This window comes from Coffea arabica, chromosome 8e (assembly GCF_036785885.1).
Source record: "Coffea arabica cultivar ET-39 chromosome 8e, Coffea Arabica ET-39 HiFi, whole genome shotgun sequence".
Lineage (NCBI taxonomy): Eukaryota > Viridiplantae > Streptophyta > Magnoliopsida > Gentianales > Rubiaceae > Coffea > Coffea arabica.
The window spans coordinates 948,318-1,078,102 of NC_092324.1; the positions used below are offsets into that span (position 1 = coordinate 948,318).

Genomic DNA, 129,785 nt, shown 5'->3' on the forward strand with positions numbered 1-129,785 from the left:
TTCTCAAGAAAAAGATCTCTGGTGCATGAAGTCAAGGATCAATCACATCATCTGGAATGATATGAACACCAAATTCCTTCAGGCTTCAACTATTCAAAGGAGGAAGAGGAACCGGATCCATTCTCTTAGAAACCAGGCTGGGGATTGGATTAATGATCATAACCAGCTCCGGGATCATATCTATGTGTTCTACCAGAACTTTTTCTCAACAGTTATGATTTGTTCCTTTATGGAGCCTAATGAGTTTCCTGCCATGAGGAGAATTCTGGACCCTGACACCAAATTGCTCTTAGGTAAAGTGCCCTCACCCATGGAAATAGACCAAGCAATTGTTGACCTGAAACCTTTCAAGGCCCCTGGCCCAGATGGTCTCCCTCCTGCCTTTTTCCAATCTTTTTGGAGTGAGACTAAGACGTCCGTTTACAAATTGGTCCAAGAAATCTTTGTCTTATCTGATATGCCTGAAGGTGCTAATGATACTTTTCTCTGTCTTATTCCAAAAAGTAGCCACCCAGAGACCATCCGTCAATTTAGGCCCATTAGTCTTTGCAATACCCCCTACAAGGTGTTGACCAAGATTCTAGTCAATAGAATTAGACCTCTCATGGATTCCATAATCTTTCCTACCCAAACCAGTTTTATTCCTAGTAGAAGAGGTTCTAATAATATCTTCAGTGTTCAAGAAGCTATTCATAGTCTCAGGAATAAGAAAGGTAAAAAAGGCTTTTGTGCTTTGAAAATTGACCTGGAAAAGGCATATGATAAGCTGGAATGGAGCTTTATCAGGGAAGCATTAAATTATTTTGATTTCCTTCCTCTCTTGTCTCATGTTATTATGAAGTGCATTTCCTCTTCTAGAATGGCTATCCTTATTAATGGTTCTCCTTCGGAGTGGATTATTCCTTCAAGGGGCATTAGGCAAGGAGACCCTATCTCCCCTTATATTTTTCTGCTATGTATGGAGTATTTGTCTCTCTGTATTGAAAAGGCTGTTCAACAAGGGAGTTGGGAAACTTTAAAAGTTTGTAGGGGGGGCCTAGCAATTTCTCATTGCATGTTTGCAGATGATATAATCTTGTTCTCTAGCTGTAGCAATGCTTCCATTTCTGAGGTAAAATCCATATTGGAAAATTTCTGTCTGAAATCTGGGCTCACCATAAGTCTTGAAAAATCCAGTCTCCTTCTCCAAAAATACTGATCCTTCTAGGCAGGACCGGATCTCTTCTTTTTTAGGCATCAGTACCACGAAGGATCTAGGAAAATACTTGGGGGTCCCTCTATCACATACCAGATCCTCCCCAAGGGATTTTGCCTTCCTAGTCGATAAAATCAGGCTGAGGCTTGCTGGATGGAAGGCAAAACTCCTTTCGTTTGCTAGAAGGAAAGCTGTCATCCAGCAAGTCTCCTCAGCAATTTCTTCCTTCTATGCACATTGTGCCCCCTTGCCTAAGTCTACCTGTGAGACCATTGATAGGATGCAAAGAAATTTCCTTTGGGGATCTACTACGAAAAAGAGAAAGCTTCATCTAGTTAAGTGGGATGTTGTATCTACCCCCCGTTCCTTAGGTGGATTGGGAATTCGTAAGACTATTGATGTGAATAAGGCTGCCATGGCTGGTGTCTGTTGGAGACTAAGGCATAAAAAAGATCAACCTTGGGCTCAAATTCTGAACCATAAGTATGTCAACCAAGATGGTTCTAATCAACAAAGAAAACTCATCTTGAATAATAGGCAGGTGTCTATTAATAAAAGGTGCCTAAAAATGGGGGTGGATTTCTATAATAGTGGAACAAATTGGACTATTGGGAATGGCAAGACTGTGAGAATCTGGGCTGATGATTGGACAGGGCTAGGGCCCCTTCGACACCTCATTGCTGGCCCACTTATTGAAGGGGAAGAAAATATGGTGGTTTCCCAAATGTTTGGAGAAAGAGAGTCTTGGAACCTTAACATTATCTCCATAATACTCCCTGATTTTGTTGTCAAAGTTATTAAGGCTATTCCTAGACAAATTATCTCTCCTGTAGAAGATTGCCTTAAGTGGCACCTTACACCAAATGGACAGTTTAGCCTTAAATCAGCAGTAGATTTTATCTGCTCAAATAACACCCTTGTTGAAAGAACTGAGAGGGATTGGATATGGAAGATCATGGCCAGTAATCGAGTAAGGCATTTTCTATGGATTGCATGCCAAGACAAGCTCCCAACCAAGAGCAATCTACTCAAAAAATTCATTATCCAAGAAGATTGTTGTCCTCTATGCAATAATAATAGAGAGACACCTATCATGTCCTGATTTTCTGTCATAGAGCCAAAGTTTTATGGAGAAAGATAGCTGTGCCTTGGAATTTTTGGCCTTTTGCAGGGCAAAATCTCTGCTCTTGGTTAAAGAAGATATGCAACATGGCAGATTTATCACCCCACTATGGCATACCATGGGGAACCATCGCAGCATTTGGCTGCTGGATGTTATGGAAGAATAGGAACATGGCTCTGTTTGAACCTCAATCCTGCCCACCAAATCTTCCTTCAACAACAATTGCAAAAGCAGCAGAATTCCTAAGCATCGGACCCATAAGTAGTAAAACCATCAGACATAAGGATCTTGTCATGATTGCTTGGGAACCACCCCCTCCATATACTTTCAAACTCAACACTGATGGTGCTTCAATTGGAAACCCAGGACCAGCAGGGGCTGGAGGAATCATACGCAATCACCTTGGGGAATGGATTAGTGGGTTTAGTAGAAATCTGGGGTGGACTTCAAATACAAGTGCGGAATTATGGGGGTTAAGAGATGGGCTTCTGCTGGCTAAATCTCTTAATATTCAACACCTTCATATTGAGATGGATGCTTCTGTGATTGTCCATTTGATCTCTACAGGAACTAATGATACTTACACCTACTCTTCTATGATTGATGATTGCAGGAATATCATGAGGAGCTTCATCACAACTACTATAAAGCATGTTTTCAGGGAAGCAAATTGCTGTGCAGATCTTTTGGCAAAATGGGGTGCAGAAACAGAGGAAGAAGGCCTCAAGGTGTTCAATGACCAGCCTGCAGCCATCGCAAAACTAGTAGAGAATGATTGTAGGGCATTTTGTTTGCCCCGTTTTGTAAATTCAAGATCTTAAACTCGATCTTTTGCTCTGGATCTTGTACTGACTGTTTCAATTTTAGTAACTTCTTTCTTAAAAAAAAAAAAAAAAAAACTATTTATGATATAGATGGAATAGACAATTTACCGTAACTAATAGATAAATATACTAAATAAATAAATATTATTAGGTTCAGAGGACTATTATTAAAACAATAGGGGTGAAATTTTGACCTTGTAGCTTAACGGGAACTGTCCCTTGACAGCCCAAGACCCGGCCCGGACAAACCTGTCAGCCGCCGAGATTCGACGAAGAGTGTCAATTAACAGCCCAACCGCATAGTCCGCCGCGTCATCAGCAAAAGCATCACCGGCATTGGTGACCCTTATCCCCCGGCGGCGACACTCGGCGAGGTCTATATGGTTAAGGCCGGTGGTCGAGCCCACAACACACTCCAGGGATGGATACTTATCCAAAGTTTCGGAGTTAACCGGTGAATTTGCCACACAAAGCAGGATCCGAACTGTCCCGGCTAGACTTGAAAACGATGAGTCGGAGCTAGTATTCGGATTCAGGAACTGAAACCGGTCTTCAAGCAGGGGAAATGTTATGTCTTTTGCCGAATTGTTGAGATATAGGACAATGGAGGCCATATGTTTAATCTATGTTTATGTTCTGCGTTTTCTGGTGTTTAGGAAATATGGAAACTATTTTTTTTTTGGTGTTTTTCGTTATCTTCTGTTGTCGAATGGAAGCTAATTAATGTTGTTTTGTTTTTTTTTTGGTCTTTTTCCTTATCTTCTGTGGTCCAAGGGATGCTCAATGCTGTTGATGTCGACTTTGCAGTGAATACTGTGGAGAGTGGACACAGACAACTCAGGATTGCAATTTCTGGTCCAGACTAGATTGGAGTTGTCGGTCATAATGTAATTATATTGACCCATTCAAACCCACTCATTAAAAACTTGTCAAATTCGCGCATTAATTTTGAATGGATCTAAATGGATATCTAATTAAATCTATTTAATTGGTGGATTTAATTAGTGGATAAAAGGTTGATTCGACTTACTCATTTATATTTATTTAAAAATAATTATATATTTATCAATCTAATAATAATAAAATATCGCTATTTCTTATTAAATAACAAGCGAAAAAATAAAAAAAAAGATAGAATTTTAAGTGATTCATTTATACTCATACTTAGAGGTGCTATCGAGCCGAGTCGAGCTCGAGTAGCACCATACTCGAACTTGAACTCGATCAAAATTTGTGCTACTCGAGCTTTGATCGAGTAAAAAATTTGAACTCGAACTCGACTCGATGAAATAAAACTAAACTCGTGCTCGGCTCGTTTGAGCTCGAGTAAGCTCGAGTAAATATCAAACCCGAGCTACTCGAGCTCGAGCTCGAGCTCGAATTTTGAAATAAATCTATAATTTTTTTTAAAATATATAATATAATATATAATATAAATAAAATATGAAAACTCGATTAAACTCGGCGAGCACTCGAGTACTTATTTTTTGAATTTGAATTCGAACTCGACTCGTTAAATTTAATGAATAGCTCGAGCTTGATTTTACCAAGCTCGAGTCAAGCTTTTGATCAAGCTGCTCGCAAGTCCTTGACTTGCTAGCACCCCTACTCATACTTATTTATTAAATGTGTATAATTGAGTCAACCCATTATTTAATTATGATCCGTTCAAACCCGTTCAAATCACTTATTTTGATACCTCTAGTTTAGAAAGCCTATTTTCGCTATAGCCCCTTATACAACTCAGTTGAATTTCGCCTCTCCTGTAGAATAGAATAGTATATGTATTGTCGATTGGTACCAAAAAAAGAAGAAGTAAGAAGTCATGATCAAACTGGAAGCTTTTAATTCTTTCCTTAGGACTTATAGGCGGGACAAAAGGAATGCAGCAAATGTATGTACTTGTGAATTTAGAAATATTTGAGATAGCCACATTTTCTAACTTCCTACATATTTTTTGGGGAAATAAGTTTATTAAATGCTACTTATGATCTTGTGAAGGACTTTTTTTTTTTTTTTCTGGTTTTTGCTTTCCTAAAGAAGTATTTCACTGCATGGCCAAGGGGCACTAGGTGATTAATTCAGGAATGTAGTGTTGTACGTGAGATGATGCTTTGGCTGTTGAAAGCCATGATTGCTATGTTTAGAGGAATTGAGAGACAAAAGATCTCCAAAAAATAGTCAACAAAGTTAGGCTGCAAATGGAATTAATTCAGATTCGAGGAACGCTTTTAAACTCCTAAATATGTGTAAAAACTTGCATATTATATGTCCAAGTGTTACTTTGATGTCATTGAATCGGTTTGAATTTTAGTTCATGCCGCTACAAATATTTAGTGTAATTACCCTCAGAAATGCAAAATAGAAATCTCCACACGATCACTAGTCACAGAGTATTATTAAGCTCTTTTCTGTCCCGAAAGAATCCTCAAATGGGTTTCAATATAATCGGAGCTCCATGCTGTGGCTGAAGAGTAAATCCGGCACAGGGAGCATGAGCGTACGAAGGTGAGAGCTTGAATGAAAAGTGCTGCAAAATCATAGCCAGAGCCAATTTTGCTTCTATGATTGCAAGGTTTTGGGCTATGCAAATCCTAGGTCCCCAGCCAAAGGGATAAAATGCCAATTGATCCCCTGATGCCTTGGAAACTCCTTCAGCAAACCTCTCTGGGTTGAATTCTTCTGCATCATCTCCCCAGTACTCAGGATCATGATGCAACAGCGTCGTTGGTACATAAACTTCAACCCCTGCAGGGATGCAAATGTCCCCTACCTTAGTTCTTTGGACGGTATATCTTGCCAGGTAAGTTGCCGGTGGATATAATCTTAGGACTTCAAACAACACCATTGTGACCTACAAGAACAATTTAATTCGACCGCATTATTCATAGAGGTAAATTAAGCAATTCTCCCACCATAGTAGTCACTGGTTAATAGATAGCAGCAAACAATACGAGACGATGGGGAAGATGAAAAGAATTGGACTGACTCAACAACATATTCACACTTACAATTTTGAGCCGGTTCAAGATTTCCATATCAGGGGCTGTCTTTCCACAAATTTGTAGGACCTCTTGTCTGGCTTTCTCTTGCCAGGCCGGATGCATAGACAGGAGGATAAGAGTCCAGGTAAGCCAGATAGCAGTGGTCTCTTGGCCGGCAAAGTAGAACATCTTACACTCCTCTATTACATCTTCAATTGTCAGTTCATTTCCCTTTTCTTCTTTGCATTGCAAAAGCAATCCAAGTAGATCAGCATTACCCGCTTTGCCATCCTGCATTGCCTATTGATTAAAATGGGTGACTTGGGAGTAGAGTGTCAAAATGGGTGACTTGGGTGGGTTTGAATTGATTAAAATGGGAGATAGGTATGAGTGAATCAATCCATTTACACCTATTTAATTAGATGGGTATAAATGGGTAAGTCAAAAAATGAATTGAGTAAAACAATTATCCATTTATAACCCATTTATTTTATCTTTTTGTAAACTCATTTAAATTCATTTTTGCAAACTAAGTTATCAATTTATACTACATTTTGCACCCATCATTAGTTTTAAATATTTACTTATAATGCTCAATAAGCCTAATTACCAAATTTTTTTCTATATGTACTCTATGTTGCATAATTATATACTATTTAATAATTGAACAATAAGAATTATAAAAATTTGAACTAAATACTATAAAATTTAACATAAAAACTTAATCCAAAAATTTTGAATTTCTGGTATTTTTTTCGTATGTAAATTTAAAATTTCATTTTAGAAGGTAAGAAAAGAGGCTACAACTTGTCGTAAATTGATAATGTTGAAAAATGAGCAAGTTAACAAACTAAGAAAAAATAAAATAATAAGATAAAACCAACAAATAATAATAATAATAATAATAATAAAATAAAAGTAGTTAATATCATGACAAAATGAAGAATCTGAAAAAAAAGAGTAGGGGAAGAGAGGAGGTTTAGAGGAAAACAATTTTAAATGGGTTAATTGGATTTGATGAGTTATCCAACAATACCCATTTAATTGGGTTTATTCACTTTATTGGATAACCTATTTATACTCATATGCAAAAACTTAAGATACCCATATCCATCTATTCATGGGCAAGTATGGGTAAATTTAATTAAATGGATTTATTTGCCACCTATACTTGAGAGGGACTTTGGTGTAAATTGAGCCCGTTGGGGGATCTGAACCCCCGACTTGCATTTTAATTCAAGATTTTTTGAAATTTAACCGGATGCATAGCATACTCATTTGGTCCGGAGGCAATTCAGTCCCCTTTGGATGCACCGTCCCATTTGCGTATGAGATTTTTTTTTTTTGATAGTTTATTTTGTTTTCCTCTCTCCTAAGACCATTGCACATACAAGGCAACAGTAAATTGTTAATCTTGAAGGAAGAGTAAATCCGTTGCTTGTATCAAAAAGCAGAAACTACCTGTAGCTTCTCGTGATGGAATGCAGGGGTAATTAATCTTCTATGCTTGGCCCATTTCTCCCCTTCCAAGGCTGCGAGTCCCAGCGCCAAAAGCTTCACAAGAGAGTTCTGTGGAGGTTTTTGGAAGTGACCACTCTTGTTATTCAGTATCAGCCTCACCAGCTCTGCCTTCCCCAGTATCAATCTTGGCCTTGTTCCAATCCAACTCAGACACACCTTTCCTATTTTCACAATTTAAACCCATGCCACCTTCAATGTTTACTCGTCAATGACGTTACAAAAGTCAAGGCAGCCATGATTTCTAATTTTGGTCGGCAGAAATATTTTTTGAGCTATTTGTCATAACATGCCGAATTCTACGACTATTTTTCACTTCACATGTAGTAATTTTTACTCATCCTCCATATAGTCAGTAAATACTTTGTTCTTGACAAGTATCATGCATGTATCAGATAAAACTAAAAACTTAACAGGATAAATCCCTTATTTTCATACGTTCTCTTAACATTTATGCGTCACTTGATCACCCATAATACGTTTAGAATACATTCTCGATTTGTTCTCTTTTAATTATAATTATATTGTATAAATCCTTATATATTGAAATGGGAAGACCCATGAAAGTATCTCCAAGAGGCTAGAGAAGAAGCTGAGTACTGGATGATTGAAAAAATCAGAAAAGAGTGCAGAATTTGATGAATGAAAGGAGCTAACCATATGTCTGCACAATTTGATGAATGAAAGGGTCGACACGAGGTATAATTTCGTGGTTTAAACTGACGGGGATGGACCATGCTTCTATCATCAGCTTCTCGATAGCTAGCTTATCTCCACAAAGAAAATTGTAAGAGGTTCCTCCAATTCCTTGTTGCTTCAATTCTCGCTCAATCAATTTGGGTCTCCACCAAAGAGAATAGACAAGTTTCAAGATACAGAGAGAAGCTAAAAGAGCAGAAAAGGAAGCTACGAGGACCATCAAAGTGGGCGCTTCCATGGTGCTAACTACTTTGTGGATGCTGAAGCTTTGGGCGTTCTTGAGGGAATTTATAGAGGTTAATTCTAATTTGTATCCTTCAATTATGCCTCAATTCCTATTTGGTCCCTAAATTATATATTGGGATACTTTAGTTCTTAAACTATTTAAACGAGGGATGGCCTTGCAGACGGGATCCTTTATCTATTATACCTATCCACTTTTTCTATTCAATGCAAAACTACGTAGTTCCACTTTTTAATACTGCTGATCTGGCACATAATATTGAATGCATATTTAGGGGATGTTTAGTAAATGGGTTTCAAATTCAATAATATCCCAATTGTGCCCATAGTCTTCTACTTTGGAATTTCACGTCGCATGATTCAGATGAAATTAGGTAAGAATTTGAGGACGAAATCCTTGAGTTTGTCAGAGTTGCAGTTACGTGCAGTCATGGAGTTAGGGGTAGGGCGAGGGGGATTTTTCTCCCCTTGCAGGATGGGAAGAATACCCCGGCCCCATGCCTCGCCCCGTCCCATGTATTAATAGAAAGTTTTGAAAAATAAATATCGATATAATTACATTTATACATATACACATTATAATTACATATCAATAATGTATGCATACATCATAATTTGTATGATAACATGAGTATTTGATTATTTTTAATTTACTTGAAACTTTTTACATATTGTAAGTTATTTACCAAAAAATAAAAATAAAAATAAAAATGATGGTTGTGAGTTTGGATTTGCTATATACATTATAGTTATAGTCAATAATATATGCATATCTATTATAATTTGGGAGCTAAAAAAATCATAATTTTTAGATAATATGATGATTTGGTTATTTTTAGTTTACTTCAATTTTTTTAACATATTGTAAGTTGTTTAAACAAATATGATGATTATAAGTTTAGATTTGCTATTAAAAGTACATAAATGAATTAATAAAGATCAAAAATGCTTTTTAACCTTGATTTCACAATGAATATTTAGCTAAGAAACTAAAAAAGTGATTTGTAATATTATTATTTAGGTTATATATATAATGAAATATAATTAAATAACCATAGGGGCACTCGCAGAGGTATGGCATGGGGCAGGAGACAAGGGATCTAGGGATTGCGCCCCATCCTCACCCTCTTGCCATCCCTAATTAAATCAGTACCATTTAAGTAAAATCGTTAACAAAAACTCCAAAACTAATGGGATACAAGTCATTTGAGTAGTATGATTATGTGTTGCAAGGGCATAGAAGGAAAATCAAACTAATAAAAATCTAAGAAAAGAAAGAATTTTGGGGATCCAAAATGGGAATTAGGGTGTAGTTTAGGTATTAAAGTGTATACATTTAGAATTTAGGGATTAAAGTGAGAATTAGGACATAGTTTCAGAGCTACAATACCCCAATTTAAAATTTAGGAACCAAAGAGTAAGAATTGGGGTAGAGTTGACGGCTACAAAATGGAATTAACTAAAATTCATAAGAGGTTGGTATATAAAAGGAAATTTTTCAAAATCCTCGTCTAAGGTTTTCAAAAAATTTTTCTCAACTCCCTTGAGAATTCTAGAATTATATCTACCCCCTTATTTCTAATACCAAATTGTAAAACAATTTCAGCTCAATTCCAAGAAAAGACTCTTTGAAATGCTAACTGGTATTCCGTTACCAAATTATCAAGTTAGCATGCAGTCTCCTAATTAGAAGAACAATCAAACATACTATAATAGATCAAATCCTAAGACATATTCTGCACACAATTTTCTCTCATTTTTCTCTTTGGGTTTTTATTCTTCTTTCTTTGGGTCGTTGGGAAAAATGCCAAGGGTGCTCGGGACTGCATGCTTAGATTGTTGTACTAATCGTTCATATGTTCGAGGAACCCAACCATGAGTTCAAGAACTTGAAGTTTACAATCTTGGAGTACAGTTGAATTTTAAACCTTTATTTCCTCAATGCACTACATTATATGATTATGATTAAGCAACATTTAAATTCGTTATTCTGATTGGCAATGAAGAAGGTTTCTATACAATCGTTCATCGTTGAACCTTGAAACACCCTACCGGCCCACGCTTATTCGTTTGTTCGCTGGTTACATCATCGCCATTTTTCTACATCATATGTAGTACAGTCTCTGAGGCATAAAATTAATATCCCACTGGTAAACAAGTAATGTTGTACTACACTTTATTGTTTTGATAAACGTTTGTATATTGGTGTGAGTGATTTCTTCAACCTACCATCCACTTCAGTACATGCATTTGACCATTACCCACCCTGCATTATTGGATCATTATTAAACTTCAAATAAGTTAAACGGCCAGTTGCCATCAAATTTAACTGCTTGTTCAGTAATTCAAATATATTGTCGACAAATGAATTTAGCGGACAGATACCATGGGAATATGGAACCTCGAAGAAGCTGGAGGGTTTGTATCTTGCCCGGAACAGTTTAATAGCTGGCTTCCATTTGGAGGGAAATTCACTTTCCTCCGCATCACATGTTCCTGGAAACTCATAGCTGGCTTCCATTTGATTCAGAACTGTCATTTTTGTCATGAGGAGAGGGAGGAGGAGGAGGAGGGATGCTGAGTTGCTCTGAACTGGAAAACTTTGTCAGACACTACTGCTTTATGCCTTGTTAAATAATTCGACATCATTGCTTTTGCACGATGCTTCGACATCATTGCCCTCGTGGTCTTTCCTCTCTAACTACTAAAACACAGAGGTATGTTTATACCAAAAATTTGGTCAGACACCGTATTGGAGTGGTTTGTTCCTAAAGTTTCCATCCGTTTTTATTACAAATACTAATATTGTGTTTGGATTGTATTTTTTATGATTTTTCATGAAAAAGTTGTGTTTGGATTGCATTTTCCGTCATTCTTCGTGGAAAAATTACTGTAGCGATTTGATATATGTGAGGGAAAAAGGTGATAGGGAAATGTGATCACAGAAAACGACAATATTTTCTGACGGAAACAAGCAATCCAAGCAGCGATTTGATATATGTGAGGGAAAAAGATAATAGAAAAATGTGATTACGGAAAACGACATAGTTTTTTTATGGAAAACAGTAATCCAAACAAGGCGGGGCAAACCAAAAAAAGGAAAAAAAGAAAAGGCAGTTAGTTCCATGGAAGAAGGAGGAGGTTATAGATGTCGGCAGGGGGAGCGGAAGACCCTGTTGTAGTTTTATTTCTTCGTCAATGAAATCAATAATGTCCAGTCCAACCGCGTTTTAACTTTATTCCTTTATCCGACCAAAGGACCCACAGTTGAAAGAAGGTCTGGAAGTGTGAACACCCAACCAACCAATTGCAGTCTTCTTAATAGCTTCCATGATTTTGTATTGTAGCAGGTAAGGCAGCTTCGTCTTTCAGACCAATTTATTGAAATGAATTCCTAACAAAATTTTAGGAATGGGTTCAAAAAAGTATAGGAAAAACACTTTAGTTAAAATGAATTGGAAACTAAATGTTTGTTTGGACAGCAGATTATTTGGTTAAATATATTTGTTTACATTCATCATTACAATTTCCAATACACATTTCTATCTTTCTAATTACCTTTTTATCTCACATACATCACATCACAAAAAATGCTACAGTAAAAATATTTCAAATAATTTACAATCCAAATTTAGTTAAAAAATAAGTTTCCATATGAAAATATGTGATTCTTAAGAAAAAGAAAACGGCTCATGGCTATCTACATGAAAATGATAGGTGCGAAGTGTAGCAAGTTGAAATAAATCAAAAAATGACAAAAAATTGAAATTAAACGAAGGTAAGAAACTCATTTCTTTTCAATAACAATACAAAAGGATGCCAAACATCTAGGATGTTGGAAATTTTATTTTTTATTATTTTTTTCAACATTAAGAATAGCACTGTTCTATACTAACAGGACCGAATTGAATTACATAAGCAGCATCATCTAAACTATATAGATGCCTTGACACATCATCTAGATTTTTTTAATTATAGGTTGTGGGATTTGAATTCCTAACCTATAATCCGAGATTCTTGTGTGTGGTTTCTAGATCTTTAATTTACTTTGCATGATCTTTTGACTTGTGAAGTTATGAGTAGGATTATTTGCTTAGTAAGTTTGTTTGGATAGAGGATTATTTGCTAAAATTTATTTGCTTACATCATTATTATAATTTTCAACACACCTTTTTATTTTCTCAATTACCTTTTTATCTCACATACATCACATTATAAAGAGTGCTACAGTAAAAATATCTCAAATAATTTACAATCCAAACAGAGCACTGAGTGTGTTTGGATAGGAGATTATTTGCCCAAATATTTTCAATACACCTTTTTATCTCACATATATCACATCACAAAAAGTGTTACAGTAAAAATATCTCAAATAATTTAGAATCCATAATTTTCTTAATTAAGAATGATTTTTTTTTTTTCAAAAAAATGAAGAAAACGAAAATAATATAGCTGCATACTAGAGTAAAAGAGAAAAAGAGGGCTTACATGCTCGTGTAGTATTATTTTTCATCTCTATTAATAGGCTTGGACAAATATTGATTAACAAAGTAAAACATCTCTACTCCAATATTTGAATTAGTCTGTGTCTAGATAATATATTTGAACATAAAAAAATATGTTTACATAGTTTTTGTGTATGTTTTAATGAGGATACACAGATACAAATGTCATTATGTAATTAGGATTAAAGTTTACAAAAATTAGTCCTCTGAAATCATTTACAATAATTGAAAAAATAAAGTTAGTTTCCAAACTAATATACTTTTAGGTCGTATAAAATTTTATTAGGCATTAGAGGTGGCAAAATGGGCGGGATGGGCGGGATTTGCTTGGGTTTGAGATGGAACCGAGTCATATGGGTTTGGGCCCAACCTTACCCATATGTGTTTTGGGACTAACTTGGGCGGGATCATTTTGGGATGGGTTTAGATTGATCCCGCCCAATACCCAAATCCATTTTCTACATATTTTTTTTCCTTTAATTCATTTTTTATTTTTATATAATTTTAATATTTTTGATTTATTAAATTTCTTTTAGTTTTATTAAATAAACATGCAAGTGCTTTATACTCAAGATTCCCACCAAAAATTGGATTAACAAATAAAGGAAAAGATAGATATACAGCCATATTCCAACATATATCAAGATGGCCAAGGTCCTTAGGATGTTGAATATTTATCCTTATCATTGTCCAAGGATGACAGGTCTAAACTAACTGAAATGCTGGAAATTCTTGTGGATAATGACTAGGAAGACTACTAGATTATATTCGCTGGTATGACTATAAAAATTGTTAAAGATAATTTTTGAATCTAAAATTCCGTTTGGATTGACTTTTTTTTCAAAAAATAAGTTTTTCAAATACAATGTTACAGTAATATACAATAACTCAAGAAACATCCCATCCATATTAATATATCAAATATTTCAAAAAAATTTTATAGTAAAAATTTTTCATATACACTGCTACAATAAAATATTTCAAAAACACCTACCAAAAACAGCTAATCCAAACGGAGCCCTTGCCATTTGAGCCCAATGGGTACCCAAGTATTTCCCATCCTTTCCCATTCATTAATGGGTATAGTTGGGATGTATCCCAACTTAAACCCAATACCAAATTATAATACCCATCCCGCCCAAAGTTCCTTTGGGCATGGGTAGCCCATTGGGACTTGGGACAAATTGCCAGCTCTATTAGGCATGTTAGTTTTTAGACTTACAAGACATTTTATTTTTTAATTTCCAATCAAAAGATATATTAGATTATCAAATAATAGTTGATACACAAGTAATGAGACTAAAAAATTCAAGTGATACTCAATGGATTCCCTTTATTAATTGATTGTTTTGAGATACCACACTTTAGAGCAATATGTTTGGCACGAATATCACCAAAATAAATAATTGCATAGTGGAAGGAAGGAAAATTCCAGCAGAAATTAGTCAGCAGAAGGGGCAAAACATTTTGCAGTAGTTTTATTTCTTTGTTAAAAGAAATCAATAATGTCCAGTCCAACCGCGTTTTAACTTTATTCCTTCCCCTCGTAAAGAACCCACTGTTGAAAGAAGGTCCCGAAGACATGTGCAAACACACAGTCTTCTTAATGGCTTCCATGATTTTATATTGTGGCAGGTAAGGTAAGGCAGCTTCGTTTTTCACAATCATGTTTCTTGCTTTAGTTTCTTCTAATTGGCTAATTCTTTCTTTTTCTTTTTGATAAATACTGCACCATATAGCATCGAAGTTCATCAGCTTATGAATCTATAGCCTCCTCTTCCTTCTTCCTTTCAAGATACTGCAAGTGGGCTGTCCTATAAACCAGAAGCCGCCTTCCCCAACGTTCTTAAGTTAGAAAGAAAGACTGAAAATGGCAGAAACAGTTCTCTCTTTTGTCCTGGATCAACTGTCAACTTTTCTGCGCGAGGAGGGACGACTACTGGGAGGGGTTCGGCAAGAGGTTCAATTCATCAGGGATGAGTTGGAGCAAATGAGAGCTTTCCTGCAAGAGGCAGAAGCAAAAGAAGAAGATGCTCAACCCACGCTCCAACAATGGATCAAGCAAGTGCGAGATGCTGCTTATGACACTGAGGACATTCTTGATGAATTTTTAGCTCGCTTTGCTCGGCATCGCGCAACAGGATTCTGCGGCTCTGTTCGGAGAATTTTCAGCTCCATCAAGAATTTGAGAGCTCGTCATCGAGTTGCTAGCGAAATACAAAGCATCAAGTCCAGAATCAAAAGTATTTCTGAAGCTCATCAAAGATACCAATCCGAATATGGTATCTCTGCCCCAGCGTCCAACTCACTTTCGGCTGTGAACAACACAACCTGGCGCTATAGCAGAGATGACGCACTGCTTGTGGAAGAAGCTAAATTAGTTGGCATTGACCAGCCCAAGAACCGTCTTATTTCTGAGCTCCTCGAAGGGGATGATCACCAACTGAAAGTTGTTTCAGTGGTTGGTATGGGAGGACTCGGCAAAACTACCCTAGTGAAAAGAGTCCACGAGGATCCTGAAGTCAGAAGGCATTTCCCAGTTCGTGCTTGGGTGACTGTCTCTCAAACATGTGACTTTCAGTACCTCCTGAAAGACTTGATTCGGCAGTTACACGAGGAAGGGAAGAAACCAGTCCCACAATCGATCGAGTCTTTGAATACCACTGGGCTGAAAAAAATTGTCAAAGATTTTCTTCAACAAGCTGGAAGGTATGCAATTGTTTTTGATGATGTATGGGACGTGGAATTTTGGAATACCATCAAATTTGCACTGCCCGAGAGTAGTTACGGCAACCGTGTCATGCTAACAACTCGGAAAGCTGATGTAGCCTCTGCCTCTTGTACAGAATCTCTAGGTTATATCCACAGAATGGAGTCACTGTCCTTTGAAGATTCGTGGACCCTGTTTTGTAACAAGATCTTTAAGGGAAATAGTTGCCCTGGCCATTTGATGGATGTTGCCAAAGGTGTATTGGATAAATGTGAGGGCTTGCCCCTTGCGATTCTTGCAATCAGTGGGCTTTTGGCTTTGAAAGATGTAAACAGAACAGAGGAATGGGAGATAGTTCGAGGCAGTCTTGGGGGTGAATTAGAAGGCACTGGTAAGTTGGACAGAGTTAAAAGGATACTCTCTCTTAGTTATGGTGATTTGCCTTGGCATCTAAAGACATGCCTGTTGTACACAAGTATCTATCCAGAGGATTATGAAATAGAATGCGAAGGACTAATTAATTTGTGGATTGCTGAAAGGTATGTCGAACGGAGAGAAGGAAGGAGTATTGAAGATGTAGCTTGGGGTTATCTCACTGAACTCGTCAATAGAAGCCTAATTCAAGTGACTGGTGTGTTTTACGAAGGAGCACCCGACACTTGTCGAATCCATGACCTATTGAGAGAAATTATTCTTCTCAAGTCCAGGGGACAAAACATGGTCACAGTTACTACCGGACAACCAACGATGTGGCCGTCCGAGAAGGTACGCCGTCTAGTAGTTCATAGTAGTAGCAGTAACAACACCCAGCACCACCAACAAAGACCAAATTATTGCTTTGACCACCTTCGGTCATTCGTTACGATTGAATCCACGAACCAGCTACTATTCAAAACGCTGTTATCGGAAGTTTCAAGGAGTAGTAAGCTGTTAAAGGTTTTGGATTTGGGTGGTCAAGAGACCCAGGAGGAAATACCAAATGAGATTTTCAAGATGTTTCATCTCAAGCATCTGGATCTAGGTGGCACAGGAGTGGAGAGAGTCCCGAAAGCCATTGGAAAGCTTCAACATTTGGAGTATCTGGATTTGGGTCACACCAGAGTTAGGGAATTGCCCTTGGAAATCCTAAAGCTGCAAAAGCTTCGAGTTCTCAGAGTATATCAACCAGTTGATGCTTCAGATGATGATTATGGATTTCATGGATTTAAAGCTCCCTCAAATATGGGAGGGCTCCTTGCCCTAGAAGAATTAAACTGCATAGATGCAAGTAGTGGATCCACAATAGTTAAGGAGATAGGAAAGCTGACCCAATTAAGAAAGCTATATATTACAAAGTTAAGAAGAGAAGATGGAAAGGAGCTCTGCTCCTCCCTTGCCAACCTCACCAGTCTTCGGGAATTAAGTGTTGATTCAATTGGAAAAGGTGATGATCATGATATAATCGATCTAAATCATCATCATCCTTCTCTTTCTTCTTTGTTTCTTCAATCTCTTCGTATGCTGTTTTTGTGTGGCCGCTTAGAAAAGATGCCACAATGGGTAGCTCGTCTTCACGGCTTGATAAGAATAGATTTGGACTGGAGCAGGTTAAGGAGTGAGGAGGATCCGCTTGAATCCCTCCAACATTTGCCCAATTTGGGTGAAATTAATTTCTGTGGATCTTACCAGGGAGAAGAGTTGTGTTTCAAGGTTGGAGGGTTTCTAATGCTGAAGAGGTTGCACCTAAAGAGGATGGAAGGGTTGAGATGGATGAGAGTGGAGGAGGGTGCATTGCCTCGTCTGCATCTACTATTTCTGCAACAACTTCCATTACTAGAGGAGTTACCTTTGGGTATTCAGCACTTGAGCAATCTTCAGCGCCTGACTTTGTATGAGACGAGTTCTCAATTGAGAGAGAAGCTGTTAGAGAATCAGAAGGAAGAAAGTGAAGATTACACAAAAATCGCACACATTCCTGAAATTCTCATTGGTTACTATACAGATGATAGGAAATGGAGAGACCGCTGGCTGTGGGCCGAGAAGAAGAAAACATATAATCTTTCCTAGCAAGCAGCAACAGCAGCAATAGACGACATTGCATCTTTTTCCTTTTTTTTTCTGTATTTTACCTTATTTATTGTATACTACGTCGTGTATATTGTGTGATGTTGTTAACGACTTGATGTACTGTATATTACTCTTTTATTTTTATTTATTTTTTGTTTCTTGATCTTTTCTATAATTGATTTGGTAAGTTAGAAGTGTATTGATAATATCTAACAATAATAAGTTTAAAATTGTAGTCAGAGACAAATATGTAAACCCAATTTGGTTTGTCAATACTGTCAATGTTAAAGTGAGGGTTAGTCTCACGTACTCCTGTAGCTTCTCCAACTGGATAATAAATAGCAAAGGGACTGCTGTAATTGACCCGCAGAAATGCAAAATCCAGTCAAATCTCCACAAGATCAATAGTCACAGTAGTAATAACCTCTTTCTGCCCTGAAAGAATACTCAAACCGGTTTCTATATAATTGGAGCTCCATGTTGCGGGTGAAGAGCAAGCCTGGTGTAGGGAGCATGAGTGTATGAAGGTGAGAGCTTGAATGAGAAGTGCTGCAAAATCATAGCCAGAGCCAATTTTGCTTCTATCATTGCGAAGTCTAGGCCTAAGCAAATCCTTGGTCCCCAGCCAAAGGGATAAAATGCCAATTGCTCCCCTGATGCCTTGGAAACTCCTTCAGCAAACCTCTCTGGATTGAATTCTTCTGCATCATCTCCCCAATACTCGGGATGATGATGCAACAGCATTATTGGTAGGTAAACTTCAACCCCTGCAGGGATGGAAATGGCCCCTACCTTAGTTCTTTGGACGGTATATCTCACCGTGCAAGTTACCGGTGGATATACTCTTAGGACTTCAAACAACACCATTGTAACCTACAAGAACAATTTCGACCACATTATGCATAGTGGTAAATTAAGCAATTCTTACACAGTAGTAGTCCCCGGTTAATAGATAGCAACATTAAGAGACGATGGGGAAAGTTTCATGCTACCTTTTACTAATGAAATAGAACACATCAAAAGATTTCTATGTATCTTGGCGATCAAGCTCGCAAAGATGAAAAGAATTGGAGTCAACAACATATTCACACTTACAATATTGAGCCGGTGCAAGATATCCATCTCAGGGGGGGACTTTCCACAAATTCGTAGAACCTCTTGTCTGGCTTTCTCTTGCCAGGCCGGATGCATAGACAGGAGTATGAGGGTCCATGTAAGCCAGAGAGCAGTGTTCTCTTGGCCGGCAAGGTAGAACTGCTTACACTCCTCTATTACATCCTCAATTGTCATGTCATTTCCCTTTTCTTCTTTGCATTGCAACAGCAATCCAAGCAGATCAGCATTACCTGCTTCGCCATCTTGCATTGCCTTTTGCTTCTTGCAAATTAGATCTCTTAACATTGCTTTGATCTCTATATCCACCTGATATCTCCTTCTATTCTTCTTAGTTGGTAGAAACCTGTATAACCAACCGTTCAAGCAAATTTAGAGATAAAACAAATGAATTGCTCAAACATATGTGAGGAGTGACTATTTTTTGCTAACATTATAAAGATTCGTCCATAGATTGCATTGATTTTTTTACCTTATAAAACAGAACACAAAAAATTGAATCCGAGCTATGATTTGTTTCTTTCTAATTTACAAATGGAAATCTACCTGAGTCCTGGGAGGTACAAAGCTCGATATGCTTCACTTGCCAGCACAGCTTGCTCTTTTTGATGTTCAAAGATCTTCTTTCCTTCTTTATAGCTACTTCCGAAGGCTGCTCTAGAAATCACATCTGCAGAAAGACCATGCAATTCAGAATTGATATCAATTTCGCTTCGTCCATCGGCTGCAAGCAGCATCTTCCATCGATCAATGAGATTGCAACAACTTACTAAAACCTGTGGTACCATTCCCTGTTTCCAAAATTACATAGGCATGAAGTTCAATTATTAGTTAAGGCATGCAACTTCATCGAGATAATGCTCTTGTGCTTTTCCTTCGCATTACTTGCAGAATTATGATAAAGTTGTCCCCGAATGACAATAAAGTTAATAGTTGGCCACCAGGGAGAGTTTTAAAACTCTCCTTGGATATACATCAAGAGATCAAATCCCTTAACCTGTATTATTGTCCAGGATTTTGTGAAAATTTTCGTTTGGTCTTGTGGTGATTTAGTTACATTCGAGTTCCCTTTTGACCCTCTTGGATCCACTTTTTCCCCTTATTGTAGAGTGGGAGTAGGTTTGGAATAAAATTTATCATGTTCGGAAAAAAAAAATGGCAATAAAGTTCATGCAGGTTTTTAACATTTGATGAAATTTTTGAGGAACATGTATCGTTTGATGAATAGCTATTTTGACATCAGATTCAGAAATGTTCTTTTTAAGGTTAAGTAGATCTACCTCTTCTAAGGTTTAACCAAATTACTAGATAAGCCTTGTAGTTTGACCAAATTACAATTGCCCCCTTATGAGTAACAATATTCAAACCTAATTGACGGTAGTAGAGAAATGACAAAATTGCGCTCTGCAAAATCCTATATATTATCTCCTTTGAGGTTTGTCCGAATTACGAAGAAAGACCATAAAATTTTAATGCCCAATCATTTTTTATTGAAAAAAGCCTCTTAATGTGATCCAAGAAAAAATAAAACTCAAACTAAAAGAAAACAATCAATTACTAACTCTTATGAAATGAAAACTTAAAAAAAAAATCTTACTTCTCCTCTTTTTCTTCTATGGTTTATTTCAGCCACCACTAGACTTTCTCAACCCATTATTCTATATATCAATTATCAAATTTATTTAAAAGTAAAATCTAGAATGCAATAATAATTTTTAGCTAGAAAAATGTGGTTTTTATATAAAATATAATTCAAAATTTTATCCTTAATATTTGATGAGTATCTTTGTTGGATTTTTACTTCTAACTAGGTATATAGAGGTGGATTTAAATTAATATTTATTTCCTTCTATGGAAAACAGAACTTGAGTATTTGCCAATTTACATGAAAAAGGGTTTTTTAATAGAAAAGTAGTAATAATAGTGTTTTAAGAAAATGTATCAATGACCAAAATGCTATGACTTACACTTATTGTAACCTAATGGTTGGAAAAAACTTGTAACTAATGAAAATTTTTAGAATTTTGCAATTTACTAAGACAGAACGCTAATTTAATAAAATTTTGGCTATTTAAAGCATTCGACTAATTTGTATAAACTGTAGCATTCATTTTGTCATTTGGACAAGTCTCAGAGGGTAAATATCATTTGAGAAAAACCTCAAGGGAGGTAATTGTAATCAACTCAATTTACAAAAGGGCGATTCGGTACTTTCAGACATATATTTTTATTGATGTAAGCATCATTTTTAACGACAATTAATAGGGGGAATTTGTGGGATTTGACTGTAATTTGGTCAAATCACAGAATTTATTTGGTAATTTGGTTAAATTTTAAGAGGGTTAGATGTAATTTACCCTTCTTTCTATTGCAATGTATTTAATGGAGAAAGCCTGATAAAGTTTCATATTCTTTTTGTAAGAAAAATTTTGAAACTCTTTGTCAAAACCAAAGGGCTAATTGCTATTTGCACCTAAAGCTATTATTCCTTTACTTTGAACCCTAAGTTATCAACAATAGCAATTAACTAACTTATACACGCAATTTATTGTACATTTATTAAATCAATCGAAAATCAGGAAACTTTGATAGCATATTTTGAACAATAAAACTTTAATACCTCTAATGATCTTTTTTTGACAAATATTTTACAAAAAATTATTAGGTTATAGTTGTGTTGAATAGTCCGCAATATGTTGATAATATAATGCACCAAAGTGCTAAAATTAAAAGTTTTGGGACAAAGTGCAAATTGGACATAATTCATCAATGCCTAAAATCCTAAAGGTTATTTTCCTCCCTTTCCTTTGGTTCAAATTATTTATAAGCCAGTTCAAGCCCTGCAAACCAACCCAACCTGACGGAGTTGGCCACTTGGAAGGACTTGGATGTAGGTTGGGGGGTTCTAAACCCCCAACTTGCATTTCAATTCAGAATTTCTTGAAATTTCACTAGGACGTATAGTACACGTGTCTGGTTTTGTAATGGTTTAGTTTCTTTTAGTCCACCATTGATTCCTTTGGATTCACCCGCACCCTTTAGTTTAGAGTCGGAGTAGGAGAATATTAGAAATTATATTGTCAACGGAAAAAAAAAAGAGTTCAAGCTTCTTTTTTTTTTGGTGGTATATAGTTCAAGCCTATTTCCTTTTCCTCTTTCCATTGCACATACAACGGAACAGTAAATTGTTAATCTTGCAGGAAGGCTAAATCCCTTATTTATAACAAAAAGCAGAAACTACCTTCCAAGGTTGTCGTGATGGAATGCAGGGATAATTAATCTTCTACGCTTGGCCCATTCCTCCCCTTCCAAGGTTGAGAGTCCCAGCGTCAAAAGATTAAAAAGAGGGTTCGGTGGAGGTTTTTGGAAGTGACCATTCTTGTTGTTTAGTATCAGCCTCACCAGCTCTGCCTTCCCCAGTATCAATCTTGGCCTTGTTCCATTCCAACTCAGACATACTTTACCTATTTTTGCAATTTAAAACCATACCTCCTTCAATATATCACAAGTCAACGGAGCCATGATCTCCTTGCAGAAATATTTTTTGAGCTAATTTTTATGACATGCCAAATTCTATTACTAGTTTTCATATCCCATGTAATTTAAAATCATCTCCATAGAGTCAGTTAGGCGCAGGTATGACTAAAAATCTCACAAAACGGTAAATGCATTGTTCTTGATAAGTATCATGCATGTATCAAATAAAACTAAAAACATAACAGGATAAATCCCTTATTTTCATGCGTTCTGTTAACATTTATGCGTCACTTGATCACCTGTAATACATATACAATACATTCCTGATTTGTTCTCTTTTAATTACAATTATATAAATCCTTATACGTTGAAATGGGAAGATCCATGAAGGTTTCTCCAAGAGGCTAGAGAAGAAATGATCAGTACTGGATGATTGAAAAAATCAGAAAAGAATGCAGGGACAGACAAAGTTGATCTAACCACATGTCCGCACAATTTGATGAAGCAAAGGGTCGACACGAGGTATAATTTCGTGGTTCAAACTCATGGGAATGGACCATGCTTCTATCATCAGCTTCTTGGTAGCTAGCTTGTCCCCATAAGGAAAATTGTAAGATCTTCCTCCAACCCCTTGTTGCTTCAATTCTTTCTCAATCAATTTGGGTGTCCACCAAAGAGAATAGACAAGTTTCAGGATACACAAAGAAGCCAAAAGAGCAGAAAAGAAAGCTAAGAGGACCATCAAAGTGGGCGCTTCCATGGTGCTAACTACTTTGTGGATGCAGAAGCTTTGGATGTTCTCGAGGAAATTTATAGGGGTTACTTCTATTTTGTACTCTGCAATTATATCTTAATTTCTATTTTGATTCCTAGTTTATACATTGGGACACTTTAGATCTTAAACTATTAAAACCGTAGCAAGTAAGTTGAATCGTTACAAAAACCCCAAAGCTAACGGAATAAGTCATTTGAGTAGTGCGATTACAGGTTGTAAAATCAGATTAATAATAACCAGAAAGAATTCTAAAATTTAGGGAAAGAAAGGATTTTGGGATACAAAGTGGGAACTAGGGTATAGTTTAGTTATTAAACTGTCTGTATTTAGAGTTTATGGACTAAAATGGGAATCAGTATATAGTTTCAAAACCAAAATACCCCAATTTAGAGTTTAGGAACTAAAGTAAAAAATGGAGTATAGCTGAAGGCTGCAAAATGAAATTAACTAAAATTTATAGAGGTTGGTATAAAAAGGGAAAATTTTCAAAGACCTCTTCTAAGGTTTTCAAAAAATTTTCTTAACTCCCATGAGAATTCTAGAATTGCATCTAGCCCCTTATTTCTAATACCAATGTAACAATTTTAACTCAAGTCCATAAAAAGTCTATTTGAAATGCTAAAAGGTGTTTCATCACAAAATTATCAAGTTAGTATACAGTTTCCTAAGAAGAACAATTAAACATACTAGACCAAATCCTTAGACATTCTGCACACTATTTTCTTTCATTTTTCTCTTTGGGTTTTTATTCTTCTTTCTTTGGGTCTTGGGAAAAAAAAGCCAAGGGTGTTGAGGACAGCACATCTAGAAGCGTTCATATGTTCAAGGAACCAATCATGACTTCAAGAATTTGGATTTACAGTCTTGAAGTACATTTAAATTTTAAACCATTATTTCCTCAATATACTACATTATATGATACAACAACATTTAAATTTGTTATTTTGATTCGCAATCAAGAAAGTTTCTGTACAACCAATCAATCACTCATCGTTGAACTTTAAATCACAAGAGATGGCAACGGAGATGAATACCCACGAATATAGAAATGGGATAGGGGTCGAGGGGGTGGAGTAGGGCTGTCAACGGTCCGGGTCTGGACCCGGACCCGGCCCGGACCCGCCAATATTTGACGGGTACGGGTAGGCATATAGTTCCGGGACCCGGACCCGGACCCGGACCCGTTTAACCTAATAGATTTGCGGGTAGGATACGGAATATGCCGTTCCGACCTGTATAGGACCCGAACCCGTTTTTTAATTAATTAATAATTAAAAATATATACCCAATTTTGTTCAACCCTAAATCCCTAATAGTCTAATACCCACGTAACCCACCGCCGCCGCACTCTCTTTTCCTTTGCTCCTTACCCAGCCCCAGCGACCATTTTTCTCCTCTGCCTCCCAACTCCTGAGTCGAGGCCTCCACCACCACCACTCACCAGATCTGCAATTTTTCAGGAAATTGACTGAAGTTTGAGTCTGACCGAAAAGGACTAAACGTCTAAACCAAACGAGTCATCTAATTTCTAAACCTAATCGTCTAATCTTCAATCTACTCTTCACAGTTCACTCCACACTCCAGTCTTCGGCTCTTCGCCTCCTCGCCGTCTTCAGTCTTCCTGGAGTTCCTGCTCGGCTGCCGCCGCTGCTTTTGCCGACTGCTCGGCTTCTCAGTCAACTACTCCAGTCTTTGGCGTCTTCGGTCTTCCTGCTTGGCTGCTCTTGCGGACTTGCCGATTTGCCGTCGGTGCTCAGCACGAAGTTCTATCTTAACAAGTAAACTTGATCCCTTCGGCCCTCTGTTTATATGTATCATCAATTTCTTTTTCGGCCCTCTGTATATATGTCTCATCAATTTCTTTTTTTTTTAAATTTTGTTTAGTATATTTCTGATGTTGCTGTACTTATTTTTTTCGGCCCTCTGTACTTATATTTCTGATGTTGCTGTACTTATTTTTTTAAATAAGTTGCCAGATTATGTTGACGGGAAAATGTTGGAATTTATGGAGGAAAATAGCGGTGGAATTTTTATTAGTTGGGTAGTTTTGTTCTCTGTTTCAGTTTACTAGAATAATCTCGAGACTAGCTATTCAGTTTTGTTCTTTGTTCTCTGTTTCAGTTTCTTTGTTCTGATCTTGCTGTACTTATTCACTAAGTACATAGGTTATGTCATTGGATCATTGGATGATTGCACGCATGATTAATTGCATTGCTAGAAGATCTGGAATTTTATTCCTCAGAATTGGTCTGAGCTTACATTTCAAAGAATGAAGGGATAGAAACACTTTTCGGATCATTTGTCATCTTCTCGGATTGTCAATTAACAAATATAAGAGAAAGGAATTTGTTTCCCCTCTATTAAAACTGCAATTTGGTGTTATCATCAATGGCTTGCTAATGATAAGACTTCGCGTTGAGCTTTGCTGCAATTTATGTGTTATAGTCCTATAAAAACATAATAACAAGGCCAGTTAATATCTTAATGAGCTTTACTCTTCTGATATGGCTGGAATGTTAATAAACTCAAGAATCTGGTGCATCATAAATTCATGGACAGTACATCTTATACTCGTGCTAAAAATTTGCATTCTGCTGTTTAGATTTTTTGCATTCACTGGATTTTGAATGCAACATTCTAAGGAATTTGTCTTGTACCATGTTTATCTAATAAATTATGTTATTCACTAATTGCAGGATGTCATCTTTGCCGAGTAATCCAACAGGACCAAGTAGCACAGCTGATGAGAATGAGGTTGCCATTTTGGATTCGGAAGAGGAGGAGGTGAAGGAAGATGATTCGTGTAAGAAACCTAGGGAAAAGAAATTAACATCTAAGGTATGGTTTGATATGGATAGAGTTAAGACTGCTACTGGTATTGTTGCCGTATGTAAGCATTGTAAAAAAAAAATGGCCGGGGATAGCTCATGCGGGACAAGCCATTTGAAAAAACACATAGATAATTGCATTGCTAGAAGACATAGGAGTGGGGGGCAGCAAGTACTTCAGTTGGCTAAAAATGCTTTGGAGGATAAAGTTAAAGTTCAAACTTTCAAGTTTGATCAAGAGAGAAGTAGAATGGATTTGGCTAGAGCTATAATAAAACACAACTATCCTTTTAACATAGTTGAGCATGAGTACTTTGAGATTTTTCTGAATAATTTGGAGCCAAATTTTAAGCTGATTTCTCGAAATACAGCCAGGGCAGATGTGATTAGTGTTTATAAAGAAGAAAAGGCAAAATTGTATAAGTATTTGGATGATTTTGATGGTAAGATAAGTCTAACTACTGATCTTTGGACATCAGATCACCAAAATTTTGCATATGCCTGTTTGACAGCTCATTATGTCAATGAACATTGGGAATTGAAAAAGAAAATTATTGCTTTTAAATCTGTTCCATATCCTCATGATGGTGAAACATTATTTAGATTTATTTCTGATATCATCTTGGAATGGAACATTGATAAGAAGCTGATCTCTGTTGTTGTTGATAATGCATCTTCAAATGATTCAATGGTTAAATGTTTGAAATCATGGCTGTTGGATAAGTCATTGCTCAATTTAGGAGGTGATCTTTTTCATGTTCGATGTAGTGCACATAATCTTAATTTGATTGTGCAAGATGGGTTAGCTATTGTTGGAAAATTGCTTCATAAGATTCGAGAGACCTTAAAGTACTTGAAAAGGTCTACTTCTTCTTATCAAAAGTTTGAGAATGCAATTAATCAATGCAAGCTGAAAAATAAAAAAAAAAGTGGGTATGGATGTTCAAAATAGATGGAATTCTACATTCTTGATGCTTGAGACTGCTTTGCCTTTGAAGGAAGCTTTTTGTCGTTTAGAACAAATGGACAGAAATTACAAGTTCAATCCTTCAGAAAATGATTGGAAAGTGGCTAGTGTTGTTCATGGTTGTTTGAAAAAATTTTATGAAGCCACATGTCATTTTAGTGGTTCTAATTTTCCCACAGCAAATGTTTTCTTTCCTGATATATGTAATATTCGTATTAAGATGAGGCAGTGGGAAGTTAGTGAGCATGATTTTATTCGAGAAATGGCTATTCCAATGAAAGCAAAATTTGAGAAATATTGGGAAGAATGTTCTTTGGTGCTAGCTATTGCTGTGGTGCTTGATCCTAGATTTAAGTTGGCTTTAGTAGAGTATTATTACAATGAACTTTATGGAGAAGGTGGTGAAAGATATGTGGATAGAGTTCGTAATGCTATTGCTGACTTGTTTGTTGAATATGGAGGTGACCTTGCTCCTTTTTTGAGTTATGTTGGAGATAATATAGGAGAAGGGACTTCTAGTTGTGGTAACAAAAATATAGACGTAGAAGATGATGATGATGAGTTGTCTGATTTTGACAAATGGTATCAGCAATCATGTTCTTCTACTATTCTTGCTAGCCAAAAATCTGAATTGCAGTCATACTTGGACGAGCCTGTATTTCCAAGAAAAGATGATTTTGACATACTAGGCTGGTGGAAGGCAAACAGTCCAAAATTGTCTATTCTTAGCAAGATGGCTCGTGATATTCTTGCAATTCCAGCTACTACTGTGGCATCGGAATCAGCATTTAGCGTTGGCGGAAGGGTAATTGATGAGACCCGTGCTGCTTTGCTTCCTGATGTGGTCGAAGCTTTGATAACAAGGTTACCTTTGAAAAAGAAAAGAAGTAAGTCCTTCATGTTTATGTTTCTTTTGTTGTTTTTTCTTTTTAAATCCATATTACAAGTTTGTTTGGTTGAGTTACTCTAGAAAGACTAATCTACTTTCTTTCTTTTTGTTTTCTTAGAAGTATTTGGAGAAGATTTGGGTGATTCTTCTAAAGTTCCCAAGTTAGGGTGATGTATTTGAGTAAGGCCAATTTGATTTCTTTCTTACCTAATTTTTTTTTTGTATTAGTTAGTAATTTGTTTACAAATATGTTGTATCCTTGTTTTTGTTGCAGAAAATTGTGAAACATGAGAGCCATGAAGACTATTGTAATCTACAGGACTTCATTAGTTGGTTGATGTATTTGGAATTTATGTTTGATTGGACTTTTTAGAAATTGTAATTTGTTGGATGTCATATTGGCTTTGTTGCTAATATTGGCTTTGTTGAAATTGTAATTTGTTGGATGTTGGACTTTTTAAATCCTTGTGTTTGTTGGATTAGATTATATGAAATAGTTTGCTACATGCTGTTTTCTTCTTGTTCTACGGTAGAACAAGGTTTGCATTCTCAATAGTTTGCAAAAGTTTGCATTCTGTTGAAAAACTACGGTAAAACTACCGTAGAACAGGTTTGCATTCTCAATAGTTTGCATTTTCCAGGAGTTACTTGAACAGATTTTTAACGGGTCTGATTGGCGGGTAGACCCGGCCCGGATTCGGGACCCGTCGGGTACGGGTCCGGTGACAGATTAGAAGACCCGTCGGGTATTCGGGCCGACTCCGGAACTAATCTAGTATAACGGGTCCGGGTCCGGATATATGCATTCCGGCCCGGACCCGGCCCGTTGACAGGCCTAGGGTGGAGGTAGGAGGATTTTTCTCCACCGCCTCAAATGGGGTGGGGGATGGGGAAACATACCTCCATTTCCATCTCCTGTCCCCTGCAGCACCTAAATTTCAACATAGTATAACATTTATGTATATTTTTATATGTATAACATGAAATAAGCGCTATTTCATTGTTTTTATATAACATGTTTGTATGAATTAAGTAATATGTTATGTTGTTATGATAAAATGATGTAATATTTTGATAAAAATCTAAAAAAATGATTAATAAAATTATTATTAGATCTATATAAATAGAAAAAGTTAAATCGAATAAAAATTAATAATGACAGTGGGACGGAAAGGGATGCACCCCCGAGAGTATGGGTGGGGACAGGAGTTGGTGAGCAGGCAAGGGGAAGGGCGGACGGGGGAAGGCTTTTTCGGCTCCAAAACCGCCTGTTGCCGTGAACCACCCTACCGGCCCACCCTTATTCGCTTGTTCGCTGGTTACATCGATCCTCGCCACTTTTCTACATCAGATGTAGTACAATCTCTGAGGCCTAAATTAATATCCCACTAGCAAACAAGTAATATTGTACTACACTTCATTGTTTTGATAAATGTTTGTACATTGAGAATTATTCATCTGCGAATTTTATTTACGAGTAGGTGTGCTTTGGCATAAATAACGCATTCATTTGAATATCTAATCACAACGAGGTTGGATAAAAAATTGGTGTGACTGATTTCTTCAACCTACCATTACTCACCCTGCATTATTGGATCATTATTTAACTCATCAAGCTAATGTTGAACAGAACCTGCAATCACGATGCTGTACAGTACATATCCTATTAAAAGTTTAAAAAAGTAATTTCTGCACTATGGATAGAAAAATTTGTACTGATCCATTCATAGCTCGTGAATTAACGGTGGTCAAGGATAAAACAAAGCATTTATTCTCTTGATAAGTAGTTTCAAAACGAAATTTAGAAGTAATGTTTGGGACTTAGAGGTGGGACGAAAGGAATGCAGCCAATGGATGTACCTGTGAACTTAGAAATATTTGAGATAGCGACATTTTCTGACTTATTGCATTTTTTTTTTTTTGGAGATAAGTTAAGTTTATTAAATGCTACGCAATTTTTTCTGGAGTTTGCTTTCCAAAAAGAAATATTTCACTGCATGGCCAAAGGGGCAATAGGTGATTAATTCAGCATTGTAGTGTTGTACCTGTGATGATGCTTTGGCTGTTGAGAGACCTGATTGCTATGTTTAGAGGAATTGAGAGACAAAACATCTCCAAAAAAAAAAGTCAATAAAGTTATGGCTGCAAATGGAATTAATTCAGATGCGTGGAACACTTTTAAACTCCTAAGAGCAACTCCAATAACGCTTTTAAACTCCTAAGAACACCTTTAATACGTCCCATGACACGGCCGTGTAACGAGCATCATAGGTATCATTAGAATGATGTGTATAAATGCTACTGAAAAAGAGGAGATAGTAGACCCTTTTTTACGACGATAAATTTGGTTAAACATGGACAACGACTAAAATTTCGTGGTGCAAGTTAACGTTCATTTTTTTTTTCAACGGTAATTTTTTGGTTCTCTCTATATAAACACGCAAGACACAGTTCTTTTTTTTTTTTCTTTCATATCTCACTATCCTACTCTATTATTCTCTCACTCTCTCACTCATTTTGCTCAACCTCTTTGCACAATTTTCTAAAATTTCAATATATTGTTATTATGGATGAGACTTTTAGTAGTTTTAGAAATATATTAAATGCTCCAAATATAGAAAATTCATCCTCCTCACAAAATCAAAACCACCAAAATTTTCCAAATTCCTACATAATTATTTTTCAAAAAATAACAATATATTATTTTTTGAGAGATAGAAAAAGACATATTCTTCAAACTCATAAATTAATAATATTATTTTTTAGAAAATAAAAAATCCAAAAGGTAAAAAATTTAATGAAAGTTAATAGTTTATTTTTTAAAAATAACGAAATTATTTTTAAAAAATTACTTTATTTATTTCTGAGATATGAGTTGTGTATTATTAAAATAAATATTTGATTTGACTATGGACCCATACTATTATATCGTGTGGAGTATAATCCATTGTAAGTAAAAGTATAATAAAAAAGGAAATAGTGAAATACTGATGTGGCATATGGATTAGAGTGTAATCCACTCTTTAGAGTAGAGTGTAATCCACTGTGAATCTCCTAAGTATGTGTAAAAACGTGCACCTTATATGTCCAGGTGGTACTTTGATATTATTGAATCGGCACGAATTTTTTGTTCACGCCGGTACAAATATTTAATAATATAATTGCCATGGCAAAGGGACTGCTCTAATTGGCCCGCTGAAATGCAAAATCCAGCCAAATCTCCACATGATTATTTACCAATTTGTAGTCACCGTAGCAATAAGCCCTTTCTGTCCTGAAAGAATCCTCAAATGGGTTTCAATATAATCGGAGCTCCATGCTGTGCCTGAAGAGTAAATCCGGCACAGGGAGCATGAGTGTATGAAGGTGAGAGCTTGAATGAAAAGTGCTGCAAAATCATAGCCAGAGCCACTTTTGCTTCTATGATTGCGAAGTCTTGGCCGATGCAAATCCTTGGTCCCCAGCCAAAGGGATAAAATGCCAATTGATCCCCTGATGCCTTGGAAACTCCTTCAGCAAACCTCTCTGGATTGAATTCTTCTGCATCATCTCCCCAATACTCGGGATCATGATGCAACAGCATTATTGGTAGGTAAACTTCAACCCCTGCAGGGATGGAAATGTCCCCTACCTTGGTTCTTTGGACCGTATATCTCACCGTGCAAGTTGCCGGTGGATATAATCTTAGAACTTCAAACAACACCATTGTGACCTACAAGAACAATTCATAGAGGTAAATTAAGCAATTCTCCCACAGTAGTAGTGACTGGTTAAATAGATAGCAACACCAAGAGATGATGGGGAAAGTTTCATGCTACCAGGTAATAGCGCACAGCAAAAGATTTCTTTGTATCTTGGACTGACTCAACAACATATTCATACTTACAATTTTGAGCCTGTTCAAAATTTCTCTGTCAGGGGCTGTCTTTCCACAAATTTGGAGAACTTCATGCCTGGCCTTCTCTTGCCAGTCCGGATGCATGGACAATAGGATGAGGGTCCATGTAAGCCAATTAGCAGTGGTCTCTTGGCCGGCAAAGTAGAACTGCTTACACTCCTCTATTACATCTTCAATTGTCAGTTCATTTCCCTTTTCTTCTTTGCATTGCAACAGCAATCCAAGTAGATCAGCATTACCCGCTTCGCCATCCTGCATTGCCTTTTGCTTCTTGCAAATTAGAACTCTTAACATTGCTTCGATCTCTGTGTCCACCTGATATCTCCTTCTGTTCTTCTTAGTTGGTAGAAACCTGTATAAGCAACCGTTCAAGCAAACTTTAGAGGTAAAACAAATGACGATTCATCTATCGATTGCATTGATTTTTTTTTTACCTTGTAAAACAGAACACAAGAAGTTGAATTCGAGCTATGATTTGTTTCTTTCTAGTTTACAAATGGAAATCTACCTTAGTCCTGGGACGTACAAGGCTCCATTTGCTTCAGTTGCCAGCGCAGCTTGCTCTTTTTGAAGTTCGAAGATCTTCTTTCCTTCGTTATAGCTACTTCCGAAGGCTGCTCTAGAAATCACGTCTGCAGAAAGGCGATGCAATTCGGAATTGATATCAATTTCGCTTCGTCCCTCAGATGCAAGCAGCATCTTCCATCGATCAATGAGATTGCAACAACTTGCTAAAACCTTTGGTACCATTCCCTGTTTCCATAATTACATAGGGATGAGGTTCACTTCCCTTAATACTCAAGGCATGCAACTTCCATTAATACTCAAGCCATGCAACATTCATAACTCGTGCTCTTCCTTAGCATAATTTGCAGAATTATGATAAAGTTGGTGGCCGAATGACAATAAAGTTATTGCATATTTTTAACATTTCATGAAATTATTGAGGAACATGTATCTTTGATGGGTAACCATTTTGACATCAGATTCACAAATGTTCTTTTTAAGGTTAATTAGACCTACTCCCGGGGTTTAAGCAAATTACTGGGAGAACCTCGTAGTTTGTCCAAATTACAATTGCCCCTTTATGTGTAACAATATTCAAACATAACTAACGGTAGCAGAGAAATGACAAAATTACGCTCTGCAGAAAACTGCATTATCTCCTTTGAGATTTGTCCAAATTACAAAAAGGACTTTATAATTTGCCAAAATGCAATTTAAGATTTTAATAGCCAACCACTTTTCTTAAAAAAAAAAAAAAAAAAGCCCCCTTAATGGGATCCAAGAAAATAAAACACAAATAAAAGAAAACAATCGATTACTAACTCTTAAGAAATGAAAACCAAAAAACCTCTTACTTTCTCCTCTCTTTTTTTCTATGGCTTTTTTCGTTCACCACTAAACTTTCCCAACCCATTATTCCATATATCGATTATCAAATTTATTTCAAAGTAAACTCCAGATTGCGATAATAATTTTGAGCTAGACTATGTGGTCTTTTATTCATAATATAATTTAAAATTTTATCCTTAATATTTATTTGCTTTTTTAGAAAATGAATTTGAGCATTTGCAAATTTACATGAAAAAGGGTTCTTTTATAGAAAAATAATAATAATGGTGTTTAAAGAAAATGTATCAATAACCAAAACACTATTATTAATGATGTCATATGTCTACGGATTTTGTTACACTTACAGTTTTGGCTTGCAATTTACTAATGGTGAATGAAAATTTTTACTAATAATAATTAATGAAAATTTTTAGGATTCAATCAAAAAATCCATTGCAATTTACTAATGGTGAATGTTAATTTAATAAAATTTTGGCTATTTAAAGCATTAGACTAATTTGCATAAGCTATAGCATTCATTTTGCCATTTGGACAAATCTCAGGAGGTACGTGTAATTTGGAAAAACCTCAAGGGAGGTAATTGTTATCAACTCAATCTAGAAGGGGTATTTTGGTACCTTTGGACATATTTTACTGATGTAAGCATCCTTTCTAACGACAATTAATGGGCGATATTTGTGAGATTTGACTTTAATTTGGCCAGATCACAGGATTTGTATGGTGCTTTGGTCAACTCTTAAGAGAGATAGATGTAATGAACCCTTCCTTTTTGTTTCACTTTCTTTTCTTAAAAAAAATTTTGAAATCTTTGTCAAAACCTTAAACTATTATTCCTTTACCTTGCACCCTAAGTTATCAACTATGGCAATTAACTAACTTATACAATCAATTTATAGAACATTGATTAAATTAGTTAAAAATCAAGATTTTGATGGCATTTTTTGATCAAAAAGACTTTAGAACCTCTAAATGAATAAGAATATTTCGTTAGTACCTCTAAATAACATTTTCCCTTTCTTTTTGGTTCAAATATTCTAGAAGCTAGTTCAAGCCTTGCTAACCAACCCAACCAATTGTAGGTTAGGGACTTTGAAGCCCCAACTTGCATTTCAATCTAGGATTTCCTAAAAGTTTGGTGCAAAGTTGCAAATTGGTGATAATTCATCAATGCCTGAAATTCTAAGGGTTTTTTTTTTTTTTTTCTCTCTCTCTCTCTCTTTTTTGTTCAAATATTCTAGAAGCAAGTATGAGCCTTGTTAACCGACCCAACCCAATTGAGTTGGCCACTGGAAGGGATATAAGTCCCTCCTTGTGTGTAGGTCGAGGGCTCTAAACCCCAAGTTGCATTTCAATCCAAGATTTTCTAAAATTTTGCAAGAATACATAATGCACTCGATTTAGTCGGAAGCGGTTCAGTCTTCTCTGGTCCACTATTGATCCTTTCACTCCTTCCTCCTTTTAATGTAGAGTAAGAGTAGGAGTATATTAGAAATTATTGTGTAAAAAAAAAAATGTTCATGCCTATATGTTTTTCTTACTCCTCCGACCATTGCACATGCAGCGGAACAGTAAATTGTTAATCTTGTAGGAATAACAGATCCCTTGTATCAGAAAGCAGAAACTACCTGCAGCTTCTCGTGATGGAATGCGGGGGTAATTATTCTTCTATGCTTGGCCCATTTCTCCCCTTCCAAGGTTGAGAGTCCCAGGGTCAAAAGATTTGCAAGAGGGCTCTGTGGAGTTTTTGGGAAGTGACCATTCTTGTTATTCAGTATCAGCCTCACCAACTCTGCCTTCCCCAGTATCAATCTTGGCATTGTTCCATTCCAACTCAGACATACTTTTCCTATTTTTGCAATTTAAACCCATGCCACCATCAATATATATATGCTCCTCAATGATATTACAACACAAGCCAACGGAGCCATGATTTCTGCTTTTTCTGGGCAGAAATGTTTTTTGAGCTATTTGTCATAACATGCCAAATTCTACTACTATTTTTCATATCACATGTAGTAATTTTTACTCATCTTCCATATAGTCAGTTAGGCGCACATACGACTAAAAGTCTAATAAAACAGTAAATACTTTGTTCTTGACAAGTAGCATGCATGCATCAGATAAAACTAAAAACATAACAGGATAAATCCCTTGTTTACATATGTTCCAATAACATTTATGCGCCACTTGATCACCTATAATACGTGTAGAATACATTCTAGATTTGTTCTCTATAAGTCCTTATATGTTGAAATGGGAAGATCCATGAAGGTTTCTCCAAGAGGCTAGAGATGAAATGATCAGTACTGGATGATTGAAAAAATCAGAAAAGAATGCAGAGACGGACAAAGTTGATCTAACCATATGTCTGCACCATTTGATGAAGGAAAGGGTTGGCACGAGGTATAATTTCGTGGTTCAAACTCATGGGGATGGACCATGCTTCTAGCATCAGCTTCTTGGTAGCTAGCTTGTCTCCATAAGGAAAATTGTAATTGGTTCCTCCAATCCCTTGTTGCTCCAATTCCCTCTCAATCAATTTGGGTCTCCACCAAAGGGAATAGACAAGTTTCAGGATACGCAAAGAAGCTAAAAGTGCAGAAAAGGAAGATAAGAGGACCATCAAAGTGGGGGCTTCCATGCTGCTAACTACTTTGTGGATGCTGAAGCTTTTGGGTGTTCTTGAGGAATTTTCGTGATGCTAAATACTATGAAGAACGTTTCTATACAATGGCTCATCGTTGACCTTTGAACCACCCCACCGGCCCACCCTGATTCCTTCGCTGGTTGCATCATTATGTATAGGATCTCAGGGGCTTAAATTAATATCCCACAAGTAAACTAGTAATATTGTACTGCATTTTTGTTGTTTTGATGAATCTTATTAAGAATTATTCATTTAGTACATGCATTTGGCCATTACCCACCCTTGCATTGTTGGATCATTATTAAACTCATCAGACTAATGTTGAATTGAACTAATGTTTCGGATCTGTCTTCAGCTTAAATTTTTCCAGTTTTCTATCAAAAAAAAAAGAGAGCTAATGTTGACTTGAACCTGCCATCAAGATGCTGTACAGTACATATCCTATTAAAATTTAACTAAGTGTGCTTATGCTTAAGTAATTTCTGTACTATAGATACCCTATTCAATAGAAATATTTGTTTAATTTCGTCAAAAAACATTAAAAAGTAACTTCTACACCCCTTACCCCGTCATTCAATTTTTCATTTCTAATGTGAGGAGCATAAAATGAAAGAACAATAGGGTACAGACCGGTATTCAGTTTATAATTTGATCACAGCCGCTGAGCTGCTCCGAATACCTGCAACAGATAGTCAACTTAACCTTATTTTTTTCAAACTAGTAGTCATTTCTTCCTTTCTGGTTTGATGCTAGTGTAATCTGGTTAAAAAGAATAGCACTCTAGACTCAATTTGGTTTAGCAATTTTTAGTAATAGACAAATAGCACATTACGCTCCCAGGTTGAGAAAAGATCCCTCATGCCAGGGCGTGGAACTCAGTACCAATATAGAGTAAAACACCATTTACTCAATTCTAATTGCAAGCTTCATAAATGACACAACTCTTTCTCTTTTCGTCTGATTTTGAGTCAGTTCGCGTCCATTTGAATTCTTTATCAGCCATATACATGCATCGAACAGTTCTTCCCCACTTGATTGCAAGATAAGAGATGACAAGAAAATTATACGGCATAAGAGAACATTTGCAAGTACGTGGCAACCAAACTGGCAATGATAATAAGAAGGTTCAATTATTTGACAAATCCGTACTCACAATTTTCAGCCGGTTTAAGATTTCAACATCAGGTTCTGCTTTTGCAAGAATCTGCGCAATCTCTTGTCTGGCCTTCTCGTGCCTGCCTGTATGCCAGTTAGCTGTGTTTTCTTGGCCAACATAGTAGAACAGCTTGCACTCCTCTATTGCATCTTCTATTGCCACCACTACCCTGTTGTTCTTTGCATTGCAACAGCAGACCTAGTAGATCACCATTTCTTGATTCTCCCTTTTTTTCTTACAAGTTACATCTCTTAACATTGCTTTGATCTGGGCATCCAATTCGTATCTCCTTCTATTCTTCTTGGAAGAAATCTATACGAAGAATCTGTTTATCCATTCAGTCAAATTTGGAGCTGGTTGAAATTAATTTGCCAAGTAAAATAGTTTTTCTGAATAGCAACTCTGTATTTTTTCTAAAAATGTATCCATCTGCTTAGCTTCAATCTTTTAAAAATTCCCCACTCAATAAAAGAAAATTTAGTTTGCAAATTGAATGTTCATCTCTTGTTTGTGAATCGAATTCCACCTGAAACCTGGGAGGTAAAATGCCTGAAATGCTTCATTAATCAGTACAGCTTGTTCTTTCTGAACCCCGAAGTTCGATTATCTTCTTTCCTTCTCTATAGCTCCTTCCAAATGCTGTCCTAGCAATCACATCTGCAAAATGACTTTGTACTTCTGGATTAATATCAATTTCACTCGATCCATCTGAAGGAACTGACTTCTTCCACCCATCAACTTGCAAAAAATTTCCGGTACCATTCCCAGTTTTCTTCAAAGTCATTAGCACAATTGCTTTGAAGTTCATTAGATCAATCAATTTATAAATGTAACTTTAGCTTTCAGGATGATTCTGTAGTTATATTCTTCTTTCTATTTTGGGTCGTGCTCGACTTCTTGTGCCTTTGATTTAAAGACATTCTGAGTCCGACGCAGAAATGCATCTTTTCATTAAAAGGTAACATATTTTTTCAAGAGATCATCCAAAGCCTTGGCTATATCCAGAAGGGAAAGATCCCATTTAAATTGATTTGAAGCACAAGAAATTTATGCTTACCTAGTTTCTTCTAGAAATTAGGTATGCAAGACAAGAATAGATAAGCCAAATATTTACTGCATGTAAGATAACTTGAACTTGCATGTCTAGCTATTGGTAAGTATCAAACCAAAACGAGATCTTCGCTGTGATATCACATAGATAGAAAGAAATTTAAAGATTTTTTACTTGACAATTGAAACATTTTTGCTCTTGATCATACCAAATTCATTTCAACAAAACACAATTTGGATCAAGGGATTGTCCATATTTGTTGGCAAAAATGTACTAGAATTATAGAGCAGACATTGCCCGAATTTTCTCATTATGGAATGCAGGATTGATTACTCTTCTACGTGTGGTCCATTTCTCTCCTTCCAAGGTTGAGACTCCCAGCGTCAAAATATCCACAAAAGGGTTCTGTGGTGGCTTTTGCAAGTGACCATTCTTGTCACTGAGTATCAGCCTGATCAATTCTGCCCTCCCTATTATCAATCCAACACATGCATATTTTCCCTATTTGAGCAAAACGCCAAAGCCACCATCAGTAGTACCATCACTATGTACTTGTATAGTATAGCTCACAAGCCACAATTCTCATGATTTCCAATATTCCAGCTTTCCAAAATTATTTACGATAACTACAATCCTAGGCCTTTTTGGTGTAAAGGGCAAACGACACTTTAATCAACAGCTACTAATGCCAATTTTCAATAAGACTGCTTACTTTTTTTGTCCAGCGACCACATTGGCCCGATAAATCCAGAGTCAAGCTCGAACCCGACTACCAACTGTTTTGTAAGTATTCAGTAAGGTGAATCTAAGTTCTTACGTGCGTGCAGGAAAGGAAGTATCCATCAAGAATGAGAGGCTTGGGAATTGAACATGTTGATGACAAAAGAAAGATGGTACAAAAAAAAAGATTGAAGAATTTGGACCATTTGATGAAGGAAGGGGTTGACCCGTGGAACTATCAACTTCTTCATATATAACCATCTTGTCTTCATAGAGAAGCTTGTAAGAGGTTCCTCTAATCCCTTCCTGCTTTAATTGTTTCTCCAGGCTTTTGGGTTTCCACCAGAGATTGCACAAAAGTTTTACTATTATGAAAAAGATGGACAACAAAAGAGCCCAGCAGAAAGCTAAAGCCTTCGGTATAGATCCTTCCATGCTGCTTGGTTTCCTTTTATGGAAAGACTATAAGCTTGGTTGCCGGGTGTGCAGCTGCAATTGTCATGGAAGATGGGCTACGAGCTGCAATTAATGCAGAGTTACTTTGGGTTGTTTTCAAAAGTAGCAACCTAACCAAGAAACTTATTGGGGATGGAATTGACAGGCCTCATCAGTTAACTTTAATTTGGTGGCCGATTGGGCATATTCCAGTTTGTTTTTTGGGCGACTTGTCTAAAATATTTGACTTAAACCCCAAACTTGTTTTTGATGTTCCTGCCTCTGTGATGGTTTATGGCAAAATTTTAAATCAACCAAGCATCTACTTCAAATCTATTAAACACTTGCACAGTTAGTTAGATCTATTAAAGTTAACTATTCTAGAAACGATACAAGTATATTGTGCAAGGATACAAAAGACTTTTCCATTGAAGGTCAAAGTAAAACAGAAATTACTGTCCAATTTCAAATTTTTTTTTTTTTTTTGCATTCTTAGCAATATCAGTAAATACCAGGTCTACAGAAGATCCGTGTGCCACACAGTTCATGGAATTGGTGACATTCTTGTAGAAAAAAGAGAAATTTCTTCATTCCTATCTGGACATAAAATCTTTATATCTGATGGAATATAATTGGAGCTCCATGCTGTGGCTGGAGAGTTAATATGGTATGGGGGGCATGAGTATACGAAGGTGATAGCTTGAATGAAAAGTTCTGCAAAATCATGGCCAGAGCCAATTTTGCTTCTATGATTGCAAAGCTTTGGCCTAAGCAAATTCTTGGTCCCCAGCCAAAGGGATAAAATGCCAATTGATCCTTTGAAGCCTTTGAAACTCCTTCAGCAAACCTCTCTGGTTTAAACTCTTCTGCATCATCTCCCCAGTACTCAGAATCATGATGCAACAGCATAATTGGTAGATAAACTTCAACCCCTGCCGGGATGGAAATATCCCCTACCTTAGTTCTTTGGACGGTATATCGAAACAGGCCAGTCACTGGTGGATATAATCTTAGGACTTCAAACAACACCATCGTGACCTACAAAAACAATTTCCCCCTCATTAGTCATGGATTCATAAACACAATAAGCAAATCTTACGTGATAGTATTATGTATGGGTATTGCAAAAAAAATCGGTTAACAACAAATTCATACTTACAATTTTGAGCCTGTTCAAAATTTCCACATCAGGGGCTGTCTTTCCACAAATATGGAGAACTTCTTGCCTGGCCTTCTCTTGCCAGTCCGGATGCATGGACAACACGATGAGGGTCCATGTAAGCCAGTTAGCAGTGGTCTCTTGGCCAGCAAGGTAGAACAGCTTGCACTCCTCTATTACATCTTCAATTGTCATCTCATTTCCCTTTTCTTCTTTGCATTGCAACAGCAACCCAAGTAGATCACCATTACCTGATTCTCCATTTTGCATTGCCTTTTGCTTCTTGCAAATTATATCTCTTAACACTGCTTTTATCTCTGCATCCACCTCATATCTCCGTTTATTCTTCTTAGTTGGTAGAAACCTGTATAATGCTAAAAATGTTTAGTCCGGTTGCTAAATTAAAAATTCTTACCTATAACGTTGAAGACGAACTAATAATTTTTACTTGTCACTTTTGAGCTTGCAAATGGAAATCTACCTGAGTCCTGGGAGGTACAAAGCTTGAAATGCTTCAAGTACCAGCACTGCTTGCTCTTTTTGAAGTTCAAATATCTTCTTCCCTTCTATATAGCTGCTTCCAAAGGCTGCTCTAGAAATCACATCTGCAGAAAGGCTCTGCAGTTCAGGACTGATATCAATTTCGCTCCGTCCATCGGATGCGAGCAACATCGTCCATCGATCAATCAGATTGCAGCAACTTGCTAAAAACTCTGGCACCATTCCCTGCTTTCTTCAAGTCATAAGTACATAGGGATGAAGCTCACTTATATTAACAGTTTAGGCATGCAACTTAATCAAGAAAATGCACTTTTGCTCTTCCTTATCATAACTTGTTGACCTCAGAAATGTTCTTTTTATTGCAATGCATTTAATTAAAGAATGCTGAGTTATGTTTCACATTCTTTTCTCGAAAGATCTTTGAATGTCTTTGATAAATCCTGGAAGGGTTCTTCCCCCCCCCCCCCCCCCCCCCCTTCTTTTTGGTCAAATGTACTAAAAAGGAATTGTCTGCCCTGCTCTTCCGACCATTGGTCTATAAGACACCAACTAAATAGCCAAAAGCCTACCAGAATAAGATATGAAGCATTCCACGAAGCATTACTTACACTGCAGTGGGACAGAAAAAATCAGAAAAATTCTACAGTAATCTAGTAGAAAGCAGGGATTACCTGCAGCTTCTCATGGTGGAATGCAGGAGTAATTAACCTTCTACGCTTGGCCCATTTCTCTCCTTCCAAGGTTGAGACTCCCAGCGTTAAAAGGTCCACAAGAGGGTTCTGTGGAGGCTTTTGGAAGTGACCATCCTTGTCATTCAGTATCAGCCTTATCAGCTCTGCCTTCCCCATTATCAGTCTCGGCCTTGTTCCAGTCCAACTCAGGCACACTTTTCCTATTTTAGCAAACCAAGCCACCATTAATCACAATTCAATGGAGCCATAGTTTTTATTTTTCTTGGCAGATGTAATTGTCGAGCTTGTAATAACATGCTGAAGTTCTACTATTTTTCATTTGGCATGGTACATTTCAACTTATTGTCCACACAAGATTTCGCATGCAAATAACTAAAAAGTTTCACCCTCATAACTGTCTATGTAAATTAATTGTTATTTATTCCTTTTAAACACAGAATAATATCCTTAGTTTTATATAACCAGATTTGTGTCACACTATCTATAAGGTCGTGTATCATATAATAGCTTCTAGATTTGTTCCCTCTTATAGTAAATTCTTGGATGTTGAAATGGGAAGATCCATGAAAAGTTACTCCTAAAGGGCTAGAGAAACTTTCAGTACTTAATGATTGTGGAAAAAAAGACAGAAGAAGAATCCAAGAATGGAAAAAAGTTGATCAGACCGTATGCTTGCACAATTTGATGAAGGGAAGGGTCGACACGTGGGACAATCTCGTGGTTTAAAGACATGGGGATGGCCCATGCTTCTATCCTCAGCTTCTTGCTAACTGGCTCGTCTCCATAAAGAAAATTGCAAGAGGTTCCTCCGATTCCCTGCTGCTTCAACTGTTTCTCTATGATTTTGGGCTTCCACCATAGAGAAAAGACAAGTTTTAGGGCACAAAAGGAAGCTAAAAGAGCCGAAAAGGAAGCCAATATGGCCATAAAATTGAATGCTTCCATGGAGCTGATTTCTTTCCCGATGGCTGCAGCCTTGGATGCTACTGAGCTTTGCTCACTGCTTCATTCAATTTATAGAGTTCTGTTGCAAAGATTAACCACATAGCTAGGACTGAACTGAAAAGATTAAAAAAGGATTGGAGAAGATGTTAAAGTGGTGGCTGTGATTTGTTGTGAATTGGACTGATGGGACATGTAAGCCAATTGCATTGCATGAAATTTTGTCACCTTTCCTTCCAATGAGACAATTTTTTTTTTTTTTTTTTTTAGCTTTACGGCACATCTAACCTAGCCTAACCTACTCCTACTCCTAAGGGGAGGGGAAACCTACTCTATGGGGTGGCTCAACTGAGCCGGGAGAACCTGATGGGGACTGAACCACCATCTGACCAGACGGGTGCACCACACATCCGTATAGATTTAGAACAAACCTCATATTGAGGGACATTGATGGGAGGCAAGGTTTGAATCCTTGACCTCCCACCCCACAAGTAATGTGGTGGCCAACTCCACTAAAGGAACTCCACAATTATTTAGTTGACATTTTTTTGTTCATTTTTACCACTTTTCATTTGTGTTTCACATTTTTTTAGTTTGCTTCTCTCAATTATTACACAGAATCATAGGTTAAATTAAGAAAAAAAAATGTTTCTTCCCGACTCAAGATTTTAATTAAGATCAATGGCCCGAATTGAGTAGAACTTCTCCGGCCAATTTCGTAGTGCAGCAACTAGAAATTTTTTGCAGGACATTATTCATTGGTTGGGATCATAGACTTGAAATTAATTAGTTAATTAATTACGTGGACGAGTGGAGGCATATATGATCATACATGCCGTAGCCTTCTTTGGATCATGCTTGGGCTTCTGCAGAGTCAAAAAGAATTGGTGGGTAGCTAGTCAAACAGCCAAAAGTTCTCCTGGTCAGCATGCCTTGATGCCCAAGAACGCCTACTGATGTGATCGTCAAGAAAAGATGGAAGCGCTAGTGCTGCAACATAATGCTTGGTCATCAATTAAACTTTGTAGACCAAGCCCCAGGTATATTGCGCAGCGATTGAGGGGTCGACCTTGAGTTGTTGGCTTTCTTACTGATCGGGGTTCGATTCGTGCTCGCTGCGCTGCACATCCTGACTCGTTCGGAAAAGCTGTATGGGGCTATCGACTTCCCTCCGATTTGGTGTGCCGGCTCGAGTTCAAAGGATTCGGATCGGGGCTTGTTCCGGTTACCAAAAAAAAATAAAAAACTTAGTAGACCAAGGACCATTGGAAATTCATTACACCTTTTTATAGCTTCAAGTGATGTGAATAGGGGCTGGTTGGTGTGAGTTAGTAATCAATGAGAAAATCATTGGTTGGAATGAATGTTTAAAAACCTTTTTCCAGTCATCACATAAGCATTTAAGCATACACTGCACTTGTTTGGCAGACAAGTTCTTGTCAAGTTTGTCTGTTACAAGTTTTTTTAAAACTTTAACTACAGTAATGTTAACCTATACACTTTAAAATATTAAAAAAAATACTTCAAAAATTTTTTAAAAAACTTCTACAGTAAATTACAGTAAAATTTTATATAAATATCCAAAAAACTCGCTTGCCAAACAGGATCATGCTACAGTAAGGTTTCAATGTTTGCACCTGTTTTGCCATGTTATCCAACCATTTTGTTGCTTTCCTTGACAAATGGGAAGAACATTATTATTGAGAAGGGGAAAATAGGGTGGTTTATAATGCATCTCTTGTTAGAGACTAGAATTGACTTTACATACATACAGAAAACTCCTTGAATTGAGGGGAAGTTCAATTGGACTTGTACGGAGACTGAATTGTGCTTCCTTGCAATGCACTAGATATGGTTTGAACCCTGATCTAATGTACGAGAAAAACTCTAAGAGACTCCTCCTAATCATTATTGGACTATATTTTATAAATCTCAAAATGGATTGTCCATGAAATTTCTGTTTTTCCCCCATGTAGAGTTAATGAGGTCCAACAGGAACTTAAGTAGGCTAAAATGTGCAGGATCAACTCAATCCTTCCATGCTTTAAGTACATCTCTTCCTTTACACATCGAAGACTATTGTTATAATACTAGTAGCAGTCTGTTAGGACATTTAACAGTAAGCTCGGGGTGCAATGTTAATTTGATAAGCATTGACATAACATATAAAACATCTGCTTCTTAAGAGGCTGATTTCTTTTCTTTTTTTTTTCGGAGACGACAACTATTGTATAACCTATCTATCCTAAACTACAGGAAAGGGGGAGTCTAAAGAGATTCGGTGTTAGGAATTAGTAGGTACATAAACCTTATTAGATCAATAGAGTGTTTTGACATAATTCTTGAACTTTTTTTGCTGCAAGTGAGATTTAAATCCCCATCTGTAGTTGAAGCAGAGTCTTAAGACACACCTTGACAGCCAGTGAGCTAAATTCAGTGGTTTTAAGAGGCTGATTCTGGTGTAGCAATAGAACATTTTGTGCTAAAAAATTTCCAAGAGGCCGGAGACAATTGGTGAGCGAAGCTCCAAATTATAGACATTGGATACTTGGGATACAAACCACTGGGCCAATGGCTCAGTAGCCACCAGGGAGGGGCTTAAGTCCCTCCTTGGGCTGTTGGTGAGGGTTCAAATCTCATCTGCAGCGAAAAAAATCTAAGGGTTGTGTCAGAGCACTCCCTTGGTCTAGTTGGGTCTGTATACCCACTAGCCCCCTACCACAGCCTCCTTAGGCTTCCCCTCCCCTCTAGATTAAGATAGAGTAGATTATACAAATGTATCGTTGCTGAAAAAAAAAAAAACTTGGGATACAGAGGTGTATGGTCCATTCTGGTTGTGCACACCTTACAGAAATTAATGCAAGGAGACATCAAAGGACAATTGCACAGTAGCATATTCACGTGCACATCAATTCTATGCCTTCCAAATCATCAGAATGTCAATGCAATTTCACACACTCTTGTCTATCTTTCTCTTTCACTCTACGCTGCTTAACGTTTCTTTCTTTTCTGAGCCTTTCCAGTCGCTCCACACGTGTCCTTTGTAGCCTTCTGCTGCTCTGAGGCTGAGCCCTCAGTCTTCTTCACGATGCAGCTGCAGCAGATAGATTCAGATTCAGACCCTATATCCTTTAATTAATACCACCATTCATTTGCTTCCACTGCAATCTGTGTTTTTTGGGTTCTTTTTTCGTGCTTGTCGTTTCCTCTCCTTTATAGGTTGGAATACAAATATACAATACGAATTCATTTGTCCATAGCCTGCAGCAATCGGGTTGGTTCTTTCGTTTTTGCTTTTCCTACGTGCAGCTGGCTTGTTCGTTCACCTCTAGCCTAAGTGTAGAAGTCAGCTTCATATGCTAAGAACTAGCATGATTCTGGCCATGCATTGCATGGCCTACCCACTGATATGATCAAACAACTTAATCACAGCTGGGCAATCAGGACCATATATGTATATATATGATATGACCAACTGAAAAATGAAGAGGTAAATAATGAATATGCAAATCACAACCATAGATTACATAAACTCAAACATTCATGTCTTAGCAAAACACACACTTCAGTTCAACCCACAGTTACATATTAGGGGGTTTAAATAGGCTTTATTGCCTATTGAGTTACAACATTGATGGTTAAACCATTCATAGATATATTAGGATCCATTACTTTCTAAGTCAAAAGAATAATGGATCATAATATAATTCAAAAGGCATTGTCTAAGCAATCAAGATAGTCATCAAGGCAATGAACAAAAGATATAACAAAAGTGCAGAAATCAGGCATATCAGTCTTCCTTTGCTTTAGGTTTCTTGGCTGGACTGTCTTTGATATTTGCAGGTGGACCATACGATTTTGCAGGTTCTTTGGCAAACTCTTCAGGAGCCTTTGTTGGTTGTTTAGGATCTGTGTCTGCTGGTAAATCTTCTGGAAATTCAAGGCTTCTTTTTGCTCCACTGGTTGCAGATGTCTGGCTGTCTTTGTAAGAACTGGCTCCAGCAATTTCTTCAAGTAGCAACTTTGTGCTTGGTGTGAACAATTGATCCTTTGATGATGTTTCTGCATGCCTTGCTGATGAACTGCCAAGTGCAGAAGAAACTTGAGTGTTTTCTGGAAGTTCCAGAGGAAGGGGACGGTCTGATAGTTCAGCTGCAGTATAAGCCTTGATGACAGTATTCTTTCTCTGCAGTTGACCTTGGAAGGGAGTCTCATAGGATTTCAGAAAACAGACCACTGTGTACTTTTTCAAGGCATCATTAAGTTCAGTATCTATTTGAAAGCCCTGCACCAGAAAATTTTTTTAGTTAGATTCAGCGAATTCCTTTCTATGTATATCTGTATTTATGCCTGAATATAAGACAGAAAATTCATACTTACATCTTCTTGTGCTTGTTTAAGCTGCAATGGAGTGAACTCAATCAATTTTTCAGCATCTTCTCCAGATATAATGCAATGTATTGAGCTCGAAGCATCAGTTATAATAATTGGAATGCGAGCCCTTTAATTGAGTGGAGGAATTAAGATTAATATATGGTAACAAATGCGAATAATATTTAATTTAGAAGCATAAGTTAATGATCTAACCTGAGTTCAACTTCACTTTGCTGTTTGCATGAAGGACAGTGGATGATCCAGTCAATGTCAGCATTCACAATTTTGTGACAATTGGCACAAGCTGTAGTCCAATATTTGCTGAATCCATATGCAAGTTTGACAGTTCCTTGCACCCAAGCTGCCTTTTGCTGAGGCAGGCAACCATGAATGGTATTTGAATGTGAATTAGACAAAAAATAGTTATATTTAAGCAAAATTGTAGAATAACAATATGCTACTTACAACTGGAAATGATGCCTGAAAATTGCTGATTGCTTTGATATCTTCTTCATTTGGAGGAGGAAGTAAACAGTTTGCATCATTGTATGTTTTAGCATCAAGCAAATTCCTGATTTCTTCCTTGTTCAAGCTGAACCTGAATGATTATGTTTAGAGCACAAATACAAAATTTATCAGTAAAATAAGTTGATAATTTATGGAAAAAACTAAAAAGAAAATTATACTTACCATTGCCTCAAAGATAGGTCATCTGGAAGTGGAGGACTAATCAGAATTCCAGATGAATACCTTGTAGTGAATGACAAAGCTGTAAAAATGATGAAATGGTTTAGTAATTATAACATCAAGTACTTAAAAGACACACAATAAAGAAATCATAATGCATAATGAAAAATTTACTATTGAATGTGGTAACTTTAACACGGAGAGCTATGATTAGAGGGGCAGTGCTAATCATGTCTGCTATTTTGCTCCCTTCATCATGTTCAAATTCATTCCAGAGAGTCATAAGCATCAGTTTCTTCCTGTCAGGTATAACAAATAAATTATAACTACTGCCATTAATCTAAAATGAGTTAATAAAATGGTAGTATTCAGGTTTGATTACTCTTCATTCACTATTATAATGTCTCTAGAAATAGAATCCAGATCTGGCTGTTTTATTGGGAATGCGTGAATGACAAAGCCTCTAATATCTGAAACAAAAGTGTTGATATGAATGTAAGAAATCAATAAAATGTCAAATGACTGTCAAGTAAATTAAAAAATAATGTAACAAAAATTACTACAAAGGTTATCTGAATCAGCATATTTGTGCAGATCAGAGAAGTTTGTCAGCTCAAATATGCAAGGCAACATAGGTGGCACAGGTTCAGCATAATTTTCAATCAAAGTCTTGTAGTTCAAAATCCAGGAGCATTCATAAGTCCCAACTCTGTATGTTGGGTCAGCAGGAACCACAATTGCATTAGAAACATAATATCTTTGATAAGGCTGCAGAAATTTGCTGAAGGTCTTGATGTGTTGTTCATAAGTCACAACAGAAACTTTTGTTCCCTGATTAGGATTAGGAAAAGTTAGTTATATATATATTATGAGTTATAGCTATAACTATAATGTTGATGGCTAACATTATATTTATGACACAGAAATTAAAATTATAGGAATGAATACTTTAATAGTTAGGCAAGTATTCACTTGTAATGAAACTATAGTTCTGATATCAGTAGATGAAACTATGGTTTGTATAGATGAAAAGGTTAACTGCCATAAGTATATCAATTGTTCCAGTTCATTAGTCCTGTGCAAATTTAGAGAATTAACATATTATACTCCCACATGCTGTCTGGTACAGCGTGTCTTGATGACCAGCAGAAATATGCAATTTTTTCTCCCCTTAAGCTTTTACAATTCCATTATCTGTTTAGTGTGTGTGTTTTTTGTGAGATGTAATAAGCAATAATGTAACAGGGTAAACTGGAATTGCATATGTATATGTTTGTGATATGCTCATAACAAAGGTTTGTAATGCAAGAATAACTTCGGTATAAGGTAAAATTTTTTGGTATAAGTTTGAAAATTTAGTTCTCATTCACTCTTTTTTTTTTTGATGTCACAGATTGAGAACATTCTTCTTTTTCTTCTAGACCAACAAAGCCTACTTGCTAGCTGGATAGAAAAACTTAATGAACAGCAAGATTCCCTTCAGGAGCAGGTTGATATAAGTAAGATATCAGAGCTCTAAATTCACTGATTACTATGTCAAAAGTGGTGCTAATCATCCTTATTCTCAGCTTCAGCAAGTTTTCAACCATGTGGTAATGAAGAGGCAAATCATAAAATGTTCGTATACAGAATCTAAAATGTTCTCATCTATGAATTTAATTAATGACCATAGAGATAGGAAAGAATTGCTAACCTCAGTATCTGTGAGCAGAAACCGCATAATTCGCCTAGGTGGAACTTCACGAGTTAATTGACTGTGGCCTCTGTGAACAACTTGTGCTAGAACAGTTCACTTTTCTGCTCCTTTCTGAATGTTTAGTACCGAAGATATATGTCTAGGCATGATCGGCTGTATTTGTAGAGAAATTAGATAGTGAATTAAACAAAATAATAAAGTTGAAAAAAAAGCCATGAATATTAAAACCTGATAATGTAATCTGGGAAGCTTCAAGAACTTCTTTATATACTATATTTTTAGTATGATCAGTGCATGATTCATCAAAATAAGCTGGCCTAATAAGTACTTTTACAGCCGAAGCTGTTTTGGCTCTTCAAAGTGCAACATATAATTGGCCATGTGAAAACACAGGTTCTTTCAAATAAATACCAACAAAATCTAAAGTTTGGCCTTGTGCTTTATTTATTGTCATTGCAAAGCACAAACGAATTGGAAATTGTGTTCTCTTATATGGAACTGGATATTGTTCATCACTTGGTGGCTGCAAGGAAATTCTATGTATAAAAACTTCTTTGCCACAAAAATCACCCACTGCAATTTTAGCACAAATAACATTCTTGCTCAAACTCTTTATTATGAGTCTAGTTCCATTGCATAATCCTTCAGCAGGATCAAGATTTCTTAAAAGAATTATTGGGGCATTGGATTTTAAGAGTAACCTATGTGGAGGTAAATTGCTTGGCGTAAGAGTATTCAAAAGATCAATATATTCAGATTGATGATTTTCATTCAGTGTTTCATCATAGCTTAGGTACTCAGTCAAATCTCCTGGAAATTTTTTGATCAATTGATCATTTATTTCATCTACAAAGTTATTCTTTGTAGTTAGAATTGCTCTATTTTGTGAGCAATACAGTTTGTTTGAAGGATCTTTAAATTCAGGATACACAATATTGATTAGCTTTTCAATTGCATCAGTCTCATTATTATAGTTAACTATAATTGAAGATGGAAGTTTTACTATGTCATTCTCATTTGTTTCTTGTGTCCCATCTCCAATTCTTAAAAGAAACTGCGTGAATAAAGGATCTAATTTTGCTCTCATGTTCTCTATTAATTGCAATTTCTCTAATTTGTGCCATAATGGAGAATTTATCAAACATGCATTTATCATTTCAGCTTTTGTTCCTTTTCTAACAACTGGCAACGTTTGTCTAAAATCTCCACCAAGTACAACTACCTTTCCCCCAAATATTTCTTCTGAATTCATTAAATCTCTTAAGAGATCATCTAAAGCTTCAATTGCTGCTTTTTTAGCCATTGGTGCTTCATCCCAGATTATGAGTTTTGCTTCTTTGATCATTGCAGCTAAAGAAGTTTGTTTACTGACCCGACATGTTGCACCATCAAAGATATCTATTGGAATTTTAAATCTGGAATGTGCAGTCCTTCCACCTGGTAAAATGGAAGCTGCAATTCCTGATGTAGCTGTAGCAAGAGCAAGATAGCCTTTAGATCTAACATCAGCTAACAAAGCTCTATAGAGAAATGTTTTTCCAGTACCACCTGGACCGTCAATGAAAAAAACATCAGGTCTATCTGAGTAAATTCTCTCAGATATGACTACGAATGCTTTTTTCTGTTTTTCATTGAGTAGCTGAATTGAATTTAAGTCAATTTCTGAAATGACAATGTTTCTTTCTGCTCTTAATTCTCGAGTTTCATTGTCTATATTTTCATAAGAGAATCCAATGGGAATCAAATTATATGAATGTATACTTTTTCCCATCGATTGCAAAAATCCATCAATTTGTTGCAAGACATTTCTTTTCACTTGTGTAGATGTCATTGCTGAACATTTGGCAAAATCTTCTGACATAGAAGATTCAAAATTTTGCCACAATGCCTTTGGGTCATTAGGGCAAGAATAAACCAAAAGTGTTGCAAAGAGTCTCCTCATTTCATAGGGCATATGAAAAAGTGAGGCTTCTTGTAAACAAATTTCTTGGCTGTTATCATTTTGTAACAAGCCTCGAATTAATGCTGCTTCTTAGAACGTTTCTACTTGAACTCCATTAAAGGTTCTTAGGTCATCAAATGAAATTGGACATCGAACCTGTGATAAGAGTAATCTCAAGTAGTATCGTTCTCCTTCGGAAGGATGAGCAGTCATTATTCGACCTATTGATTCACCTCTTTCTCTCAATTTCCAGTATTTTTGCTTAGGTAACCAGACAAAATGATCAGGAAACTCTACATAAGTACAATTTAGATCCTGAGCTGCTTTATCTGTCCTATTCATGTAAAAAAATTCAGTGAGCATTGTTTTTTTCAAATGATAGTTATCGACAACATTTTGAAGATTAGCTATTTTTTTGAAACTCATTGGCTGATAATTCTCCAAATATAATTGTAAATGAATAATAGGTGGCTTTATTTCACTCATACAGAATCTAAAAATTCTCCATGCTGCCTCAGGTGGAGAAACCCACCTAGCTGATACATATTGTTTAATTTCATCAATTTCTGAATCAGATTTATTATTCACTACAGAGAAGCTAGTTCTATCATGACATTTATAGATATACTTGTAAATGTATTTGACTGCTTTAATTGTAGAGCATATTTCAACATTAAGATGGCAATCAAATTTAGCCAAAAGATATGGATTGTATGGTACAACCCATCTGTTATCTAAAAGAGCTGATTTAATCTTAATTTGAACTCCATCATCTCTCCTTCGATATTCAGGATATGCATTAAGAGTTCGGATAGTTTCCTCACAAAAATTTTTAGGAAAATTATTCTTGCAAGTTCCATTTTTTCTCATGCATACATTTGTTGGATCAAGTGAACCACATGGTCCATGAAGCATATGTTTAATGACCAAATTATATAGATATTCATTTTTCTCTTTATTTGGTATCTCAGCACAGACAATTTTATCATATTCTTCAGGGGTATACATCTTGAATTTTGACTTTAAAATTAGCAAGAAATGTGCATGTAGCAGTCCACGTTTTTGGTATTCAATGACATAAGTGTAAGCTGCCACTTCACCGAAGATGCATTTTTTCAAAAGTTCATCTTTAAGCTGTTCTAACTTAGCATGAAATACTCTAGCAAGCAAATCTGGTCTATTTTGTGCCTCTTCTTTGTCTATTAAGTGTTCTTTTATTTCTGGCCAATTAGGATTGCAAGTCATGGTCAGAAATATATCCGATTTACCATACTTCTGTACTAATGTCATTGCATCCATGTATTTACGTCTCATATTTCTCGGCCCTCCAATAAATGATGGCGGTAATATGATACGTTGGCCAACATTAGATGCTTGACTCTCACCTGATCCTAAAGCATCTATTATGCCTTTCAAGAACTCTCTCCTAATTTCCTCTTGTTGTAATCTATAGAAGTCAAGTCTTTGTGTCTCAAGCTTCACATATTGATCAACAATATATTGTTGTAGGAGGCGAGCAAAATGTAATAGCCAAGATTCATCATTGTCTCTAATCTGAAGTTTATAACAATAGTATTCTCGAAGGGACACAAAATTTGGATCTTAATGTATGTTTTCCATTGCTGTGGAAAAAATAATAGTACATTATTAAATGTGTAATCATAAATATTAAATAGGTAAAATGAAAGATCATGGTATATAGTTATTATACTAACCATGTTCTTCATTTTGGATTAATTATTCTGCTGTAGCAGCATTTGCAGGGGAAATCAAATCTGCTACAGGTTGTTTTTTTTTCCTCTTTCTTTCATATACTTTTGCTCCTTTCTTTGGTATTCCTTGGTGCCAGCCAAGATCACCAAAAGGAAAAAGTATTGGATATTGGAGTGGATCATAACATCCATAATAGTACTGTATGTTTTTTGAAGCACCACTATGGGTATGAACTCTAATATCACGCCTGCCGGTTTCTCCATTTTCTTGCCCCTCAACCCACAAACCAGCAACTTGTGAAGTTGTCGGTCTATTATAAACTCTTTGATCAACACCGGGCAGAGTTTTTAACACAATGTAGTAGTTATCTAAATTAGGTACCTCTCTCAAATTTCTAAAAAATTTTGCATATGGATTAGACTCAAGAACTTGCATAATTTTTCTAATCACACTTTCAGATAGTCTAGGACAAGCTGCTAATCGATTGCTTACTTCAGTTTCAAAATCATTGAAATATAACTGTAAATTATTACTATGATCATTGCTTGAATTGAAATCATTCAGAAAATGATATATTTGTCCTTGAATTCTAAAAGTGTAAATTCCTTTATTGCTTTTTGAGAGAGTCAGATCAGCTTTAACACCGAAGGAAGTGAATCCAAAATGATTATTATACGTTCTAATAAGAGCTCTAAAAGATTGTGTCTCTTGTGAAGATGAAGTCAATAGCTCTTTAAAGATATCTGGAATTTTATTTTGAGCTAAAATAACTTCACCATCTTGGCAACAAAAATATGCTGTCTCAGAAAAAAACTTCTTCGCTCCACAATGAGGACAATCTAGTTGGCGTGGTGGGATTTCAGCTTTGTCAGGAATTATATCCAACAAAGCTCTTCCTGTTTTGTATCCTCTTCCTAAAATATAATTATTTTAGAGCACTTAGTAGTCAAATCATTCAATTGATTTTAATGCTAGTTTAAAAACAGATATTAGAAAACTTAAAAATATTAACTATAGACCTGGCTGAGTTTTTTTCAGAGATGATCTGCAATGTTTCGAACGAGATCGAGAAGTACACTGAACATCAACAGCTGAGGAACACTCATTCACAATCGTGATGCTTGTTCGATTTTCAATTATATTTGTAGAAGCAATAGATTTAGATTTTGCTCTCAATCTTTTGTTTTTCCATCTAAAGTAGGCCAGTCTCCTATATTCTTTCTTATTTATTACCTCTCCATGATATATTTCAGAATATTCAAGAGGGCTCTTATCATAAGGACCAATTGATCTAGATTTTCCTCTCAATTTTTTCTGTTTCCATCTAAAGTAGGCCTGCCTCCTATATTCTTTCTTATTTATCACCCCTTCATGATATATTTCAGAATAGTCAAGAGGGCTCTTATCATGATATATTTCAGAATAGTCAAGAGGGCTCTTATCATAAGATATAACAGATGTACTACCTATTATAGGTATATGGCTATTCACAGAAAGGGGAGGAATATAATTAGCTAGTTCCATATCTAGATTTGATATTTCAGAATAGCTAATTTTTTCTTTAACGTTTGCAACTTGTTCACTCTGAAACTGATTTTCTATAACAAATGGTTCCTCATTGCAGTTCACTTGTGACAAAGTAGCAGGTTCAACACCACAGAGGTTGATTAAAGATGAATTCATTGTAGGCAAACAATGCTTGTCAGTAGAATCAGAGGTATAATGAACTTCTCCAGTATTTTTTGGAGGAAAGTAAACATTTTTACCTCTGCAGTGATTTGGCAGAATTACATTCCTATCGATGTGATTTTGTGAAGCACATGTTTCAACAGAGTGCTTTTCACGGATGTCATTCTCACAGTTGATTACAATAGGAGAATATGGTTGAGAAACAGAAGAATCAAGAGTAAACTTCATATGCTCAGTCAGCATATTTAAGTTTCTCCTTTTGTTTCTTTCCAACATTGCTAAATCAAGGGAATCATCAAACATCTCATCTATCAATCTAAAACCTGAACTAAATTTTCTTTTTTTCTTCATTTTGAAACACAGAAGATCAAAATCTAATTTTACTGTAAATAAAGCAAGATACTAAACCAAAGGTACACAAAATGACAGAATCAAAGCATCCTAGAATAGCTAAAACTAACTAATATATATAAAATGACAACCTTAATAACCCGAAGTACAATGATACTAATTATTTTGCATGGGAAGAAGTATGTAGTTATAATGTGTAGAAAGTAAAGATAGAGATAAAAGTGAAAATATTTCAAAAGTTAAACAAATACCAGAAAAATGAAGTAAGAAAATATTTTCAATAAGCTAACCAAACACCTGAAAATGATGAAAGGAAAATGATTTTCATGGAAAATTACTTCCACGGAAAATATTTTCCCAAGGAAAACATTTTACTTCCAACCAAACAGACCCTAAATGATGTAATTATTGAATAGATAAACAGCTAACAGCATCATGCAACATTTGAAATTAAAAACAGAGGCAAAAGTAAACCATCATAGCATAACATCAAACACATCGCATTTCTTATAATTAAAAGAAAGCAATAAACAGAGGCAACAACAATGGGAAAAAATTGCAGTTCAAATCAGAAGGTGAGAAAACAGAAACATACCTATATTTTCTTTGCTCGCCTGAATGTTGGCAAAAGTCCGGCAGCATTTGAAATTAATATAAAAACAGAGGAAAAAGTAAACGTAAGCTAATCGAAAAATTAGCATCATAATTATTCTTTTATGCATAATATAAAAGACATGGCAGTCTTTAATTAACGGAAGGCAATAAATGAACAGAAGGTAAGAACATTCATCAAACTAAAAAATTGCAGGTTGAAATAAAAAGACACAGAATAGAAAATACCTAGATTTTCTTCGGTCGTCTGCTGAAGACCGGCAAAACTGAGGAACAAAAGTATATATAGGACTGGGAATAGTAAATTTTGAAAGCTGCATCATAGCATACGTCGGTAGAACAGGCATCCCTAAAATGAGCTGATTTTGGGGAAAAAGAGATATCAGTGAACTGTTTTTGGGGCAAAAGAAGAATTGACGTCAATTGGGCGACTTTTTTAGAGACAATCGAAAGGAAGTACAGTTAATTGCTCGAGGAATTGACAGAAAATCGAAGATTTTGCAGGGCCGTAGATTTTGGGGAAAAGGAATTTTACTGACCTAATTTTTGGGGCATGCCAAAAATTCACGTGCGTGTGGAGGATTTTCTGGGTCGAAATCAAATTGAAGGACAATTTAGTTGTTGAAGGATTCGGTAAGAAACTAAAAATTTTGCAGGCCGATATAGTATAGCGGCCTATTCGATCGAGAGAAAGAAAAAGGCTATTCGACAGAAAAGAAGGGGAAGGGAATTCTGGGTAAATGAAGAAAGAAGGAAGTTCAATAAGTAATAAGACAATTAAGGTGCTGTTGACTAACTTCAACATCAGTCATCAGTCATATACTAACGGCCAAGCACATTACTTCTAACGGGCATAACTCCATTAATTTATATTAATTATATAATGAATCATATAATCTAATTCAAAACAGCCCATGTGATAAAAGGGCCCACAAATAGTTTACAATTATTTGCACTTGATCAGAAAATTATAAAAGAAATATTTTCAAAAATACAAAAATAACCCTAAATAGTTAGCAACTATTTAATGACTTAGTTTTCATAAAAGCATTCAATTGACCTTTCACATCAATTAAAAACCAAACAAAAGGAACAAATGCAAATAACTAAACCATTGTTACCAATTAGCCCCTAAATAGTAAGGAACTATTAAGACATTGAATTTGAAGACCATGCCTGAAATAGACATTTCTCACTTTTTGGTAGAAAAAACCAGGAAAAAAACTCCTTTCTCTAACAATATAGTGACACTTGGCATTCAATTGAGAACTCCAATTGTTCTCTTATCTAGTTGGTAGAAATGTACCACAACCTAGACGTTGAAACTCCAACCAAAAATAAAGGAACTTCAATCTTTCGCCCTTAGTTTGGAAATTAGTTTCACATTTGCTCTTTTTACAATCCTTATAGGAGGAGATATCGGGAGTTGAATTTCGATGTTGTATTAAATTTTTATATACTAATACTGTAGTAATTTTTTTTACATTAGCAGTTTTAGATGTATGTCACATATACATAATTTTGAATTATAACATTGATCTAATGCTTTTAGTATAAAAAAATTATACATTGACAGTGTATAAAAAAAAAAATTATCAACAACAGATCCAATAGCCATTGCAGACTTTCTTCTATTTCTAACTTTATCAATCAACTCCATAAGCCAAGGGATATCACCAAAAAAGAAAAAAGAAAAACTATATGGCAAGGTGAAAATTAAGAAAAACATTTTAGTGTAAAGATTTAGAAAAAAAAATTCTAATACTATGCATTTTACAATTATTTCTCCTTACGAAACATGTAATTCTCGAGAAAAAGACTAGGACTTGGACTCATTTTGCCTAACCTTAATTAACGATCAAAATGTTCTATTATGCACACAACTTTGTAGGAAGTGGTAACTATTATAATATAATTGAACTCTTGAACATACTAATGCATATTAGTTCTTAAAACCTGTTTGTTTAAATATTAACTAGCAATTGCTTAGAAATATGCGAAGAAATCTCTTAGTTTATTAATCTAGTAAAAATATCTAATGTATAGAAAATTCTTAGTTGTAGATAGCTTTAACAGTTCAAATGGATAGAAAGGTCAGAAAAATACACTTTTAGAAGTTGAAAGGCTAAAAATATGCAAATAATAGTTAGCTGGCCAAAAGTGTACAAACTCAAGAGTTTGAGAGCCAATTAGGTACTTTGCCTCTTTGGAATTTCCCTTGAATTAAAACCCCAAAAAAAAGAAGAAGGAGAGATTGGTGTTCCTCAACTTCGAACTCTAAATATACAAATGATAGGCATATTCATGTTTTACTTTTTCTTTTCTTTTTTTTTTTGGGCAAAATATTTTTTTTTTAATTTTGAAGAAACACATTCATGCTTTTTTTTTTTTTTTGGGCTTCATTTGTCTTTTTGTTTAAAGAAGAAAAGATAGCCATAATAGGCGGATTATCATTATCCCACATATCTCTCCAACAACTTCCCCCCTCCCCTTCAAGAGTTTCCCGCACTGTTTTTAACTCTTCCGCTGATAAATCTCCACTTTTCTTTCTTAGGGTTTCTGGTTAACCCATGAACACCTACACAAATCTCCTTCAATCATAGACAGCAGAGCCGCAGTGACTCCAATATTCACTCTTTCCCCTTTACAGAAAAAGATCATCATTTCTGGATTCTAAACAATGATTCAGAGACCCCAGAAGCATACCCCCATATAGTAGTAAAAGTAATTGCAGTCTTGAGCATGAAATGGGAGAGAACCATCAACAGCAGCCAGTGTTTTCTGCGAACCAAAGTCACCAATACAACCACCAACAACCGTACATCTTTCAAGAAACTCAAAACTTCCAAACAATCCCAGATTTTTTCCACTATCATCATCATTTTCAAGCTCTTTTGCAGCAGCAAAGGAGGCTGCAGGACCAGCTGCAGCAGTGTGTTTTAGGTCAAGAAAATGTTGTTAGTACTAGTGCCACCACGGCTGCGGTTGTCGGCAACAATATCAGGCCCTCAGTTTCATTTTTCCCGCTGAACTTCAAGCCACCGGATCTCAATGAGAATATTACTAGTAGTAAAAATGGAGGTTTGGATGATGATGGATCAGAAGATGATTTGTTTAGACGGAATAGTGCTGCTGCTGCTGCCTTGGCTATGGCATCCCCACATTATTGTTGGCAAAATCAAGAAGATTCTGCTACTGCTATTAGACAACCTTTTTGGTAACTTGGAAATTGCACAAAATCACATGCTATTGGTTGCTGCATTTCATGTTTATGTGCACATGTACTCGTGTAAAATAATAGTACTAGTAAGTCTAGTATGATTTGTTCAAAATTTACAAGTGTTCACATTTTAAGTTTCAAGAACCTTCATTAATAGCCAGTACTATCTATTATTTGTAGCATTCAAGGGAGTCTTTCTTTCTTTCTTTCTTTCTTTTTTTCCCTTTCTTTATGTTTGAAGGGTTTTTTGAGGGTTGTATATGTTCAATAAATTTTTGTAGGAAGCCTCTGTGCACCAATATCTCGGATGGGAATAATAACTCACTGGACAAAGAAGTGCGGCCGGAAATGCACCAAAACAAATACTACAAGTCTTCCGAAGATACTGAGCAAATGAATAGTTCTTTAGAGAACAGTAAGAATAGACTTTTTGGTGAGCTTGAATCAATTTGCAGAAGTGCCTCAGATGCTAGTGAGGCTAATAAAACTGGTGGCGCCTCTGCTGGAAACTTGGCTACAACATTCAGTACCTGCTTGCCTATCACTCTAGACAAACATACCACCAACGCTGGCGCCACTGCTGCTGGGGCTGCCATTGGGCATTGTCATGACGGTTCTGAGTCATTTAGTGGTCATGAAGCGCCCGTAGCTGTGGTTTCAAAGAACAAGAAAAGGAAGAAGTTGAAAGATGAATTGAGTTCGATGGCCATATTTTTTGAGGGCTTGGTGCATCAGCTCATGGACCACCGGGAGGCTCTTCACAGTAATTTTATGAATGCAATTGAGAGATTAGATAAAGAAAGAAGGGAAAGAGAGGACGCTTGGAGGCGACAAGAATTAGAAAAACTTGAGCAAGACATGGCTGCCAGGGCCCGTGAACGGGCATTAGCTTCTAGTAGAGAGGCCTCCATTGTTTCATACTTGGAGAAAATCACTGGCCAAAGTATTAAACTTCCTCCTAGGAATCATCCCTCAGATTTCCAGCCGGCCATGATTTCTTCGGGAGCCATGAATGGCGAGCTCAGCCCCAGTACTAGCAAAGTCTGCAGGGATGATTTGAGTATAAACATGACCAACAGGAGATGGCCTAAAGCTGAAGTGGAGGCATTGATTCAAATTCGAAGCAGCTTAGAGCAAAAGTTTCAAAGGCCGGGGATCAAAGGGCCTCTTTGGGAACAGATAAGCAATTCAATGGCGTCAATGGGATTTCAAAGGAGTGCCAAGAGATGCAAAGAGAAGTGGGAAAACATCAACAAATACTTCAAGAAATCGCGAGAAAATGCGAAGCAATGTCGCAAGAAATTCAAGACTTGTCAGTACTTTGATCAGCTGGATCAACTCCACTCCAAGTCACAACTAGCCAATGGCGGTTCTTATTCTTGTAGCTCATCCTCGGAGCATCAGGCCAAGCCCAATAATGAAAATCAGCTTCCCAATCCGATTGAAGGCTTGGTTCCAGCCAGAAACTTCAGACAAGGTGAATTCTATTGTATTCCTAGTATGAATGTCAGTGAAGAAGAAGAAGAAGAAGGAGAAGATGGTAATGTTGACTACCCTGATGAGGGAGACTGACTGCGAATTTTGAATATTAAGGCAACATTGGATTTGATACATGGGTTATTTTCCAGTTCTTTTATTATTACTGTTATTATTTAAATTTCTTTCAGCTTTTCCTATACTACTATTCCTTCCTATTCCTTCGCTGGTTGCATCATTATGTATAGGATCTCAGAGGCTTAAATTAATATCCCACAAGTAAACGAGTAATATTGTACTTTTTGATGAATCTTATTAAGAATTATTCATTTAGCACATGCATTTGACCATTACCCACCTTGCATTATTGGATCATTATTAAACTCATCAAACTAATGTTGAATTGAACTAATGTTTCGGATCTGTCTTCAGCTTATTAAATTTTTCCAGTTTTCTATCAAAAAAAAAGAGAGCCAATGTTGACTTGAACCTGCCATCAAGATGCTGTACCGTACATATCCTATTAAAATTTAACTAAGTGTGCTTATGCTTAAGTAATTTCTGTACTATAGATACCCTATTCAATAGAAATATTTGTTTAATTTCGTCAAAAAAATATTAAAAAGTAACTTCTACACCCCTTACCCCGTCATTCAATTTTTCATTTCTAATGTGAGGAGCATAAAATGAAAGAACAATAGGGTACAGACCGGTATTCAGTTTATAATTTGATCACAGCTCCGAATACCTGCAACAGATAGTCAACTTAACCTTATTTTTTTCAAACTAGTAGTCATTTCTTCCTTTCTGGTTTGATGCTAGTGTAATCTGGTTAAAAAGAATAGCACTCTAGACTCAATTTGGTTTAGCAATTTTTAGTAATAGACAAATAGCACATTACGCTCCCAGGTTGAGAAAAGATCCCTCATGCCAGGGCGTGGAACTCAGTACCAATATAGAGTAAAACACCATTTACTCAATTCTAATTGCAAGCTTCATAAATGACACAACTCTTTCTCTTTTCGTCTGATTTTGAGTCAGTTTGCGTCCATTTGAATTATTTATCAGCCATATACATGCATCGAACAGTTCTTCCCCACTTGATTGCAAGATAAGAGATGACAAGAAAATTATACGGCATAAGAGAACATTTGCAAGTATGTGGCGACCAAACTGGCAATGATAATAAGAAGGTTCAATTATTTGACAAATCCGTACTCACAATTTTCAGCCGGTTTAAGATTTCAACATCAGGTTCTGCTTTTCCAAGAATCTGCGCAATCTCTTGTCTGGCCTTCTCGTGCCTGCCTGTAAGCCAGTTAGCTGTGGTTTCTTGGCCAAAATAGTAGAACAGCTTGCACTCCTCTTTGCATCTTCTATTGCCATCACTACCCTGTTGTTCTTTGCATTGCAACAGCAGACCTAGTAGATCACCATTTCTTGATTCTCCCTTTTGCGTTGCCTTCTGTTTCTTACAAGTTACATCTCTTAACATTGCTTTGATCTGGGCATCCAATTCGTATCTCCTTCTATTCTTCTTGGAAGAAATCTATACGAAGAATCTGTTTATCCATTCAGTCAAATTTGGAGCTGGTTGAAATTAATTTGCCAAGTAAAATAGTTTTGCTGAATAGCAACTCTGTATTTTTTCTAAAAATGTATCCATCTGCTTAGCTTCAATCTTTTAAAAATTCCCCACTCAATAAAAGAAAATTTAGTTTGCAAATTGAATGTTCATCTCTTGTTTGTGAATCGAATTCCACCTGAAACCTGGGAGGTAAAATGCCTGAAATGCTTCATTAATCAGTACAGCTTGTTCTTTCTGAACCCCGAAGTTCGATTATCTTCTTTCCTTCTCTATAGCTCCTTCCAAATGCTGTCCTAGCAATCACATCTGCAAAATGACTTTGTACTTCTGGATTAATATCAATTTCACTCGATCCATCTGAAGGAACTGACTTCTTCCACCCATCAACTTGCAAAAAATTTCCGGTACCATTCCCAGTTTTCTTCAAAGTCATTAGCACAATTGCTTTGAAGTTCATTAGATCAATCAATTTATAAATGTAACTTTAGCTTTCAGGATGATTCTGTAGTTATATTCTTCTTTCTATTTTGGGTCGTGCTCGACTTCTTGTGCCTTTGATTTAAAGACATTCTGAGTCCGACGCAGAAATGCATCTTTTCATTAAAAGGTAACATATTTTTTCAAGAGATCATCCAAAGCCTTGGCTATATCCAGAAGGGAAAGATCCCATTTAAATTGATTTGAAGCACAAGAAATTTATGCTTACCTAGTTTCTTCTAGAAATTAGGTATGCAAGACAAGAATAGATAAGCCAAATATTTACTGCATGTAAGATAACTTGAACTTGCATGTCTAGCTATTGGTAAGTATCAAACCAAAACGAGATCTTCGCTGTGATATCACATAGATAGAAAGAAATTTAAAGATTTTTTACTTGACAATTGAAACATTTTTGCTCTTGATCATACCAAATTCATTTCAACAAAACACAATTTGGATCAAGGGATTGTCCATATTTGTTGGCAAAAATGTACTAGAATTATAGAGCAGACATTGCCCGAATTTTCTCATTATGGAATGCAGGATTGATTACTCTTCTACGTGTGGTCCATTTCTCTCCTTCCAAGGTTGAGACTCCCAGCGTCAAAATATCCACAAAAGGGTTCTGTGGTGGCTTTTGCAAGTGACCATTCTTGTCACTGAGTATCAGCCTGATCAATTCTGCCCTCCCTATTATCAATCCAACACATGCATATTTTCCCTATTTGAGCAAAACGCCAAAGCCACCATCAGTAGTACCATCACTATGTACTTGTATAGTATAGCTCACAAGCCACAATTCTCATGATTTCCAATATTCCAGCTTTCCAAAATTATTTACGATAACTACAATCCTAGGCCTTTTTGGTGTAAAGGGCAAACGACACTTTAATCAACAGCTACTAATGCCAATTTTCAATAAGACTGCTTACTTTTTTTGTCCAGCGACCACATTGGCCCGATAAATCCAGAGTCAAGCTCGAACCCGACTACCAACTGTTTTGTAAGTATTCAGTAAAGTGAATCTAAGTTCTTACGTGCGTGCAGGAAAGGAAGTATCCATCAAGAATGAGAGGCTTGGGAATTGAACATGTTGATGACAAAAGAAAGATGGTACAAAAAAAAAGATTGAAGAATTTGGACCATTTGATGAAGGAAGGGGTTGACCCGTGGAACTATCAACTTCTTCATATATAACCATCTTGTCTTCATAGAGAAGCTTGTAAGAGGTTCCTCTAATCCCTTCCTGCTTTAATTGTTTCTCCAGGCTTTTGGGTTTCCACCAGAGATTGCACAAAAATTTTACTACTATGAAAAAGATGGACAACAAAAGAGCCCAGCAGAGAGCTAAAGCCTTCGGTATAGATCCTTCCATGCTGCTTGGTTTCCTTTTATGGAAAGACTATAAGCTTCGTTGCCGGGTGTGCAGCTGCAATTGTCATGGAAGATGGGCTACGAGCTGCAATTAATGCAGAGTTACTTTGGGTTGTTTCCAAAAGTAGCAACCTTACCAAGAAACTTATTGGGGATGGAATTGACAGGCCTCATCAGTTAACTTTAATTTGGTGGGAGATTGGGCATATTCCAGTTTGTTTTTTGGACGACTTGTCTAAAATATTTGACTTAAACCCCAAACTTGTTTTTGATGTTCCAGCCTCTGTGATGGTTTATGGCAAAATTTTAAATCAACCAAGCATCTACTTCAAATCTATTAAACACTTGCACAGTTAGTTAGATCTATTAAAGTTAACTATTCTAGAAACGATACAAGTATATTGTGCAAGGATACAAAAGACTTTTCCATTGAAGGTCAAAGTAAAACAGAAATTACTGTCCAATTTCAATTTTTTTTTTTTTTTGCATTCTTAGCAATATCAGTAAATACCAGGTCTACAGAAGATCCGTGTGCCACACAGTTCATGGAATTGGTGACATTCTTGTAGAAAAAAGAGAAATTTCTTCATTCCTATCTGGACATAAAATCTTTATATCTGTTGGAATATAATTGGAGCCCCATGCTGTGGCTGGAGAGTTATTATGGTATGGGGGGCATGAGTATATGAAGGTGATAGCTTGAATGAAAAGTTCTGCAAAATCATGGCCAGAGCCAATTTTGCTTCTATGATTGCAAAGCTTTGGCCTAAGCAAATTCTTGGTCCCCAGCCAAAGGGATAAAATGCCAATTGATCCTTTGATGCCTTTGAAACTCCTTCAGCAAACCTCTCTGGTTTAAACTCTTCTGCATCATCTCCCCAGTACTCAGAATCATGATGCAACAGCATAATTGGTAGATAAACTACAACCCCTGCAGGGATGGAAATATCCCCTACCTTAGTTCTTTGGACGGTATATCGAAACAGGCCAGTCACTGGTGGATATAATCTTAGGACTTCAAACAACACCATCGTGACCTACAAAAACAATTTCCCCCTCATTAGTCATGGATTCATAAACACAATAAGCAAATCTTACGTGATAGTATTATGTATGGGTATTGCAAAAAAAATCGGTTAACAACAAATTCATACTTACAATTTTGAGCCTGTTCAAAATTTCCACATCAGGGGCTGTCTTTCCACAAATATGGAGAACTTCTTGCCTGGCCTTCTCTTGCCAGTCCGGATGCATGGACAACACGATGAGGGTCCATGTAAGCCAGTTAGCAGTGGTCTCTTGGCCAGCAAAGTAGAACAGCTTGCACTCCTCTATTACATCTTCAATTGTCATCTCATTTCCCTTTTCTTCTTTGCATTGCAACAGCAACCCAAGTAGATCACCATTACCTGATTCTCCATTTTGCATTGCCTTTTGCTTCTTGCAAATTATATCTCTTAACATTGCTTTTATCTCTGCATCCACCTCATATCTCCGTTTATTCTTCTTAGTTGGTAGAAACCTGTATAATGCTAAAAATGTTTAGTCCGGTTACTAAATTAAAAATTCTTACCTATAACATTGAAGACGAACTAATAATTTTTAGTTGTCTCTTTTGAGCTTACAAATGGAAATCTACCTGAGTCCTGGGAGGTACAAAGCTTGAAATGCTTCAAGTACCAGCACTGCTTGCTCTTTTTGAAGTTCAAATATCTTCTTCCCTTCTTTATAGCTGCTTCCAAAGGCTGCTCTAGAAATCACATCTGCCGAAAGGCTCTGCAGTTCAGGATTGATATCAATTTCGCTCCATCCATCGGATGCAAGCAACATCTTCCATCGATCAATCAGATTGCAGCAACTTGCTAAAAACTCTGGCACCATTCCCTGCTTTCTTTAAGTCATAAGTACATAGGGATGAAGCTCACTTATATTAACAGTTTAGGCATGCAACTTAATCAAGATAATGCACTTTTGCTCTTCCTCAGCATAACTTGTTGACGTCAGAAATGTTCTTTTTATTGCAATGCATTTAATTAAAGAATGCTGCGTTATGTTTCACATTCTTTTCTCGAAAGATCTTTGAATGTCTTTGATAAATCCTGGAAGGGTTCATTTTTTTTCCCCCTTCTTTTTGGTCAAATGTACTAAAAAAGGAATTGTCTGCCCTGCTCTTCCGACCATTAGTCTATAAGACACCAACTAAATAGCCAAAAGCCTACCAGAATAAGATATGAAGCATTCCACGAAGCATTACTTACACTGCAGTGGGACAGAAAAAATCAGAAAAATTCTACAGTAATCTAGTAGAAAGCAGGGATTACCTGCAGCTTCTCATGGTGGAATGCAGGAGTAATTAACCTTCTACGCTTGGCCCATTTCTCTCCTTCCAAGGTTGAGACTCCCAGAGTTAAAAGGTCCACAAGAGGGTTCTGTGGAGGCTTTTGGAAGTGACCATCCTTGTCATTCAGTATCAGCCTTATCAGCTCTGCCTTCCCCATTATCAGTCTCGGCCTTGTTCCAGTCCAACTCAGGCACACTTTTCCTATTTTAGCAAACCAAGCCACCATTAATCACAATTCAATGGAGCCATAGTTTTTATTTTTCTTGGCAGATGTAATTGTCGAGCTTGTAATAACATGCTGAAGTTCTACTATTTTTCATTTGGCATGGTACATTTCAACTTATTGTCCACACAAGATTTCGCATGCAAATAACTAAAAAGTTTCACCCTCATAACTGTCTATGTAAATTAATTGTTATTTATTCCTTTTAAACACAGAATAATATCCTTAGTTTTATATAACCAGATTTGTGTCACACTATCTATAAGGTCGTGTATCATATAATAGCTTCTAGATTTGTTCCCTCTTATAGTAAATTCTTGGATGTTGAAATGGGAAGATCCATGAAAAGTTACTCCTAAAGGGCTAGAGAAACTTCAAGTACTTAATGATTGTGGAAAAAAAGACAGAAGAAGAATCCAAGAATGGAAAAAAGTTGATCAGACCGTATGCTTGCACAATTTGATGAAGGGAAGGGTCGACACGTGGGACAATCTCGTGGTTTAAAGACATGGGGATGGCCCATGCTTCTATCCTCAGCTTCTTGCTAACTGGCTCGTCTCCATAAAGAAAATTGTAAGAAGTTCCTCCGATTCCCTGCTGCTTCAACTGTTTCTCTATGATTTTGGGCTTCCACCATAGAGAAAAGACAAGTTTTAGGGCACAAAAGGAAGCTAAAAGAGCCGAAAAGGAAGCCAATATGGCCATAAAATTGAATGCTTCCATGGAGCTGATTTCTTTCCCGATGGCTGCAGCTTTGGATGCTACTGAGCTTTGCTCACTGCTTCATTCAATTTATAGAGTTCTGTTGCAAAGATTAACCACATAGCTAGGGACTGAACTGAAAAGATTAAAAAAGGATTGGAGAAGAAGTTAAAGTGGTGGCTGTGATTTGTTGTGAATTGGACTGATGGGACATGTAAGCCAATTGCATTGCATGAAATTTTGGCACCTCTCCTTCCATTGAGACAATTATTTAGTTGACTTTTTTTTGTTCATTTTTACCACTTTTCATTTGTGTTTCACATTTTTTTAGTTTGCTTCTCTCAATTATTACACAGAATCATAGGTTAAATTAAGAAAAAAAAATGTTTCTTACCGACTCAAGATTTTAATTAAGATCAATGGCCCGAATTGAGTAGAACTTCTCCGGCCAATTTCGTAGTGCAGCAACTAGAAATTTTTTGCAGGACATTATTCATTGGTTGGGATCATAGACCTGAAATTAATTAGTTAATTAATTACGTGGACGAGTGGAGGCATATATGATCATACATGCCGTAGCCTTCTTTTGGATCATGCTTGGGCTTCTGCAAAGTCAAAAAGAAATGGTGGGCAGCTAGTCAAACAGCCAATAGTTCTCCTGGTCAGCATGCCTTGATGCCCAAGAACGCCTACTGATGTGATCGTCAAGAAAAGATGGAGCCGCAAGTAGTGCTGCAACATAATGCTTGGTCATCAATTAAACTTTGTAGACCAAAGCCCCAGGCATATGGCACAGCGATTGAGGGTTGGCCTTGAGTTGCTGATTTTCTTATTGATCGGGGTTTGATTCATATCCGCTGCGTTGCATATCCTGACTCGTTCGGGAAAGTTTATGGAGCTATTGACTTCCCTTTGATTTGGTGTGCCGGCTCGGGTTCAAAAAATTCGGATCGAGGCTTGTTCCGAGTTACCCAAAAAAAAAAAAAAACTTTGTAGACCAAGGACCATTGGAAATTCATTACACCTTTTTATAGCTTCAAGTGATGTGAATAGGGCTGGTTGGTGTGAGCTAGTAATCAATGAGAAAATCATTGGTTGGAATGAATGTTTAAAAACCTTTTTCCAGTCGTCTGATAAGCATTTAAGCACACACTGTGCTTGTTTGGCAGACAAGTTTTTTACCAAGTTTATCTGTTATAAGTTTTTTAAAAACTTTAGTTACAGTAATCTCTAAAAACTTTTCAAAGCTTTTAACTTATACACTTTAAAATATTTAAAAAAAACACACTTCAAAAATTTTTAAAAAAACTTATACAGTAAGTTACAGTAAAGTTTTATATAAACATTCAAAAAATTCACTTGCCAATCGGGGTCATGCTACAGTGAGGTTTCAATGTTTGCACCTGTTTTGCCATGTTATCCAACCATTTTGTTGCTTTCCTTGACAAATGGGAAGAACATTATTGAGAAGGGGGAAATAGGGTGGTTTATAATGCATCTCTTGTTAGAGACTAGAATTGACTTTACATACATACAGAAAACTCCTTGAATTGAGGGGGAGTTCAAATGGACTTGTACAGAGACTGAATTGTGCTTCTTGCAATGCACTAGATATGGTTTGAACCCTGATCTAATGTACGAGAAAAACTCTAAGAGACTCCTCCTAATCATTATTGGACTATATTTTATAAATCTCAAAATGGATTGTCCATGAAATTTCTGTTTTTCCCCCATGTAGAGTTAATGAGGTCCAACAGGAACTTAAGTAGGCTAAAATGTGCAAACACATCGAAGACTATTGTTATAATACTAGTAGCAGTCTGTTAGGACATTTAACAGTAAGCTCGGGGTGCAATGTTAATTTGATAAGCATTGACATAACATATAAAATATCTGCTTCTTAAGAGGCTGATTTCTTTTCTTTTTTTTTCGGACACGACAACTATTGTATAACCTATCTATCATAAACTACAGGGAATGGGGAGTCTAAAGAGGTTTGGTGTTAGGAATTAGTAGGTACATAAACCTTATTAGATCAAGAGAGTGTTTTGACACAATTCTTGAATTTTTTTTGCTGCAGGTGAAATTTAAATCTTCATCTATAGTTGAAGCAGAGTCTTAAGACACACCTTGGTAGCCAGTGAGCTAAATTCAGTGGTTTTAAGAGGCTGATTCTGGTGTAGCAATAGAACATTTTGTGCTAAAAAATTTCCAAGAGGCTGGTGACCATTGGTGAGCGAAGCTCCAAATTATAGACGTTGGATACTTGGGATACAGAGGTGTATGGTCCATTCTGGGAGTGCACACCTCACAGAAATTAATGCAAGGAGACATCAAAGGACAATTGCACAGTAGCATATTCACGTGCACATCAATTCTATGCCTTCCAAATCATCAGAATGTCAATGCAATTTCACACACTCTTGTCTATCTTTCTCTGTCACTCTGAGCTGCTTAACGTTTCTTTCTTTTCTGAGCCTTTCCAGTCGCTCCACACGTGTCCATTGTAGCCTTCTGCTGCTCTGAGGCTGAGCCCTCAGTCTTCTTCACGATGCAGCTGCAGCAGATAGATTCAGATTCAGACCCTATATCCTTTAATTAATACCACCATTCATTTGCTTCCACTGCAATCTGTGTTTTTTTGGGTTCTTTTTTCGTGCTTGTCGTTTCCTCTCCTTTATAGGTTGGAATACAAATATACAATACGAATTCATTTGTCCATAGCCTGCAGCAATCGGGTTGGTTCTTTCGTTTTTGCTTTTCCTACGTGCAGCTGGCTTGTTCGTTCACCTCTAGCCTAAGTGTAGAAGTCACCTTCATATGCTAATAAAATGTACCACAACCTAGACGTTGAAAACTCCAACCAAAAATAAAGGAACTTCAATCTTTCGCCTTTTGTTTGGAAATTAGTTTCACATTTGCTCTTTTTACAATCCTTATAGGAGGAGATATCGGGAGTTGAATTTCTATGTTGTATTAAATTTTTATATACTAATACTGTAGTAATTTTTTTTACATTAACAGTTTTAGATGTATGTCACGTATACATAATTTTGAATTATAACATTGATCTAATGCTTTTAGTATAAAAAAATTATACATTGACAGACTGTATAAAAAAAATATATCAACAACAGGTCCAATAGCCATTGCAGACTTTCTTCTATTTCTAACTTTATCAATCAACTCCATAAGCCAAGGGATATCACCAAAAAAGAAAAAAGAAAAACTATATGGCAAGGTGAAAATTAAGAAAAACATTTTAGTGTAAAGATTTAGAAAAAAAAATTCTAATACTATGCATTTTACAATTATTTCTCCTTACGAAACATGTAATTCTCGAGAAAAAGACTAGGACTTGGACTCATTTTGCCTAACCTTAATTAACGATCAAAATGTTCTATTATGCACACAACTTTGTAGGAAGTGGTAACTATTATAATATAATTGAACTCTTGAACATACTAATGCATATTAGTTCTTAAAACATGTTTGTTTAAATATTAACTAGCAATTGCTTAGAAATATGCGAAGAAATCTCTTAGTTTATTAATCTAGTAAAAATATCTAATGTATAGAAAATTCTTAGTTGTAGATAGCTTTAACAGTTGAAATGGATAGAAAGGTCAGAAAAATACACTTTTAGAAGTTGAAAGGCTAAAATATGCAAATAATAGTTAGCGGGCCAAAAGTGTACAAACTCAAGAGTTTGAGAGCCAATTAGGTACTTTGCCTCTTTGGAATTTCCCTTGAATTAAAACCCCAAAAAGAAGAAGAAGGAGAGATTGGTGTTCCTCAACTTCGAACTCTAAATATACAAATGATAGGCATATTCATGTTTTACTTTTTCTTTTCTTTTTTTTTTTGGGCAAAATATATTTTTTTTTAATTTTGAAGAAACACATTCATGCTTTTTTTTTTTTTTTTTTGGGCTTCATTTGTCTTTTTGTTTAAAGAAGAAAAGATAGCCATAATAGGCGGATTATCATTATCCCACATATCTCTCCAACAACTTCCCCCCCTCCCCTTCAAGAGTTTCCCGCACTGTTTTTAACTCTTCCGCTGATAAATCTCCACTTTTCTTTCTTAGGGTTTCTGGTTAACCCATGAACACCTACACAAATCTCCTTCAATCATAGACAGCAGAGCCGCAGTGACTCCAATATTCACTCTTTCCCCTTTACAGAAAAAGATCATCATTTCTGGATTCTAAACAATGATTCAGAGACCCCAGAAGCATACCCCTATATAGTAGTAAAAGTAATTGCAGTCTTGAGCTTGAAATGGGAGAGAACCATCAACAGCAGCCAGTGTTTTCTGCGAACCAAAGTCACCAATACAACCACCAACAACCGTACATCTTTCAAGAAACTCAAAACTTCCAAACGATCCCAGATTTTTTCCACTATCATCATCATGTTCAAGCTCTTTTGCAGCAGCAAAGGAGGCTGCAGGACCAGCTGCAGCAGTGTGTTTTAGGTCAAGAAAATGTTGTTAGTACTAGTGCCACCACGGCTGCGGTTGCCGGCAACAATATCAGGCCCTCAGTTTCATTTTTCCCGCTGAACTTCAAGCCGCCGGATCTCAATGAGAATATTACTAGTAGTAAAAATGGAGGTTTGGATGATGATGGATCAGAAGATGATTTGTTTAGACGGAATAGTGCTGCTGCTGCTGCCTTGGCTATGGCATCCCCACATTATTGTTGGCAAAATCAAGAAGATTCTGCTACTGCTATTAGACAACCTTTTTGGTAACTTGGAAATTGCACAAAATCACATGCTATTGGTTGTTGCATTTCATGTTTATGTGCACATGTACTCTTGTAAAATAATAGTACTAGTAAGTCTAGTATGATTTGTTCAAAATTTACAAGTGTTCACATTTTAAGTTTCAAGAACCTTCATTAATAGCCAGTACTATCTACTATTTGTAGCATTCAAGGGAGTCTTTCTTTCTTTCTTTTTTTCCCTTTCTTTTTGTTTGAAGGGTTTTTTGAGGGTTGTATATGTTCAATAAATTTTTGTAGGAAGCCTCTGTGCACCAACATCTCGGATGGGAATAATAACTCACAGGACAAAGAAGTGCGGCCGGAAATGCACCAAAACAAATACTACAAGTCTTCCGAAGATACTGAGCAAATGAATAGTTCTTTAGAGAACAGTAAGAATAGACTCTTTGGTGAGCTTGAATCAATTTGCAGAAGTGCCTCAGTTGCTAGTGAGGCTAATAAAACTGGTGGTGCCTCTGCTGGAAACTTGGCTACAACATTCAGTACCTGCTTGCCTATCACTCTACACAAACATAACACCAATGCTGGCGCCACTGCTGCTGCGGCTGCCATTGGGCATTGTCATGACGGTTCTGAGTCATTTAGTGGTCATGAAGCGCCCGTAGCTGTGGTTTCAAAGAACAAGAAAAGGAAGAAGTTGAACGATGAATTGAGTTCGATGGCCATATTTTTTGAGGGCTTGGTGCATCAGCTCATGGACCACCAGGAGGCTCTTCACAGTAATTTTATGAATGCAATTGAGAGATTAGATAAAGAAAGAAGGGAAAGAGAGGACGCTTGGAGGCGACAAGAATTAGAAAAACTTGAGCAAGACATGGCTGCCAGGGCCCGTGAACGGGCATTAGCTTCTAGTAGAGAGGCCTCCATTGTTTCATACTTGGAGAAAATCACTGGCCAAAGTATTAAACTTCCTCCTAGGAATCATCCCTCAGATTTCCAGCCGGCCATGATTTCTTCGGGAGCCATGAATGGCGAGCTCAGCCCCAGTACTAGCAAAGTCTGCAGGGATCATTTGAGTATAAACATGACCAGCAGGAGATGGCCTAAAGCTGAAGTGGAGGCATTGATTCAAATTCGAAGCAGCTTAGAGCAAAAGTTTCAAAGGCCGGGGATCAAAGGGCCTCTTTGGGAACAGATAAGCAATTCAATGGCGTCAATGGGATTTCAAAGGAGTGCCAAGAGATGCAAAGAGAAGTGGGAAAACATCAACAAATACTTCAAGAAATCGCGAGAAAATGCGAAGCAATGTCGCAAGAAATTCAAGACTTGTCAGTACTTTGATCAGCTGGATCAACTCCACTCCAAGTCACAACTAGCTAATGGCGGTTCTTATTCTTGTAGCTCATCCTCAGAGCATCAGGCCAAGCCCAACAATGAAAATCAGCTTCCCAATCCGATTGAAGGCTTGGTTCCAGCCAGAAACTTCAGACAAGGTGAATTCTATTGTATTCCTAGTATGAATGTCAGTGAAGAAGAAGAAGAAGAAGAAGGAGAAGATGGTAATGTTGACTACCCTGATGAGGGAGACTGACTGCGAATTTTGAATATTAAGGCAACATTGGGTTTGATACATGGGTATTTTTCCAGTTCTTTTATTATTACTGTTATTATTTAAATTTCTTTCAGATTTTGCTATACTTCTTTCTCCACTGTACAAGAACTATCGTGTCAAAATGCTTTGTCCTTGTTCTTTTTCTTTTTATTTTTATTTTTTGAACTCTTTATTCTCTTTGATTCATCTTAGTAACCAATTCGCATTATTTTAATTTCTTTCCATTACTTATTTGCACAAGCCCATGTAGACTTCAACTACTAATGTTTTGTGACTCATATAACCGGATTTTGCACTGCAAATTTTGGTTGACCTTGTCCTAACGTTCAAGGTAAAATGGATCCGTGCTCATCTTTTCTGGGTCTCTTGTTGCTTCTGAACTCTTTAAGATTGGATTATCAAATATAGCAATTCACAGACTAGCCCAAAAACAAAAACCAGTTGTTTGGGGATCCTTACCCGATCCAAACATGATATGGCGATATGGGCAATAACACATACTCACCCATCTAGGCAATGATTGGGCTCTTATTGTCCTTTGCTTCCTGCAACAGTTAGATGACTTTTCTCCTCACCCAAAAAAAAAAAAAAAAAGAAGAAGAGAGAGTAAAGCCATAATAGCGTATAATGTATTTGCATATTGAGACAAGATGTCTCCAAAACAACTTAATTGCTAATGAGTACTCTAGTTCGACTATCAAATTTTCTCCTTTTTCCTTTTTTTTACAGTTTTCTATAAAAAAATTCTTACGTTTTTCATGAATGTATTTTCTGATCATCTTTTTACTTCGCATACATCAAATTATTATAATATATTTACATTTTTTTACGAAAACTTGAAAAAAATCAATCCAAATGGGGATTTTTGAAGAAGAGTTTTTTCAAAAATGGAGATTTTTGTAGTGATTTGGGCTACAGCCAAGTCCTTTTGGATTTCCACGTAAGCCCCTGAATAAAACATCTCACCCTCCTTTGTTCCGTTAGAATAAGTTCAGGGGCAAATTTAGACTTACATTAGAAGGGCAGAGACTAGCATTGAATGGATCTAGAGTTGCACATGAATCAAGAAAATGAGCAAATAGTACTAGTGTATTATTTGGACAAACTGGGGCTTTTTCAAGCCCAATACAGAAAGCCCAAAAACTGCACTATAAATAGATAAAACACTATGAGGCAAACCATTTCCTTTCCGGGGTATATATCCAGAAAACAACAAATCCGTCCTTTATCACAGGTGTCACGCCTAGTCCACGTGACCCTGCAAATCAGTTCCTTATTAAGTCCGCTTCTAATCCACGCCCTCACATGCAAATAATCCTCTGGTTTAATATCCATATAAAGCATTTTACAACCCCGTCTTCCTTCTCAATCCCTCAGAACCCCCCAAACCCTTAGCTCCCAAGCTCTAATCTTAGTAAGAGCTCTCTCATTTTTATATACAAAAATTTTGTTCTTTGCGTGTGAGAATTTTTGATAGATATACATCGTACATATATATATGTGTTGTGAGTCAACTCGGTGGAACCATGTCAATTCGGTTCAAATTCAGGAGCTCGGTGAACTTCGACTCGGTGGATATCGATGGGCGGCCCTCTATCTCCGTACGCGAATTGAGGTTCAAAATCATTCGTCACAAAAATCTCAACATCTGTCAAGACTTTGATCTCGTCTTTTCTGATGCCCCTTCTGGCAAAGGTCTTAATTCTCATTTCTGTTGTTTTTCGTAGAATTGTTTCTTACGTTCTTTTTTTTTTCAACCTAACATGATTTATCTGTCTGTATCTGAGTGCATTTGTTTCCTGTTTTTGTATTCAGAATATGATGACGATAATTTTCAAATTCCAAGCGGTTCAAGTGTGATAATTAAAAGGGTTCCAGCGAGAACGGCACCTTCTGCTATGTAAGTCTAATTGATTTATTTTTTACATTATTTATTTGTTATTTAAACAGTTTCATTTATTTTTTGTCTCGGAAATTTTTTCTTTCGGTACTTTTCCTAATTGGGGCTATGTGGTTGGGGGAGGGGGTGGTTATTCGTTGGATGCCTTTTGTGCGTTGGCATTTCTAGGGTTTTGTCATTGTAGGAGTGCATGACAAATCCATTACTTAGGGTTATACGGTGCAGTAGTGAGAGTAAGCATGCCAAAAGCTGCTGTTAGGTTTAAGTTCATGAACTAGTGGAGCCCTAAAGTTCTTCCCGTGAATATGAGGTTGGAGTTAACATGCATTAGCATGTGTCCATGTATGGAAACTGTTTTACTGAACCATTATGACTTATGTATGGTTATTGTTGCCCTAATATGCACAATCTTTCTTTGTGTTGTTTTGCATTTCGCTGCTCTCGCATCCTCATCATGACAAAGTATATTTGCGCTGTCCATACTTTTGAGGTTAATCTTTTTAAATTTTAACACTCCCAACACATCTTTGATGCACTCTCGAGTCTATTACGTGAACTAGTGATGTACTCCTTCCAGATTTACATTAATAAGTGAATTAATATTTTGTCAGGATCCATGACAGGACGTGAGGTGGTGGACTAGATAGTAGTAAATTGTGATTTAGAAGCTCCTATGTCATTCTCCCATTAAACTCCCTACATTATACATCGAATCTTCCATTTATTTTTTTCATACAAATTTCGTATCTGCAACCATTTAAATCTTGAACGATGTTCGAAGTTTCTTTTGGGAAGTCCTGCATTAATAGGTTAGTTATACCATCAGCATTGTCACCGGGACTTTTTCGGGGAAGAAATCTATTTAGGTAAGCATCACTTGATGAATGAGTTCTTGTGGTAAGTTGATAATAAGTCCTTATACTGATCTTCTTGAACTTTCTTTGTTAGGAATAGAATTTGCTTGCATAAGCCTCTTGATCACTTCACTTGCTTGGTCCAATCTTCTTTCAACTTTAATGCATGATGTATAACCCTGCAAAATCTCCCCCTTAAATGCATTGTTACTTTATCAACCTCCATGCTTTGCTGCTTAGGCCCCATAGCTTGGCTCAATCATCTATCCAACATTATCAGTCAGTGCATTTCCTTAATCACTTACTCAAGTCTGCATACCATGCTAATCTAGATCTTAGTTATTCTGAGGCTTGTATCCAGTTATTTATGGTATGTAGATTCATTAGTGAATCTGTTGATGGAGTTGTTTTAGGCAAATATAGCTTGTGCAATCATCACCCCTCTATTCTTATCATGACCAGTATACAAGATCCATGATGAATTACAGAGTTCAATCCTGATTAATGGTGCTAAGTAAGATTCGAGTTTGAACCCTAGAATGCGTATTCTTTAATTCTACATAATGTTGTCATGGAAGAAGGTACAGTGATCAGCTTTTTTACTTCTTTGTAGTTAGCTGTGAGGTGTAAGGTTGCCCTAATGAACCAGGAGATGGAAAGGGACTTTAACCTCTACTACTCTTGAGTAAACCTTATAGCTCCTTCTGACTAAAGTAGTAGTAGAAAGGGTTATAATTTGAAAAGTTTGAATCCCAAAAGCAAAAAAATTTCTACCAATAAATTATATTCACGCTTCATCTGCAGTTGACTTAATTGCACTTGCATTATCATGAAATTAGAGGAAATGAGGTTATGTTTTGCCCTGGATGAGATGTTGTGGATCTCTGTGACAATTAATATAGTATGGATGGGCAGCATGCATTGAGTAAAGTAAACATGATTTACTCCGCCTCTTGGAAAACGTGATGTCAAGTAGTTAGGCCTTTTTTTGTGGAGGCCAATTGTGAATTTGTCCGTCTCGGCACCATCTTAGGCTAGGGCCGTGGTAGTGCTTGGAGGGGGGCCTCCCCAGGATTCGATTCCTGGTCCCTGGTACCAGGAGCCATCCCCAAGACCCCTTATCCAAGGGACCAGGGATCGAATCCTGGGGAGGCCCCCCTCCAAGCACTACACGGCCCTAGCCTAAGACGGTGCCGAGGCGGATAAATTCACAATTGGCCTCCACAAAAAAAGGCCCCAAGACCCCTTATCCAAGGGACCAGGGATCGAATCCTGGGGAGGCCCCCCTCCAAGCACTACCACAGCCCTAGCCTAAGACGGTGCCGAGGTGGACAAATTCACAATTGGCCTCCACAAAAAAGGCTTAAATTTAATTACAATCTGCTTTTTTGGGCACATAAATGTACCCAAAGTTGCACCTGAAGTTGAGGATCTGATAAATCGGATCACTCAAATTCGCAGATGCTTCTATCACATACACACATAAAGTGAAATTTGCTTGCTTTTGCTCGTCATCATCCTGTAAAGTGTAGATTTGGTTGCAGTTGATATTCATTGATATGTTAAGAGTGGCTCCCTTGAAAATTCTACTTTGTGATATTTTGCTAAATTTCTATGACGTGCCTATCTTCAGGTGGGGGTATTAGGTCCAAGAAAATCTTGTTTGATTCATCCATGTGCATTTATTGCGAATATTTGCATCATGATACCGTGATTTCAGCAATACATTTTGTTTTAACTACATTCTTACAATATGCCCTTGCAATTACAAAGATTATCTCCAATAGATTCCATCAGTCTGGCCATTTTTCCCCTTTTGGAGCTCCTTTCTGTGGGCTATATTTGCTTCTACTCCTTTTGACCCAGTTTATTGGTCATTATTGCTATTTTTAATTGTCCCAAATTAATATTCATGGTCTAACAAGGGAAGGAAAAAAATTACCCTTTATACAACTTCCATGAGAGAACATTAAAGTCATGTTCCAGAATTAAATAGTTGAAACATACTATTTCAATATTCAAAATATCAAAAGCAACTACCAAATTTGAGTTCAATTGAGGGGCAAGCATGGAAAGAATGTTTGCTTGTCAAATATCAATATTCTTAAGTTCTGTGCAAAGTTGACCATGACTAACAAATGGGATGTATGAGGTACATGTTTGGACTGTTTTGGGGAAGTTGTCTTTGAGGTCTCGTTTCCTGCTGTTGCTGTGAACAGCTCTTATCAGGGGTTGCTTGGAGCATAATGAGCAATAGTATCATTTTTCTTAGCACATGTACATATAGTTCTATTGTGGATAAAGAGCATTCCCTGTCCTTATAACTAGATCAACTCATGATGGCCGGGTTAGTCAAAAACCAACAACTTCCTTCCTTTCAAGAAATTCTGATGCTGTTTCTTTGCTTTTAGTTATCAATACTTATTCTGTCCATTGTATTTCTTTTCTTCTTGATCTCAGTTGAATCATTTTCCTCATTACTTTGGTATGTCTGTTCTCCGCCCTCTCTCTTTTTGGGAATTTTTTCTCCCCTTCTTATCAGCAACGTCATTCTCCCCCAAGAAAAACTTGCTAAAATCCCAGCCTAGTTTTTGCTTCAGTTCATTCAGCTTGTTCACATGGTTCAATCATTTTATAATTTTGAATTTTATTTCCCTCGTCTTTCTTTTCAGTTACATATATTAATTCATATCCCATAAGAATTTCTGCATAGGATCAGAATATTTTCATTAAGTTAGCTGATGAGTTGTATTTTTAAATGCTGTATGTGCACCTTTTTAGATGTTGAGACAAGGACAATAGTGTTATCTTTAGTTACTTCTTATGTTGCCAATGTTTTACGATTTCTTTTCATGTGATTTGCCTTTTTCTCAGGGAGCCAATTGATGCTGTCAGGAGTACCGTGGGGAAAGGTTCTTATCCTCAAATTCAAGTTGTAAGTTTGTTACCTGTCACCTTTTCTATTTTTCCTCTTGTTTCTCCTAATGGTGCAAGGAGATCGGCAATGAGGGATTCAAATAGATCTTGTAAAAGCTTGATTATTTTTCCTATTTGATATCCAATATTTTCCTCTTTTATTGGTTTCCTTCCCTTTCCAGTCCTTTTTTTATTGTTAAGGGGAAAAAGTACCAGAAAGTTCCAGACACAGTTCTACTACAAGCTAGATGCCTTTAGATATGAAGTTCAAGCTTAAATAACGTTCACTTGTGAAATTGGCTTTTTCTGATGCATATTTACTGAAAATCTCTATGGATCAAGTTCTTCTTTAAATTGGTATAGGATGTTAAGCAATCAGTTTCAGATGTTGTACCCAATCATGATCTGTGAATATCCTGTAAAGATCATGGCTGGTTTTCCTATTTTTGTAGATGGACCAAATGGATGAATGTAATGTTTTTGAGGCCGATGTGAGTCCTGTTCCTACCGCAATTTTAACTGGCTCTGATCTAGAGGTTGACAAGAATAAGTGTGGAAATGGTGCCAAGGCAAATATCACTGGTTTAAGGTATTATGCTATCTATCATTTGCTCATGTTTTTGTATCTGACTGCACCTTAAGGGTGGTAAATGGTAGTTACTAATTGTCTGTGCATTTTGATGATGCCCATGTATGCCAACATATTTTTGGAAATACTGATACTTGTTTTCTGTACCGTCTGCAACTTTGAAACTTTGTGCATCTGGTTCAAGTAGAAGAAGTTAACCATGAAGATTTTTATTCTTGCTTTACTTAGTTACCTTTGATAAGGTTTTCTAAATTGTACTTAAGAGAAGGCTGTTGCCTTCAGCAGTTGTCTTTGCAATTATTTTGTTCAGTGCGTGGATAAATAGGATATGTAAAAGATTTCAAATGTAATTCGTGGAAAACTTCCTAATCTTGCATTTACTTTTATGAGCAAAAAGGCCAGTCTTTGAGTTCCCAGGATTGTAGATGTATCCTTTTGGGGTTGTATTTTAATGAATCTGACAAATTTATAACGAAAAAATTCAGGTCAGGACGTCCAAAGCTTGAATCAGATGATCAGCCTATACCGAGAGGTTTGTTGTGTTGATGCTTGCATTTGCAATTTTTCTGGCTTCATTTTTTCTTCCACATGTGAGTTGTGACCCTGAAACGTTTGTCTCAGGTTTTCATGTTAGTGGAAATAAGGGGAAGGCTGTGGAGGAACAAAGAGTAGGGAAAGAAACAGTTGAAGAGCGGACGAAATTGGAAAAGTACAGTATTGTTTCCCCTTCACCTGGACCCCCTGAGGGGATTGCGATTGCTCGTTTCCAGTTATTTCTTTCTCTTGAATGTTTTGTTCTTTTGTCAATTTCAAGGTTATTGGATCCCAACTCTACAGCAGTGCTAGATACAGGATTGCCTTCAGAACTGAAATGCTTTTTGTGCAATACATATTTCAAGCATGCAGTGATGATACCTTGCTGTCAGCACAGTTTTTGCGAGAAATGTGAGTTATTTTTGTTGTCAAGGCCCATTCTCATATCAGTCCTTGCATTCACTAATGCTGTATGGTTTTTACATACATCATTTCTTCATACAAATCTGATCCAACTGAAAGCCAAGATAATTGAGATTTTGCAATTTATATGCTTGAATTTTGAAGGATTTGATCTGTCCATGTTTGGCATAGGCATACGTCAGGAGCTGGTTGAGAAAACTAGGTGTCCTAAATGTTTCTCCAACAAATGCAAAGTGAAAGATTTGCTGCCAAACTTATCGCTTAGGCAAGCAATTGAACATTTTCTTGAGTCTCAAATGCTTATGGCTGGTTCAGAGAATGCTTTCAACAAATATGTTCCTGGTATAAATTTTTTCATTGCACTAGTTGTAGAACAAATTTGGAATGTTAAGAAGAATTATTCTTTTTATTCATTCTGATAGTTCCACTTCATTAAAACAGATGGGGAATCTGGAATTCAAGGTAAAGATGCCTCTTGTGCTGTAACTGTTATCCAGAGAGAGCCAGAACTGCCTCACTCTCCATCTGCAACTGGGAAGGGATCCAATCAAGTTATTGCAGAATCATTTTATGGCTCAATTATGAGGAGAAATGCGTCCTTTGGGCCCTCTGAGCTCAATTTCAATAATTTAGCTGCAGGAAGACAATCAGCAGCTCCTACAAAACAGAAGGTGAAAGATATTCTTTGAGAAAATGGTCTATATGCTCATATTTGTGAATGATTCATGTGTATCCTGCTGTTGATTTTCAGGGGGTCAATTTGGTGCACACTTTGCCTCAAAATCATGTTTTTGATGAAGGTATTGGCTTAAGAATTTTACTTGTTCATCTCAATTATTATACTACAACCAGTCAAAAACAGTTCAAAAGATTCAGTAGTCTGAATGATGATATTGTCTACCTAGCATATACGTCTAAAGGTCTTTGAATTGCACTTATTTTGACAAAGCCTTTTTTCCTGAGTATTACTTTGCAAACCATGGGTGGCATGCAAACTAATGGGATGAAAGATAAGGAAGAAAGGTGGTTATAGATGTTAAATCAACATTTCTGCAACACTGTTGGTGCATACTATTCTTATACCATGTTTTTGAGTGAAGTGGTGGAATAACAATATTTAGGTAACAAAGCACCTATCTTGGCTCTAGACTTGCATATGACATTTGTCTCAACTTCTCTGACTTCTAAAGCAGTTCAGTTATGGTGTCCCGTAGAGAATCATGGCATCCTAAGGGGATATAATTATTTGTATTTGGATCTTTATGCAGTTTAAGGAGATTGTTCCCTCTCATACTTGACATAATTGTTCAAATGAGCAAAAAAGTGTTTTTGTCTCTTTTGAGGATGATTTAGAAAATTGTACCCTGTGTTTTGAATGATGATTGATAACACTTTCTGTCTTGAAGGCCTAAGACCTTTTAGGTCTTGGTCATGTAAAATTCCATTAGCATCAATGTGGAAACTTGGCAAAAAAAATAATGAAGATGTAAGAAAAAGCTTTATCCTGTTTATTGTTTACTATTATCTTCTTCCATTAGCAAATGAATGTTTAACTTTGTGTATCTTTTATGCTATTTAGTGATCACTTTTACATTTGATATCTCATGTCTATTTCCACTCTTCTACAGCTGATTCTACCCATGACAGAAAGAGGGGATGGTGGGTTGAAGGTAAAATCAACTAAGGGGATTATATTGTAAAGTTGTAGTGTTTATATTTTAAGTTTGGCTCTATCTAATAGTGGGTATACTTATCAGGTGGAGATAGAAATTTTCAAGCCACTGGCAGACACATCAAGGTAAATGTTTTATCTATAAAATTCTGCCAACCCACCAACACTCTCTTTCAAGTAGCTGAGAATGATGAGCATATAAACTTGTTTTACATTGAGTGTGTTTGGATTGAAATGATTTGAAAAAAAAAATTTGCTTTCAAATCCCAATCACCTTTTTATCTCACATACATCGCATCACAAAAAGTGCTACAGTAATTATTTCAAATAAATCATCCAATATAAACTCCTATCCAAACAAACTCATTGTATGTTATCAAATATGCTCCTACTGGATATTCAAATAGCTTATCAACAGCTGTTCCAGTTGTTGGAGGAGCAAAAAAATCTTTCTTTTGGCCTCTTTTTTCCTTTGTGCAATTGATAATGGTGAAATTGTGGCCCTGGACAGTATAGATTTGCCTTTAGTTGAGCTAAATTGAGTTTATAGTGTTTAGCTGTCCAGAATCCTTGTTTGTTGTATTTCCGTCATCCTTTGTTTCATTTATTCTTGGTGTATCTTCACATTCAAATATTTCTTTCGGTTTGGGTATTAAGACATTATTTTTGTGTGCCTACATCATCAGAGTTGGTATGTCGTTACCTGCTCTTTAATCTCCATTGATGATGTACCTGCTAGGAAGGTTTTTTTTTTTTTTTTTTACAAATATTTTGTTTCGTTCCATAGTAGTTACAAAAGCAGCCTACTTAGAAGAATTTGTCCTCACCTGGTTGTAGCTTTCTTTTGATTATGAACAACAATATATGACTGGACCCCGCTGCTGAAAATTTACATTTTACATAGGACAAGTCATGGAGGAAAATTGAACTACTTAAATTTTTCTACTTCAGATCTCAATAACTATACCTTATCATTATATATTCTCTAAACTTTTCTTATGGATCAGTTGTGGTAGACAATATTTTACTTCCTGTAAGCGCCGCCCCCCCCCCCCCCGCCCCCCCCCCCCCCCCCCCCAAAAAAAAAATCTCTTTAAAAAAAAACCCAAACAAGTAAACTTTAAAGTTCTTGGCTATACCACTGAAATGAACTTCAAAATATTGCTTCTTTTAGCTGTTAGCTATTGACATTGCACCTCCCGCAACTCTTGGGGTCACCTCCTCGTTCAGGTTTTGTCACATCAGCTGTTGGTTCCCCAGGGAAATACCAACTGCTGTACGGTGTATCATCGAGCAAGCACATTACATGTTTAGATAGGAAGTCTTCTGTTAGTCTTGACTTGTTAATTCTAGTGGCATGTGTTTCAAAGGGCTGTATGCATACATGAATTTCTTTCCCAGCTACTAAGCCTGGTATGTGTTCTTCAGAATCAGGGATACCGAACCTGTTACATGTGTGGTTCTCCAGACCATCTCTTCCGAGACTGCCCTGCTTCTTCTGGTCCACATCCTATGCTTCAGACTGGTATTAATCCAACTTATTCTGCCCACATTATATTATATGAAACATAAAATGTTTGTAACTCTGGATTTTGTTGGTTCAGGACCTGGTATAGTTCAAGGGGGAGTTCCAGGTTATGCATCATCTTACTGGAATGGTGCTGCATGTGCCCCAGTCAGGCCCTTTCCAAACATATATTGCAGCCCTGCAATGATGACCTTCAATGCTTCTCTAGTCCCTGTTTCACCCTATGTGGTTCCTCCCTATGCTCCACCTATGTATGGTGGCTTACCTAATTCTGGGTGCGTCTAGTTTATGAGTACATTTGACATTTGTTGTGTTGTTATCATTTTAATACTTTTAGCTTAGATTTAATATCATAACCTTTTGTCTCTGTAAGTAATTATTGTGTTTGCATAAAATCTTTTCATTCTTGAGATACTTCTTTCAGGGGAATGATGAGAGCAGGAACTATGGCTCATCCTATAGGAAACAGAGCTGAACATCATCTGGGCCATTCTGACTATATGGAGCTTCGGTACTCTGAAAGCAAAAGGAAGTTTTCAAATGAGAACTGGGGCAGGTAATTTTATTGACACTAAAATGGTAGAGAAAAGGCATTGGTTGGTTATTTTTCTTCCCTTGCCCTAAGTGATTCCTCCCTCAACGTCTAACATGAGGTCCTGAGGACATTTATCTTTTTAATCTTTAGTTCTATTCTCCTTCATCAGACTTTGGTACCGTCATGAATTTATTTTGAGAAACAAAGAGTGGAGGTGTTTTTTGGGTCCTTTAGTGGAAAATGCATTTTGAAGGTAACTAAAATTGAGTCAACCTTATGTTGAAGCCTCCCTGGCCGTATTGCTGATATTGTACTCATTTGATTTACTTCAAATGTACAAAGTGGGGAGTTCTTCACTTCATTTTTTCCATTCATACTTATACTGGATAAGCCATGAGAACTTTATCCTAGGATAAGCTATGAAAATCATATTCTGAGTAAAAGAATATCACCTTATAGATATATATTATTTTTAATTTTATATATTCTCTTTTTCTATATGATGCTTTTTAACTTACTTCTAACTCCAGAGGGCAAGATTTTGATGTTGATGAAAAAAGTCACGAGCGCTATGGATGTCGTGAACCTGAAAGATCACATGATTATAGCATTCGTAAAGAGAGGGAAGTAAGTGAAAGTCATTCAGATGACAGCTTTGCTCGAAGATCAAGGAAGAGAAAAAAACAGGGTGATCTTGGTGATTCTGATACTTACTCTGCTGATGGAAGGCACGAGAAAAGTTCACGTTCCTCTGTTGCTGTAAGAGATCAGAAGCTCTACTCCTCGGAGAGGTCCAGCCAAGTAATAGAACACTTGCATACTAGTTCTAGCAAGCATAGTGAAGACAAGTACAAACCCCATAAGAGAAGCTCAAGAAAACACCATGAGAGAAGGGAACAGTCTCACAGTGATCCTAGCTGGGGTCACCGACATGTATCTGGTAAAGCAGATGATGTTAGACGGAGGGTTGATTCCCATGTTAGAGATTCACATAAGAAACATGACAACCATTCAGAATTTGGTCTGGAACCAATATCTCCTGGTGATCAGAGAAGGTCATGTAAAGATCGAGATTCTGGGTTGGAGTCTAGGCATCCCAGGCACAAAATCAAACTCAAGAATGAAGATTTGTATGATGATAGGTGGCAGATGGTTAGTGACTTGGATGAAGACCGTAGAGATGATTATTGTCGCCACAAACGGAAAAGAATTCATTAAAACAAGTAAAGGGCATGACTTGAGGTAAACTTGTAAATGGAGTTGCACATGACATAGGTGAATTATCTCATAATCTTTGATAATATAGGTACTTTGGATCAACTTGTTTTAGCTTGTTCTAAGAGTTTTATAAAGCTAACAGCCTACATTAAATATTTGGATTAGGTTTTATACAGTTATAAATGATGGGTATACCCATTTAAGTCCAAAAAATTTTTAAATATATTTTTGTATATAGGTTCTAATTCCCAACCTCTGTTGGCTTTGTCATTACAGATCTGTAAGAGTCAGCTTTTGGAAAGTTACATCCTGATTAACCTTTGTTTACTTTAGCTAACTGATCCTCTTCACTTCTATACTATGAGGTGTGGATGCTAGCAAAAGTTTTAACCAGTGGACATCTGGTTATTGAAAATATTGTTCGGATCCTTTTGTGTGCTCAGCTCCTGTCCATCGTTCCAACAGCGGTAATGCAGCTCGTGGAGGTATGTTCTTTTTGAAATACAAGGGTACATTACTTACTCTTTATTGTGAAATCTGAGTGGATTAACCCCCTTTAGTAGTTGCATCTTTGAGATCCTCTGGTTTAGTTTCAATCAGCCTATTAGCAATTTCACTCTTGATGTGAGTGAAACCTGATGGCGTCTGAGACTGAATCAAGTAGGAATTAGGGATGCACCTGTCTAATGCAGCTTTGCCTAGAAGCAAGGCCGCCAAAGGGCATACTCAGTAATTTTTCTAGCACATCTTCGATTACACCTGATTTTTCTTCTATTCTAATCCATAAGTTTTGCATCCGATTGCCCTGGTACCCCCGCACCCCCCACCCCACCGGTTTCCTGTCTTTTTTAGGTGAAAAGAGTTTCCCAAACCTTGACAAGAAATTATTTTTTGAAGTTTACAACAATCCAATTTTGCCTTTTTTGGGCGCAAGTGATTGATATATTTTGGGGGAGTCCAAGGGGAGTGGCCGTTATTGGGAAGGGATCACTCAAAGTTGAGCCGAGACGGCAATGATAACTGTGAAAGTGTCAAACCCCGTCCTCCTGGCGACGTGACTATTTCTTCAGTCTTGTTTTTTCCCCCCTTCCGAATGTCGGTGGTCCATTCTCTGTGCTTCCCATTATAGTTTTTTTTTTTTCTCATTTTTCTTTTCAATTCCCTCTCTACACCGGTGGGGGTGGGATTCACTACATGGTGATTATGAATCTTGCCAAGACAAAAAGCATCTGTGAGTACCGAGTCTTTGACCCAATTGGTTTCTCTCCTCTGCGGCGTGGAGTAGTATTAAGTTCTGGGGGGTTTGAAGCTGTATTTAGTCTTATTCGAAGATCCACTATTTTAGTCCTTGGAGGACGTTTGGTTTCGTTAGCCCGGGATATCTTAGACCAGCATATTAGGAATTCAGTTGAACTAGCAAAAATGAAACAAGAACGGGCCACAAGAACGGACTGGTTTAAACTAGGTGTACATCTTCTTCAACCTCGGATTGCTTGTTTTCTTTTTCTTTCTTTTTCCGTTTTCTTTGGGTTTTTGGTTTAGGGGGCTGTAATTTTGGTTTCGTCATTTTCACCGTGAAGAGTAAAATTGGTATGACATTTACGTTAGTTTACTGTGATTGGGGGATTTACGAATTTAGTCGAGTCATTGAGTTGGAGAGGCTGTAGGAAAAGGATTGTGGGATCCATCATTTTCTCAAACCCGGGTTATATTAAGAGCATGCAAGAGCGAGGAAGAGAGAGAGCAGTGAACTGCAGGCAAGCGTGGTCGGATGCTTCACCCCTAATCGGTAGGTCTAGTCTAGGTCAGGGATTTGAGTTATTGATGGATAGGTGGCAGCTGCTGTTGGTCAACTTTTGAAGGGGGAAAAAAAAACAAGAGAGAGAGCATTGGGCTTGGTGGAATTACAAAAAGACGAGGAGTATGGCGAGTTCTTTTTTTTTTTTTTTTTTCCTTAATTGAAAAATGAGAGTTCTATTTGTTACATGGTGAATTGTAGCGTACAACCACGTCCATGAGGGTGGTATGGGAGGTATCTAACATTTGCCCCCTGATTCTCTCCCAATCGGGATTTTTCTAAACCTAAAGTTTTCATTTCATGAATTTCGTTCGGTTATAATGATTAATCGCAAGTTAGTACACAATATAGCAGAAATTTGACGGCTGGAAAATGGGGCTAAAATTGATTAGCAAAAGCTATCGCCCGAAACTGAGAAAGGGCAAAAAAAAAAAAAAAAGCACATTGCCACCGACCCACGTAGCCTGCCCCCTTCCCTGTCGTGTCCCTCCATGCCACCCTATCCGTGAGTACCCTCTCTACTCCGTTCCTTCCCCTTCCTTGAGGCCCCTTTTTTCCTCGCCCTTTTTCCTTCTCTTCACTTACAAACCTTCTCGTCTTAAGATTCTTTTAACTACCAAATTTGGATGCGGGGGAATGTGCATGTTGGTGGCAGCGAAAGTTGGGAAGGCAAGGTAAAGCTGCGAGCTTTTTTTTTTTTTTTTTTTGTTGGGTTGGGGGGGGGGGGGGTGCGTGTGTTGTAGATGTAAAAAGATGGGGAAAGGTGGGCAGGGAATGGTGAACAGGGTTGTGGGAAGAAGGGAGGTGGTCTTGAAGAAAAAATTTAAGAAAAAAAGGGTAATTTTAGAAACTTTTCCTAAGGTTTATCTTCCTTGTTCATTTTATTTAAAGTAACAATACTACATTTTCTTGGTTTGGATTAGCCTATTTTTCAAAATTTAGTTTTTCAAATATAATACTATAGTAATACACAAACAAAAATAATTTTAAAAATATCTTATCTCCACTACCCATCACCTCCTCTTTACTCACAAATATAAAAAAAATTAAAATGTATATGTATACAAAAAGATTAAAAAAATTCTCCATTACTCACAACTATACAAAAAAATTTAACATCATCATCTTCTTTCACCTATCTCCCCTACCAGCCACCCCTGTCCTCCTTTTCTGTCCTCCCTCTTCCCTCCTCCCCTCTTTCCCTTTCCTTCTCTCCTCCTCTTCTTTGCCACCTTCCACCTCGCTCTTCCCTCCTCAAAGGCCTTGATTTGGTTGAGCCCAGATCTGAGAAAAGAGGTTAGGGGTGGCGAGAAAGAAGAGGGAAAGGAAGGAGGAGAGGAAGGATGAGGAAAAAAGGGGGAAGGGAAGGAGAGGGGCTGGTGGCAGTGGTGAGTGGTGGTGTTAATTTTTAAAAAAAGTTTTAAACATTTTTTAAATTTTAAAAATATTCCAAAATATGTCCAAAAAACACCACAAAAAATATTGACAGTAAAGTTTTTATATAAATTGTTACAGTAAAATATTTTTAAAAATTCCTCAAAAATAGCTAATTCAAATGGAGCTTTAGCTATGTTTATGAAAATTTTTTATTGTAGATAGTTAAATAGTTTTAGGGTGCTTTCGAAATTTATATAATTTTTGGGATATTTTTTAGAATTAGTGGTTATAGTAGGTAGTGATGGATGAAAAAAGAAAATGTGGTAGTTTATTTTTAATATTTTTATAAGCTGTATTGAAGATTATGTATGTTCTTAGAGTTGATTTTGAAGTGTGTTGTAGAATCCTCCCCTCCCTTCTCGTGCTTATAAAACCCTTCTTCGCCCTTCCAAAAGCTGATTGCAACCGATTGTGACTAGAAGAAGTTTCGATGGTGACCTCTACTAGGGGGGCTTTATGGTCACGATCGGAGCTTCTTTGTGCTAGAGGGGAAAGGGGTCTGGGGGAGAAGAGAGAGAGGAAGAAGTAGGAGGGGAAGAAGAGGGAAAGCATGGTGGTGGTTGGTTGGTTGTGGCAGTGGGTGATTTTTTAAAATTTTCAAAAAATACATCAAGAATATTTAAAATGTTAAAAATACCTCAACAAACAACTACATTAATAATATTTTTATATATACAGTTAAACTAAAATTTACGAAAAGTAATCCTAAAAACATCTAATCCATACTTTTGGAAACGCCATAAAAACACCAAATCCATATGGATTTCGTATGGGTTAGATGTTTATAAAATTATTTTTCATAAATTTTATTGTAGCGGTACATATGAAAATATTTTGTTAATGTAGTTATTTTTTGGAATTTTTTTAGAATTTTAAATATTTTTAATGTATTTTTAAAAAAGAATTAAAAATTCACTCACTATCACTACTAACCACTGCCACCATCCCTTTCTTTCCCTCGTTCCTCCTCATCCGTCCTCCTCTCATCCTTCTAGTCCCTTTGCCTCTCCAATGTAGAGAAGTTTCGATCAGACTCAAGAGCCCTTCTTATAGAGGTCAGCTCTGGTTGTGATTGGTTTTTGAAAGGGAAGAGGGTTTTATGGTTGATGGAAGGGAGGGAAGGGAAGGGATGAGATGGTTTTACAGTAAGACACTCCAAAAATAAGTCTTAAAACATACATAATTTCAAATTCAATTTATAAAAATATGTTTAAAAAAAACTTACCATATTTTCTTCTCCCATTTATCATCACTACCTATCATTGCCACCAATTCTAAAGAATACCTCAAAACATTATCAATTCTAAAAACATCTTAAAATAATCTGTCTATCTATAATAAAAGTTTTTCACATATATCGTTATAGTAAAATTTTTGAAAAAAAATCACTAAATTGTAGCGGTGTATATGAAAATATTATTAATGTAGTTATTTCTTGGGATGTTTTTAGAATTTTAAATGTTCTTAGTATGTCTTTAAAAAATTTTAAAAAAATCACCAACCACTGCCACCACCCCCTTGCTCTTCTTCCTTCCCTCATTCCTCCTCTCTCTTCTCCCAAACCCCTTCCCCTTCCAATGCAAAGAAGCTTAATTCGCGACCTTAGGGGCACTCTGATAGAGTCCGATCACGACCAACTTCTAGAAAGGAGGGGAAGGGTTTTCCAGCCAGGTGAGGGAAGAAGTGAAGAGGATGAAGGAGAGAAGGAAGGAGGAGGAGGAGGAGGAGAAAAAAAGAGATGGAGGGGGTGGAGGCGGTGATTGGTGGTGGTGAGTGGCGGTGATTGTTGGTAGTGGTTGTAAGGGACAGTGGTGGCTTGTGGTGGTGCTGGAAATTTTTTTATTTTTAAAAATTTTTTAATTGTATTAAAAAATGTATGTATGAATTAGGTGTTTTTGAAATTATTTTCAGAACGTGTTACTATAGTATTGCTATTGAAAAATAAGTTTGTGAGAAACAATCCAATCCAAAAAGAGCATTGCCTTTGGTCCTTGTTTTTGTTGGCTTTTCTTCAATTTTATCTTCTTTTTTTTTGGTAATTTTTGGGAGGGCAGCGTTCAAGTAATTGATTTTAGCCATGATGTTTTGCCCAAGGTAAAGGCATCACACTATTTCATCTACTTGGAAATAATAATTGGGTTTTTTTTGATAGCCATTTATTTGTCAAAATTTATTTATTTGCATCATCAATATAATTTTTAATCACCTTTTTATTATATATATATTACATAAAAAAATGCTACTGTAATTTTTTAAAAAAATGTATCCAAAATAATCTACTGGTCAAACATACTCAATTAATAATTGTGTGAAGCATTGAATGATTTGTAACCAATTTTGACAGAATTAAGAGAGAAAATGATACGTAACCACGGATTTCTTATCTATTGAATACAATTGACAAAATACTGGACAATATAAACCAGCCAAATATGAAGTATCCCACCAGTCTCGTTGGTCCTACATCCTCCGGTTCCTGTTCATCATCACGTGCAGAAAAATCAGGTTTGTTTGGAGTGAGATGATTTCAAATAAAATAATTTGCTTCACAAATTTTAATCATTTTTTTAATCTTTTCAATCATTTTTTTATTTTAAATACATCACATTACAAAAATTATTATAGTAATTATCTCAAATAAATCATCCAAATAAATTTCTATCCAAACAAACTCATCATCTCTTGTTGAATGAATCAAGAAAATTAGCTTTGTTTGAATTACATTTTTTTTGAAATTTTTCAGAAAAATGACTGTGACAATTTGACATATGTGAGATAAAAAAATGATTAAAAAATATGTTCACGAAAAACGTGATAATTTTTTTTTAAAAAAAAAAATTGCTTTCCACACTATGCTTTAACATATGCTAATGAAGAGGGCTCTATCCTGTAAGTAAGTAGAGGGAGGAGGGAGGAGGATCCAACAATTGTATGACTATAAGGTTCTTGTTTCTGAACCAAAACTTTTCATCCTCTCAGCGGAGAAATAATTAGTGGGAACCATAGGCTAAATTTCGCTCTCAGCTGAGATCATCTTTTCATCCTTGTTCATATGGCGGTTAAAACAAAATTGGAGCCAAATGCAACTTTCAGCACAAACAAAAAGGGAACATTTACTTGATGACTTGCCCTCTTACCACTCAGAAGAAAAAGGGAAACTTTGCTAGTACAAATTCAAAAAAAAATTAAAGAAAAAGAAACCAACCCAAAACAATTATTTCAAAACATCGGTTCCTGTTGGAAGTAGCTGATTTGGAATTGGGAAATTTGCGAACAGAGAGAGAAACATGCCTGAGGAGGTGGTGTTCCAGTTGGAGTTTGAGTTATGTCAACCTCGAAAGGCCACATATATCTATCAGGTTTTTCACTTCTTGCCAAGCTCCAATCGTATAGACGTCTCTCTTCTACTGAAGACAAAATTGAATACGATTCCTGAGAAAAAAAAAATCAAGAATGTTGATCAGCCCAAGTAACCTCTTCCCATGAAGTGTGAAGATTGAATTTCATATAGGCACCAACTTTCAAAAGCTCAAGATTTGTGTTGAGTTCTTCTTCTGAAAGTCCTTGACTCAACAGTTCATCAACCTTTTTCTTGTATGCGAGAAAAACCTGGAAATTTACAAGTGAGCTAGAGGGCAGAGGAACTAAGCTGTAGAAGTAAAAATTTTTAGCTGCTTTGGTTATTTCTGGACCTGATCATAAGAACATCCTCTTCGAAGTCCAAGCCTTCCATAGTGATCTGCATCGGTGATTGCTGCACTCTAGGAAAAAAGCGTTTTAGTTGTCAACAGTAATCTCCCATTCTTCATTTTGCAAACCCACTTTTGAGAGGAAGAAAAAGAACTCATTTCAGTGTCAAATACAAATTTCTGCTAGAAAAGAACCATCAGCTTCAGCTCAATAGCGGACAAAATTCTAAACAAGCTGGAGGAATTAATTTAAAAGAATTTCAAAATCTTGCATTAAATCCCTCAATCCGAATGTAGCCTTTTGAAAGCAAAAACTGCAAGTACCATGCTGCTGCTACTTCTGGTGTTGTAAAACTTATAATTCATCCGGCAAAAATTTAGAGAAAATTCTCAGTTCTTAAATTTGGATTCTGCAAACATTCTTTATTAGCAATGAGCAAACATTCTTCTCGTTTACAAAATCAAGACGGACATAAACAATCATGATAGTAGAAAGCCAATGCTTTGCTTCGTAAAGGAGGTGAATGAATTAATTAGGCACCTATGCCACGAAGAGCCTTGTCAACATTAAGAGGAGAAATCAAGGATGGAGGGCCCTGCGGAACTTCAGCAGGCGTAGTTTCTTCAGACTCTACTGTTTCTGAGGTTGCCGCAGTTTCTTCAGCAGAAACCTCGCTGCCAGAGCTCCTCACAACAGCCACTCTACGAGGCCACTTTCTTGCATCGGGAAGCTTAAAATGGCATGAACCACGACTACCGTTATTACTTGTTCTTGAAGACGTTGATGAACAAAAATGAGGAGTTGCTGCTGCTGCTGCTGCCGCCGCCGTGGTGGCCGATGCAGCCATTTTGCGGGTGTGCTGGGGAAGATGTATGTAAGTCTTGAGGGGTTGGTTTATTCGTAGTTTTCATGCACAGATGATTGTTGAGGTCGAAAGAGGCTTTGCCTTTGCGGAGATAAAGCTTCTACGTTTCTGCACCATGGAAATGCTATCTGATTTTTTTTTTCATCAATTGTGCTGAATAAGTAGGTCTTTCTATCATTCTTAGGCAACAAGGTCGTTGTAGTATAGTGGTGAGTATTTCCGCCTGTCACGCGGACGACCCGGGTTCGATCCCCGGCAACGGCGCTTATTTTTGCAAATCTAAGTTTGGCTAAATAAGTTGATCTCTCGTTCTTAGCCTAAGTTTCATTAAATAAGTTAATCTCTCGCTCTTAGCCAACAAGGTCGTTGTAGTATAGTGGTAAGTATTTCCGCCTGTCACGCGGACGACCCGGGTTCGATCCCCGGCAACGGCGAGTACTTTTGCAAACCCAAGTTTTGCTGATTGTCAAAAATTGCGAAATTGGTCCTTCGTTTTTGTGGATGATGCTTTTTCAGGGTCTCTTAAAAATTGATGCATGTTAGTGGAACTTTCAATATTTTGGTTGGGCCAATTTGGCAAATGATCAATTATACATGTAGATTATCCTTTTCTGATCTCTCTGGTGCAATCTTATTCTCAGTTTTTAGAAACTGAGGAATTTCTTCCAGTGCTACCTATCCAGAACTTTACTAAAATCAGCCGAGTTCTCGGCTCTCACTTAAATTCACTAGCTTAGCTTCTGACCCTTGTCAAGTTGTCTGAGCCTTCTGGGAGCTAATCTGCTTGCAGGTAAGGGTGCTCATCATCTATATGTGAAAATGTCGGACAAAATAATCCGTGTTATCTTTATATTTTCCCCTCCATCAATGTAAAAGGGCTTATTGCCATTCCTACAATTTTTTTGGTTTTGATAATTGGTTAAATTTGTGTGTTGATGATTTTTTGTTCCCCGCTCGTCAATCCAAACCCAAAGCTGTGTGTTAACTAAAGATAGGCTTTTTCCCCCCCTTAACCCAGCGGAAGGAATGAACTTGTGGCGGGTCGTTGTGTTTTAATGGTTTTATTGAAGAATAGGGTTTAAGTTTTCATTTGGCTTTCTTCATGTTAAGTTTGTGTTTGTTTCTACTTCATTCTATCTATTTATATGCAATTTGAATTTCTTTTATTATTGTATTTGTTTTTTCGTACTTCCAATGAGCTAATTTAACTAACCAATCAGCGACTTATTAAGGGTTCCTTTTAGTTGATGGTTTTTCTCAAGAAGAATGAATCTTGACGCCTTTGTTTCAATTGTAGGCTATAGAACACTATCAGAAAGCTTTCAGTACTTTCTTTTTGAGCAAGTTTGTATATTAGCAGGATGCGCCTCGCAGAATCACTAAGGGATTCTGGAGATGTCAGGAGTAGTAGAGAGGAGGCTGGGCCTAGCGGTACCTCTGGCTCTGCTCCAGATAGCACTGCTCGTGTTAGGAGGTTTCCATTGGCGGCGCAACCTGAAATTATGAGAGCTGCTGAGAAGGATGACCAGTATGCTTCCTTTGTCTACGAAGCCTGTCGTGATGCCTTTCGTCAGCTTTTTGGTGGGTTTGCACATATGCTTGAATTATTGTTGATAATGTCAGCTCTTTGTTATCTTGACTTAATTTTTTTTTATTTTTTTGGTTGATAATGTCGTTCGCATAATTGCATTTTTAACTTGCTTCTCAATTTCTTACTGTTTTAAAAGGTACAAGAGTTGCGATGGCTTATCAGAATGAGGTTAGCACATCCGATATCTTTACTTTAAACTTTGTCTTTATGAAGATCTCTTATTTTTGGCAAATTGAAAGTTTGCCTGGAACCATACTGGTATATGTGATAAACTGTTTGAATGAATCAACAGATATTAATTTGAATAAAACCAGAAATTCTTCCTTTTGTTTCATGGATTTCTTTAAGATTATGTTTCCCTGATCTTGATTTTATTATTATTGATTTTGGTCAGAATGTAAGTTGCCTTCTACCAATTTTTGTAATATGGCTCTGCTGGGAGGCTCTTCATGTATTTCTATGGCGTACCAATCGTGAGTGGTTAACAAAGAGATAGGGAACGAACTCTTGATGATAACATACATTTTATTTCTGAAATTAGAGACTTAAAAGTGCAATGTAAATTGTTTGTGTTCATGGAAATTTGTGTTTTGAATTTAGACAGATGCATGTGAGGTGCTCTATGTTTATTAAGCATTTCTTTGATTGAAGAAAGTGGTTTCTGAATGGAGAAAAAGTAGAATAAGGTATCTGAGAGACCTATGTGGAAAAGAGATCAGTTTCACTGAAAAGGGCATTATGTTCTTTAGGTCCTGTTCAAACAACTGTATTTGATGGGGCATTAATTATTTTAATGTTTTTTGATGAGCATCTTAATTCTACAAATGCATTTTTTTTCAGCTTTGTGTTGACAATTTTTGTGGTTATTGGGTGACATCTGAGCCGTTACTCCTTTACAGACAAAGCTTTTGGGCCAGATGCTTTATTATGTGTTAACAACAGGCGCTGGACTACAAACGTTGGGAGAAGAATACTGTGACATCATTCAGGTGTTTCTCTTATTCCCTCTGTGGATTCTTGTCTTGGAACATCATGAGCATTTTAGCTTCGCTTTTGTGGCAAATTTATCCGTGTTTACACATAGAAAACACAATTATGCTGGTTAGCATGATGATAACTAACATATGCTAGCATGATGATAACACATGAAAGCATATGCTTGGAACTGTGGGGGCTTCATTCAATAGGCAAATCATTCTGTCTAGATCCAAAGAGGATATCATGCACAAATTTTGCTTTTGCATAATGCATTTGCCTACCTGAAAAACAGCTACACCATATTATAGTTACATTCTTAAGAAAATTCTTCCATTGCAGCTTATATGTGCCTCATTTCTCATTTTATATGATGTTATTTTTATTGGTCCAGGAATTTTTTTTTTTATGAGCCTTCCTTAACCAAATATTGTGTATCATACAGGTTGCAGGACCATATGGGCTTTCACCAACACCTGCTAGGCGTGCCCTCTTTATATTCTATCAAACAGCAGTTCCTTACATTGCAGAAAGAGTCAGGTTTTCCTGCTATTTGACGAGGATCTTGTTTCACTGCGAAAGTGAATCCTTTTGAACCAACATTTCATTTTATCCTGGCTGTTTTGCAGCTCAAGAATTGCTTCTCGCGGCATCTCACTTGCTGATTCACTATCTGATGATCTTCTTCTTGATGATGCTAGCCAGAGCACCCATATACAACCTCCTGATAATGATGAAGTTGCAGTGTCCTTATTATCAGCTTTTTCCAGATGGAAAGCAAAAGTAGTTGGACTATGGTCCTATGCAGTTCAGAGGTGGCCATCAGTATGCCCTCTTCCTTGTACTTTTTTCTGCATTGTGTGCAAAATTTGGTCAAAGATAGTTGGAGGATATGGTCTCAATTTACATTAAAACCCATTTTGTATTACTTTCCTGTGATACTTTTCTTTCAACAATTCACTTATGTTTTCTACATATGCTCATCACATTTCTTGGTTTAAGCCATATATATTTTGTTTCATTTGTAACATCTTCTGACGCTTTTGAGTTCAGGTCCTTCCTTTTGCCCGTGAGATTTTACAGTTGGTTCTCCGCACTAACCTCATGTTTTTCTATTTTGAAGGTAATAAATACATTATTGGTGTTGCCTATCCATTCATTATGGATTATGCGGTTTAGTTTGAGAAACTTCTTAATGTCTTACAAATTTTCTTTGTGACAGGTCTCTATTATCATGTTTCAAAACGTGCTGCAGGGATTCGCTATGTCTTCATCAGCAAAACTACCAGCCAACGACCACGGTAATTTTGTTGCTCAAGATGAGCCATTCTGAAACATCTTTGTCTATTGGGCCATGTAGATTTACATTTCTATACTGCTCTGTTGTCTGCAACCGACTTTTTTTCTTCTGGCTTATCAATTATTTCTAAATCTTTTAGAAAAAAAAGGTTATTTGTAGATTTTTTTAATTATAGACTACATACGCAAACATTGTGCATCCACAAATACAGTCTGCGTACTGGTTTATAGTAGTTTGATGTTCTTGCATGTGCCTTGTTACTATTTGAAAATTTTGCAACTATCATTGCAGAAGCCGGGTAGACATATCTATTTGTATGGTCCTTTCTAAGTATGTCCAAGATGATCAGGTTCCTCTTTTCATGCAGATATCAAATATTAGGTGTTTTTCTTCTAGTTCAGCTTTGTATCATTGCTGCCGAAGGATTGCGCCGGAGTAATTTATCTTCCATTGCCAGTTCAGTTCATCAAGCATCTCCTGGGACCTACCAAACATCTGCAGGTTTCTGAAATGTTCAATTTTCCCAATTATACGCTAATGTAGCATCAGATCCTATGTGTTTCTATTTTCCCTTTTACAACTTACGGGTTGCCAATTAACTATTTTTTTTTTCTTATGCTCGAGTCTGCAGGGCGTGGTTTACCTGTTTTGAATGAAGAAGGCAATCTCATAAGTGGGGATACTGAAAAGAGTAGTTGGGTCTCTGATCTGGCATCAACTTCTGAGGTAGGTTTAGTGTTTTATTCAGTTCCGGATATGCATCATTTTCTGAGGACAAATGCCCACTAACCTTTATGTTATGTTCTACTGCGTATTAATGCATGTGATGCTATAATGATGGTTTGCCTTTCTCAGTTTGTTGAAGATGATTTAATTGATGTCTAAATATAGGCTGAGTTGCTACATGTCAGGTTATGTACAAGTATATGTAATGTTGCTTTTGCACCATTCAGTTGTGACTACAAATTTGTAGAACTAATTACTGAACTTCTTTAAATCTTGAGCTTCCCCAAATACAGGAAACCAAGCAGGTTTCTATAGTATATTTGCTATCTGTTATGACTTGTGTTTCTTTGAGAATCCAGTTTTAAGCACAATTCTTGGCTGTCAATTTGTCAGCTGCAAGTGTTTCATTCTTATCATTCTTTCTCCTTTTTCTTTTTTGCCTTTTCTTTTACAAATTGTGTTAGTCTAAATTTTCTGATAAAGATTTGAGTCCACTTGATTAAATAAACACCTGCAAAATTTGAACTCTGAAGTCTGATGTTAATAGTGAACCTCCTTTTCTTTTTTGCCTAAATTTTGAAGTGCTGCTAATAAATATCTCCTTTCCCTTTTTTTTTCCCTTGAGGGTCACAGTTCTTGGCATGTTTTGTTGTGTTTGATTGCAAATTAATTCTCAAAAATCATAATTGTTTTAGTCTAGTGCGACTGGAGTTAGCAAATGCACACTTTGCTTAAGCAACCGCCAACACCCGACAGCCACTCCTTGTGGTCACGTGTTTTGCTGGTAATGTCTTCTGGAACCTGCTGTGTTATCTTTTATGCCGCTGCAGAGTATAGCTTACTTTCTTGCTCACCTTTTTTTTTAAATTAAATTTGATGTTGCTTTAATTGTAGGAACTGCATTATGGAGTGGTGTAACGAAAAGCCTGAGTGTCCTCTCTGTCGTTCTCCTGTAACTCATTCAAGCCTAGTCTGTCTCTATCATTCAGATTTTTAGCTTGTCATATTGAATTCAAGTGCAAAATACAAGAAATAGTGACCTAACTACGTAGAAGGGTAAGCTTAGCGGGCATTTTTTTGACCTACATCAGAGCTTGATTTTCTTTATGATTAGCTCATGAGAAATTGACCAGTTAAAAGATTTATATCCTTGTTAAAATATTACGTCTGAGGATGCCATGATTAGTCATTCGTAGCCTTGTGTAACAGCATAGAAGGATTCAATAAGAGTTGTTTTCCTTGTATGAGCGTATCGGTGCTCAAGCATACAAAAGAACAGCACAAACTGTATAAAAGTGAATGTTGAAACCTGAAATTCCCTATGTACATGCATGGCAGCAATGCCTTTGTCAAGTTCTGTATATATATACATACATACACGATGAATTGTAGATTGAAATTGAAAGGTCACTATTACAGCGAGCTGGTCAGTACGAAGTACCTGTCTCGTGTCTGCAGGTGACCAGATCTTCCATTTCCATCCAACACGGAGTCCAGAAAATGATTCTGGTTCTCCCTCCAGTGATGGACTGGGAAATTTTTCTGTATAGTTGGTTAAGAGTTTGCTATGAAAGTCTTGAGATGTATATTATTTTCCATTTGGCATGTATGTCAAATTTGTGCTGATTCAGCAGCTTTTTCTCATGTGGGTAAATCTGCTAAGTATTTTTTATGTCTTCAGGTGAGTTCACCAGCAAGAAGCTTAGCAGTTACCTGGTTTTTCGCAATTGTTTATTGACATATTTTTCTTGAAATTAAAGAATTGTTGTTACTTATATTCGTTTAGGCAAAATAAGGAAATGGATCTCTGAAAGGTCTGTTTTAAAACGATTTCTCTGTTTTCCCAGCTTCCAAGTGTTTCCTTCGCTTAAAAACTGGCTTTCAACTCGTGCATTTAATGTACGGAATAACATATTCATTTAATGAATAGTTTTTATATTAATTGTATTTAGGAATGTTTATGCAATTTTAAGAATTCATTGAATCAGAGGTAATAAATTGCTAAGTCAAATTCTAATATTATCAAGTTGTCGGAGAATTTTCTTATAAAAAAATTAGTTAAACGAAAAAGTTCTTGAACATATCCAATTATTCCTATAAGTCGTTGGTCACTAAGAGAGTTTTAAAGCCCTATTTGGGTGTAGGTCAAGGGATCAAATTCCTTTGCCTGTATTCTGAAAAATCTGGACTTTCCTGGAAATGTTATCAGCGAGCGAGTGCGTAGGTATTCGTTTGGAGTGGTGATGGTTCAATTTCTTCCGGATTGTCTTTGGGTTTTTTCAGGTCCCCTGACCAAAAAAAAAAAAAAAAAAAAAAGTTCTTGAATATCAATTATCTATCGTCATGCAAAAACTCTAAAATATATCAATATGCAATTACTGTACGCATATCCATCAAACTAAGTTGCTTTTAATTGTTAAAAAAAAGAAAGAAAAGAAAAAACAACGCAAATGATGAGATGAAAGTTGTTAGAAGGGAGAGATTATTTATGATCGTTGCTTGAATGCGGAATAGTTAGGTGCATTAAGAAATTGATCCTTAAATTCTTTCAATTGGCTATGCATTGAACCCGTGCTATGGATGGTATCTGAACGAAGTGCATTTGCTAATCCTGTCCTCAACCGTACCATACCTAGTGATGGTGTGCTAGGAAACATATTTTGCTTTTAAAAGCATTGAGCCCCTGAATTTTATCCTCAGTTGTACTTTACCGTCCTCAATTCAATAAATAGATATTTTGCTCCCCTACTTTATATTTTAGGACAAAAAAATGTTCTTTTTATATTAGTTATTATTTTATTTCTTTTTTGTTTTTTTGCCCTTTTTCTATTTGTCCCTATTTTTTATATTTTTTAATTTTTCTCCGTTCTCTCATGTGGAAAAGACATAATAAGGGAATAAATAAATAGAAATAAAATAAAATAAAATAGTAAGGACACTTTTGTTTTGAAATATCAAATAAGGGCGGGGTGCTTATTTAATGAATTCAAGGGGACAAAAATGCAACCAAAGGTATAAAGTTAAAGATGGATTTAGTGCATTTAACCCTTTGCTTTTTTGTATGATGTGAGTTGATTGTGATGAGGTTCATCTTTTAATCTTTCACTTACAAATGAAATCATTATGATTCTCTGATTTATCATTTTTTTATTTATTTTATCAACCGAGAAATGATGTTGATGTGTGATGTGTGTGTATACATCATTTGAAGCTTAGGTGGAAAATAATTTTCTTGAGTTGAAATCTCGTGCATTACGTCTATTAGAGATATGTTTATTAATCAGAAAAGGACATTATGACTATACAAAACTAAATAAACCATGGACTTTGGAATTAAAATATAATTCAACTTGCATAGAATTTTTATTTAATAACTAAAAAAAAAAAAATTTACAAAGAGACCCAAGTATATTTTAGCACAAAAGGGATTAACAGACATTCTGAGGCCCAATTTGATTTCCTTAACCCTAGAGCCTTCAAAAAATTGGTTTTGAGTCAAGCATGGATCCAAACTCAATCAAGACTTTAACCAGTTTGATGAGGCATAGTCTTCAGATTAGAACCTCACCTTTCTCATTGTTGCATTTTTAGGTCTTTATTGATTTGGGATTTGCCCCTTCCCTTTTTGAAAAGTGTAGATCTTATATACACTACTATCACTCTTAAATTAATGATATGTGTATAAAAGTTCAATTTTAAATTTAAATTTTATATAGTTGTCATTTATCCAACGCTGATAGCGTACACACTGTCAGTGTCAGTAGGAAAGATTAATCCTTTTGGTAATTTTTGGTACATCGAATGGGAACAAACTACAGATACTCAGAGAGGTACACACGAGAGTTTTGAGTATATTAAAAAAAATAAATTTGTTTCTATTTTCATGAGTTTAGATAAACTAACATCTCTACTGTATATAAAGCCTTAACCAGCTTTTGGTGGTGTTAAGAAAAAGTGTCACTTAATGTTTTACTAATTTTACTCCTATTTCCCAAGCACTATATAGCACTTAAGAAACTACCCAAAAAAACTTCTACTTTCAAGACTTTAAACTTTCTACGCATAACCAACTAAAAACAATCTACTAAGTTATAAATAATGAAAATAAAATAAAAGAAAAACACACAAAGTTAATAAAATTATTTTCTTTTTCTTTTTCTTTTTCATTTTAGTTAAAGAGGGGGACTTCAAAACTTCTAAGAGGAAGGAAAAAAAAGGCAAGAACCTGATGTTAGAATATCTAGCAGCCCTTTGTGATATTCTTTCTAATCTTATTATAAATCAAGTGAATAGGATTCCAGATTTTGCTTTAGACCTAATTAAAGATGGTTATTGTCCTAACAGTAATTAACATAATTACTATGGTGGTGCACGCACGATATGATGATGTGACCAAGACCCTCTAATTACTCATGCTACAACTAAAAGTGGTTGTAAAATCAAATTATTAGACCCCATGCTTTTCCACTATTCCCAGGCGGCCAAAAACCTTGATCAAAGTAAAAGAGGAGCTTCTTTATCTTGTCACGTATCTTAAACCATTAATTTAGGTCCAGTTTCCACTCCAATGAAATTTTGTGATCATTACTTGTACTGTGAAAAAAGAAATTATTATTATCATTGCTCCTGTTCTTGGACACATTCCATAAATCCCGCGATAAAATGAGAAAAGAAGAAAATTATCAAGTTGACATCATACCTTGGTCATCCTCCAACATATCATCACGTGTGCAAGGCAGCCCTGAAACCTCATAATCCTTGCTGCCCCCACAGGAAGCACTTTTAAGGCACATTTGATCAGAGAAAGATTTTGGAGCACCAAAACACCAAGCAAGCAGCCACAAAACTCACTAGTCACTAGTGAATAAAGCTCCAGGATAAGGACATATGAGTTTTCTCCACCCCATTCTCTTTCTTTTTTTTCTTTTTTTTTCTTTTTCCTTCTAAGTCGGATTAGACCAGACGAATGCATTACGGCACTCATTGAATTTGAGAAGTCAGGAATTTCTGACGTTTTGATGCTGGCAAGGGGATTTGATCTTCTAACCAGCAGCACCCCAAGAGATACTTAAAGGCCTTCCTAGTGACCATTCTCTACTTTGTTCTGCTGCTAGTAATTATGTGATTATCCTCCAAAGGCTAAGAGCTCATTCTAGTCTACAAACACAAGAAATAATTTAAGGTGTCTGTTAATGCAAATTCAGCACCTATATATATATATCATTTACAATCAATCCGCATGCGTTTGGGGATGCTGATTCAAATTATTGGAGCATTACAATGTTATAGTCTTCTAATAACAAAAAATCTTGCACTATGACAAAGATACATGCATACAAATGTTGTGTTATTTGAATAATAAAGTCAATGAATTGGAAAATAAATTCTGGGCCATTCAAAACTTGAATTAAGACGTATGCTTGACCAATAATTTTTTTAAAAAAAAAAAATTGAAATAGAATCCACCACAAAAAAGTTGTATTGAAAAATCTTTGACTCCTCAAAAGGGAGGTCATATTCATGGGCATTTTGAACCCATTGACTTAGTGGAGATGGAGACCTTATAAGCAAAGGTGGGAAGAGCCTTTTTGTACAAATACACTTGGCCAAAAAGGCCTTGAAAATGATTGTGAGCCGCCCTCACAAATGAATAATTACCCTAACACCGTGTTGATTGATTATAAAAAATTTTCTTGTACCCTTGTCTCCCCGACCCATTACTTGAAACAACTAACAACCCAATGAACACACCTTTTCGCACACAACCTCGTGTGACCACAATGCCCTCATGGACAAGAAAAGAATAAAGATATACTAATTGGAATTTTGATGACAATAATATGATTTAATCTGCAAATTTAACAGCAGCCATCAAGTTACAATGGGAGGTGGGATAGTTCAAGCGGGCAAAAGTAATTCTTGACCTAGATTCAGTATCACCCTTGTAACTGAATTAATGTTGGCAAACTTGGATTCCATCACCAATCTAGAACTTGTCCAGGGTCTAATTGGGTTATTGTCAGAACTGAATGCTTTATTGTCAGAACTGAATGCTTGACTAAGTGTTCAAACTTGGTTAGGAGCAACAAATTCGATCGTTGAATCAACTTGACTTCGTTGTATATTCCTCGCAAATTTTCAACTTTCAATGGTCGAATATTTAACCTCATTGATCCAATCAACGGCTGAGTCGAACTTACAGAATTTAAACTTTTCTCCTTTATTTTCCTTTCAAGATAGTATTGCAACAACCATTAGACGAAAATTGTCACTCTCTTTTTCTTAGGACGGTCGATCAGATTCACGATGTTAGGCATATATTTATCTCATAAAAATATTGAGATTTCTGACTTATTTCGAATCGAGTCCAAACTCATAGTTAGCTAAACTCTATATTTTGGTTCAAAATCTGTCGATTCTAAAAACATACGAACTCAGTCCTAATTTCTTTCTTTGAACTTAGATGGAATCAATCCAACCTCGTTGACAATTCTGTTTCTGTTAAAGGTGAGGAACTCTTTTTTTTTTTTTTGCGTGAATTCTAAAATTAGTTCAAAGTGTTGAAGTGTGCCAAAATATCCCGTTGGATGAGGTCCCAAACTCACCACAAACACAATTCGGACGGGGTCCCAAATCCCACTTTGCAAACCCAATATATCTTCTTGCTCAAACAAGAATTGAATGGCAGTATAGGCATTTTGCAAGATTTTAGCACCATAAGAAGGCAGCCAAAAATAGATGGGGACAATGGGGGAAGCTATGATGGATGAGGAGAACATATTGCGGGGGTTAGGAGTGAGGGTGAGACTTGAGAGAGTGGGCACTCCACAATTTTTACTTAGTGGAATCACCGCACGCTCGAGACAAACACACCAATATCTACACCAACACTACTGCTACCAATAAAAACACTATTTTCTCTCTTTCTTTCCTTTGTCCTAATTTGGCCAGCCTCCTCCCCCTTGAGGCTGGGCGGACCCCGCAGATCCCCCCACCTCAAAAAATTGCCTCCTTGCCGGCTGCCGTCTGTGGCCTTGAAATGCATTAGCACGCCTATTTCTTCAATTCTACTAAAAGAATCCCCTTTCATTCCACGTATGCATGTCTTTTACTACCTGCTAAAGTTATTAGGCAATGGGGCTTTGTAATGCTTGCATATATCCAAGGCTTTGGTGCTACTAGTTTAATTCCATAAATGTGGTGGTGTAGATAAGGTGACATTGTGTAGATTGTTGTTATCATCACTACCTTCACAAGTTTGAGACCCAAATTTGAGGAACAAATTAAGGATGGGATGAGGGAAGACTTAATCAAGGCCTTGATGGAATACCTTACAAATGTTTATTGCTTTGTGTGGCATATATGTTGATGTCCCTATCTCTATTTCAACTTTCAATTAACTTAATATTATTCCGTAAGGACAGCCAAATTGACATCTAATTTCTTTTGCTGTGAGTGTTTATATATTTCCTTTTTCTTAGAACAGTCGTTGAGAGATCCAGAGTAATGTTTTTAAATTCGGACGGATGAGCGAACCGAATGAATTTCTGATTCACGGTCTATCCATCTGAGGGTGATGAGTGAACCGATTCACTAATTAGGTTTTTAGTGGTTTTGATCGGTTCAACCGATTCTTAATCAAGTTTGATTGGTTAAATTAACTTTCGATATCTAATAGAGAATCGAATCGATGTGGCGACCGATTTGCAGTTCAACCGGTCGAACCAGCCGTCTATGCCCAGTTTCTTTCCAAAATACTGACCCAAAAGCACATACTGTAATTGCAACACATACTACAATGAATCAACACATCTTAGACCGATTCATGCAAATCAACATTGTATAAAAGCATTATCATCTACACTTATATTGGTTGTCAGTGATCAAAATTTAAAGTGAAGCCAAATATTATTTATATCATGTCCGTGGGATATCTTACTCTAATGTAAAAAAAAAAAAAAATAGAATATTCATGCTGAGACACTCTTTAATTAGATGTGAATACTTCATAAGTTTGACTAACCATAATAAAGAAGAGTAGTGAGTCAAGTGCAATTTCAGCATTTGCTTTGTATCAATCCAAATGTATGCACCACCAATCTTAGATATCCCTTTTCCTTCCAAACATGAAACAATTAGAAAAGCCCTATCTGTTTAGGATTGTCGATCTTATACGATAGTTTGATCTTGGGTCCATGTCCATGGTACGTTATGTCATGGACGTGCGGCTCTTTTAGTCCGCGTGTACAAAAGCGGGGCCCTATAAAGCCATGCGCTCCACCCAAAAAAAAAAAAAAAAAAAAAAAAAAAAACACACACACACACAAGAAGAATGGAAAAATTATAATAGAAGAGTACTTCCTTCTTCCCCTAAATAATTTGGACATAAAATAATGCGCATGCTATCCCAATATGCTTCGTCACGCACCCACTTCTTAGTACTCCCCCTTCCATCCGATTATCATCACCCCACAAAATCAAACTCAATTAACTCACATGGCAACACTTGTGCGTCCGGGGTCAACCCTCCTCTTTTTTTTTTTTTTTTTTTTGAATAGTTTTTTTTTTAAAAAATATTTTTATCTTAATATAGAAGGGATTGCAAGACTCGTTAAGCTCTATTCATATAATGTTTTTCCGTTTTCAGATGATCTAAGATGTCTTGGGTTCAAGTCTCACGAGTTTGTCTCGAGCCAAGTCTCACGAGTTCTGAGCATTTATTTAATATCTCACGGTTCGGTTCAGTTTAATTATGTGTATCTCTACATACAATTCAAGAAATTTATATCCGTAAGAAGTGAAGACGAACGTAAAATCGATTTTCATTTGGACGTGACAGTCCAAACAGTGAACTCGAGACATGACCCAAAAAAAAAAAAAAATACATACACACACAAAAACAAGAAATACAAAATTCAAGATTGATGTTGATGGTACTTTTGGCCATGCTAATAATGCAATTCACAAAAGTTTCAACCGTGATGGTGTAAATCGTACCAATGCATTATTCGGTCTCATGCATTCACGAATTTTAAGTGTCTGCGCCACCTGGTTAGGTCTGTCGTCAAATTGGCCCGTGCCAACGCTTCATAATTGTGTATTCGTTTTTTCAGGCAATAAACAAATAATTATACATTGTGTAAGGGATTTTTTTTTTTTTTGGCTGCGGAAAATCCGTGAGTGTGTATATAGAAATAATTATGGTTGGCATGGGCATGGGAGCCTAAAATCTTTCTTACTTGGATGCTATAAAAAGGTGTAGCATTTGGCACATTCAATATCCTCACAACTCATTTCCACTGGCTAATTGAGGGCAAGGCAGAGAGGCTTACCAAATTTTGTGATCTCTCTTTGTTTTCGTCTGTTAGTTAAAGTTCTCTCACAGTTTTTCCTCTGTTCTTCTTCACTTCTTGACTTCTTACCAGTGAACAAAAACTCATCCCAGAAAACAACAGAAGTGATCATGGGTGAAGCCGTTGAGTTTTTCGATTGCAATTGTTTCTCCAAAGTTCATTGTGAAGCTCAACCCGATCAACACCTTGTGATGACAATGGAGGGCAATCATCACCAGAATGATGGCACCTGGTTTGAAGAAGAAATTGATGATGACTTGAGATGGTCTTTTGCTTTGAACAGGTTCAGTTTAATTTGAACTCGAACCATGCACAAATTCTCTGTCATCAATGTCTATGCTTCTTTTTTTTTCTTTTGGTTTCTCTAAGCTTTTCTCTGTTGTCTTTCATTTCTTTCTTTGTGAAGAACGGAAAATTCCTAAGACGTTTTTTTCTTTATTTTCGTCGGAGTTCATTTGATTCACAAAGAAAAAATCAGGGTAGCTTCAATGGCCACAGGGACTAGGTCGTTTACAAAAGTTTCTTATCAAACACAGTGGTGTTTTGGTGATGTGAATTGTCGATCCTTTTAATTACGATACTTTCTGCACTCTGTACTGCTTCTTATAGTCTGCATCAATAGATCTCATGCATTAAACTTCATGTTATTTTGGTGCTTGGATAAATCGCATGCATTAACCCAAAAAAAAAAAAAGTTGTTCATCACCTGAAAAAATGTTTCTCTATTTGCGTGGATAGATCTTCTAAAAGAGGCTTACAAGTCAATTCCCCCCCCCCCACCTCACCCCACCCCACCCCACCCCACACACACACACAAAAGTGGACCAAACTCCAAAGTCTTAACTAATCCCATATGTTTGTTGATCCTTTTTTTTTTTTTCAATATCAAATTGAAAATGTCTGATATTATTAGAACCTTTCACTCTCTTTCTGCAGTGTTCTGCACAAGGGAACTAGCGAATACCAGGACATTGCTCTTCTGGACACCAAGAAATTTGGCAAAGTACTTGAGATTTCTCTTAATGCTTTCAACAGAGATATATATATATATATATGTCTATAAAATTCATAGTTTCACTCATCTTTTGTGCTGAATATGTTATGTATACAGGTATTGGTGATTGATGGGAAGATGCAGAGTGCAGAAGTGGATGAATTCATATATCACGAATGTTTGATTCATCCAGCTCTCTTATGTCACCCAAAGTAATCTACTATTAAACCCTATAATTTCTTTTCTTAATCACATCACGCATGCATGCCAAATCTTTTCCACGTCCCCTATAACCCCTATTGCTATCTAACCCCTCTGACTTTGACTCTCTTATCATTAAAAATTCTTGCAACTGCCCCCCCAACCAATCCCCACACAAAAAAAAAAACTTTCCCTCGAGATATACACGATGAAGAAAACCTAATAAAAGTAATTACTAAAGGGTATCCATTTGAGTTGCAGAAGGGTTTTGCATGTCAAAGATAGATAATTTTTTTTCCTCGAAACGATATTCGACTATATTGCTTTCAAAAGATATACAATTGCGAGCAAAGGCTCGAGTTAACTTTAATTATCAAAGATAGATAATTAGATGGTTCAAAAAAGTCATGAATTCTACTGACAATTGAAGCAGTAAAAAGAATTATCAACTCAGAAAAGAAAACGTAGTTGTGGGTATAGACAATTAGATTAGACATGCACATAAAGAAAGATCATATAAGATTTTATCCATCCATATATGATAAAAAGTTGGTAATGAAATTGAGTTGTTGGTTCATACGCAGCCCAAAGACTGTGTTCATAATGGGGGGTGGTGAAGGGTCCGCAGCAAGGGAAGCACTGAGGCACAAATCCATTGATAAAGTGGTGATGTGTGACATTGATCAGGTAAAATACGTACGTGTCTATGTTCAAAGTTTACTGCTATTGATGATAATCTCTTAGTATGTGATTGGGCTGTTTATGTTTGACTCTGGATTTTACATGTTTTTAAGCAGGAAATTAGCATGTATTATTGTAAATAGTTGTGACCACTATCTTGTCATAATTAGCTGGAATACAACAAAAACCACAAAACATGGCATGTCTCTCTTTTTTTTTTTTTTGGTAGATTTTAGTAAGTAATAATAGCACCAAGAAGAAACGAGCTGGCTAATCCCTAATCAGAACCTGGACAAATTCATCATCTGTGTCATTTTATGTGGATGGGGTCCATCTATCCACTAAGAGCACTAAGACCACTATTTTGGTTTTGTCCATCTCCTCTGCCAGTTGAAAATTCATAGAAGCATCCTCTGTTGTCGTCAAGAAGAAATTAGCAAATCCAAGTATACACTACTATACACACACAGTCACATACTAGGTTTAATGCGTAGGTGAGGGAAGAAATAGAAACTGAAAGGGAACAAAAAGAAACTAGCAAACAAGAGAAGCATCCATCTCTCTCTCTCTCTCTCTCTAAATAATTATATGTAACTTGCTCCTCTTTGGTAGCAGAGAATACTACTAATTTTGAGGGGGTCTTTTGCAGGAGGTTGTTGATTTCTGCAGAAGGTATCTGACTGCAAATCATGATGCATTTCATAACAACAAGCTTCATTTAGTCATCAATGATGCCAAGTAAGGCTTCTTGTGAATATACTTATATAGTATATATAGATATTCTGAACCGAGTTATATAATATTGCACGGATGAGTGATATTAAAATGGGATCACTCAAAAATCATCAAGTTTGTCAAATGCACAAATAATACAATTATCTCATGTAATTATATGAACATATAGTTGAGGCCTAAAAACAAATTAAGGGAAATTTTTTTAAAAAAAAAAATACAATTTTGTAATTTTAAGAATTAACTTTTCTTGCCTTGATGGGACCCTTTTCACCTAATCATCAACCTGTCACTCCACTATCATGGTAAACTTTACTTGTATAAATACAAAATTAACCAGTTTCCTTCTACACGGAATTCTCAGTGCCACTTTTCCAGTGGTAATTCAGTGCCACTTCTATATTTATGCCAAGTGTCCTATTTATTTAATTTGTCATGTGTTGTTTATTTAAATTTCTTCTACTATCACGTGATAAATGGGATTGACACTGAATTTGGCACCGAGTAGTGGCATAGAGGATCCCAACTGGTTTCCTTCAACCTTAATAAGTACTATTTGATGTAATAAAAGTTTGGTAAACATCATGGTTTGCAGTTGGTGGGTCTTGCTGGGCCAAAGGGCAATGTTGGTTTTTGGGCCTTCCAGCCTGCTGTCTTTCTTCTCAAGGATAAATAATTTTAGCCCATATTCTTGCACAAGCAAAAAAAATAATAATAATTAACCCATGCATGGAATTTGTCAAATGAAGCAAACTAAATTATGATAATTTTTGATGTCTTGAAAGAGCTGAATTGGAGGAGAGGAAGGAAAAGTTTGATATCATAGTGGGGGATTTGGCTGATCCAGTTGAAGGTGGCCCCTGCTATCAACTGTATACCAAATCTTTCTATGAAAACATCCTCAAGCCTAAGCTCAGTGACAATGGCATCTTTGTTACTCAGGTAATTAGTCTTGAATTTAGCTTAAATATTTATTTTTAGGCAAGCTTAAATGTTTATTAAGCAAAAAATTTACCACATTTTCCTTTTAACCATCGTTAATCATTCAATTAAACCCTTTGCTCCCTCCATAGGCTGGTCCAGCTGGTGTGTTCACTCACAAGGAGGTCTTCTCATCAATTTACAACACCATTAAACAAGTGTTCAAGTGTAAGCCTGCCTCCTTAATAATTCAAGATTTGGGTCTAATTACCACTTGATTTTCTTAATTATGGTGACAACTAAGCTCAATAATAATAATTTTTATGCAGATGTTCTTGCCTACACAGCTCATGTACCGTCTTTTGCTGATACTTGGGGATGGGTCATTGTCAGTATCTAAACTTTGATTGTCTCTATATATTAGTCTAATTACAACATCATTAGTTGCAGACTTGCTGGTGGTATATCATAATTATATTGATTCTGCAGGCCTCAGACCAACCATTTTGTCTTGATGCTGGGAAGATAGACAAGAAGATGGCAGAAAGAATTGAAGGAGAATTGCTCTACTTGAGTGGTGCCTCCTTTTTCTCCTCCACCATCTTGAACAAAACTGTTGCCAAAACGTAAGTCCGACCAACTAATCAAAGAACAAATGAATTTCCAGAGTTCTTTTTCCCAAACATTTCTTTTCATTTAGTACATGAAATCTTTTTCTTTTTTTTTTTCTTGGGGGGTGTTTCAGATTGAAGAATGAGACTCATGTGTATACTGAAGAAGATGCAAGGTTCATTCATGGTCATGGGGTAGCATACCGAAATTGATGCGGCAGGCCTTTTGGTGGGGGGAAAACTGCTGTACAGTCAAAAGGCAGGATCAAGAAGATGGAATAGTAGTTGAAAGTTCTCCAGTGAACAAAGGAGGGAAAGAGGAAAAAAAAAAAAAAGAAGAGAAATCTTAAACAATTGTTAGAAGCTCTTGGTATTAGATAGTATATATGCTAGGCTACTTGTGGTTGTTCTAGGGCTCTGATCTACATTTGTTTCTTTAATATTATCTCATGTAATGCTGAAATATCAAGGGGCATTTCTCCATTAAGCTTTTCAGTTTCTTGCTTCCTTAGATCACAGGCCTATTTTCCAAGCAAAAATCTGTGCGACACTTTTTTTTCCTAAGAAGATTTATTAGAAGGCCAATCTATGTAAAAGGAAATGCATTGCTTTTTGTCACTGGGCCAATCAATTTTTGATTGTTTTTCCAAAAAGAAAAAAAAAATCTTGTCATAACAATGAGCGGGTTATCTCTTCGATTCTTGAAAACTGTACAATGATTCAATTCGGCTAGTTCACGACTTACAAAATGTTTGAACGAAGGCGTGATGTTAAGGCAGAGTCATGGTTTACGCCTTTCAGGTTGGGGTTACGTTGAAGCGCATTGAAGCGTGATTATGTTTCTCTCTGTGTTCGAGCCTTTTATAGAGCTGCCTGAATGAGGCGTGATGATTATGGATTGAAGGATCGTGGCTTTAAAGGTGCATAACAGGCGTGCTTTTATCATAATTCTGCATGTCAAGCAAAGTATTTGCTACCAAAATTTTAAGTCCCACATAGTACCAAAAACTCTGTTTCAATCAATCTATTTCAATCTAACTTCAAGAAAAAATGTATGAATAATGAGCCAACAACCATATAATACAAAGATATTCCCAAAATTCGAACCCAGAAGTTGGAATAATTGATGCTTTGCGTTTTGATTGTTTTATCAACATCAGATTACTTGAATATTGCACACAGGTGGTGCGTGATCATCAGACGAGTTCATGTGGAAGAAGTAAAATCAAGTAGCATATAACATCAATCGAAAAAAGGTAATTAGGACAGGAAGAAGAAGATAGATAAATCAAGAACCATGACTAGACAAGTATCCCATAACATACTTTTATCTAACTTCGCTTGACTGGATCGAAGTTGGCAACACCAATAACAGCCCCAAATAGGGCAGCAAGGACAACCCCTCCAGCTGCAATGCTGAGCAAGAAGTTCTTGAGAGATGGGGAGAGGTCAGAACCAGCTGCCTGAGCAACATCAGGAACCACCATGGAAGCTGTGAGTGCAGCTGCAGTTAGCCCAGTGATGGCCTTTTCCTTCAAAGAAGCTTCAATTTGAAGCTTGGCACTGGACTTTGATGGGTGAACGAATACAGCCTTTGATGGCCTCACTGGCAATGGCTTGAAGAAGGCATCAGAGGTTGGCGGCTGCAGCCTCTTCTGGCTTGCATTGGTCATGGGCATAGCCATTGAAACTGAGGCCATTTTTCTTGTTCTGTTCTTTCTTCTTTCTCTTTTGCAAGAATTGAAGGGAGTGGTATAAATTTTGAAGAAGTCATATTGTTTAGAAGGGTATTGAGTGGCTGGCTGGCTAGCTCGATAAAGACTTGGAGTCAGTGGAATGAGAGGTGGAAATTTGAGATTTTCTGCTTACCTGTCATAGCAGTGGCTACGTAGTAACTTGGCAACTCAGCTCTTTAGGATAGGGTTATCCATGAGGAATTTCTAAAGTTATTTTGGTCTACAAGAATTTCTTAAACAACATTACATCCACCACCACGAGGGCCACAATTGGTTTTCCTCTTCTTTGAGCTCATTATATACTCATTAGAAACTCATGACGAATGGTGCAAATGAGTTTAGTGATGTACCTATACCATACGTAGAGGAAAGATAAGAGTAGAATTTTAAACTTAGGTATATAACAAAAATCAAAGGACTGAAATGAATGAATTCATAATTAAGCTGACTTAATTAGGAAACATTAGAACCTCATCTAGCAAGATTAGCTGAATTTACCCCATAAACCTAAGAATTTCATTTCAAAATACCAATGCAAGGCGTGGGAACCATTGCCGATCTCAGTTACCGATCCACTTGATAACTGTCGACCCTCTAGATTTACTCTAATAAACTAATTAACTTCTTGAGATCATTTCAACCTTCAAGTCGTAACATAAATGCTACCTCGAAAGGAGGACTTGATTTGATTGATGTGACAAGCGTTACCAAACCAGAAGTTTAAAGTTTAAACCTATGCTTAATATCCCCAAGCTACCCTGGATTAGGGAGTCAAACAACAGCTCCTACCCCCTGCTCCTCTCTATCTTATCAGCATAAATACCTCTCATCTTGCTCTTCCAAAGATTACACAATCACTCTCCAAACTCATATACTTGCCCTTCTCAAAAATAGCACTAGCTTGAGCATTGAAGTGACACCAGGGGGAAAGCCCTGCTCCAAACTCTTGCTGTGTGGCAAGTACTGAATTGGAGTGCGCCTCAGCACTACACGCCGGCACCTGGGATCCTTGCTTGCACACAAGGTCCAGAAGAAAAGGTTTAACATATCTAAGCTTGCAGGGCCGCAAGCCTCAGAGAAGATTGATACGACAAGAAGCACTCGAATTACACCCTTGGGAAAAACTGGTGAGAACTGATGCACTGTACTTCGTAAGAATCACCCGAGTGAGAGTGACATTGACATTCGTATTGCTACAATTCCACTTTAAACAGCCCAAAACGATAATTAAGCAGTGGCCATTGCATTTCAAATTACTAAACTTATATGCTAATAAAACATAGAAATGTTAGCAGTTGCACTACTCTTTTAACTCTCTACGTCCTTTGATTTTTGAATAGCCAAAAGAGAGTCAAAGAGCTGTAGCCTTTGAGTATATGATTCGACTCGTATGCTAATCTCTCATGTTTTATCTTGAATCTCTGATGATGGTACTAGCTAGGCACTTTAGAAACAACGAACCAAATCTTTGAATGCTTTAGCCTGCATCAGCTGCCACCTCGTAGGAAGACTTCAGGGACTTAAAACTAGAAGCATTCTGAGTTAGGAACATGTATAACATGGAGTTTCCAATCGTGGTTCCACAAGAAGCTTTATATGAGATCATTCTACTACAATAGCAGGCTACTAACAATAGATTAGTTTCGGAATACAATTCTACTCCTCCCATTTAGTCACATAAATGTGCCAGTAGAAATGTCTTAAGAGTTTCAGGTAAGCCATTAATCCCTCAAAATTTAGTAACTCTTCCGACATTGCTTTTAGCTTAACTGAAGACCACTAACAGCAAGAAAGTAAGCTTCTCATTTCTTCAACCACAGGTATCTGCAACATAATGAAGAACATGAAAGTATAATCAGCCCCTAGCAGAAATGCATGAGAGTGAACTGCTGTTTACCCAGGAAGTGTCACCTATAAGTCATCCAGCATCTAGTAATGCTCCCTTCCAACAGGTCAGAGACAAACTGATTTTTGACAAAGATGATAAGTTCATCTGCTGCTCCCAGTTGTTACTGATTTTGATTCAACTAGGCGAACTTCTTGCGGAAGCAGGTCATATTTGATTTTTAGCTCCTCAAAAATTCTCTTAATCTCTAGAACCAATTCAGATCTCCGCCTGTTCTTCTCCCCATAGTCCTGAAAATTCATTGTATGGTTAAAAAAAATAGCCATCTTTATCTTGTTCACGTTCTCAATCTCCTTTACCACCACACTGTGATTAGGATGCCAATACGATGGATTTTTCTCCAAATACCTAAGCACGCAAGAAATAATAATAGGATTAGTGCACAAATAACAGCGGCAGACTACCCTAGATGCATGCACTCTAATTTCCAAACGTCCAATATAATGCCGGTTAGTAATAATCTCCAAAAACTTTAGCAGCTTCTACAAATACTTAAATTGCTGCTTTTGATCAGCATCTTTAAGCTTAAGCAGTACAAACTTGAACAGCTCAAAACAGCATTTAGCTTAAAACATACAATCAGCTCATTACAGGTGGTTCATAAACACCTTTGAGGCCCTTATTCATGCATTCCACCAATACAACTGATATGCCAGAAATAGAAGAAATATAAGCTTAGAAGGTGGTCAGATACAGACATAACCATGCTGGAGTAAACATGTAAAAACCCTAAAGGGTGCCATAAGAAAAGAACATGTTTATTGATGAGGAAAACCATAAGTTTCAGGGGACCAACTTGCATTCTTTTAATAAAACACGCTGGAAAAGGCATTTATATTTTTTGTGGTGCATTATTTAGGTACATGAGAGGGTGGAATAGCAGGGAAACCCCTCACTGCATCCTATACCTCCTTTAACAGCAGAAGGGCATTATACAAGTAGCATGTAGACGTGTATGCATGTAACTGAATTCATTTCATGCACTTTCAGGCAACATAATTTAAAACCTGATGATTGCCTGCTGGATGTGTTCTAGGAAGAGCTAAGTCAATATCTTCCCACAATTAACAGCAGATGAAGGATTTTATGCACTGTTAACAGTAAATGTCTAACTACTATATGACCATTTATGGTCACTGGTGTAATTGCTGTAAAGGATATGTCTAGAATTGCACAATGCAAAACTGCACTGTCAGCCACTTAATGAAAAGAAAATCAAAGAACTGAACTAAGGCTTCTGTGGGACATGTAGGATTGTGAATTCAAACATCACAGGCCCAAAAGCATCCAACCGCATCCAGTCATGTGATTTTCATGCCATAGGAGGGCTAACATTTTTAGTAAGCTAAGCATTATTCTCCTTTTGTCGCAGAAATGCACTTAGTAATTTACACTGCAATGCGTCCTCCCCAACATCTATTATAGATATCAAGATTTGGCACAAGGCAACAACATGAAATTGTTCTCTACTTCTCAATCTAACTGTGCATTTGACTGCAGCTTTGACATAAAGCATCATACAAGTTCAACAGGATAATGAAATGAAGGGAACTGTTCAGTAGAATCTAAAGTTTAAGAAGAGCTAGTTGTGGCTGCCCAGTTGCTAAGCAGAGCCAGAAGCAATACAATATTCCGAACTTTTCAAAATGAAGGAGCATATTGTTAAATAAATAATGAATTGACAAGTACTGCAAGTGAAGAAAAAAGCAATATCAAACTCACTTCTTTATTTTGTCTTTTAGAGTTCCTATCAATTCCAGTGGTGTCTTGAAATCAATAGAGAACTCAAGGGAATCACCCATGTCAGGGCTTCTATAAAAATTGCTGATTGGCTTGGAAGCCAAAACAGAATTTGGATAGTATATCTTTTCATTGTCGTAGCGGAGAAAGACAGTTGTTAAGATATTCATCTCCTCTACTACCATCTGTAAGAGTTTAAGGTAAGAAAAAACATTCATAAAGAGCTCATTACCAGAGAAAGCTAAACAGATCATCAAAGTTACCTGGACACCATCGACTACGCAGCGATCACCAACATCAAAAGGATGCATCACAAACACAAATATAATAGCTTCAAAAATAGTCTTGCAAGTATTCCCAAACATAAAAGCTACCAACACAAGCTGTGATGACAGAAAGACAAGCACTTTGGTCGTCGCTATTTCCATTAAAAGAAGCCATATGATTATTATTATGATAATTAAGATTGCCGTAACAAGCTTGCCCAACTGCTTCACAGCAGTTTTAGTGTCATTTAAAGCATGCGCCAAGGCTTTACGACCGTTATAAACTTTTACCTGTACAGCATGCAGAAAAAAGAGAAGTCAGAACATGTCTTTGTATGTGTGAGCACGAGTGAGGGCGGGGGAAGAAGGGATTTCCTCAACAATCATTACAATAGGAAAAAGTTTTACTACACAACTAGTATGACAGGTTCAAGTAGTTGGATGAATTAAGTTGCTTTCCATTGCCTTCTTTCGACCTTTTTCTGTTTAGACTATCAAATGAGATATGTTATGATACTGTTTATTAACTCAGACCATAAATTCCAGTGTGCTAAATAGGACAAATGCGAACATCAGTGGACAACAAGGAAAAGAGGCATTTGTGCTTCATATGGTTGCTGGAAAGACAGTAGGAAAAGAGTGGAGCATTTGAAATGACATTCAGATTGCATCCAGAGTTTAATCTCCATATGTAGAACTATCTATTCAACACTTAAAAAGTATTTTTCTTTAATCAACAAGTGTACCAACCAATCCAAGATTCATCATAAATCAGGAAAAAAAATGCATTTATTCCTGCAATGTTTGAGAAAGGTCCTACGTACCACCCAGTGTGTCAGAGCTTTCCTGTCAATCTGTCCAGTCTCAGCCACGTCGATCATTGGTAAGACAATATCCACCTCTTCTTTAATCATGAATCTCCTTAGATCCATCTCATCAATGTACCTTCATGGATTAACATTCCTAACAATTAGTTGCCAAGACAAAAAATTTTCAAAGTGAAAATCAATAGATAGAGGAATAGAAAGTAAAAGCTAGAAAAGAGCATTTCTCACCTGCAACCAGGCTGAGCTACATTTCTGAAAACGTGATAGGCTGCTGCAATTGCTTCCTCTTCATTAGTAATTTCCTTGTCGGATTGCTCATTTCCTCCATCATAAACACTTTCGCCAAGGGTACCAGAGAGGGTTGTTAGACCTGTATTAGATATGACATCCACTAACATTTTCATGGTCCAAGCTGTGACCTTTTCACGTTTCATCTGATGAAGCTTATTTATATCAATAACTGCTTTTTCCTTCTTTTCCTTTCCATCTTTCCCTGCCTTTGTTCTCCTGAAGCTAAATTGACTGACGGTACTATTTTTTCTGCCAAACATTTGAGCCGACTCCATAACTGGAGGCCCAGATAGTGTTAGCAAAATGTATTGATGGAAGACTGATTCTTGAATCCTATCAAAGAAAGCATTAACATGAAAAGAAGATGCCAAAATCTTTAGCAGCAGATTCTTCAAGAGCCACAAGAATGCCCCTATGAGGAAAGTTACCATTGTCCAAGTAATGTAATCCAAAATCTTTGTGGCAAGGCGAGATCGCTCAACGCCTCTCCTGAATAGCAGAACCCAAGTGAGAAGAACCAAACTCAACCACATACAGAACTGCACACTCTTCCGCAAAGCATACACAAAATACAATACCTTCTTTCTCAACAAAAAGGCCAGCTCAATCAACAGCACAGCAAAAAGAACAAGCCACTTTGTAAATAACATGCCACTAACAGTCACCATTACAAGAGCACACCATTTCCAAATCTCCAGCCCCCAAATTGTCCACTGTCGCAGCTTATGAACAGTCAAGCTAGCTACGAAACATCCCAAAATGCAGGCAAACACAAACCATTCAATCAAAACCTTGACTTTCACTCTGTGATATCTTAATTTGTTCCGGAGACTCACTTTCTTATAAATCTCCTCATCCTCATCTGCTCCTCCAAAACCACCAGGTGATGCCATCAACGGTGTCTTGGGGGTAATTGGTACATTCCTAATAGTCTCTTTTAATGTGTTGGCATTACTAGAACCCATTTTATCATTAGGTGAAGGCTGATTAGATAAATTTCTGTAAGGTGAACTGCAACTTGGTTCAGCATGCTCTTGAATTATAGAAATATCCTCATCAAACATGTTAGTATCAACAGGGACAGATTGTTCACCAAATCTTGATTTGGGTTTCGAGTAGACAGACCTGGCAATTGATTTTCTCCTAGTGAGGGTATCAGTTGTGGGAATTTTTGGAGGCTTATTGGCGCTTGGACTATACCCAGCAGCTTCAGGGGAAGAAAAACTTACAGGCACGGCCCTTTGAGCACCTGAAGGAGAATCAACTGATGCTCTCACCGGTGAAGCAGCTGGAGGTGGATTCTTAGGATCTTTTTCATCGCCAGAGATAAGCACAACCACTTCACCTGATGTTTTCTTGTTTTCTGCCATGCTGATTTCCCCACTCTGCTTAGAAGCTTTAGTATTGGCATCCATTTATTCCCCTACCAGATCAAACACGGAAATTACCAAATAGCTGAGACATTAATCATATGTTTGCCCTCCTTCATCAGCAGCATGTAAATCTCACTAGAATGTTTTCTGAAAAGCAACTGTTTTTATTCAAAATCGAGTCTTTACTTTTATCTTAAAAGAGCAGATTATTACTCCCCAAAAGAAAATGGAAGAGCCCACTTCGCACTTAATGCCAAAGGAATTAATCAAACGAAGCCCTGAAAAACAATAAAGTACTACTAGCAGACAGCATCAGAACGTATAAAAATTAAAACTTGTTTACCAACTAAACCGTCCCACATCATAAAACACAGAGAAAAAACCATTTCAGCTTGGGCACTTCAAAAAAGGCACAGTACAGCTAAGGAAAACGAAACATAATCACTAATGTCTTGAGTGATTCTCTCTTTCCTTTTGTTCTTACTGGTTTTTTGCACCCCTTTCATGGATAGTTAACGTAACATACCTGCAGGCGCCGATATATGCTTTACCAATGGAGATTTAGCAGGAGCTCATTGCCAGAAACAGAGATGCAGGTTGTTGTTCAAAGGGATTAGTATGAAGGGCATAAGGAGACTGAGGCTAGCTGAACAACAAAAAAGAAAGGAAAAGAAAAAGGAGTTCGGCAGAAAAAGAAGACTTGTGAGCTAACGAGTGATTAATGCAGTGCTTGCTTTAATATTCTTCTAGTTTAAACACGGTTTAGGGGTAGAGACTAGAGGGTAATGGATTTCTTGCTGGGGTTTTCTGAAAGGTTGGGGTTTTGAGCCGCACCGCATTCTACCTCTGGGACACAGAAGAGAGAGAGAGAGAGAGAATCCAGTTTCTTTTTTCGAGGGAAACTGGAAAAGCTGACATCTATAGTGACAGCAGGAAGAACATTTGAATCTGGGGAGGTTGGTGAACCAGGTACGACAACGTGGTCGAACATATTACCGTTGATCATGACACTGGACTGGTAGTAAAATAGTAATTAACTACAAAAGGCGACAGTAGCTTGATGACGAATTTGTAGTAGGAGCAGTAAATTTCTTTGACCGCATTAGCATGTTCACCCACAAGAAGGCTGCGCCAATATGCTTAGAAGGGAAGGGAAAGGAAAGGAAATGAAAATCCACAAGGTTAAACAAAAGCGGAGGTGCTAATTTCAAACCAAAAAGAGGGAAGAAAGAAAAACATATAAAGTCCCCATGTGTCTGGTAATGGGTGTACAAGGCATGGATGATTATCATCGGAGTTAATAATTGAAGGGAAAATTGCAGAAACCTCCCCTGAAACTACTGACAGTTGCACTGAGCTCCCCTCTAAGTTCTGAAATGGCAGATAGCACCCCTCAACAGGAACATTAAGTTGCAAAATCAGTCCAGGCAGCTTCAATTCCCATTAAAAAATTAGCTGTACAAGTGAGATAAAAAATTTGTTCCAAATTTGCCCTGATGTTGGTTGACAAGTAGTATTAACAAGGGAGGGGCTTTTTCATTAAGCACAAGGAAGTTCAGGGGGTATAAATGCAACAACATGCTTCCAGATGATGACCTGCAACAACTTCATTTGCTGAGAAACCAACGGCTACTTAACCTCGGGAAACCCTCGGGAAACCCAGGAAAAGCTTAACCTCAACGTACCAAGGTCTGGGGCTGAATCCGATCCAAAGGAGAAAGAGTAAGAATCTGAGAATTTTTCACTTTGCAGGAAGAAAAAGAAAGACTGAAATGCAGCCTTAATTACAACTACATTACGCAAGCTCCACCAATACCTATCGCGAAAGCGTATTCAGCGCCCATCTGGAGTGAATTGTTCTGATAGCGGAAAGGCTGAACTTTACTGAAAAAAAAAGCCCTTTCTCGAAGCCGTCTTTCAAGCATCACTAAAAAAGACTTTTTTTATACTCATCGCGGATGATTGATTCCGGCTTTTTCAGAAGACGAGAATGAGGAATAGAGGGAAACCCGCAAGCGGGTTTCAGGCTATTTAACAAATTACTTAAAAAAAAAATTTTTTTTTTACATGCAAGCTGCGTTGAGTTGCACATGCCCATCGGAGGGCCCTAGGATGCCCAGCAAAACCTCCCCTCTCATCCTCACCCTTCAGGTGAGGGTTTGAGAGTATGTGTTTGATATAAATAGAACAGAAACGCAGCTTTTAGTCATTTTACATAAAGGGAAAACCCGCAAGCGGGTTTCAGGCAGGCTATTTAACAGAATTTTATCTGCAAGGCACACTCTCTTATGCTGCAAGTAGGCAGCTTGTCACCTCAAGAGCAACTTGTAACAAATTGGCGCCAATTCATGGCGCCATCTTCCTCAGCAATTGCCGCCCTGTTCTTGCCTCTAAAACTAGTCTCACACTAAAGCATACCCTTAATCAAAGCTGGACGGAGACTGCAACTTGAGTTAGTTAGTTAGTTAGTTAGTTAAGAAGTTAATTAACTAATTAGATAATTAGTTAAGCATCTAAAGTTAATTAGTTATTTATGTCAACAGATAATTAGTTAATTAATTAATTAGATTATTAGTTATTTAGTTATTTAGTTAAACTATGCATAAATAGTTAATTTAGTGTAAACTACAATTATCAAAATGACAAACGTTTTACTAGGTTTAAGTCATCACATTCTTTGGTAAAATTAAATTTTAGTGAGGGTATTTTAGTAAATTGACAATGAAGAATGTATTAAATTGTGTCAGTCTTTTTTTAGGGAGGTGATTGCTATTTTAAACTTCATAGGGGAGGTCAATGCTATTACCATAAAACTCAGGGGAGGTTTCTGCAATTATCCCATAATTGAAAGACAAATAATAAGTCCCCAATGTTCAGAAAAGATTCGAAACATTCCTTACGTTTCATTAAATGTATTCTTCGGTGCTTTACTTTGATTTCAATCTTTCCTTAGATTTCTGATTATTTCACTAACCTCCCTCTAACTTTTAAAAATTATACTTACCTTCCTTGAGATTTATTATTTTATAATATTTATGTCTAATCAATCATTAAAAAGTAATATTAGAAAAGAAAAAATAATATAATTCCACGCTCATCTATTAAATTGTTTAATTAAACAGATACACGGCCAAACATTAAAGGAAACACTACAATTTACTGTTTATCATTAGAAATTAAATCACATGTAGCATCAAAAATAGTATATCATTCTATATATTTTACTTAACGTAAGATTCAAATTACTCTTTTTAGTTACAAACTCATTATTAAACATGATCAACAACAAATAATCAAAAAATTCTGTAACCAAAATATTATAAAAAGCGAATATTAATGCCATGAAAAGCTCAGCAACTAACTTCAATATATTGACAAGAATATTTATGATGTTAAAGTTTGTTTTCTGTAGTATTTTGGTTGCCAATCTTTTGATTATTTGTTGTTGATCATGTTTGATTATGGGTATATAATTAAAAAGAGTAATTTGGATATTATATTAAGTAAAAAAATATAAAATGATATATTTTTTTTTGTTCTATATATGATTTTATCCCTAATGATAAACAACAAATTTTAGTATTCTTCTTTAATGTGTGGGTTGGTATTATATTAATTAAATAATATAGTATATGAAGGGTAATGATGAAATCATATTACTGTCTCTCTTTTAATATCATATTTTAATTATTGGTTGGTCTTAGTGTTACAAGATAATTAATCTCAAGGGAGATTAGCATAATTTTTGAAACCTAAAGGGAGGCCAGTCAAATAATCAGAAACCTCTGAAATTATCCCTTTAAAATAATAACTCTATGCCCCTCATAAATTTAAGTTAGCAAAATTTTATTTTGATCTAAATTTTTAATCAATTTTTAACCCGAAATCAACACATCATTCATATGCAAATCATTTTTTATACATGAAAAGGTCAAATCCCATGGTTTTACTGGCAAAAATAAATATAGATCGAGTCAAATCTTTACTTTTTTGTGGGAAAAATGAATATAGTTCGATTCAAATCTTCCTTTTTTTGAGATAAAAGTGAATATGAATCAGGTCACTTATTTTACTACAAATGAAATTTAACTTTTTTTTCTCTAAAACAATGACCATATATATATGGGTCACGTGATGGATTCAGGATTAAAAATAATCGAAAATTTAGATTGGGATCAAATTTTACCGATCCGATTTTATAAGAGATATAAAGTTGTCATTTTAAAAATGAGGAATAAAAAATTTCATTTAACGAAATGTGGATGACGTTTTGAAAGATTTTTCCTTTGATAAACCATAATGTATGTCATTCAATGAAAATGCAACCGCTAAATCTTGTTTATTATCGTTCTTCACTTATAATTTGAGTTTCAACCCGTTTAATAAAATAAAATTCATTTTACATTTAAACTAAACATACACGGAAAAACGACTAAAGCTCATGCTCATAATAGGGTTTATCATTCCGATACCAATTTATATCAAATACGGAATAGAAAACTAAACACCTTCGTAGTAATTAGTAGCGCAACTATTTTCTTATTTATAGTGCAACATCCAACATGAATTAATTTGCTTACTCCACAGTGTTTTCTTGTTTAGAGCCTGGAGCTATTGTGCGGTGGTCCTGTAACCTGTAGACCAAATTCAGTGGACCCATGGTTATACACTTGTGGGTGTAAACTGTAAAGACTCCATGAAATGTTGGGTATGAATTAAATATTCACGTTCAAAATTTGCTTGCTCGTCTTGACTTCTACTTCCAATTTAGTAAAAGTTTAGTTGAAGTTTTGAGCTTAAATTAGGCAAATGGACGTCTTTTGTGACATTAAGACAACAGTTTTTCAGGTTTAAATTGCCGCCATCCACGCTAGCTGGAACTGTCCTTGTTTAAGAACAGCTGTCGAACCTGGCGGCCTTTCAAACGTATATAAGGAGCATTCTTGTTAGGAAATACCATAAAGATGTCTTTTTTTTTCACACTGTCAACCTATACACTAACAGAGTTGAATGTTTGTCGCAATATCGAATTTGAATATCATATTTTGTAGCTATCAGTGTAAAAAAGATTTATCCATAATAGAAACAAGTAATTTTGACGAGCATGTTACATTTTAAGGCATTTATAACAGGAATCTAATTCTATTTAAAGATTTACATATTTATATTTCATTGCATGACGTAAGCTTAAAACATCTTGCTCAAGGATTCAATAGTAAATAATATGATCTAATTCTATTTGAAGATTTACATATTTATATTTCATTGCATGACGCAAGCTTAAGCTATCTTGTTCAAGGATTCAATGGTAAATAAAAAGATTGCAACCCAAGCTCAGCTTATCTTGATGTCAAGTTTGTTTGGATTGCATTTTTCTGAATTTTTGTAAAAAAAAAAAAAAAATACTGTAGCGATTTGATATATGTGAAGGGTAAAAAGGTGATTGGAAAATGTATCCACGGAAAACGTAACAAAGAAAACTTGCAATCCAAACGCACTCTTAGCATTTAGGTTAAGTCAAACCTTTTTTTCTTTTTTATAAATATAAATATGAGAATTCAAATCTGAAACCCCTCATTTATACTTTATTTTTCCGAACCATCCAATCCATCAGGTCAAGTCAAATCCTACAATAAGCTTGGCCAGGGAAAAAAAAAATTTTGGGCCTTAATTTTGAGGTGATTGTGATTAGGGAAAATGATGAATTGGATGGTATAGAAAAAGAGAATATAAGTGAGAAATTTCGAAACCCCCTGTGTACACTAAAATAGAATCAACCACTTACACTAAAACGGAAAAGAAAAAGTTATTAAGGTCAAGGTAGCCCACGAAAGTCCTAATTGACCCAAGCGTCGAGGATTGATAAGAGAACATCATAATGCATAAAACAAATTCCACAAGTGACATATTAAACCGGCCAAATGTACGAGATTTTTTCTTAGCGATAATATTAGTTTATTCTTTGGTGGATGTCAAAGAGGTCCCTCTGGATTCATTATCATGGGAAAAACAAAACCAATACCAAAAGCAAAAAAAAAAAAAAAATCTATTCGGCTACTCCATTTTAATTTTTGGACGTCTATAGGAATAATAGAACCAATAATTTAGGTACATAGAAATCTTTAGGTAACTGGGGTGATGAAAGTTTGGGGCTAGGAATCTTCAATCCTAGACAAAAGGCAGTAGATAAAAAACTCTAATGGAATCATGGATTTTGGAAGCTCAATGGGCCCATACAGATAGTGATTCAATGATGTCAAATCTTGGGCCTTGAAAAGAGATTGCACTGAACCAATCCTGCATGGTTTAAATCTGTTACTGCAACTGTTGTTGAGGCCTCTCAATTTGAATGGATCTCTTTTTAGATATAAGTTCTTACTTGGAAATGATTACTACTGTTGTATTGCATGTAGATGATTATATTTATTTGGTTCAAACTCTTGATAGTATAACAAGAAAGAGTATCTATACCAGTAGCTCCTAAGTAGGATAGGGTAGGAGTAGGAGTAGAGTAGACTAGGTTAATCGCTGTCGTCTGATAAAAAAAAATTAGCTATTGAGTATCTACTAATCTCTTTCTAATACTTCTGAGGATGTAAGTTATGGTTGCAAAGGAGGGTCTTATTGCTGCATCTTCATCCCAAGAATTTCGAATAAGTTCAAGAAGCTCTTTTAGTTTCTCAGCATCATGCTTTGGAAGCGCCGGTCTAAGTCCATTGTTTGCCACTTCCATGGCTATCTGTCAAGCAAAAAGAAGCAGGATGAGTAGTATTCTAATGCATTTTTCAAGAACATGCAAGAATTGAAAGGATACACTCATTGATTAGCATAGGAAATATTTGAAACTACAAGAAACTGTCTGGATGCTAATACAATTTGAATTTGGGAATTGAATTAGAAATTTTCAGTACACATAAGCTAAGGGTTTTCAACATACCCTTGAAGGGCCATAATCTGTTTCAATATATGGATGTTCACCCGTAATCAGCTCATTGAGTATCACACCATAACTATAAACATCACTCTTTTCATCATAAGGTCCACAACGGACTACCTCCGGAGCCATGTAAACATATGTACCTGAAAAATCAAAACTTCATTCAATAATAATAGTTATATCTAACCAAAACTACTGATTTTCATACACGTTTCACATTGCCCTAAGGTTAAATGTTATCAACTGATTCAGTGTATAGTGAAATCAATGCCTACTACACGTATTGAAAGAATGCTACTGCATGCTTGCCTGTTTCTCCAGTGAGTGCCTTTTCGCCATCATTCAAGAACCGAGCATGGCCAAAGTCTGCAATCCTTACGTGCATGTCATCATCAAGAAAAATGTTGCTAGGCTTCAAATCACGATGGATAACCTTTGCAGGCTTCTGCTCATGAAGATACTGCATTGCTTGAGCAATCTCTAGGGCCATTTGTAGCCTCTCTTCGAGGGGCGGAAGGGGAACCATTCTTTCTTTCCTTCTGCTGCCCGGACCGTGTAACCAAATTTTGAGAGTTGTACTCAAGAATTCAGTGACTATCCAACCATGGCTTGGGGGTTCAAGGCAAGCCCCCATCAGCTGAAGCACAAAGGGGTGGCGCTGCCTCGACAATGTCTCAACCTCTTGAACAAAGAAGCCAAGCATGTGCTCATTTGTTTCGAATAAATTGGGGAAGATACACTTCACTGCAACATCAAGTCCTCTCCATGTTCCCCTATATACATCTGCTGTCGTTCCCTGAGCTACTACTTCTTGTAGTTCAAGCTATTTTCAATGGACACTACTATTACTATCATGGCAAAGAAAAGAAAAGCAAAAATTTCCATGTTCTCTAACCTCATCGGGCTCAATGTACCATCCGAGCAATTTTGCTTGAGCAATGAGGGCAGCAAGACTGGTATGTGGATGGGGCTGCGCTGTGGACTGTGGTCCTCTGGGACTGCTAACAAGGCTGTTGATAGCATCAGGTGGGAGAAGGGATTGGGATTCTTGGGGTTTATCTTTGATATTGCCAGTAAATATGTCCAAGAAACCATTGTCTTGCGCTATTTGAAGGCAGTTCCTTAGGTAATCTCGTGTCCTCTCTAGCTGCATCTTGTACAATTTCCTTACTTCTCTTTGCTTTTGGAGTTCGGCTTCTATCGCTGCCAACTTACGAAATTTTTTTTTTTGGCAAATCAAAGAGAGTCAGAAATCAGAAGAAGAAGTAAGCTTTGGTGCACGTGTTTCAAGAAGTAGCAGGGGGAGGGGAAGAGGAGTCTACTGTGATTAAGGAACGATAGAATTCTTTGTCCCACATCGACAGAATATAGTGGTCATGGAGCAGACAGAAGTTATATAAGGAGTCCAACGCCAACCCAGGAAAATCACGCAGCTACGCGGTGAGCACAGAGCGAACTATTCTTTCGCCTTTTACTAAAGAATACCGTGTGCTCGCCGCAATTAGTGGCATACGCCAATTTTTGGAGAGGTGCCACCCGTTTTAGGGTGGCCCTCTACACTGCTTAGTACAAGAACTTATATGAAAGAAAGGGTAGTATTTATGCCTTTGGTTGGGCCTTACTTGCTTTGGGAGAAAAGGCAGCGGCATTATTTGACTTTGGGTCTCTTGCTGGGGGTTATTATTCGTGGGCTCACACGCAGCAATTCGTGAACTGTAATTTGCTATAGCGTTTGAGACTCGCAAGATAACCACAACCAACAGGCAATTGAACACCCATTTTTTATTGTATAAAAAAAAGCCTTTAAATCATTGTAGTGGTTTCTTTTTAAAATACTATATAAGAGATATATGGCGGTGTTTTAATAGATATTAGAACATGAAATGATCCATATGACAATTTAATAGATATTGAAATAAGAAATGGTACAATTTAATAGGTATAGAAATATAACGATTTAATAGATATTGAAACAAGAAATAGTATAGATATATGACAAATTTAATAGTACACAGATATACGGCAATTTAATAGATGTTGTTAGGGCGGAAAATGATTTAATAGATGCTGGGACAGGAAATGGTACAAGAAGAAGTGGGCTAGAAGATCCTTTGCGCTTTCTTTTTGTAAAAAAAAAGTCGTTTTGACAATCAAAAAATCGTTCCAAAACACTTAGTAGAGCAACGTAACAACTTTATCACAAAACAACTTATCATCAGTTCTCTAAGCTGTTAAACCATTTACAGTTTTTCTCGATCGGTTGAAAATTTTCTTTTGCAAATTAGAACTTCAGAACAGGGTTGGATAAGTTCAAGGAAAACTATATGATGAATTCGAATTAAAATAGTAACAACATACCTGTTTCTCCAGCTGGATACTTGCAGGTGGAGGTTGTCGGTAAGAAGTGGCGGATCCCATAACCATGCAATCCCCGGCGCTTCTACAACAGCTGAAGCAACGAATGAACTTGGGCTCTCTGACCAGCTTGGGTGGTTGTGGGTGGACACTGTCGTTCATTACTGTGAACTGGTTTCGAGATCTTGCTTCCTCTCTTATGGATGGATCAAAACCACAACAGCTGGGAGCAAAGGATGAAGCTGCAGCCTTAGTTGTATCGATTCTTGGAGATCTTCAGATTTCACTTTTGTGCTTATAATGTACAGCAGTACTCATCTGTTTTCGGACTTTGTAATGAACTTTTTGTCTACTTATCAATCAGCCGATGCCCTTATTCGTTTGGATGCATTCGTTTAGTCTTTTACTCTTTTGTAGTTTTGTTTCCAAGCTACAACAAAAGAAAGATATATTTAAAACCTCTCAAAACATTTGCAGGGGGGAAAATTTAAAAAAAAATTCAAGATTATAGAATCCGAGGAAAAAGTACTACTACTTATAAATTCAAGATTAAATTTGTAAGATATAAATGAAATAATGGAAACTAGATGATTCTTTTAACATGTTCTTCAATATTTAATCAACTTTTTACCTCACTAATTAAACTATTTCCAACAAAGTGCTATAGTAATATTTGTTTCTTGAAACTCTCCCACAAAAATGCAATCCAAGTGGAGTTTTGCAAATACCAAATTAAAAGTCGATTATTATAACGTTCTAGTACAATGGAAATTTTCTTTTTGCAGGAAGGCCAAAAAAAAAAAAAAGACCATCCATTGGACAAAACTCCACTTGTTTTTTCATTTAATCAGTTTAGGACAAAAGTATATTTACAGGAAGAAAAAGTGAGATTAAGTTTCTTTGTCCGGAAACAAACAAGTGGCGAATTTGTTGAAGATTTTACGTTAAAGTCTCCAGAAAGGGCATATACTCGGGAACAAAAAGGTTGGTGGAAACTTCAACAGTATGAACAATATATACTTGTATTGTATGTATCAATGTATAT

General features: G+C 36.6%; 17 protein-coding genes, 3 non-coding genes and 1 pseudogene across 29 annotated transcripts in view; 9 read left to right on the plus strand and 12 right to left on the minus strand.

The window, feature by feature from the left end:
• LOC113703734 (glyoxylate/hydroxypyruvate reductase HPR3) overlaps positions 1-3,887 on the minus strand; it is a 6,862-nt gene extending 2,975 nt beyond the window's left edge. The window contains exon 1 of the mRNA XM_027225199.2: positions 3,337-3,887. Coding sequence (XP_027081000.1) covers positions 3,337-3,756 — 420 coding nt within the window. The 5' untranslated portion in view covers positions 3,757-3,887. The remainder of the gene's footprint in view (positions 1-3,336) is intronic.
• Positions 3,888-5,506: 1,619 nt separating this feature from the next.
• LOC113703093 (cytochrome P450 CYP72A616) lies at positions 5,507-8,610 on the minus strand. Of its 2 annotated transcripts, none has more exons than XM_027224319.2 (4): positions 8,302-8,610; positions 7,588-7,808; positions 6,154-6,417; positions 5,507-5,996 (listed from the first exon to the last, which is right to left on the minus strand). In XM_027224319.2, exons 1-4 carry the CDS (start codon positions 8,579-8,581, stop codon positions 5,571-5,573), a joined length of 1,191 nt encoding a protein of 396 aa, XP_027080120.1. In that variant the 5' UTR covers positions 8,582-8,610; the 3' UTR covers positions 5,507-5,570. The 2 variants fall into 2 exon arrangements, with proteins under 2 accessions (XP_027080120.1, XP_027080119.1); XM_027224318.2 differs by having other exon boundaries at positions 6,154-6,426.
• Positions 8,611-14,536: 5,926 nt separating this feature from the next.
• On the plus strand, positions 14,537-18,022 carry LOC113704086 (disease resistance protein RPM1-like). Of its 2 annotated transcripts, none has more exons than XM_027225739.2 (2): positions 14,537-14,731; positions 14,831-18,022. In XM_027225739.2, the coding sequence occupies exon 2, from the start codon at positions 14,962-14,964 to the stop codon at positions 17,845-17,847; it is 2,886 nt and encodes a 961-aa protein (XP_027081540.1). In that variant the 5' UTR covers positions 14,537-14,731; positions 14,831-14,961; the 3' UTR covers positions 17,848-18,022. The 2 variants fall into 2 exon arrangements, with proteins under 2 accessions (XP_027081540.1, XP_027081541.1); XM_027225740.2 differs by having other exon boundaries at positions 14,537-14,726.
• Positions 18,023-18,306: 284 nt separating this feature from the next.
• LOC113703765 (cytochrome P450 CYP72A616-like) lies at positions 18,307-23,197 on the minus strand (annotated as a pseudogene).
• A 7,630-nt stretch (positions 23,198-30,827) lies between these two features.
• On the minus strand, positions 30,828-35,820 carry LOC113703766 (cytochrome P450 CYP72A616-like). The gene is made up of 5 exons (XM_027225242.2): positions 35,512-35,820; positions 34,776-34,996; positions 32,303-32,547; positions 31,783-32,146; positions 30,828-31,608 (listed from the first exon to the last, which is right to left on the minus strand). Exons 1-5 carry the CDS (start codon positions 35,789-35,791, stop codon positions 31,183-31,185), a joined length of 1,536 nt encoding a protein of 511 aa, XP_027081043.1. The 5' UTR covers positions 35,792-35,820; the 3' UTR covers positions 30,828-31,182.
• A 3,737-nt stretch (positions 35,821-39,557) lies between these two features.
• On the minus strand, positions 39,558-42,558 carry LOC113702851 (cytochrome P450 CYP72A616-like). Its single transcript, XM_072062149.1, has 5 exons — positions 42,177-42,558; positions 41,491-41,711; positions 40,800-41,044; positions 40,319-40,682; positions 39,558-40,197 (listed from the first exon to the last, which is right to left on the minus strand). The coding sequence occupies exons 1-5, from the start codon at positions 42,454-42,456 to the stop codon at positions 39,772-39,774; spliced, it is 1,536 nt and encodes a 511-aa protein (XP_071918250.1). The 5' UTR covers positions 42,457-42,558; the 3' UTR covers positions 39,558-39,771.
• Positions 42,559-45,951: 3,393 nt separating this feature from the next.
• On the minus strand, positions 45,952-49,330 carry LOC140012607 (replication protein A 70 kDa DNA-binding subunit B-like). Of its 2 annotated transcripts, XM_072060874.1 has the most exons (8): positions 49,208-49,330; positions 47,897-48,345; positions 47,689-47,813; positions 47,518-47,596; positions 47,293-47,425; positions 47,041-47,198; positions 46,834-46,954; positions 45,952-46,738 (listed from the first exon to the last, which is right to left on the minus strand). In XM_072060874.1, the coding sequence occupies exons 3-8, from the start codon at positions 47,801-47,803 to the stop codon at positions 46,244-46,246; spliced, it is 1,101 nt and encodes a 366-aa protein (XP_071916975.1). In that variant the 5' UTR covers positions 47,804-47,813; positions 47,897-48,345; positions 49,208-49,330; the 3' UTR covers positions 45,952-46,243. The 2 variants fall into 2 exon arrangements, with proteins under 2 accessions (XP_071916975.1, XP_071916974.1); XM_072060873.1 differs by lacking the exons at positions 47,897-48,345; positions 49,208-49,330 and having other exon boundaries at positions 47,689-47,890.
• A 235-nt stretch (positions 49,331-49,565) lies between these two features.
• On the minus strand, positions 49,566-51,152 carry LOC113703768 (uncharacterized). The gene has a single exon (XM_027225244.1). It carries the CDS (start codon positions 51,150-51,152, stop codon positions 49,566-49,568), a length of 1,587 nt encoding a protein of 528 aa, XP_027081045.1.
• Positions 51,153-57,994: 6,842 nt separating this feature from the next.
• On the plus strand, positions 57,995-60,369 carry LOC113703770 (uncharacterized). The gene is made up of 2 exons (XM_027225246.2): positions 57,995-58,734; positions 59,019-60,369. The coding sequence occupies exons 1-2, from the start codon at positions 58,265-58,267 to the stop codon at positions 60,307-60,309; spliced, it is 1,761 nt and encodes a 586-aa protein (XP_027081047.2). The 5' UTR covers positions 57,995-58,264; the 3' UTR covers positions 60,310-60,369.
• Positions 60,370-64,056: 3,687 nt separating this feature from the next.
• On the minus strand, positions 64,057-67,044 carry LOC113702795 (cytochrome P450 CYP72A616-like). The gene is made up of 5 exons (XM_027223939.2): positions 66,663-67,044; positions 65,977-66,197; positions 65,295-65,539; positions 64,814-65,177; positions 64,057-64,692 (listed from the first exon to the last, which is right to left on the minus strand). The coding sequence occupies exons 1-5, from the start codon at positions 66,940-66,942 to the stop codon at positions 64,267-64,269; spliced, it is 1,536 nt and encodes a 511-aa protein (XP_027079740.1). The 5' UTR covers positions 66,943-67,044; the 3' UTR covers positions 64,057-64,266.
• A 3,881-nt stretch (positions 67,045-70,925) lies between these two features.
• On the plus strand, positions 70,926-73,442 carry LOC113703336 (uncharacterized). The gene is made up of 2 exons (XM_027224658.2): positions 70,926-71,674; positions 71,951-73,442. Exons 1-2 carry the CDS (start codon positions 71,205-71,207, stop codon positions 73,242-73,244), a joined length of 1,764 nt encoding a protein of 587 aa, XP_027080459.1. The 5' UTR covers positions 70,926-71,204; the 3' UTR covers positions 73,245-73,442.
• Positions 73,443-74,570: 1,128 nt separating this feature from the next.
• LOC113704118 (uncharacterized) lies at positions 74,571-85,876 on the plus strand. 2 transcript variants are annotated; one of them, XM_027225787.2, is made up of 17 exons: positions 74,571-74,960; positions 75,081-75,165; positions 78,894-78,954; positions 79,388-79,524; positions 80,010-80,056; positions 80,146-80,233; positions 80,339-80,469; positions 80,653-80,823; positions 80,923-81,152; positions 81,233-81,281; positions 82,110-82,151; positions 82,239-82,279; positions 83,582-83,678; positions 83,758-83,956; positions 84,106-84,237; positions 84,747-85,458; positions 85,711-85,876. In XM_027225787.2, the coding sequence occupies exons 1-16, from the start codon at positions 74,792-74,794 to the stop codon at positions 85,432-85,434; spliced, it is 2,367 nt and encodes a 788-aa protein (XP_027081588.2). In that variant the 5' UTR covers positions 74,571-74,791; the 3' UTR covers positions 85,435-85,458; positions 85,711-85,876. The 2 variants fall into 2 exon arrangements, with proteins under 2 accessions (XP_027081588.2, XP_027081587.2); XM_027225786.2 differs by lacking the exon at positions 85,711-85,876 and having other exon boundaries at positions 84,747-85,686.
• Positions 85,877-90,946: 5,070 nt separating this feature from the next.
• Positions 90,947-93,315, minus strand: LOC113703329 (NAD(P)H-quinone oxidoreductase subunit U, chloroplastic-like). The gene is made up of 5 exons (XM_027224653.2): positions 92,900-93,315; positions 92,362-92,423; positions 92,189-92,278; positions 91,961-92,101; positions 90,947-91,145 (listed from the first exon to the last, which is right to left on the minus strand). The coding sequence occupies exons 1-5, from the start codon at positions 93,204-93,206 to the stop codon at positions 91,050-91,052; spliced, it is 696 nt and encodes a 231-aa protein (XP_027080454.1). The 5' UTR covers positions 93,207-93,315; the 3' UTR covers positions 90,947-91,049.
• A 101-nt stretch (positions 93,316-93,416) lies between these two features.
• TRNAD-GUC (transfer RNA aspartic acid (anticodon GUC)) lies at positions 93,417-93,488 on the plus strand. Its single transcript has one exon. It is a non-coding gene; the product is annotated as a tRNA-Asp (tRNA).
• A 98-nt stretch (positions 93,489-93,586) lies between these two features.
• TRNAD-GUC (transfer RNA aspartic acid (anticodon GUC)) lies at positions 93,587-93,658 on the plus strand. The gene has a single exon. It is a non-coding gene; the product is annotated as a tRNA-Asp (tRNA).
• Positions 93,633-99,169, plus strand: LOC113702970 (peroxisome biogenesis factor 10). Of its 3 annotated transcripts, none has more exons than XM_027224164.2 (12): positions 93,633-94,014; positions 94,522-94,805; positions 94,952-94,983; positions 95,715-95,804; positions 96,236-96,330; positions 96,420-96,615; positions 96,844-96,913; positions 97,013-97,091; positions 97,458-97,591; positions 97,722-97,816; positions 98,512-98,600; positions 98,711-99,169. In XM_027224164.2, exons 2-12 carry the CDS (start codon positions 94,586-94,588, stop codon positions 98,811-98,813), a joined length of 1,203 nt encoding a protein of 400 aa, XP_027079965.1. In that variant the 5' UTR covers positions 93,633-94,014; positions 94,522-94,585; the 3' UTR covers positions 98,814-99,169. The 3 variants fall into 3 exon arrangements, with proteins under 3 accessions (XP_027079965.1, XP_027079966.1, XP_027079964.1); XM_027224165.2 differs by having other exon boundaries at positions 94,582-94,805; XM_027224163.2 differs by having other exon boundaries at positions 93,636-94,014; positions 94,585-94,805.
• Positions 99,170-107,128: 7,959 nt separating this feature from the next.
• Positions 107,129-111,804, plus strand: LOC113703920 (thermospermine synthase ACAULIS5). Its single transcript, XM_027225443.2, has 10 exons — positions 107,129-107,452; positions 108,106-108,172; positions 108,281-108,375; positions 108,949-109,051; positions 109,695-109,783; positions 110,563-110,719; positions 110,851-110,926; positions 111,028-111,086; positions 111,188-111,324; positions 111,444-111,804. Exons 1-10 carry the CDS (start codon positions 107,280-107,282, stop codon positions 111,520-111,522), a joined length of 1,035 nt encoding a protein of 344 aa, XP_027081244.1. The 5' UTR covers positions 107,129-107,279; the 3' UTR covers positions 111,523-111,804.
• A 619-nt stretch (positions 111,805-112,423) lies between these two features.
• Positions 112,424-113,067, minus strand: LOC113703921 (uncharacterized). Its single transcript, XM_027225444.2, has one exon. It carries the CDS (start codon positions 113,007-113,009, stop codon positions 112,641-112,643), a length of 369 nt encoding a protein of 122 aa, XP_027081245.1. The 5' UTR covers positions 113,010-113,067; the 3' UTR covers positions 112,424-112,640.
• A 1,498-nt stretch (positions 113,068-114,565) lies between these two features.
• Positions 114,566-121,435, minus strand: LOC113704269 (mechanosensitive ion channel protein 10-like). 4 transcript variants are annotated; one of them, XR_003451668.2, is made up of 7 exons: positions 119,975-121,435; positions 118,013-119,498; positions 117,782-117,902; positions 116,955-117,248; positions 116,674-116,876; positions 114,957-115,299; positions 114,566-114,869 (listed from the first exon to the last, which is right to left on the minus strand). XR_003451668.2 is itself a non-coding variant. In XM_072061905.1 (7 exons), the coding sequence occupies exons 3-7, from the start codon at positions 119,488-119,490 to the stop codon at positions 115,035-115,037; spliced, it is 2,361 nt and encodes a 786-aa protein (XP_071918006.1). In that variant the 5' UTR covers positions 119,491-119,498; positions 119,975-121,145; positions 121,265-121,435; the 3' UTR covers positions 114,566-115,034. The 4 variants fall into 4 exon arrangements, 3 of the variants coding, with proteins under 3 accessions (XP_071918006.1, XP_027081862.1, XP_027081863.1); XM_072061905.1 differs by having other exon boundaries at positions 114,566-115,299; positions 119,975-121,145; positions 121,265-121,435; XM_027226061.2 differs by having other exon boundaries at positions 114,566-115,299.
• A 4,411-nt stretch (positions 121,436-125,846) lies between these two features.
• Positions 125,847-129,060, minus strand: LOC113702791 (serine/threonine-protein kinase STY17-like). Its single transcript, XM_027223931.2, has 5 exons — positions 128,744-129,060; positions 127,281-127,595; positions 126,695-127,208; positions 126,386-126,528; positions 125,847-126,187 (listed from the first exon to the last, which is right to left on the minus strand). The coding sequence occupies exons 1-5, from the start codon at positions 128,900-128,902 to the stop codon at positions 126,002-126,004; spliced, it is 1,317 nt and encodes a 438-aa protein (XP_027079732.1). The 5' UTR covers positions 128,903-129,060; the 3' UTR covers positions 125,847-126,001.
• LOC113705145 (U5 spliceosomal RNA) lies at positions 127,817-127,936 on the plus strand. Its single transcript, XR_003451792.1, has one exon. It is a non-coding gene; the product is annotated as a U5 spliceosomal RNA (small nuclear RNA).
• Positions 129,061-129,785: the final 725 nt, after the last annotated feature.

Excerpts from the sequence above, each read along its gene's own strand:
- LOC113702970 (XM_027224164.2), top strand. The coding sequence starts at position 94,586 with ATGCGCCTCGCAGAATCACTAAGGGATTCTGGAGATGTCAGGAGTAGT. Across the intron at positions 96,616-96,843 it reads CAGTTCAGAGGTGGCCATCA|GTCCTTCCTTTTGCCCGTGA; the intron begins GTATGCCCTCTT and ends TTTTGAGTTCAG. Across the intron at positions 97,092-97,457 it reads ACTACCAGCCAACGACCACG|ATATCAAATATTAGGTGTTT; the intron begins GTAATTTTGTTG and ends CTTTTCATGCAG.
- LOC113703768 (XM_027225244.1), bottom strand. The coding sequence starts at position 51,152 with ATGAGGAGACTCTTTGCAACACTTTTGGTTTATTCTTGCCCTAATGAC.
- LOC113702795 (XM_027223939.2), bottom strand. The coding sequence starts at position 66,942 with ATGGAAGCATTCAATTTTATGGCCATATTGGCTTCCTTTTCGGCTCTT. Across the intron at positions 66,198-66,662 it reads TCAAATTGTGCAAGCATACG|GAAAAGTGTGCCTGAGTTGG; the intron begins GTCTGATCAACT and ends TTGCTAAAATAG. Across the intron at positions 65,540-65,976 it reads TCCACCATGAGAAGCTGCAG|GGAATGGTGCCAGAGTTTTT; the intron begins GTAATCCCTGCT and ends TAAAGAAAGCAG.
- LOC113704269 (XM_072061905.1), bottom strand. The coding sequence starts at position 119,490 with ATGGATGCCAATACTAAAGCTTCTAAGCAGAGTGGGGAAATCAGCATG. Across the intron at positions 117,903-118,012 it reads GTAGCTCAGCCTGGTTGCAG|GTACATTGATGAGATGGATC; the intron begins GTGAGAAATGCT and ends TAATCCATGAAG. Across the intron at positions 116,877-116,954 it reads GCGTAGTCGATGGTGTCCAG|ATGGTAGTAGAGGAGATGAA; the intron begins GTAACTTTGATG and ends AAACTCTTACAG.
- LOC113702791 (XM_027223931.2), bottom strand. The coding sequence starts at position 128,902 with ATGAACGACAGTGTCCACCCACAACCACCCAAGCTGGTCAGAGAGCCC. Across the intron at positions 127,596-128,743 it reads GTATCCAGCTGGAGAAACAG|TTGGCAGCGATAGAAGCCGA; the intron begins GTATGTTGTTAC and ends AAATTTCGTAAG. Across the intron at positions 126,188-126,385 it reads CAGATTATGGCCCTTCAAGG|ATAGCCATGGAAGTGGCAAA; the intron begins GTATGTTGAAAA and ends TTTGCTTGACAG.
- LOC113704086 (XM_027225739.2), top strand. The coding sequence starts at position 14,962 with ATGGCAGAAACAGTTCTCTCTTTTGTCCTGGATCAACTGTCAACTTTT.
- LOC113703336 (XM_027224658.2), top strand. The coding sequence starts at position 71,205 with ATGGGAGAGAACCATCAACAGCAGCCAGTGTTTTCTGCGAACCAAAGT. Across the intron at positions 71,675-71,950 it reads GCTATTAGACAACCTTTTTG|GAAGCCTCTGTGCACCAACA; the intron begins GTAACTTGGAAA and ends AAATTTTTGTAG.
- LOC140012607 (XM_072060874.1), bottom strand. The coding sequence starts at position 47,803 with ATGCTTATGACTCTCTGGAATGAATTTGAACATGATGAAGGGAGCAAA. Across the intron at positions 47,597-47,688 it reads TAAAGTTACCACATTCAATA|CTTTGTCATTCACTACAAGG; the intron begins GTAAATTTTTCA and ends TCATTTTTACAG. Across the intron at positions 47,426-47,517 it reads GACCTATCTTTGAGGCAATG|GTTCAGCTTGAACAAGGAAG; the intron begins GTAAGTATAATT and ends ATAATCATTCAG.
- LOC113703766 (XM_027225242.2), bottom strand. The coding sequence starts at position 35,791 with ATGGAAGCCCCCACTTTGATGGTCCTCTTATCTTCCTTTTCTGCACTT. Across the intron at positions 34,997-35,511 it reads TCAAATGGTGCAGACATATG|GAAAAGTATGTCTGAGTTGG; the intron begins GTTAGATCAACT and ends TTGCAAAAATAG. Across the intron at positions 32,548-34,775 it reads TCCATCACGAGAAGCTGCAG|GGAATGGTACCAAAGGTTTT; the intron begins GTAGTTTCTGCT and ends TTATGGAAACAG.
- LOC113702851 (XM_072062149.1), bottom strand. The coding sequence starts at position 42,456 with ATGGAAGCATTCAATTTTATGGCCATATTGGCTTCCTTTTCGGCTCTT. Across the intron at positions 41,045-41,490 it reads TCCACCATGAGAAGCTGCAG|GGAATGGTGCCAGAGTTTTT; the intron begins GTAATCCCTGCT and ends TGAAGAAAGCAG. Across the intron at positions 40,683-40,799 it reads TTGTACCTCCCAGGACTCAG|GTTTCTACCAACTAAGAAGA; the intron begins GTAGATTTCCAT and ends AGCATTATACAG.
- LOC113703329 (XM_027224653.2), bottom strand. The coding sequence starts at position 93,206 with ATGGCTGCATCGGCCACCACGGCGGCGGCAGCAGCAGCAGCAGCAACT. Across the intron at positions 92,102-92,188 it reads CAAATCTTGAGCTTTTGAAA|GAATCGTATTCAATTTTGTC; the intron begins GTTGGTGCCTAT and ends TTTTTTTCTCAG. Across the intron at positions 91,146-91,960 it reads CTGGAACACCACCTCCTCAG|GAACCGGAGGATGTAGGACC; the intron begins GCATGTTTCTCT and ends GATGATGAACAG.
- LOC113703770 (XM_027225246.2), top strand. The coding sequence starts at position 58,265 with ATGGGAGAGAACCATCAACAGCAGCCAGTGTTTTCTGCGAACCAAAGT. Across the intron at positions 58,735-59,018 it reads GCTATTAGACAACCTTTTTG|GAAGCCTCTGTGCACCAATA; the intron begins GTAACTTGGAAA and ends AAATTTTTGTAG.
- LOC113703093 (XM_027224318.2), bottom strand. The coding sequence starts at position 8,581 with ATGGAAGCGCCCACTTTGATGGTCCTCGTAGCTTCCTTTTCTGCTCTT. Across the intron at positions 7,809-8,301 it reads TCAAATTGTGCAGACATATG|GAAAGGTGTGTCTGAGTTGG; the intron begins GTTAGCTCCTTT and ends TTGTGAAAATAG. Across the intron at positions 5,997-6,153 it reads TCTTGAACCGGCTCAAAATT|GTCACAATGGTGTTGTTTGA; the intron begins GTAAGTGTGAAT and ends TTGTTCTTGTAG.
- LOC113704118 (XM_027225787.2), top strand. The coding sequence starts at position 74,792 with ATGTCAATTCGGTTCAAATTCAGGAGCTCGGTGAACTTCGACTCGGTG. Across the intron at positions 80,234-80,338 it reads GAGCGGACGAAATTGGAAAA|GTTATTGGATCCCAACTCTA; the intron begins GTACAGTATTGT and ends GTCAATTTCAAG. Across the intron at positions 80,824-80,922 it reads TTTCAACAAATATGTTCCTG|ATGGGGAATCTGGAATTCAA; the intron begins GTATAAATTTTT and ends TCATTAAAACAG.
- LOC113703920 (XM_027225443.2), top strand. The coding sequence starts at position 107,280 with ATGGGTGAAGCCGTTGAGTTTTTCGATTGCAATTGTTTCTCCAAAGTT. Across the intron at positions 110,720-110,850 it reads ATGGCATCTTTGTTACTCAG|GCTGGTCCAGCTGGTGTGTT; the intron begins GTAATTAGTCTT and ends CTCCCTCCATAG. Across the intron at positions 111,087-111,187 it reads ATACTTGGGGATGGGTCATT|GCCTCAGACCAACCATTTTG; the intron begins GTCAGTATCTAA and ends TTGATTCTGCAG.
- LOC113703921 (XM_027225444.2), bottom strand. The coding sequence starts at position 113,009 with ATGGCCTCAGTTTCAATGGCTATGCCCATGACCAATGCAAGCCAGAAG.